The sequence below is a fragment of the Oratosquilla oratoria genome, chromosome 9 (assembly GCF_046742065.1).
Source record: "Oratosquilla oratoria isolate Oo_2021 chromosome 9, ASM4674206v1, whole genome shotgun sequence".
In the NCBI taxonomy this organism is placed as follows: Eukaryota; Metazoa; Arthropoda; class Malacostraca; order Stomatopoda; family Squillidae; genus Oratosquilla; species Oratosquilla oratoria.
In genome coordinates this window covers 47,026,777-47,149,095 of record NC_134785.1, presented here as the reverse complement: position 1 = coordinate 47,149,095, position 122,319 = coordinate 47,026,777, and the positions used below count along the sequence as shown (strand labels likewise).

The 122,319-nt window shown below is 40.7% G+C and overlaps 1 protein-coding gene across 6 annotated transcripts; it reads left to right on the top strand.

Annotated features, from left to right (window-relative positions):
- Positions 1 to 944: 944 nt before the first annotated feature.
- Positions 945 to 68,406, top strand: LOC143028370 (maspardin-like). 6 transcript variants are annotated; one of them, XR_012966725.1, is made up of 10 exons: positions 945 to 1,095; positions 17,186 to 17,298; positions 30,326 to 30,460; positions 44,905 to 45,000; positions 45,132 to 45,262; positions 46,763 to 46,871; positions 48,111 to 48,194; positions 48,350 to 48,514; positions 49,116 to 49,247; positions 67,832 to 68,406. XR_012966725.1 is itself a non-coding variant. In XM_076190347.1 (10 exons), exons 3-10 carry the CDS (start codon positions 28,814 to 28,816, stop codon positions 67,898 to 67,900), a joined length of 864 nt encoding a protein of 287 aa, XP_076046462.1. In that variant the 5' UTR covers positions 945 to 1,095; positions 17,186 to 17,298; positions 28,708 to 28,813; the 3' UTR covers positions 67,901 to 68,406. The 6 variants fall into 6 exon arrangements, 5 of the variants coding, with proteins under 5 accessions (XP_076046462.1, XP_076046461.1, XP_076046460.1 ...); XM_076190347.1 differs by lacking the exon at positions 49,116 to 49,247 and adding an exon at positions 28,708 to 28,888; XM_076190346.1 differs by lacking the exon at positions 49,116 to 49,247 and having other exon boundaries at positions 945 to 1,090.
- The last annotated feature ends 53,913 nt before the right edge of the window (positions 68,407 to 122,319 follow it).

Below are 122,319 nucleotides of genomic sequence, written 5' to 3'. Positions count from 1 at the left end.
AAGATAAATGTGGACAAAAGTAAGGTGATGAAATGTACAAGGGGAGAGAGTGACAACAGGCTGGAAGTGAGCGTTAAGGATGAAAGACTGGAGGAAGTGGATAGTTTTAGATACTTGGGTGCAAATGTGGCAGGAAAGGGAGGAGTGGGGGTGGAGGTAGAATGTAGATTGAGAGAAGCGAGTAAATGCCTTGGTGGATTTGAAAAGTGTAATGAGAAATAGACATCTGGGAATGGATGCTAAGAGGAGGTTATATGAAAGAGTGATTGTGCCAACAGCATTGTACGGGGCAGAAACATGGAACATGAGAGAGGAAGAGAGAAGGAGTTTGAATGTGTTCGAGATTAGATGTCTGAGAAGTATGATAGGGGTTACTAGGCTGGATAGAGTGAGAAATGAGGAGGTGAGGAGGAGAACAGGGGTGGAAAGGGAACTGGGAGATAGGGTTGATGAAAGAGTATTAGGATGCGTTTTAGTTCAGACTGAGTAAGTACCAGGAAGTTATGGGCATATATTAGTATGCTAGCTGGGCCTACTAATGCTCTTGACCTTTTCAAGTAAGGACATTCTTCAGTAGTGTTTCTGCGGGTAGTATGATTGTATTATTATGAGATTTGTACTCATAAATCCAAACCGACTGTAGCTAATGACGTATAAGAAATCACTACAATCATGTAATGAAACGATTATTTTTACTCGCATACAAAAACTTGTCACTGCCTGACATGATGTCTTTTCGTTTTGATGGTCGCCAGAAAGGCTAGACATTGCAATACATTTAGTTATAATGATCATATAATATCGTTATTTTGTTGTTGTTTTCATTTCTCTCAATTTTAATACAAGTTCCCCTACGTTTTACAAGGCTTATACTTACAGGGGCTTCATATCTACACTTCAGCGGTGGTTCGAAAGTTACCAGAACTCGAAGCTTCAGGTGAAAAAAAAAGAAACACGAATGTAAACAGGAAGAGAAAAGTCAGAGTAGTCATGTTATTCTTTGAAGGTTATGAGTGTCGCTATTATTTTTTAGTTTGACACATACATACAAGTATTCCTGTTATTCGGTCTGATGTGGATGTTGGTTTTGGTAAGGTGAGATTGTGGCTATGTCAATTTACTAATGAATTTTGCCAGGTCACAAGTAGGAAGAACTACGCCGTTGTAATTTATTATGTCTGATGAAGTGTAATTATTTGCATAATTTGGAGTACATTGCTGTAAACGTGTACAGGATCATAAGCTCCCCAAACAAGATAGTTTAGGTTATACATTTTTTTAGATATATATTTTCATCGCATTTGTTAATGTGACATATTGTTAGAGCGATCCCTTTATATAGTATATAAAATAATAAATATACCACTAGTAACTAATCTCTGCCATACATCCAATTGTATTCTGCAGTCATATTTGCATTTAAACCTTAATTAGAGATTAGTAGAATATGATTATATTAACCTGGAGGCATTTGTTGCTACAAAAGACTAGAAACAAAAGTGAAAGTTTTGCTTCTGAAATTCTTTAAATAGGGGTATGTTAAATTGAGGCTTGTGTAGTGTGTGTTCTATGAAAAAATAGGTTTTATTCCAGTGTTACTGAGGCATGTTTTTAACTTTTTTCATTTGAAAGATTGTTTTTTCTGTGCAATGGTTACATTAGGATTAGGTTTGGTTTGGAGCTATTGGACAACAGATTTTATGTTAATTATCTGTTTGCATGATTCAGGAATTTTACCAAAGATTATAAAGACATATTCATAACAATGACAAGAGGTGGCAAACTTTTTAGCTGGTAGATAGTGGAGAGTAACTTGAAATAACTAATTTTACATTGCCACATGTCTCTTGCAGAAGACCCATGGGTTCTAAGTAAAAGACAATTGCTGCTGGGTGGGTCCATATGATACTGAAAGAAAAAAATATGCGGTTGTCTTGGGGTGGTGTAGGGCAGTAGAGGCCGAGATAGTTAGTGATTTCAGTGAGATGGTTGTATTTAGGGAAACTGAAAGATCTATTTTCTTGCTTGCTGGACAGCTTGGCCCATCATCAACTCAGCCCATTGGCTGCTTGAGATGCCATTTTAGTTTTGATAGATGTGGAGGTCAAAGCAATTAAAGTATGATAAATTCGTCTACTCTAACCTGACCTACCTAACTTAACCATGGTGGGCTGACTTGGTTGAGTAGATGGGCCAAGTTGGCGATGGGTCAAGTTGACCCTACACCATTTTCTCTATGGAATGGTTGACTCACGTGATTTATTACCCCATTACATATTTATATGGCTCAAGGATAGTCTAGGCAAGTTTTGTAAAATGTGGGTAGCCCAAATCTGCGGGCATGACATCCCATCTTGGAAAAACATGAAAGACATGGGGCAATTTGAAAGACTAGGCTGAATTATGTGAAACAAGCAGGCTTGGTATAATGCAGTAGAGAATTTGAATGTTATTTATCTATCTCTATATTTCATAGGAAAATTAATTGCAAGTTCAAATAGGGTTTATTCTAGGTACATGGGGAGATATTTCGTGAATGAATCATTGAATTGGAGCTAACTAGGTTATCAGGTAGTGAGTTCCAAATGTCATTTATTCTAACGCTAAAAAAAATCTGTGTGTGCACTCAGTTGATGTGTGTGGTTTGACTATAAACCTGTGACCTCTGGTGTGAGATAAATGGGCTGGGGATGATAAGGTCCTATGGTTTTATAGCAGACTTGCCATTATAGATTTTTTACATTTTTATAAGGTTAGCTCTGATCGGGCAGCCCTTTACATAGTACAGTTTCAGGTTTTTAAGTCAATCTCGGTAGTTGAGTTCAAATAATCCTTGGATTTCTTTAGTCAGCTATACTGAAACGACTCTAACAGTTTTAGGTCACCCTGGTATCCTGTAAGGATTACAAAGGAAGAGCACGTTGACAGGAGACCTTTTGGTCCATAACTAGGTTGGATGTGAAAAAATTATAATAATGATAAATAAATACATCAAAATAATAATATTAATAAATAAGATAGATAAATAGGTAAAGATAAATAATAAATAAACAGGTAAATAGTAAATAATGATAAATGAGCAGATGAATAACAACAACTAATATAAAATAAATGGCAGGCATTACTGAATTACATTCCACTGCCTCTGTAGGAAGTTCTTTCTACCCACTTCCAAATTAAATCTATTTCCTGACAGTTTGAGATAATTATTTCTTGTCTAATTCTCATTCATTGTGAAAATTTTGTCACTTTTGATGTTGTCAATTCACTTTAAAATCTTAGTCATCTCTGAGTCTACACTTTTTTAGGAAAAATAGATTCATATGTTTTAGTTGATTTTCATATGATTTATTTTTGATATTTGGAATCAGTTTTCTGGCTTGTTGTTGTACTTTTTCCAATCTATCAATGTCTTTAATGAGATTGAATGACCATATGGAAACAGTATTCCAAATGTGGATGAACTAACAATTTATATAGCTTGTTAATGAGAGATGGACTTCTGAAGTCAAAAGATTGTGCAATCCATCCTAGAATCTTATTTGCTTTCTCAGAGGCTGAAATACACTGCTTAGATGATTTGAGATCGTTACTGATAACTATGGTGAGATCCTTTTCACTATCCACTTTTGTTAATGAATTTCCAAATAACTTGTAACTGTACATACTGTTATTTTTACCTATGTGCATAACCTTGCATTTACTTGTGTTAAATTTCATTACCCACTTTTCAGACCATTGCGGTAGTTTATTTAAATCTTCTTGAATATCTAATGGATTTAAGTGATCATTTGCCATTCTACACAGTTTTGTATTATCAGTAAATTTGGAGACAATAGATTTCAATCTGTGGTCTATATCATTTATATATACTATGAATAGAAGTGGTCCAAGAATGGAACCCTGAGGAACTCCACTCATAACATTTTTCCATCTAGAAGTTTTGCCATTTAGAACAACTCTTGGTTCCGATTGCTTAACCAATTAGTAGTCCAACTTTATAGGCTACTTCTTATTCCGTATAAAGCTAATTTAGTATTCTTTCATGGGGGACGGTATCAAAAGCTTTTGCAAAGTCTAGATACATGAAATCTGTATTGTTTCTTTTGTCATAATTTGAGATGACTGTTGTAAAATTTGAGTAAGTTAGTCACGCAAGAATGTTTCCGTCTGAATCCATGCTGGCTATCATTTATCAAACAGTTACTTTACTAAATGGTGTTTGATAGCATCTTTGATGATAGTTTCCATAATATTTCCTACAATTGAAGTTATTTGATTTCTTTTTGTCGCCTTTTTTTAATAGGGGAGTAATGTTAGCTAGCTTCCATTCTCTTTGGACATCTCTGGATATGATGGATTTCTTGAAAATAATTTCTAATGGAACAACAGTCTCATTTTTTATTTCCTTTAAGATTCTTGGATGCCAACCTCTTAATTTTTTCTTTTGTTATATTTACCATAGTGAGTAAGTTCACCCTAGACGTTTCAGTTTGGAGTTCACTTTGAGGTGTTTCATTTACAAATACTGAGCTAAAATAGTTGTTTAAAATATCACACATTCTTTCATTTGAATAATCAGGTTGGCCATCAGCAGATAATAATGGGCCAATGGGGTTCCAACCTTTTTATCTTCAATGTAACTATAGAATTCTTTGGTATTCTCTTTGGATTTATCAGTGATATTCCTTTTGTATTGTTTTCTTTTTTTATTGTCTTTTTTTTAATTTGTATTATTACATAACTTTGATAGTCATTAGATGCACCCAACCACTTTAGCAATACTTTTTTCAGTTTCTTTGTCAAGCCATTTTGGGCGAGCCTGATTTGGGGGTCATCTGACCTTAAATGGGATGTAAGTATGAATCATCTTCGTAAGTGTATTTTGAAATATTTCCCACATCTGATCTACAGGTCTTTTGCTTAATTTTACCTCTCAATCTGTAAGCTGAAGCTCCTGATGTATTCCTATGAACTAAGCTTGACTGAAATTGGGTATTTTAGATACACAAGTATCTATTCTAAAATATTTTAGCAGTTTGAATCTAAGTTGTGATCAATACTTGCAATGTTTTCACCAGCTTCTATATCAGTTATCATGCTTTCACAGCTAGTGATCAATAGATTGAGTAAATTTCCATGTCTTGTGGGCTCTTTTACATGCTGAACTAAGTAATTGTCACCAAGAGAATCTATCAAGTGACTACCTATATGGCCATGTTCAAGGGTCATCCAATCAATATCAGTAAAATTGAAATCACCCATTATCAATAATTCTTGGTTGTAGAAACTAGACAGTTCTTGAAACAACAGTTTGTTGTCTGCTATTGATAATGTTTTTGGCCTATATATTACACCTACATTCATCTCTTGTCCATTTGTTTGGGTTAATTCTACCCACAAATTACTATATGCATCCTGTATCACTTTCTCTAAAACACAGGCATGGATATTGCTTTTAATGTACAACAGAACACCCTCACCTTTCTTGTGGTTTCTATCTTGATGAAAGTGTTTAGATTCCACAATATTAAATTCAGCTTCAAACATTTTAACATTAAACCATGTCTCAGTTATTCCTATCATATAGAGATTTTTAGCTTTTGACATTCGTCTAGATCTCTTGTAATTTGTTCCTCATACTATGAGCATTCACGTACATGGTTTTAAGAAATCATGATTTTTTTGTTTTTTTTTTTTGACTCGTTTTGATTTTCAACATCATGCCTTACATTATAATTTTATTCCTTATTGACACCTTGCTCTATATTGATATTTGGTCATTGATTGACATTTAGTGCCTCATGGACATTTGCCTCAACAAGGACATCTGGTCCCCCACGGTCATCCGGTCTCTCATGTGCACCTTGCCCCTCTCCGTCATGGCATCCCACACCGGCCACCCATTGTTCGTTGACATTTTGTCTGGCATCATTTCCTAAAATGATATTCTGTCCTCTACTAACATTATATCCTACTGTGATATATTGTCCTCCACTATTATTACATCCCATTGTGATATTTTGTCCTTCATTGACATTACATCCTAATGTAATATTTTGTCCTCTACCGACATTGTATCCTAAAATGATATTTTGTCCTATAGTGACATATTGCTCTACATTATTATTCCATACAGTTGAGCCAAATTCTAGTAGCAGTCTGATGTGGGATATGTAGAGATAACATGAAATCTCTGCCACAGAAAAGAGTGGATTTCAGCTAGTTATTTACCAGTCTAGCAGCCTTCCTCACAATGATTGATATGTGAAAGTAAAATTTCAGGGTATTGTCAACCATTATGCCCAAATCTTTCTGAGTGGAGACTGTGGATAGATCAGTATTATTCATAAGGTAGATTGAACTAATGGCATTTAGGTCTACAGGTCCTCTGACATTGCAGCACAGTGCATTTATTGGTGTTAAAGTGGAACCCCCATGAGTTGGCTACTTTATGCTCTGCTTCAATGTTTCTCTGGATAATGTCAGAGTTTCCTGCCATTGATGATTCTTGATGGTGCTTAAGATACATCTTCATGTTATTGGTGGAGATTTTACAATTAGAATAGATATAAGGTGTCAGAAAATTTATATAGACCAAAAACAGAAAGGGATCCAGGACATACCCCTGAGCACCACTGAGAACTTTTTTAGGAGCACTGGTACATCCTGATATGGAGACATTCATGGATTGTCCCTGTATGAAATCAGCTATCCAAGACAATAGGGAGCCTTTGATTTCAAATAGTCTGAGTTTGTTGATAAGTATAGGATAGCTCACAATATCGAACACTTTGCTAAATTCAAGCAGCACAACATCCAGAATAAAACCTGCATCAAGTCAGGTGGTGACATTGTGAACAAGAAGCAGTTGATCATCAACTGTTCTGCCATGGCAGAAACCATACTAGTGGTCAGAGAGCAGGTTATTAGAATCAGGAATGTTGTACAGTGCCTCTAACAAATCTCTCCATGGTTTTGCAACCAATGGAAGTCAGGCTAATTGGACATTAGTTTGTTGGGGAGTACTGAGAGCCTTTCTTAAATATTGGGACAATATTAGATCTCTTCCATTCTTTGGGTATTTTACCATTGGTGAGGGATCTTTGGTATATCAGTAATAGAGGGAGAGATAAGGCTGGACATGATTTGAGTAAGTTTGGGTGAACACCATCAGGTCCATACTTGTGTTTGTATAAAATGCTCTAAGTTTGATGAAGACTTCTTCAAGTGTTAGGTTTATGTCATCATGATATAGTTCACCCTCAAAGATTTGGTGGGTAGATGGAGTGGTGTTGACATGGGGTATGTACATGGAACAAAAGTTTATGGCAAATATGTTGGACATTTGAATGGAGTCTGAAGTGAGGTTATATTAGGTTAAGAGCTATTGGACATTGTAAATTTTATGTAAACCAACTTCAGTATGACTCAAATTCTCGCACACAGCATCGGCTGCCATATGTAATTTGCATCACACAACTTGCTTTATATGATATAAAGAAACTGCTGTATTATTCTCTTTTACTCAGAGTAATAATAAACACAGAAAATGTAATCAAAACAGTTCACAGAATTTAGTGATAACTCATGTACAACTTCAAAAAGTATAATCAAGATGCTAATGCTGGCATTCTCATGTGCCCACTCATGCCTAATGACACATAGATGTCATTGTACTGAAGTGGTTAATATCCATGTTTGCATGATTCTGGTAATGGCCAGGCCTGTTCTATGTTGGTAAGGTTTCAGAGCTGGATGGTGTCCTGATGTCAGGGGTGCTGTGGGGTTGGTGGATTGAGTTTGGTGGTCTGCCTTGAGCTTGATTAGTGATCTAAGTGTGAATGTATTTTTGTGTAGCTGTATTGTGTGGTACTGGTGGTAGGTTTTTGTATATTGTGTTTTATGCTGGGGTGTGGTTTTTGTTACATTCTACTGGTTGTGCTTATGTGATGTAATGAGATGGGTAAGTGGGATTAAAGGCCCTAGCATAGAAATACATTTCTATCATATTCATGTAATATTCAATGGGAAGAGTTTCTGAGTGCAGGTATTCAGTTGTGGTAGTTTTGGCACATCCTGCTATCATTCTCATTGCTTTATTTTGTAGTTTGTGAATATTTATTGTTTTATTGATTGTTGGGAACCGAGCTGTGTAGGCATAATTAAGTATAAATTATTTGTATACTGTAATTAGTTTTCTTTTGCTGTATTTAGCCTGAGTTTGTAATTTGTCTTAATAGGTTTATTTTAGTGTTGAGTTTTATTGTCAGAATTTTGACATGCAGGTTGAATGTCATGAGTGTTGAAAGTGAGACCTAATACTTTAAGGCTCTTTTCCAATGGAAAGATTTGGCTATTTAATTATATTGTTGGATTTTTTCCGTGGTTGTCTGGGGTAAGCAGTGTTACTGATGTTTTTTAGGGTGTTTCCATTCTATTATCTTATGCCTTTGTTCTAGTTTGTCTCAAGTGAACATGTGTTCTTAGCTGTTATTTTGAAGTTAGTTGTCGTACTGTGTTATCATTGTCAGGTCATTGGAATAGATGAGTGCTTTAGTGTTATGTTATGGTTCTGGTGAAGGGAGATTGCTTGTAAAGAGGTGGAAAAGCATAGATGAGGGTATTGCTCTTTGGAGAACTTCATTGTACAGTCTTAGCAATAGCTAAGAAGTTGGTTAGCCATTTCCTGTCATTGTTGTGAGTAATTTGTCTTTTTATTATAGTAAGACTTTACCCTCTATGGTGGGGGAAAGAATACTGCCACCAAGTATTCCCACTTGAATCATAAGAGGCGAGAAAAATGGGATGGGGATTAGGACTAGGCATCCTTCTCCCTGTAGCCCCACAGGGGACATTCCTAAAAAAAGTAAAGGCATAAGAGGGTCTAGGAGTTTTCCAACCAATACCCTAAGGTTTGGGTCTTTTAATGTGCGTGGATGTAGCACAGATGAGAGTAAAAGGGAAGAGATAAGCAGTATGTTTGTGAGAAGAAAGATGAATGTGCTGGCTTTGAGTGAAACTAAGTTGAGAGGGAGGGGTAAGCGTGAGTTTGAGAGTGTAGTTGAGAGGTTCTCAGGAGTGAAGAGAGGACGAGGGAGAGAAGGGGTGGCTATACTAGTAAGTGAAGAGATAGGTAAATGTGTAGTAGAGTGGAAGGAGATTTCTTCAAGGTTAATGTGGATGAAGGTGAAACTGGGAAAGGAGATGTGGGTTTTTGAAAGTGCATATGGGCCTGGTAGTGAGAAGAGTGTAGAAGAAAGGGAGGCTTTTTGGGTAGATTTAAATGAGTGCATAGAGGGATTTGGGAAAAAAATGTCAATGAAGTGGTATTGGGAGACCTTAATGCTAGGGTAGGAAATGAACCAATAGACAGAGTGGTTGGGAAGTGTGGAGTTCCAGGAAAGAATCATAGTAGAGAGTTGATGGTGGAGATGTGTCTAGAAAGAGAGTTGATGATAACAAATACAGTGTTTAGGAAGAAAGTCAAATATAAGTACACATGGGAGAGGGTGGGGGATGGAAGGGTGGTAGATGGAGCGTTAATGGATTATGTAGTGGTGAATAGGAGTATAATAGTAACAGTTAAGGATGTACATGTTCTAAGGGGAGAGAGTGGGGGAATATCAGATCATTTTCAGGTGGAAGGTAAGTTGAGAATGGAGGATAGATAGAGAAAGAAGAAAAGGACAAAAGGTAGGGAAGTGCTTAGAGTGAACTGCTTAAATGAGAAAGAAAAGAAGAAGGAATACAAGGGGAAGCTGAGAGAGGAGTGGGAGGAAGTGAAGGATAGAGTAGAATTAGGAGTGTAGGAATGGGGATGCTTCAAGGAGGGAGTCACAAGATGTGCAAAGATGGTGTGTGGGAAATATTTCAAAATACGCTCACTAAGATGATTCAAACTTACATTCCTTTTAAGGACAGACGTCCCCCAAATCAGGCTCGCCCAAAGTGGCTCGACAAAGAAACTGAAAAAAGTATTGCTAAAAAGAGACAGGCTTATAAGAAATATAAGTGCTCGGGTGCATCTAATGACTATGAAAGTCATGTATCAATACAGAGAGATTTAAAAAAGACAATAAGAAAAAGAAAACGACAATATGAAATGAACATCGCTGATAAATCCAAAGAGAATCCCAAAGAATTCTATAGTTACATTAGAGATGAAAAGGTTGTTAGGAATCACATTGGTCCACTATTATCTGCTGACGGTCAACTTGAATATTCAAATGAAGGAATGTGTAATATCTTAAACAATTATTTTAGCTCGGTATTCGTAAACGAAACACCTCAAAGTGAATTCCAAAGTGAAACCTGTGAAAACTCTAGGGTAAACTTACTACGGTAAATATAACAAAAGAAAGAATTAAAAGGTATATAGATAAACTCAAAGTTAATAAAACACCAGGGCCTGACGGTTGGCATCCAAGAATCTTAAAGGAAATGAAAAATGAGATTGTTGTTCCATTAGAAATTATTTTCAAGAAATCCATCATATCCGGAGATGTCCCAAGAGAATGGAAGCTAGCTAACGTTACTCCCATATTCAAAAAAAGGTGACAAAAAGAAGCCAAATAACTGTAGGCCTATAAGTTTGACTTCAGTCGTAGGAAAAATAATGGAAATTATCATCAGAGATGCTATCGAACATCATTTAGAAAGTAACCGTTTGATAAATGATAGCCAGCATGGTTTCAGACGGAAATGTTCTTGCGTGACTTACTTGAATTCTACAACACAGTTATCTCAAATTATGACAAAAGAAACGATATAGATTTAATATATCTAGACTTTGCAAAAGCTTTTGATACCGTCCCACATGAAAAACTACAGGTACTCCTCGTTTAACGACCTACTCAGTTAACGACAACTCGGAGTAACGACGGGCTTTATGACAGACCAATATTCGTTTAACGTAAATCTCCCGAAGTTACGACGTTGTGTACGATAATTAAGTTGACCGAGGCAAATTTGTATGATGTTATAAATGAACTTGTACCGTGGATATTAACTGTGAGGTAAAGTGTTCTGAAGCTAAGGTCTACATTACCATCCTGCAAGCTGGAAAAACTACCTGGGGTACAATATATACCGGTAGTGGTAAATTTTTAGTTTTGACCAAGGGCGCAATATAGCAATAGAAAATTAATTATTAATTTTGTAAATTATAATGTATCAACGTAATATGCAATTTTGTGAGCGGAAATAAAAAAAAGGTGCTAAAACAAATTTCGTAAGTAACGAAGTCATGTCGGATGAATGGTACACCATGTTTGTTATGATAGATGCCGATGTCGAGGAAATGAAAGGATGATAAATTCGCCTAAACTAAACTAACCTAACCTGTGTTTGATAAATCATTACCTGCAAATTAAATGTCATCCGGCTCGTCCTCGTTGTCGTCGTCGTGAGAGACGTTGGCAGACGACAAGATGGCGTCCCGATCCTATGCTACCGACTTCGTTCATTAGCATATTTTCTTGTAGCATGGTATTTTTTATTTTCATTTCCGCCCACAAAATTGCATATTACGTTGGTACATTTTAATTTACAAAATTAATAATTAATTTTCTATTGCTATATTGCGCCCATGGTCGAAAAAAAAAAAAACCCCGGTATTCAATATGGAATGTCAGCATATGCGGATTTGGTCATATACGGTAATTTTGGGAACATAACCACTGTAAATAAACAGTAAATAAAGCTTTAATGTACTGTATAAAAGAGGGAAATACACGAAAATAAAGATACATGTATTGCTGGACATTGTACATACAGTACATGTACGTATATGTATACACTTTCGCTTAACGACCAATTTGGTTAACGACGGCGCGCTGGTCCCAATTGTCGTCGTTAAACGAGGAGTGGTTGTACTTACTAAATTAGCTTTACACGGAATAAGTGGTAGCCTATTAGGTTGGACTAGTAATTGGTTGAATGGTCGAAAACATAGAGTTGTTTTAAATGGAAAAACTTCTAGATGGAAAAATGTTACAAGTGGAGTTCCTCAGGGTTCAGTTCTTGGACCACTTCTATTCATAGTATATATAAATGATATAGACCATGGACTAAAATCTACTGTTTCCAAATTTGCTGATGATACAAAACTGTGTGGAGTGGCAAATGATCACTCAAACCAATTAGATATTCAAGAAGATTTAGATAAGTTACAGCAATGGTCTGAAAAGTGGCTAATGAAATTTAACACAAGTAAATGCAAGGTAATGCACATAGGTAAAAATAACAGTAAGTACGATTACAAGTTATTTGGAAATTCATTAACAAAAGTGGATAGTGAAAAAGATCTCAGCGTAATTATCAGTAATGACCTCAAATCATCCAAGCAGTGTATTTCAGCCTCTGAGAAAGCAAATAAGATTCTAGGACTCATTGCGTGATCTTTTGATTTCAAAAGTCCATCACTCATTAACAAGCTATATAAATCGTTAGTTCGTCCACATTTGGAATATGCTGTTTCTGTATGGTCACTCCAGGCCAAAATCTCGCGGGCAGCATTAGCTGCCAGACGTATGATGTTGCGTCATAATACTCGCATCATAAAAAATAGTCACCGCTTATATCGATCGATCTCTCTTTCACCCGTGGAATTTTGATAACCATAGAAAATGTGATGAAGCCAGTTTAGAGAGTATGTCAATTACGCAGGGACACTTACAATAAATATAATCAAGACGCCGATATGGCAGCCTCACATATCCACTTGCTCCCCATGCCGCCTACGGAGGCGGCACCGTATGGAAGGGGTTAAAGACATTGACAGACTGGAAAAAGTACAACGGCGAGCCACAAAACTGATTCCAAATATCAAAAATAAATCATACGAAAATCGACTAAAACATATGAATCTGTTTTCCCTAAAAAAGCGTAGACTCAGAGGTGACTTGATACAGGTCTTTAAGATTTTAAAGGGAATTGACAACATCAAAAGTGACAAAATTTTCACATTGAATGAGAATCAGACAAGAAACAATGGTCTCAAACTGTCCGGAAATAGATTCAATTTGGAAGTAGGTAGAAACAACTTTGCCAACCGTGTAGTTAATGAATGGAATAAACTTCCTGCACAGGTAGTGCAGTGTAGTTCAGTTCGAAGCTTTAAGAATCATTTAGATAAACACCTAAGCAAGATGCTGTAATGATTATAATTTATTTTATATTGTTTTTGTTTTGTTATCATTTGTCTGTGATTTTCATTTATTATTAGTTATATGTCAATTTATTATTATTTACTATTTACCTGTTTGTTTATTATTTAACTATACCTATGCATTTATTTATGTATTTTGTTATTTACATTATTATAGTTTTTATTTACTATTTTATTATTACTATTTTTTTTCGCATCCGACCTAGATAAGGACCAAAAGGTCTCCTGTCGGCATGCTCCGCCATTGTAATCCTTTGTAACAAGGGAGATGGGAGGAAATAGAAGGAAGGATAGTGAGTGGTGGGATGAGGAAGCAAAGAAAGTTGTAGAAGAGAAGAAGTGAGCTTTTACAGATTGGTTACAAAATAGGATTAGGGAATCATATGAGATGTACAAAGAAAAGAGAAGAGAAGTAAAGCATAAGATAAAAGAGGCAAAGGGGAGAGATGTAAAATGGGGTAAGAGTATTACAGAAAATTTTGAAAGTAATAAAAAGATGTTTTGGAAAGAAATTAAGAGAAGAGGAGGCGAATCAAGTAGAGAAGAAAAGGCAAATCAAGTAGAGAAGAAAAGGAGAATCAAGTAGAGAAGAAAAGGTAAAAGGTGTGGATGGAGAGATGGAAGAGAGCAGTAAGAGGAAGATGGGCAGAGTATTTTAGGGAGTTGCTAAAATGTGAAGGAGGATAGGGAAAGGTAGTTGCAATGGGAAGCACGAAGAAAATGACCATGATGAGTGAGGAAAATGGAGGAGAAATAAGGAAGGATGAAGTGAAGGCAGTTGTTAGATGATGAGAGTAGGTAAGGCATTCAGAATGGCATGCAGAATGTCTAAAAAAAAGGAGGTACAGTGATGGTGGACTGGCTGGTGAGGTTATTTAATGTTTATTTAAGAGAGGGTAAAGTGTTGGAGGAGTGCCTGTATAGTTCCACTTGACAAGGGAAAAGGGGACAAGTGTGAGTGTAGTAGTTTCAGAGGGATTAGCTTGTTAAGTTTAGTCGGGAAGGCTTATGGGAGGATCTTGATTGAGAGGATTAGGAGAGGCACAGAGGGAGTAATTGGTGAGGAACAGTGTGGGTTTAGGATAGGTAGGGGTTGCGTAGATCAGATTTTTGTGTTAACCTCTTCATTCCAGGGCACATCGCACGTCTGGCAGCATTAGCTGCCCGACATGCAATGTTGCGTCATAATAATTGCATTATAAAAAATAAAGTCAGTGCTCAATCGTTCATTCTCTTTCACCTGTGAATTTTGATAACCATAGAAAATATGATGAAGCCAGTTTAGAGGGAATGGAGGTTACATAGGTACGACTGCAATAAATATAATCAAGACGCTGACATCGGCATCATCGCATACCCACTTGCTCCTCATGACGCCTGCGTAGGCGTCACCGTATGGAAGTGGTTAAGGTAGCTATGTGAGAAAGCTATGGGAAAGGGTAAGGATGTTTTTTGGGCTTTTATGGATCTGGAAAAGGTTTATGATAGGGTAGACTGGAAGGCATTGTGGGAGGTATTGCAAATATGTGGGATATGAGGAAAGCTTTTAGGAGCTGTCAAGATTTTTTACGAGAGTATTAGAGCTTGTGTCAGGATTAGAAATAGAGTGGTTTGATTGAAGGTGGGACTTTGTCAGGGATGTATTATGTCACCTGCCTGTTCAATTTATACATGGATGGGGTGGTGCAACGGTGGTGGGTCAGGGATTGGAGATGGTTAAAGAAAATGGAGGAAAGTGGGAGATAAGCCAGCTGATGTTTGCAGGCGACACTGCATTTGTAGCAGGATCAGAGTAGGGATTGAGGAAGCTAGTGACACAGTTTGGGAAAGTGTGTGAAAGAAGGAATTTGAAGATAAATGTGGGTAAAAGTAAGGTGATGAGATGCACAAAGGGAGAAAGTGGCAGCAGACTAGAAGCGAGTATTAAAGGAGAGAGACTGGAAGAAGTGGATATTTTTAGATACTTGGGTGCGAATGTGGCAGGAGAGGGAGGAGTGGAGGTGGAGGTAGAATGTAGATTGTGAGAAGCAAGCAAATGTCTTGGGGGGATTAAAAAGTGTAATGAGAAATAGACATTTAGGAATGGATGCTAAGAGGAGATTGTATGAAGGAGTGATTGTGCTGACTGCACTGTATGGGCTGAAACATGGAACATGGAGAGGAAGAGAGAAGGAGTTTGAATGTGTTTGAGATGAAATGTCTGAGAAGTATAATAGGGATTACTAAGCTGGATAGAGTGAGAAATGAGGAGGTGAGGAGGAGAATGGGGGTGGAAAGGGAGTTGGGAGGTAGGGTGGATGAAAGAGTATTGGGATGGTTTGGACATATGGAAAGAATGAGTGAAGAAAGACTAGTAAAAGAGGTGGGGAAAGCAGATGTGGAAGGAATGAACATGAAGGGTTGACCTAGGATGAGATGGATGGATGGGGTAGAAGGGGCTTTGGGAAAGAGGGGAATGTCTGCTGAGGAAGGAAGGGAGAGGACAGAAGACAGGGGTGAATGGAGAATGGCTGTATATGGATGATGATTTGATGCATGATGTGGAATGGGTGGGGGGTGAGGGAATATGTGTGAGGAAAATTTAAAGCAGCTCAATGGGATTTCTCCCCGTCTTCTCCTTTTCTGCATGAGGGGATGGAGAGAGGGGGTCGCCAATTTAATAAAGCAGCCTTGCTGTGGATGTGCTGTGTCTTGCGACACTGTTATTGACCCTGGGCAGTGGACAAGATGCAAGGATGAACTGTCATCTAGGAGGTGCCAAGATAAGAGGGAGGGAAGAGGGTGGAGGGGAGTGAAGTGTGATAGGGATAGAATGGGTGAGAGTGGTTTTTATGCCTTATTTTTTGGATACCTCCCTTATAAGGGGAAAAAAGGCCTTTGGTATATGTGTGTATGCATGTAAGACTATAACTACCATAATCTCATATGCTCATTTCTTTTATGACGCTATTCCTCTCACCTTTTGATCCCACAATTCATTGGCTCTCCTTTTCCTTCCCATCCTCCTCATCCCACACACTGTCTTTGCACATTTTAGCATTTCTCATTTAAACATACCCATTCTTCCTCTACTTCTGTTTCTCTTGTATCTTTCACTACATTTTGTACCTCTCTTAACTTTGCCTGCTATTTTTTTTTTTTCCTATTTCTCCTTCTTGTTTAATATGTCAGTGTTCATCACCTCTGCCCAACCTCTTCTTCTTTCTCCACATTACCTCCACTCAATATTCTTTCACCTGGTAATGATCAGACAATCTACTGTCCTCTCTTCTGAACACATTTACATCCAGAACTCTTCCAATCCAACTATTTGGTACCACCACATAATCCATTAATGCCTACTAAATCACCCTTTCACCAACCACCCAAGCCTACATGTACATATGTTCACATTTTATCTTGAACACTGTATTCACTATCATCAATTTCCTCTCAGTACACATCCCCAGCATCTCTCCTATATTATTCCTTCTTGCTACCCCATCCCTCCCCAGTACTCCATCTCCTGGCTCATCCCCTACTCTGGCATTAAGATCTCCAACTCTACTATATTCACATTTCTCCCAGAAGTCTCCTGACACTCATTTCAATCACTTAAAAGCAATCCTCTTTTCTTAATTTTCACACTAATAGGGCCATATGCACAAATATCCATATCTCCTCTCCCAGTCTCACTTTTGCCCATGTCATCCGAGATGCCACTTCCTTCCATTTCACTGTGCACTTCCATCTCATCAGTTACCAACATTGTCATTCTTGTTCCATGGCCTCTTGCCACTCTTGACACCCTACCTACTCTTATTCCCAAACTCACCTTTCCCTTTTAGTTTCATTTCACTTAATACTAACACATGTATCTTTCTTCATGCAAACATACTACTAATCCCTTCCCATTTGCTCTCATCCATGCACATTCAGTGACCCAGTTACTAGGGTTGGGTTGGAGTTTTACTCCCATACCTTCATATGCTTTTTCTCTTCTTAGGAGACTATATTTATTTTTTTCACTTTCAGATAAAAACTGAAGGATGAATTTCCAGAGTGATCTCTCACAATCTTCAGAGTACAAGAGTTTCCGCAGTAGTGTTCCCTTAAAGAAGTTCATTGTTGATGATGACGATTCAAAGGTTAGTTTTGTTTATCTTATCTTGCTAGTTTGTTGATGTAGTTAATGCAAATAATATATTCATTACTGTTGCATCTTGGTGATTCTTCATATGTAACTTCATTTATATGAGTTACAGGTCCAAAAAGTAATAGTGAAGGTAAAATACCAACACAGACTTGGGAGAATACCGGTAATGTTTGTATCAAAGTAACTTCTATCAGAGAATGATTATTTTATTAATTTATTTACATATACCAAAGGCTTTATCCCCCTTACAAGGGAGGTAGCCAAAAAACAAAGGCATAAAAACCACTCTCACCCATTCCATCCCCAACATACTCCACTCCCATCCACCTTCTTCCCTCCCTTTTATCTTGGCACTTACTAGATGATGGGTCATCCCTTCATCATGCCCACTTCCCTGGGTCAGAAGCAGTGTTGCAAGACACAGCACATCTACAGCAAGGCTGCTTCATTAAATCGGCAACTCCTCCTCTCTGTCCCCTCATGCAGAAAAGGAGAAGACAGGGAGAAATCCCTTCGGGCTATGTCAGTTTATTTCTCACACATACTCCCTCACCCCCCATCTCCCACCCACACCTAGACATTCCCCTCTTTCCCAGTGCCCCTTTTACCCCATCCATCCATCTCATCCTAGGTTGACCCCTCATATTCACTCCATCCCCCTCTGCCTTCCACACCTCTTTTACTAGTCTTTCTTCACTCATTCTTTCCATGTGTCAAAACCATCCTAATACTCTTTCATCCACCCTATCTCCCAACTCCCTTACCACCCCCATTCTCCTCCTCACCTCTTCATTTCTCACTCTATCCAGCCTAGTAACCCCCATCACACTTCTCGGACACCTCATCTCAAACACATTCAAACTCCTCCTCTCTTATGTTTCATGTTTCTGCCCCGTACAGTGCTGTTGGCACAATCACTCCTTCATACAATCTCTTCTTAGCATCCATTCTCAAATGTCTATTTCTCATTACACTTTAATCCACCAATCTACATTCTACCTCCACCTCCACTCCTCCATTTCCTGCCACATTTGCACCCAAGTATCTAAAACTATCCACTTTCTCCAGTCTCTCTCCATTAATGCTCACTTCCAGGCTGCTGCCACTTTCACCCCTTGTACATCTCATCACCTTACTTTTACCCACATTTATCTTCAACTTTCTTCTTTCACACACTCTCCCAAACTCTGTCACCAACTTTCTCAATCCCTCCTCTGATCCTGCTACAAGTGCAGTGTCATCTGCAAACAACAGCTGGCTCACCTCCCACTTTTCTCCATTTTCTTTAAACATTTCCAAACATTTCCAATGCCTGACTCACCACCCTTGCATTTACCTCTGGCACCACCCCATCTATGTATAAGTTGAGCAACTCCTGAAAATACTCTGCCCATCTTCCTCTTATTGTCTTCTCTTCCATTATCATCTCTCCATCTGTACCTTTTACCTTTTCTTCTCTACTTGATTTGCCACCTCTTCTCTTAATTTCTACCCAAAACATCTTTTTATTACTTTCAAAATTTTCTGTCATTTTCACATTTGCTCTCCTTTTTGCCTCTTTTATCTTATGTTTTACTTCTCTTCTCTTTTCTTTGTACCTCTCATATGATTCTCTCGTCCTATTTTGTAACCAATCTGTGAAAGCTCACTTCTTCTCTTCTACAACTTTCTTTGCTTCCTCATCCCACCACACACTATCCTTCCTTCTATTTCCTCCCATCTTCCTTGTTCCACACACCATCTTTGCACACCTTGTGACTCCCTCCTTGAACCATCCCCATTCCTCCACTCCTAATTCTACTCTATCCTTCACTCCCTCCCATTCCTCTCTAAGCTTCTTGTACTCCTTCTCCTTTTCTTTCTCATTTAACCTCTTCACTCCGGGGCACATCACATGTCTGGCAGCATTAGCTGCCCGACGTGTGATGTTGCGTCATAATAATCGCATTATAAAAAATAAAGTCAGTGCTCAATCGTTTGTTCTCTTTCACCCATGAATTTTGATAACCATAGAAAATATGATGAAGCCAGTTTAGAGAGAATGGAGGTTACGTAGATACGACTACAATAAATATAATCAAGACGCCAATGTTGGCATCATCGCGTACCCACTTGCTCCTCATGACGCCTACGTAGGCGTCACCGTATGGAAGTGGTTAAGCAGTTCACTCTAAGCACATCTCTATCTTCTGTCCTCTTCCTCATTCTCCATCTATCCTCCACTCTCAACTCACCTTCCACCAAAAAATGATCTGATATTCCCCCACTCTCCATAGAACATGTACATTTTTAACTCTTCGTGCTCTTCTGGTTACCACTATATAGTCCATTAATGCTCTTATCCTTCCATCCACCAGCCTCTCCCATATGTACTTATGCTTGACTTTCTAAACACTGTATTTGCTATCATCAACATCTCCACCATCAACTCTCCACTTTGATTTTTTCCTGGAACTCCACACTTCTCAACCACTCCATCTATTGGTTCATTTCCTACTCTAGCATTAAGGTCTCCCTATACCACTGCATTGACATTTCTCCCTAATCCCTCTATGTACTCATTTAAATCCATCCAAAAATTCTCCCTTTCCTCTACACTCTTCTCACTGCCAGGCTCATATGCACTTACAAAAACCCACATCTCCCTTCTCAGTTTCACCTTCATCCACATGAACCTTGAAGAAACCTCCTTCCACTCCACTTAATGCTTACCTATCTCTTCACTTATTAGTATTTTTTTTTATTTTCTTTTTCATTTTTTTTTTTAACATTAATGGGAGGAGCTGTAAAAATCAGGCATTTACTTCATATTATATGATTTTTTTTGTATCAATAGTCAATCATTGCTCCTCATCAACACCCATGCTTCCACTCAAGAGCAGACACTTGTTTGTCAGATTGGGTCTAAGATTTTTATTTCTACCATGAGCAGCTTCAGTTATTATTTTCACCACCATTTTTTCACATACAATAAATGACCAATCAGTAACCACACTCCTTTCTCCTCCTATTCCTCATCCACCTCTTCCTCTTTTTCATATTCCTCTTTTTCATATTCCTCCTCCTCCATGTCCTCCATTTCTCTTATGTCCTCCACCTTGTCTTCCTCCTCCTCCTCCTTCCTCCCCCCTTCCCTGCTATGAATCCCATTGCAGGTTCTTGTAGCCCTCTCCATCCTATCTGCTATGTTAAAGAAGGAGGCAAGATATCAAAACATGACTTGAAAACAGTAAGGAAAACTAACTGCTATCTTGCCACCTCTGAGTGGTGCTCCTGGGTAATAATGAGAGTGAGAAAGTGATGGAGACTGACAGTATGTTCAGTTACAATGTCTCCTACTAACTAATAATAACTTAATTGTTCTGATTAACAACCCTAAGTCCTATGGCAGTGGTGTGCAATAATTGTGGCAAAAGATAATGATATCTGGAAGTCCAGTGCAAAGATGGGGTAGCACAGCTTGGCAGCACCCTGCATGGGGAAAGGGCTAGAAAAGGTGCCTTAAATGTAGCCTCCCTGAATGTAATGAGGCAGTAGGGCCACCCCCATCATGATCACCCATCATGTAGTATGAATGATATTAATGATGACAATAATAACAAAACAACAACATGGAGGGAGCAACAGTTCATCTGAAACCAAAGTTCCTCTGTTGCACTCCTGACTAGCCCTACAACACTTTCCAATGGATAAAGTGAAGAAGCCCTCCTCCAAACTCAAGAGCAGTTTGCAGCTGTAACGTCATAGCAACTACTCACTTCCACTTCTTCGGCACTACTTCTTGCTATAAGAGATATTGAATTCCCAGGCCTACACAGCCCTACTAACCACCAATTTTTCCCATACCAAGGAAAAGTGAAACCAAACTTGGACTACCACATATTTTTGGTCTTGAAGTCTATTAACAATGAGTTGGTTACAAAGAACTCCCCATAATGTTTGGTCCTAAGGAGAAACCTTAACATCAGAACTAGTATCAAGGGTTCAATATGAGAAGGCGAAAGCCCTAACAACCCTGGCAGACACCCAAATTAAAATGCCACATAGAATATGTAACATTAATGTGGGAGTAGTCCATGTTTCATCTTTATGATATCACTTGGAGAAATATGAAATGGAAAGAACAGTGAGATTATCAAAAGTAATAAAAGTATATAGAGTTAAGAAAACTATAGATGGTACAAAGATAAATACTTCAGCACTATTGGTGACCTTACTTGAATGTATATTATTTAAGATATGAAATAGAGAACTACTATCATACCCATACCATTGCTTCGACTGCCAGTGCTTTGTACACACTAGAGAATGATGTCACTGCATAGAAGTTTATCAGAACAAAAACATCCAGAGCTCCCATTATCTAAAAATGCTCTAGTTTCTACCTCCATACCTAGCAAATGAATTCTAACTATAATAGACAACCCTCCTTTTGAACCTAATCTTGAGATTGAAAATATTACTAATTTTTCTTCTGATCAATCTATTCTATTTTCCTTAGAATGAATTAAGTTTACATCAACCCTCCTTTGTTGAACTTCCCCATTTTGCATGTGAAGAATAGTAGGATGAAACATTTTACATTTGTCATAGTATTTTCTCCACTTACAGTTCCTAGCAATATGACCTCCTCTTAAACACCCAAAACATGAGTTTAAGGAATGCAGTATTTCCATTTTCTCATTATGAACCTTGGTATTCAGGTCTTAAAGTTATCTATTACATGATCTCCTTTGTAAACTCAACAAGATAACCTATTTCTTCCTACGCTAATTTCTTAAGTTTTATTAACAGTAATGACCCTATCTATTGTTTTAGATTTGGATTTTTGTTTAACAATTGTAACTTGTTTACCAAATATAGGATTTACAACTATTCTAACTTCTACAAATAAAACTAAATCACTGAACTTAACTAATCTGCCCTGCTTATTCATGATGTTATTAGCACATCTATGCCATCTATCTTGCAAATTAAAAGTTAACTTTACACCCAATTGAAAAAATCTCAAAGGGACCCATGGATTTTACCCAAAATTGTCAGGTCACTGATTCACTCCAAACTTACCCCAGAGGGCATGCTGGCAGTGACCATCCAAATTTGAGCCTTTTTTCTGATTTTTCACATTTTTGTCTCTGGCGCCCATACCTTTGGCCTGAGTGGTGTCTGAGTGGAATCCACGTGAGGTCTGATGGCCCTCTACTTGTGGGTGAGATGGTGGGTGAATTGGAGCAAGTGACCAAGATGACCTCAAGGAACCCACAGATTTTGCCCAAAATTGTCAAGTCACCAATTCGCTCCAAACTTACCCCAGAAGGAGGGAGTTGGGCACAGTGCACTGTGAGGTAATTGTGTGCAACCTGGACCCAAGTGAGTGCTGGTAGCAAGCATCCAATGTTGAGGCCCCCCCCAATTTTTCACAGTTCTGCCTCTGGTGCCTGTACCTTTAGCCTGGGTGGTGTCTGAGTGGAACCCACATGAGGCCTGGTGGCCCTCCACATGTGGGTGAGCTGGTGGGTGAATCAGAGCAAAAGACCAAAATGACCCCAAAACAAAAAAATCTCAAAGGAACCCATGGATTTTGCCCAAAATCATCAGGTCACTGATTTGCTCCAAACATACTCCAGAGGGAGAAAGTTAGGCACAGTGCACTGTGAGGTAGACATGAGCAACCTGGCCCAAGGGTGTGACAGTGGTGACCATCTAGATTTGAGCCTTTTTTTCTGATTTTTCACATTTCCACCTCTGGTGCCCATATCTTGGCTTGAGTGGTGTCTGAGTGGAATCCACACAAGGCCTGGTGGCCCTCCACCTGTGGATGAGATGGTGGGTGAATCTCGTTTAATTTCCAATTTTACCTCTGCAGAATTCATCTAGTTTTAATTTTACCTCCACTTCTAAGGAATCACCAAGGGCTCAAACATACCCATCACTGATTGTTACTAATAAACAGTTGCTGCAATGTAGATTTCTTCACACCCTCCTCTTTGTAAACTCCCAGGTTTACAACACATTAAACAGAACATTAATCACTTTTTTACATACTGTATAATTACACTTGTAACCCTAACACATGTAAAATGAATAGACATGAAGAAAACTGTAATAAGGAGAAGAAAAGATAGAATAAATTACGACAGGCAAAGAGACACTCAATTCTTTTCCCATAGGCAGGGTGGCAGCCTAATGTATACATAATCACACTTATAACCATAACACATGTAAAATGAATAGACAAAAATAAAGGAGACTGTAATAAGGAGAAAAAAAAGAATGAGTTACCACAGACAAAGAGGCACTCCATTCTTTTCCCATAGGTAGGGTGGCAGCCTAATGTATACATATTTTTTCAATTCAATAACCAAGAACAAACTTCAAAATGAACCTTCTAACTTTACTACATCCCTACTAACTTCCTTATTAGTGAAACCATGAACCAATAACAATGACAAAAAGGCACACATATATGTGTGACAAATTCCAATGTATCAGACCACTTGATACTGAAACAAGTAACCACTGCACTTATGAATTTTTGTTTAAAATTTCATATTGACTTAACATTCTAAATTTGAATTATTATTTCTAAGATCATTACTAGTTTAGTTATGGGTGTTTCAAATTTTTTTCTTCCTTTCCTACCTTTAAATGTTCTCATTAATCCATTCCTACTATACTTAATATCTACTATTTTACTAAGAGGCCAGTGACATCTAGCTGTATTGACATCAATCATTAATACAATATTCCCAACCCTTGCATTTTTTTGCTTTGTTGTCCACTTCTCCCTGCACTTCTCCCTGCACTTCTCTCTTCTTCCCTCCCTGCACAAAGTAAATACTCCTGTCTCCATCTCAGCCAAAACTGCTTAGCCATTTACTGAACTTGTTGCCATCTTAATTTTGAATAACATTCACCTTCTTCAATATGCATTGTTGCAGGTGAAGTCCCCATACTTAGGATGCTAGCTGGACTAATTGGCTTTAGGTCATCATAATCTGATGAGACTACATTCAATGGCCTACTATTAACACAAACCTCAACTTCACAGAATACAGTTGACAATGAATCATTGTTAAGAACCTGTATTCCCATCACAACCTCTAAAACTCTTGTTATTGAACCTATTATCCTCTTTTAAACACCTCCAAATTGTGAAGCTTCTGGAGACATGAATTCCCAGTCAGTTTCTTTGTCCAATAATTCCCTTGATATGTTGTAGTCAGTGTCATGCTAGCACCTACAAAATTAGTCCCCCGTCACATTTAATCTTTGAAACTTGTCCTTTCTTAGCAATTAATCTCCTAAGAGCATTAGTTAAAGAATCAGCTGACATGTCAGCAACTACCTCCAAATGCACAGCCCTAATAGTGAAGCAAGTAAAAAGGACTCCCCATATCTTATCCTCTTCAATATGAGTCAAATTCTCACGTGTGGCATTGGATGCCTAATGTACATGTATCACACTACTCGCATTAGAAAATATAAAGTCACTGCCGTATTACTTGTTCTTTTTCACTCTGAGTAATAATAAACACAGAAAATGTGAGCAAACCAGTTCACAAAATTCAGCACCCTCTTAAACCCACTCTTGCCTCATGATGCCTATGTAAGTGTCATTGTATCGAAGAGGTTAATCTGAATTCTTCCTCTTTTTACAAACATTGGCCCAAAACAGTCCATCCCAGTAACATAGAATGGTGGTTGAATATACCATGACCTATCTACCGGTAAATCACCCATTTGATGTTCTAATGCCTTTCCTTAAATCTTTTACAGATTACACAATTACTTAGTACTCTCCTAACAGCTGGGTTCCCTTTTACCACCCAGTATTTAGCTCTAAGTTGTCCTAACACATGCTGTCAACCCATATGTCTAAACTTAACATGAGTGTCTTATATAAGTAAATCTGTAATGTGACCCTGTAAGGTAAAATTATAGGATGTTTCTGGTCATAATCCAAATCTAAATGTTCTAGTCTACCTCCCACTCTTAATAATCCCTCAACTAGAACCAGCTTCAATTTCTTTAAACTACTTTGACTTATCATCTTACCTTGTTCTAAACTGCTTATTTCCCTGGGAAATTTCTCCTTTTGGTATCACATTATTACTTGCATCCTGACTTTATTTAATAACATCACATCTAACTCAACTTTATTTAAACTCCTCTAAATACTGAAATAATTGTACAAAATGGCAATAGCTCTTATTAACCTTTTCCAGTTTGAATAATGACCAATAATCTGTTTCATATGTGAGTAATGTTTTTCTATTACTTCCATTTTATGTACCTTCTTAACCTCTACCATACGTTGATGCCTACATAGACATTATGAGGCGCAAGTGAGTATACGAGGATGCTGGTGTTGGTGTCTTGATTGTATTTATTTTGTAGTTGTAGCTGAGTGACTCCTGAATTCTGTAAACTGGTTTGATCACTGTTAGGAGTACTCCTCACTCCCAGTCCTCACTCCCATCCTCACCTCTTCTCTGGCCATCCCACAACCTTACTGACCCGCAAGTGGGTGCATGGGACATGCTCGCATCCCCAGCCATGTGACTTGACCTAGAGCTTCCTTGAGGCCCACAAGTGGACAAAGTTTCCTTGAGGAAATACGTGCAGCTCACCAGCCTAAGACGGACCCTGTGAGGCGTGAACACTGAATCCATTGAGGAATGCCTACCCTCTGTCTTCGTGAGTCACAGACATCAGAATGTTTTGGTTCCAACTTCCCCACACATCACACTTGACCTCACACCAATTAGGAGCACGGGTCATGACCTGCTCACATATATATATAAGAACTGAATGGATGCCGAAGATTTAGATCGCCTTGGAGCATCATATGTGAGCCTCGCTTGCTGCTCCTTCCTAATCTCCCCTCATCCCGTGCAAGCAGATCGCCTTGGAGCATCATATGTAAGCCTGGCTTGCTGCTCCTGCTTTCTTACCTCCTCCCCCCATCCCCTTCAAGCAGATTACTTGAGGACACAAAACACAGTCGTCACCTCCCTCACCGTCTTGTTACCCCCCTCACCGTCTCGTTACCCCCTCCCCCCCACTGGCACCCAACATTCATTGTTAAATAAAACCTACTCTCCGTCAGAGTTTGCCTCAACCAACCTAACATTTGGCTGCCTGATGTGGGGCAAGACTACCAGCCTAACATTTGGCTGTCCAATGTGGGGCAAGACTACCAGCATAACATTTGGCACCCAATGTGGGGCAAGACTACCAGCATATCATTTGGCACCCAATGTGGGGCAAGACTACCAGCATAACATTTGGCACCCAATGTGGGGCCCCTGATCCCCAGCTCTGCTGCTTGACAGCCACCACTGACTGCTGCCAGCTACCACTTGATCTGCCAGATTGTCTGCCACCACTGTCTGCTGTTGCCGTCTCTTACTGCCAGGTCATCTACCAACTGCCAGTTTGACTCCATACACACTCACCTACCACAGGTATCTGCTGCTGCTCGGCTTGCAGATCAACTGCTACCACATGTCTGCCAGATTGACTGTCACCATTGGTCTGCCAGATCACCTGCCACAGTGACTTCCAGTTTGCCTACCAGGTCTGCTGTCTGCCAGGTTGTCTACCGACTACCAGGCCATCTGCCGACTGCCAATTTGACTCCCTACACTCACAGCTGCCAGATCAACTGCTGCCATTAGTCTGCCAGATTGTCTGCCAGTGACTGCCAGTTTACCTACCAGGTCTGCCAGGTTGTCTGCCACCTGCCAGTTCGACTGCCTACATTCTCGCCTACCACAGGTATCTGCCATCATTTGTCTGCCAGATCGACTGTGGCCACTTGTCTGCCAGATTTGCTGCCACTGACTGCTACCACTTGTCTGCCAGATTGGCTGCTGTTGACTACTGCCACTTGTCTGCCAGATTGTCTGCTACTACTGCCCACCAGCTCAACTGCCATTGCTGCCTGCCATGCCTGCTGACTGCCAGTTTGCCTACACTCTTGCCTATCCCAGGTATACTTGTGGCTTACCACCACCCCCACTTAATCATTTAGCAAACTAGAGCTGTGAGCATCACCACCTTGACTTACCCACATACTTAGGGGAGATCACAATGTCCTGCACCTTGACTCCGATAAAGTTAAATGACGAGCAGCCTCAACTATGAAGTCTACAATCCCCTGGGTGGCTTAATGTCCCACCTACTAACTACGACCATTTTCAAGTGTCTGTCTTTTAAGGGAGATGTAACCATGCTCCAGTGCCACTATATAATGTGATTCCAGGACATGTTTCAGGTATGAGATCCCCTGAGCAGCCTCCTGAGATGCACCAACTTCTTCGACATCATCCCTGTGGCAAGCAGACCACCACCTGCTGTTGCCCCTGCAGTCTGATGGCTAGCTCTACACCCCCCTTCAAGTTCTGGCCCAATTGTGAGGACAACTCCCTTGATAATTTCTTGTTGAGACTACACGACTTAACTTCCAGCCTCGCCTTCTGTGGGTGTGTGTTAGAAGTAGACCTCACTCCCATCCTCACCTCTTCTCTGGCCGTCCCACGACCTTACTGACCTGCAAGTGGTTCTATGGGACACGCTCACATCCCCAGCCACGTGACTTGACCCAGAGCTTCCTTGAGGCCCATGGGTGGGACAAAGCCTCCTTGAGGAAACACATGCAGCTCACCACCCTAAGATGGACCCTGTGAGGCCCCCAAAGATGACTAACTTGCACCTCTGCCAACCATGTGATATGAATAATGGATTCATTGAGGAATGCATATCCTTTCTCTTCGTGAGTCACCAGCGTCAAACGTTTTGTCTCCGACTTCTCTCACATCACACTTGACCTCACGCCAATTAGGAGAATGGATCATGACCTGCTCGTGTATATGAGAGCTGAACAGATGCCAAAGATTCAGATTGCCTTGGAGCATCATATGGCCTGGCTCACTGCTCCTGCTTTCTCATCTCCCCTCATCTCTTGCAAGCAGATCACCTTGGAGCATCATATGTGAACCTGACTTGTTGCCCCTGCTTTCTCACCTCCCCCCATCTCCTGCAAACAGATTGCCTGGGGACACGACTTGAAACACAATGTTGACCACCCCCCCACCAGCACCCAACTGTGAATGAAATGGTAACTACTATCCAGAAGGCAAGCAAGAAATACATTCCCACAGGTTACATGAAAAAAAATCAACCCCGAACTACACACATGAGAGCCACCTTAAAGGAGAAAAAAAAAAAAATAAATAAATAAAGAAAAAAAGGAAACACTGAAAGTAATATCAGGATGCACCAAAACCACCCCAATTGGACACTGCATACAGAAACCAAAATCCTCCCTATAGAACACCATATTAAAACACTAAGGCATTAAAACAGCATGGACACAGAATAGGCCTATTTGCAGATTGAAACTGCCCCAGATGCAGCCACCGTACAGAAGACAGAACACCTCATGCTACAGTGCCCTACACTAGTAATCTCCAGACAACAACACCTTCCTTGAGTGACTTATGGTTCCACTTGGAGGCTGTTGTGGCTTCCCTGAAGGCTGCAGGTCTTCTGCAAGAAAGACCAGGGGTGACAAAGTGATTGATCAATTGATTGATAGAATACCACATGAAAATGACAGGAACACAGTTTTATGCCATAACCCTTAACACCACACATCCATCACACCTCATCTCTCAAGCACCACCAACAGAATGCGACAGAAAAGCTACACCAGCTGTATACTACTCAAATATCTATAACAACCTACCACCCGTATCACACCAAATGCACACTCGGATCACTGAACAAGCCCTTCAAAAACAAACCACCAAACCCAGTACTCCACCAACACTGGCACACTTGCATTTAGGATACCATCCAGTGTTGAAACAATACTAACACAGAATAGGCCTGGCCACAGATTCTAACTCCCCCAGATGCAACCACCACACAGAGGACACAGAACATACTACAATGCCCCACACTAACAATTCCTAGACAACAACACAATGTATCATCCCTGGGTGGCTTGTGAACCTGCCTGCAGGTCATTGTTGGTTACCTGAAGGGTGTGGGTCTTCTGCAAGAGAGACCAGAGCCAACAGATTTATTGATTGATTAATCTTCTAGACATTAGCTTTATCAAGAAATCACTCCCCTGACAGGCAAGAAACACATTGGCATGACTGCATTCTGGCCACCCAGCACTAAAAAATACCAGCATATATTTTGCTTGGCCACAGATTCATAATGATCACTCCCTTGACAGGCAAGAAACACATTGGCATGACTGCATTCTGGCCACCACCCAGCACTAAAAAATACCAGCACATATTTTGCTTGGCCACAGATTCATGTTGTCCAAGATGCAATCACCACATAGAAGATACTAAACACCTCATCTTGCATTGCCCCACTTTCACTGTCCAGACAGCTGAAGAACATATCCTCCTTGAATAGTATGTGGGCCAAGCTAGATCCTGTAACCAGTTACCTTGGGGCTGTGGATTTCCTACAAGAGTGACCTGGGACAAAGGATTCATTGATCTCCATCTAAAGGTGTAGCTTGAGGAGCTGGCACTGGATCCCTGGACCAGGCATAGGATATCTCTTTCAACTTTGTATTTACCACATGTTTTCAAATAAGGAGACCTGACAACTGATAACTCCTTCCCACTTTCTACTACAGTATAAGCTGGTGACAGGAATTGCCCCACACTAGTACAATACAGACACAAGTGCAATGTTTCTGTCCAGGAAGGGCCTAAGGGCCTGATGACCATTGCCAACCACTGTAAAGTTGTGGGTTTACAGTTATGAGAACAAGTTGAGGCAACAATTATTACTATTACATGAGGCAACAATTATTACTATTGTTTGGCATATAAAGTGTGGTTGAAGCCAGGGTGACTCATCCCAAAGGTACTGAGATGGGAGGGGGTCTTTTGGCATGGGTGTGTGTTTTGGCTCAGCCACCCTCTTTATAAGGGGAGTCATAGCTTTTGTATTTGAAAAGAGTAATGTATTTATAGGTGTGGAAGCTGTATGATGCTGGACCAAGGTCAGTGCGGTGCCCTCTGATATGTCTTCCTCCTGTCAGTGGAACAGCAGATATTTATTATAAGCAGATTCTTCCATTAACTGCAAAAGGATACAGAGTTATAGCAGTGAGTAAAACAAAAAATTTGTAGTTAGAATTCATAAATGTTTTGATGTGAAGTAGTTTTTATACATTCATATGATTTCTTTTTCTAGATTAACCATAAAAGCCCTACTGGTAATTGATACCTTGGATTGAATCTGGGACAGACTATTTTTACATATACAGAATCCTTAGTGTGAAATACTATTTAGCCCTTCCACATTTGGGCCTGACAGCTGGAACTGGCTTACTAACATCACTTCATTATATGGCAACATCCCTCCTCATCTACTTCCAAAAGAATTACAGAACAGACAAGAGTAAAGTAGAGTAAAGAATGGAGATTGCAGAATATATTTTCGGGTTGTGTCATTCCTTCATCGATTCACAATCTCTCCATTCACTTCTCTCTTTTGCACTCTTTCTTCTTTGCATGAGGAATGTCTGTTGAACAAAGAAGGGAGATTGCAAAAAATAGGAGTCAGTCAGTCCTTTGCCCCAGGTGTCTCTTACAGGAGACCCATGGCTCCCATGCTGTGGCCATTGGGTAGGCCCATAAGTCATTCAAAGAAGAAATACTGTGTGTTTGTTTAGGAATTGTTAGTGTAGGGTATTGTAGATTAAGATGCTTTGTGTTGTCTGTGGGAGTTGCATCTTGGTCAGATTCATACTATGGATAGACCTATTCTGTGTTAATACTTACCTAGTTGTATTTTATGGGACGGGAGCTATGCTTGTTGTGACCCATTTTCGTATCTCTCCACATCCAGTTTATTCTTGAACTTGTGTATAGTTCTGGCATTCACTGGTTCACTGTTTATTTTGTTCCAGACATTGATCACTCTGTGCAGAAAACTGTTCTTTTTCAGGTCTCTTCTGTAACTATCCTTCTTTTGCTTCTTATTGTGTCCTCTTGTTTCTCTCTTGTCCCATTTCAATAGGTCATCACTATCAAGAGCTTCCATCCCTTTCATAATTCTGAAGATGGTCAACAAGTCGCCTCTTTCCCTTCTCTGCCCCAATGTTGACAGCTGTAATTTCTCCAATCTTTGTTCATATGTCAAATTTGATAGTGTGGGTGCCATCTTTGTTGCCGCTCTTTGAATTCTTTCTAATTTCTTTGTGTTTTTCTTTGTGCTTGGTGCCCACATTGATATAGCATATTCTAGTTTCAGTCTTATCAATGTAGTACAGTAAAACCCCGATTATCCGAAACGAAAGGGGGGAAGCCTCTTTCGGATAAGCCGATTTTTCGGATAATCCAGATTTATCAGAAATATATTTCGTGTTGACATACTTTGTGTGTGTGTATTTACCTAGTTGTATTTTACGGGAAGGGGAGCTATGCTCGTGGGGTCCCGTCTTCATATCTCATTTTATCTAAACTATTTTTAAATTCATGTATTGTTTTTGCACACACCACTTTCTCATCTAACTTGTTCCAACTGTCTATTGCTCTGTGAGGAAAGCTGTTCTTTTTCAAATCTCTTCTATAGCTGTCTTTTTTTATTTTCTTTCCGTGTCCTCTTGTATTTCTGTCATCCCATTTTATCAGATTCTCTCTATCAGTAATTTCTATGCCTTTCATGATTCTGTAAATAGCTATCAAATCTCCTCTCTCTCTTCTTTGCTCTAGTGTCTGTAGTTTAAGTTTTTGTAGTCTCTCTTCATATGATAGTTTTGAGAGTGTTGGTGCCAGTTTTGTAATTGCTCTTTGTATTCTTTCAAGTTTTTTTATACATTTTTTTGTACTTGGTGACCATATCGTTGCTGCATATTCCAATCTTGGTCTTATCAGGGTGATTAGGATTTTCCTCACCATTTCTTCATCCAGGTATGTAAATGCCACTTTGATTGTTCTTATTAAATTATAAGTTTCTCCAAAAATCTTATTTATATGTTTCTCAGGTGACATATTATTCATAACAATGACTCCCAGGTCCTTCTCATTTTCTACTTTTTTTATTCCTTCTTCTCCCAAATTATATGATCCTGTTATTCTGTTTTTGCTTTTTCCAAATTCCATTATACTACACTTTTTTGTATTGAACTCCATCTCCCACTTCCTACTCCATTCTTGTACTTTATTTAGATCTCTCTGTAGTGATTCACAATCTTCTTCAGTTTTCACTCTTTTCAGTAATTTTGCATCATCTGCAAAGAAGCTCATATAGCTTTCAATTCCTTCATCCATATCATTAATATATATAGCAAACATTATTGGGGCCAGAACTGTTCCCTGCGGGACACCGCTTATTACTTCATTCCATTTTGAGTGCTGATCTCTTATCACTACTCTCATTTTTCTTTCTTGCAAAAAGTCTTCCATCCAATTTAGCAATTTACCTTGTATTCCTCCTTCATATTCTAATTTCTTAAGCAACTTCTTATGTGGTACTTTGTCAAAAGCTTTTTTTAGGTCTAGAAATGCACAATCAGCCCATCCATCTCTTTCTTGTATTATATCTATTAGCCTTGAATAGAAACATATTAAATTGGTGACGCATGATCGTCCTTGTCTGAATCCAAATTGCCTTGGATTTAGTACGTTGTTTTTTTCCAAGTATTTTACCCATCTACTTTTGATAATTCTTTCACATATTTTTGCTATTGTACTTGTTAGAGAGACTGGTCTATAGTTGGTAGGTTCTTCTTTATTTCCTCCTTTATATATAGGTACTATATTTGCTTTTTTCCAATCTTCTGGAACTTTTCCTTCTTTTAAGGAACTGCTTATTATGCTATGTATTTTGTCTGCCAGTTCATTCCTGCATTCTTTCAGAATCCAGTTTGCTATTTCATCTGGCCCATGCGATTTTCTGACATCAAAATTACCCAAGTGTGTCAATATTTCATTCTTTGTTACTTCTATTTCTTCCATAGGGGGGACTTTTTCCTTCCACTCAATCTCTTCAGGTTGTATATTTTCCCTTGTAAACACTGATTTAAAATGTTTGTTCATAATTTCTGCCATTTCCATTTCCTCAGTGTATTCAACTCCTCCTTGTCTTAATTTCTCTAAGTCTTGTTTGTTTTTCAGTTTATTGTTTACAAATCTGTAGAATAGTTTTGGTTGATCTTTACACTTTTCTATAACATCTTTTTCATATTTTCTTTTTTCCTCTCTGCACTTTTGTACATATTCATTTCTATAACCAGTATATATTTTCCATTTTTCAGGTCTTCTGTCTTTTTTCCATCTGTTCCAGGCTTTGTCTCTTTTGTCCTTTAACTCCCTACAACTTTTGTTGTACCAGCATTTTACATATTCTTTTTCTTGTTTTTGTCTTGGGACATACTTTTCCACTCCTTTGTAAATTTTTGTCAAAATATTCCATTTCTCTTCCACTGTTGTTTCTTCTTTGTATATTTCTTCCCAGTTTTCTTGTTGGAAGAATTCTCTTATTTTATCAAAGTTTGTTTTTTCATACATCATTCTTCCTTTTCTATATTGTTCATTTCTTTTCATATATTTTTCTTCATTAAGTTCCAGTTCAATCAATATGTGGTCACTTTTACCTATTGGTGTTTTATATTCAATCTTGTCCACTATTCTAGGTTCAGATGTAATTATTAAGTCTAGCCTCGATGGTTCTTCTTCATTTCTATACCTAGTGTTCTCTTGTATCCATTGTGTCATTGAATGGTCAGTAATCATCTCAAGTAGAGCATTTCCCCATGAGTCATCACCACTCTTTACTGTCATTTCTTCCCAGCAGATTTCTTTGCAATTAAAGTCGCCCATCATAACTATTCTTCCTCCGTCTTCCATTATTTTAGTTAATGCTATCTTTGTGTCCTCTAACATACTTTTATGTTCACTCTCCTCCCATGAGGCTGTTTTCGGAGGCACATAATTGATCACAAATTTTCTGCTCTTCTTATCTCGGTCTTCCACTTCTATCATAATCATCTCTACTGTATTCTTTCCATATATGACACCTTTCACGTTTATATCCTTCTTAGTCAGGAACATAACTCCACCCCCTTGTTTTTTCTCTCTGTTTCTAATCCAATAATTGTATGTATCATGTCCTACACTGTTGGGTGGTAGTGGGCCTTTTAATTTTGTTTCTACAATTCCCATTATGTCCGGTTCTTTTTCTTTCAAATAATCATTCAGTTCATTCAATCCTGTTATCAATCCATCTATATTTGTGTAAGACACTCTTAGTTTTCTGCCACTTCCATTGTATTCTCTGTTTCCCTTATGTTTTTCTTTAGTATGTCGAACTGCTTTATTTTCATGTTCACTACTCTCCAATAGAATCTCTCTTTCTCTGACTCCGTTCTTTCCTCGTTTTTTGCCTTAGCTTCAATTCTTTTCTGCTTTTCTGCCTCTCTTTCCTCCTTATTCATTTCTCTTTTTATCCATACCTTTTTATATTGATCATTTGTTGCTAGTTTCCCTGTCTTGGATAGAATTTTCTCTGCTGTTGTTTGTGACCTGAATTTAATCTTAATTGGTCTGGTCTTATCTGTACTATATTTTCCGAGTCTGAATTTTTCCTCAATTTCCTTTATAATTTCTGGTTCATCTTCCTGGACTAATTTTAATAAACTGCTTACTCTTTCATTTTCCTCCTTGATTCTTGCAGTTCTATCTGGGTTATGTTTCTCTTCCATTCCTAATATAATTATACATTTCTTTTTGTCAGCTAATTCTCTTACTATATTCTCCTTCTGTCTCATCACTTTAATAACTGAGTCTTCATTGTGTTCTTTCAATTGCTGTTTGACTATGTCAGTGAATGAAACCTTATTCCCTTCTTGAGTTATTCTCCAATTTTTAGCTTCTGTAGCTAGTTTCTCTCTGTTTTCATTACTATTCTTCTTCAATTTCTCATTCTCCTCCTTTACATTTCCTAACTGTCTTTTTAGGTCCTCTATTTCTTCAGTTAAGTTTCTGTTAGCCTTCTCTAGTTGTTCCAACCTTTCAATTCTTTGAAAAATGGAGTCTACGTTACCTAACTTACGCTCCAAGTCCTCGATCACCTTATCAACTCTCTCCTCTAGTCTTATCAGTCGGGGGGGGGGGGGGGGGGGGGGGGGGGGGGGGGTTGTGTCCCCCCCACCCTCTTTAAATCCCTGGAACATATTCTCGTCACTTTCTTCTGTATTGCTCCTCTCTATACTTCTAATCTTTACATTTTTATTAGACATTTGATCCTCGCTAAGTCTTTTGTTTACCTTCCGCTTGTCTGGCTGGGCAAAGTCTACTCCCTCCTCATTTCCTTCCATTTCCCTCAGTAATCCCTCCCCTTTTCCTCTTTCCCTACGTTCCCACTACTCCACGAGCAATTTCCCCCCCACCCTGCAAAAACACTAGGCACTTCTCTTTGCGTTGGGATCCACAGACTTCACTTTTCTTCAGAACGTCTTCTAAGCCGTCCATTCGTTGAAGTGTGTGTGTGTGTGTGTGTATTTACCTAGTTGTATTTTACGGGAAGGGGAGCTATGCTCGTGGGGTCCCGTCTTCATATCTCATTTTATCTAAACTATTTTTAAATTCATGTATTGTTTTTGCACACACCACTTTCTCATCTAACTTGTTCCAACTGTCTATTGCTCTGTGAGGAAAGCTGTTCTTTTTCAAATCTCTTCTATAGTTGTCTTTTTTTATTTTCTTTCCGTGTCCTCTTGTATTTCTGTCATCCCATTTTATCAGATTCTCTCTATCAGTAATTTCTATGCCTTTCATGATTCTGTAAATAGCTATCAAATCTCCTCTCTCTCTTCTTTGCTCTAGTGTCTGTAGTTTAAGTTTTTGTAGTCTCTCTTCATATGATAGTTTTGAGAGTGTTGGTGCCAGTTTTGTAATTGCTCTTTGTATTCTTTCAAGTTTTTTTATACATTTTTTTGTACTTGGTGACCATATCGTTGCTGCATATTCTAATCTTGGTCTTATCAGGGTGATTAGGATTTTCCTCACCATTTCTTCATCCAGGTATGTAAATGCCACTTTGATTGTTCTTATTAAATTATAAGTTTCTCCAAAAATCTTATTTATATGTTTCTCAGGTGACATATTATTCATAACAATGACTCCCAGGTCCCTCTCATTTTCTACTCTTTTTATTCCTTCTTCTCCCAAATTATATGATCCTGTTATTCTGTTTTTGCTTTTTCCAAATTCCATTATACTACACTTTTTTGTATTGAACTCCATCTCCCACTTCCTACTCCATTCTTGTACTTTATTTAGATCTCTCTGTAGTGATTCACAATCTTCTTCAGTTTTCACTCTTTTCAGTAATTTTGCATCATCTGCAAAGAAGCTCATATAGCTTTCAATTCCTTCATCCATATCATTAATATATATAGCAAACATTATTGGGGCCAGAACTGTTCCCTGCGGGACACCGCTTATTACTTCATTCCATTTTGAGTGCTGATCTCTTATCACTACTCTCATTTTTCTTTCTTGCAAAAAGTCTTCCATCCAATTTAGCAATTTACCTTGTATTCCTCCTTCATATTCTAATTTCTTAAGCAACTTCTTATGTGGTACTTTGTCAAAAGCTTTTTTTAGGTCTAGAAATGCACAATCAGCCCATCCATCTCTTTCTTGTATTATATCTATTAGCCTTGAATAGAAACATATTAAATTGGTGACGCATGATCGTCCTTGTCTGAATCCAAATTGCCTTGGATTTAGTACGTTGTTTTTTTCCAAGTATTTTACCCATCTACTTTTGATAATTCTTTCACATATTTTTGCTATTGTACTTGTTAGAGAGACTGGTCTATAGTTGGTAGGTTCTTCTTTATTTCCTCCTTTATATATAGGTACTATATTTGCTTTTTTCCAATCTTCTGGAACTTTTCCTTCTTTTAAGGAACTGCTTATTATGCTATGTATTTTGTCTGCCAGTTCATTCCTGCATTCTTTCAGAATCCAGTTTGCTATTTCATCTGGCCCATGCGATTTTCTGACATCAAAATTACCCAAGTGTGTCAATATTTCATTCTGTGTTACTTCTATTTCTTCCATAGGGGGGACTTTTTCCTTCCACTCAATCTCTTCAGGTTGTATATTTTCCCTTGTAAACACTGATTTAAAATGTTTGTTCATAATTTCTGCCATTTCCATTTCCTCAGTGTATTCAACTCCTCCTTGTCTTAATTTCTCCAAGTCTTGTTTGTTTTTCAGTTTATTGTTTACAAATCTGTAGAATAGTTTTGGTTGATCTTTACACTTTTCTATAACATCTTTTTCATATTTTCTTTTTTCCTCTCTGCACTTTTGTACATATTCATTTCTATAACCAGTATATATTTTCCATTTTTCAGGTCTTCTGTCTTTTTTCCATCCGGTCCAGGCTTTGTCTCTTTTGTCTTTTAACTCCCTACAACTTTTGTTGTACCAGCATTTTACATATTCTTTTTCTTGTTTTTGTCTTGGGACATACTTTTCCACTCCTTCTTTGTAAATTTTTGTCAAAATATTCCATTTCTCTTCCACTGATGTTTCTTCTTTGTATATTTCTTCCCAGTTTTCTTGTTGGAAGAATTCTCTTATTTTATCAAAGTATGTTTTTTCATACATCATTCTTCCTTTTCTATATTGTTCATTTCTTTTCATATATTTTTCTCTTCATTAAGTTCCAGTTCAATCAATATGTGGTCACTTTTACCTATTGGTGTTTTATATTCAATCTTGTCCACTATTCTAGGTTCAGATGTAATTATTAAGTCTAGCCTCGATGGTTCTTCTTCATTTCTATACCTAGTGTTCTCTTGTATCCATTGTGTCATTGAATGGTCAGTAATCATCTCAAGTAGAGCATTTCCCCATTAGTCATCACCACTCTTTACTGTCATTTCTTCCCAGCAGATTTCTTTGCAATTAAAGTCGCCCATCATAACTATTCTTCCTCCGTCTTCCATTATTTTAGTTAATGCTATCTTTGTGTCCTCTAACATACTTTTATGTTCACTCTCCTCCCATGAGGCTGTTTTCGGAGGCACATAATTGATCACAAATTTTCTGCTCTTCTTATCTCGGTCTTCCACTTCTATCATAATCATCTCTACTGTATTCTTTCCATATATGACACCTTTCACGTTTATATCCTTCTTAGTCAGGAACATAACTCCACCCCCTTGTTTTTTCTCTCTGTTTCTAATCCAATAATTGTATGTATCATGTCCTACACTGTTGGGTGGTAGTGGGCCTTTTAATTTTGTTTCTACAATTCCCATTATGTCCGGTTCTTTTTCTTTCAAATAATCATTCAGTTCATTCAATCCTGTTATCAATCCATCTATATTTGTGTAAGACACTCTTAGTTTTCTGCCACTTCCATTGTATTCTCTGTTTCCCTTATGTTTTTCTTTAGTATGTCGAACTGCTTTATTTTCATGTTCACTACTCTCCAATAGAATCTCTCTTTCTCTGACTCCGTTCTTTCCTCGTTTTTTGCCTTAGCTTCAATTCTTTTCTGCTTTTCTGCCTCTCTTTCCTCCTTATTCATTTCTCTTTTTATCCATACCTTTTTATATTGATCATTTGTTGCTAGTTTCCCTGTCTTGGATAGAATTTTCTCTGCCGTTGTTTGTGACCTGAATTTAATCTTAATTGGTCTGGTCTTATCTGTACTATATTTTCCGAGTCTGAATTTTTCCTCAATTTCCTTTATAATTTCTGGTTCATCTTCCTGGACTAATTTTAATAAACTGCTTACCCTTTCATTTTCCTCCTTGATTCTTGCGGTTCTATCTGGGTTATGTTTCTCTTCCATTCCTAATATAATTATACATTTCTTTTTGTCAGCTAATTCTCTTACTATATTCTCCTTCTGTCTCATCACTTTAATAACTGAGTCTTCATTATGTTCTTTCAATTGCTGTTTGACTATGTCAGTGAATGAAACCTTATTCCCTTCTTGAGTTATTCTCCAATTTTTAGCTTCTGTAGCTATTTTCTCACTGTTTTCATTACTATTCTTCTTCAATTTCTCATTCTCCTCCTTTACATTTCCTAACTGTCTTTTTAGGTCCTCTACTTCTTCAGTTAAGTTTCTGTTAGCCTTCTCTAGTTGTTCCAACCTTTCAATTCTTTGGAAAATGGAGTCTACATTACCTAACTTACGTTCCAAGTCCTCGATCACCTTATCAACTCTCTCCTCTAGTCTTATCAGTCGGGGGGGGGGGTTGTGTCCCCCCCACCCTCTTTAAATCCCTGGAACATATTCTCGTCACTTTCTACTGTATTGCTCCTCTCTATACTTCTAATCTTTACATTTTTATTTGCCATTTCGTCATCACTGAGCTGGTCCGGGGGTCGTTTCATGTTGACCTTACGCCCGTCTGCCTGGGCCAAGTCCTCCACATCCTCATTTCCTTCCATTTCCCCAGCAATCCCTCCCCCTCTCCTCTTTCCTTACTTTCCCACTACCTCACGAGCAATTTCCCCCCCCCTGCAAATACAAAAAGGCACTTCTCTTTGCGTTGGTATCCACAATCTGCACTTTTCTTCAGAGCGTTCGTCAAGCCGTCCGTTCGTTGAAAGTGTGTGTGTGTGTGTGTGTGTGTCTGTGTTTGTGTTTGTGTTTGTGTTTGTTCCTCCCCCCCCCTCTCTCTCTCTCTCTCTCCATCAGTCTCAAGTTGTGGATGGAACACAATTTTTTTTTTTTTCGTGTTGACGTACATACCTTATACGTAACAGAGAACAAGAATTATTCTATACATATATCTTCCACTATCCTGACGAACACAATAAAACAACTCCGCCACTCCCCGCCTCCGTCACCATCACTCCACAACCCTTCCACTCCCCACCTCCTGGTGGTGGAGTCAGAAGGAAGGGTCGTCCATTGCTCCATCTTCACTGTCCAAATCAAAGGTAGACAAGGAGGATGAGGCACTTGATGAAGGGCGAGAAGACTGGGTGGACGAAGGTGTTCTTGGCCGAAAAAACGAGGTGATAGAAGTCTGTTTGGTGCAAGACAGCTGTTTCTCGATGACGTCACTCAGTGCTGCTCGCATCATCGGGTACAGTTGATTGCTATTTGAAATGTCCCTGGGTCGCTGGTCAAGAAACTGAAGCACTCCTTCGATGTGGGACCGGAAGGATCAGAAGGATCATCGTCATCATCGTCATCATCGTTGTCATGGCCGTGCATCACTTCCTCAGCTATTTCTTTGGTTGATTGGAGAGCGTAACCTGGGTCCCCCTCATCCACAGTGAGCCACTCCTGGACGTCCTCCTCTGTAACTGTCTCGTAATCACCCAGGGCCTCCTTCACCTCTCGCACCTCCCGGTCGAATCCTTCAAACACTTCTCGCATATCCTCATGGCCTCGTAGCAGGGGATTCCAGGCATTGGCCAATGTAGAAGGGGGCACCTGTTTCCACGCTTTCTCAAGGTTGTAGATTGCTGTCTTCAGGTTATACCTCTTGAGGTTTGCTATTGTCCTCTGGGCTCTGGTGTCTCCTTCTTCTTCCCCCTTGAGCGTCACACACAGAATTTCCTGCATAAAGTGCCGGCGGTAGCGCATCTTTACTGCTTGTATGACGCCCTGATCCATTGGCTGGATGATTGAGGTGGTGTTGGCGGGCAAAAACATGCAACGGATCCTGCCGTCTCGTGACACTAAATCCTCCTTGGCAGGGTGGGCAGGGGCATTGTCGAGGAGGATTAAAGCCTTCACGTTGTGTGGTGTCGTCTTCAGTTCGGTGATCTGGTGCTTGGTGATGGAAGGGACAATGATCTTGTGAAACACGTCCTTGAAAATGCCAGAGGTGAACCAAGCCTTTGCTGAAGAAAAATAGTGGACAGGCAGGTGGTCCATGCAGTCCTTCAGCACATGGGGCCTCCTTGATTTCCCAACCACAACTGGTGTAACCCGGTGTGTACCGTCAGCATTAGCACCAAACAAGACAGAAATGCGGCCCTTGTCCAGCTTCCTTCCTGGCGCATCCTTAACAGCTGTGCTTGCCTGTGTGTTGTTGGGCAGTGCCTTCCAGAATAGTCCGGTCTCGTCAGAATTGTAGAGTTGATGGGATAGCAGTCCTTCGTCACTCACTAATTTCCAAAAATCATTAATGAAAGGCTCCACAACATCGATAGCAGCACTAGCACTCTCTCCACAGACCCTCTTGTTTGCTAAAGGATGACGCTTTCTGAACCTAACGAGCCACCCAGAAGAAGCTCTGAAGTCATTACTACCAAAATCGTTTGCCAGGGTTTCCGCCGCAGACTGTAGATCTACACCCTGCACTGGCAATCAGGAAGATACGTGCTGTTGCTGCCACTTGAACAATGGCTCGTCTAGGTTTTGGTATTTACCCAGCTTCACGGTCCTTGGTCCTGAATCTTTGTTCTTGTGGTGGAAGACAGCTGGGAGATGCTTCTGAGTGAACTGCCTTAACTGTGGCCCTACTTTTTTGATGTCCGTAACAATAACATTCCCAATGCCATATTCGTGGGCGATGGACATTCCCAATTGACCCGCCTTCAGCTTGTCCAATATCTCCAGCTTCTGCTGTATGGTAAGGACGACTTTCTTCCTTTTCCCGGTTTCTTTCGGGATGGTGATGTAGAAAGAAGTGAGGTCGAAGCACAGGTAGAATGCGACTGCCCAGTGTGAACTCTGTGACGCGACTGCCGCCGACTGACGATGTAAACAATGAAACCAAACAAACACACGCTACGCTAAACAAAGTAGTACGCTTAAAACGTATTCATTTTAACTGTTCTTATCAATTTTAAATGTGTTAATATAGTACATATGTAGTTACTTTTATTTATTTTCATGTTTTTTATGTTTTATAACGTTTTAGTATAGAATTTTATTTTATTTTAATTGCATTATCCAAATCAATTTCAGATAATCCCGTTTTTTGGATAATCCGCTTCCGGATAATCGGGGTTTTACTGTAATTATTTTCTTTGCCATCTCTTCATCCATGTAGTCGAAGGCCACTTTCAGTGATCTTGATAAGTTGTAAGTCTCTCCGAATAATTTATTTACATGTTTGTCAGGTGTCAAGTCACTTGAGATGATTACTCCTAGGTCCCTCTCTGAGTTTACTTTCTTTACTTTCTTTGTTTCCAATTGTATATTTTCCCGAAGCTATTTTTGCCTCTTCCAAATTCCATAAAGCAACATTTCTTGATGTTGAAGTTCAGAGATGGAATGGGTGGGAATGATTTTATGCCTTTTCCTTTTTGGCTACCTCCCTTGTAAGGGGGAAAAAGCCTTGGTATATGTATGATGTATGTATTCCCATACTTTATCCAGGTCATCTTGTAGCGATCTGCAATCTTCTTCTGTTTTCACTCTCTTTAGTAATTTGGCATCATTTCCAAAAAAAATTATGTAACAGTTTACTCCTTCATCCATATCATTTATGTCTATGGCAAAAATTAAAGGAGCCAAAACAAATCCTTGCGGGACGCCACTTTTTACATCTTCCCATTTCGAACTTTTGTCTTTAAGTACCACTCATTTTTCTCCCAGTTAAGAAGTCCCTCACCCATTCCAATAGTTGACCTTGAATTCCTCCTATTTTTTTAATTCTACTTATTAATTTTTTGTGTGATACCTTGTCAAAAGCTTTCTGCAAATCCAGGAAGGCGCAGTCTGCCCATCCATCTCTTTTTTGTATTATCTAAATTAGTTTCCAGTAAAAGCAGATTAGATTTGTGGTGCACAATCTTCCACTTCTAAAACCAAATTGTTTGGGGTTTATTATTTTATTTTCTTCCAAGTGTTTGGTCTATCTGTTTCTGATAATCTTTTTGCATATTTTTGCTACTGTGCTTGTGAGGGACACCAGTCTAAAGTTTGTAGGATCTTCCCTGTTTCCTCCTTTGTGTGTTGGTAATATGTTTGCATCTTTCCAATCTTGCGGTACCTTTCCCTCTTTTAATGAGAAGTCTATTATCTTGTGTAGTTTATCTGTCAGTTCGTCTATACACTCTTTCAATATCCAATTTGCAATTTCATCTGGTCCGTGCAACTTTCTGACATCTAGGCTTTTTATTTGGTCTCTTATTTCCCTCTGTGTTATTTTTATTTCCTTCATCATGGGTGAACTTTCTAGTTGTTCGTCCTCCCGGGGTTGTGAGCTCTCAATTGTAAAAACAGACCTGAAATGTCTGATCATAACTTCTGCCATCTCTGTGTTGTCTGTGTATTCTTTATCTCCTTCACGCAATTTAACTATATCATGCTTATCCTTTAGTTTGTTGTTTATATATCTGTAAAAGAGTTTTGGTTGATCCTTACATTTGTCTATGATATCCCTTTCATATTCTCTTTTTTTCTTTCCTGCATGTTTACATATTCGTTTCTAATTTTTTTTTTATTTTTGCCATTTAGATGTTACCCTGTCTTTTTTCCATTTTTTCCAAGCTTTATCTCTCCTGGCTTTAGCCTCACTACATCTTTTGTTGAACCAACATTTTGTATAAATTTCTTTTTGTTTCTTTTTTTATACATATTTATTAACTCCCTCTTTATAATGTTTAATGCTTGATGATGTCCTGAATGCAAGCATGCTAATGTAGTTCTTATTTTTCTTGAGAGGGATTTCTCAAGATGGATTACTGAGATTGGTAGTCTGTCTTGGAGAGCTTGTTTAGTGATCTGAGTGTGTAGGTGTTTTTGTGTGGATGTATTGTGTGGTACTGGTGGTAGGTTGTGTATGTTTGAGCATTGAGCTGCTGACTACCTCCCTTATAAGAGGAAACAAGACTTGGTATATAAATAGACAGTAAGCTGCTGGAGTGTTTTTTGTTATATTCAGTTGATGGTACTTGTGTGATATGAGATGGGCAAGTGGTGTTTAAGATTCTAGCATAGAATTGTAAACCATGCATTTACCTATCTTGTCACATACTAGCATTCATTCCTACCTCCCCTCATCACTCCTGATACCCTACCCACTGCACTTCCAAACTCTTATGTCATCCTTCCCTTTCAATTTATTTTCACTCGGTGCTAACACTTCCATCTCTCTTCCCACAGTCATTTTACCAATCTCTTCCCTTTAAATCTCATCTGTACTACATCCAAACTTGTTTAATGACCCAGCTATTAGGGTTCTGGTTGGCTTCCTCCCAGACTCTATTATGCTTTGACCTTTTGTAGGAGCAAAATGCAGTAATTGTGAATATTCACTACAATGAATATCCCTAGTTAATTTAGTCACCTTCTGCAACACACATGGGATATGTGTGGCAACCTTATTCCCACCACCATCACCACCACAGGGGGATAAGTACTTAATATATTTATTCAGAAAAGCATATCATTAATTATCATTGTAAAATAGTGAAAAAAATTATAGCAATTGATTTGGCAGAGTCCTTATTTTGAAAGTCCCAGACCCCCAAACTATCAAAATTTGACTGAATGTTGTATTTCTTTAGTTATCATGAACCATAATTTAATGTAGATTCTCTTATAGGTGATAGATGATCTGATATACATTCTAACATATTGATAACACTATCAGGTTGACTACCCAACATTTTGGAGTGTAGGCAAATGGTGTGAAAGTTTTCGACGTCTTCTGGACCGAATGGAAATAGATCATGTTCATATTTTTGGGGTAGGTAAAATGTATTCACTATTTTGTGGTTAATTTATTATTGTTAAGTAGATGTTACCATTCTTGATATCCTTTTTAATAAAGAAGCAGCACAACAATTATAATGATTTATGATGCGAATATTTTTGCAGGCATCACTTGGTGGATTTCTTGCGCAAAAGTTTGCAGAACTGACATCCCAATGTCCTCGTGTCGCATCCATGATTCTTTGTAACACTTTCACTGATACAAAAATCTTCAACTTCACCGACACAGCTCCACTGTAAGATTTTTTTTCTTTTTAGTATTAGAAAAGGCTTATGACAGGGTAGACAGGAAGGCACTGTGGGAAGTATTGCAGATATATGGGATAGGAGGAAAGCTGTTAAGAGCAGTCAAGAGTTTTTATGAGAGTATTGGAGCTTGTGTTTGAATTAGAAATGGAGAGAGAGAGTTGTTTGAGGTAAAGGTGGGACTTTGCCAGGGATGTGTTATATTGCCCTGGCTGTTCAATTTATACATGGAGGGGGGTGGTGTGAGAGGTAAATGCAAGGGTAGTGGGTCAGGGATTGGAGATGATTAAAGAAAATGGAGAAAAGTGGGAGATAAGCCAGTTGTTGTTTGCTGACGACACTGCTTGTGGCAGGATCAGAGGAGGGATTAAGGAAGTTAGTAACAGAGATTGGGAAGATGTGCAAAAGAAGGAAGTTGAAGATAAATGTGGGTAAAAGTAAGGTGATTAGATGTACAAGGGGAGGGAGTGGCAGCAGACTAGAAGGAAGTGGATATTTTTAGATACTTGGGTGCAAATGTGGCGTGAAAGGGAGGGGTGGAGGTGAAGGTAGAATGTAGATTGAGAAAAGTGAGTAAATGCCTTGGGGGATTAAAAAGTGTAATGAGAAATAGACATTTGGGAATGGATGCTAAGAGGAGATTGTATGAAGGAGTGATTGTGCCAACAGCACTGTATAGGGCAGACACATGGAACATAAGAGAGGAAGAGAGGAGTTTGAATGTGTTTGAGATGAGGTGCCTGAGAAGTATGATAGAGGTTACTAGGCTGGATAAATTGAGAAATGATGAGGAGAGTGGGGGTGGAAAGGGAGTTGGGAGATAGGGTTGATGAAAGAGTATTGGGATGGTTTGGACACATGGAAAGAATGAGTGAAGAAAGACTAGTAAAAGAGGTGTGGAAAGAGTGAACATGAGGGGTTGACCTAGGATGAGATGGATGGATGGGATAAAAGGGGCATTGGGAAAGAGGGGAATATCAGTTGAGGAAGGACAGGAGTGGACAGAAGAATGGAGAATGCTTGTATATGAATGATACTGTGATGCATGAGGGGGAGTGGGTAGGGGATGGGGTCTGAGGGAGTATGTATGAGAAATAAATTGACACAGCCTGAAAGGATTTTTGCCTTTCTTCTCCTTTTCTGCATGAGGAGGACAGAGAGGGGGGTCGCCGATTTAATGAAGCGCCCTTGCTGTGGATGTGCTGTGTCTTGCGACACTGCTTCTGACCCAGGGCAGTGGACAAGATGCAGGGATGACCCATCATCTAGGAGGTGCCAAGATAAGAGGGAGGGAAGAGGGCAGAGGGGAGTAGAGTATGTAGGGGATGGAATGGGTGGGAGTGGTTTCTATGCCTTTGTTTTTGGCTACCCCCCTTGTAAGGGGGAAAAATCTTTGGTACATGTATGTAGTATTAGAAAAGTATTCATTTCATAGATGAAAATGGCAGAATTCACAAATGATTAGTACATTAATATTCAGTTTCTTTCAGATTTTGGATGCTTCCTTCAACGCTTTTAAAAAAGATGATCATCAGTCGATTTCCTCGGAAAATGATGGATGCTGATATTGCAGATTCTATAGATTTCATGGTTGAAAGGGTAAGGATGTATTGCTTTGAAAATAAACATCTTTTATAAATTTAGACTGTAGACATGTCATGATTGAATTACATGCATACATATACCAAAGGCTTTTTCCCCCTTACACAAGGGAGGTAGCCAAAAAACAAAGGCATAAAAACCACTCCCATCCATTCCGTCCCCAACATAATCCATTCCCATCCACCCTCTTCCCTCCCTCTTATCTTGGCACCTCTTGGATGATGGGTCCTCCCTGTGTCTTGCCCACTGCTCTGGGTCAGAAGCAGTATCGCAAGACAGCACATCCACAGCAAGGCTGCTTCATTAATTTGGCGACCCCCCCTCTCTGTCCCCTCATGCAGAAAAGGAGAAGACAGGGAGAAATCCCTTCGGGCTGCATCAATTTATTTCACATACATACTTCCTCACCCCACATCCCCCACCCACTCCCCCTCATGCATCACAGCATCGTCCATACACAACCATTCTCCTTTCACCCCTATCTTCTATTTTCACCTGTCCTTCCTCAACAGATATTCCCTTCTTTTTTTTTCAAAACCCCTTTTACCCCATCCATCTATCTCATCCTAGGTTGCCCTCTCATGTTCACTCCTTCCACCTCTGCCTTCCACACCTCTTTTATTAATCTCTTTTCACTCATTCTTTCCACATGTCCAAACCATCCCAATACTCTTTCATCAACTCTATCTCTCAACTCCCTTTCCATCCTTGCTCTCCCCACACATATGTATAAAAAAAGGCCTCTTTCCCCTTATAAAGGAGGTGGCTACCTGTAGCATGCACCCACCCTTCACCTATTCCATGCTTATAAAACCCCCATTTGCTTTCCTTTTTATCTTAGCTCCTTGTAGATCTACTTTCTACCTTCCCACTGCTTGAGTCAAAAACATTGCAACAAGACACAACAACGGGGACTGAAAATCTAATCTGGTTTACCTCCACCCAACACTGCTTCATTACATGGATGGTATGGGGTTGAACCAACTCTGATTGTCAGGTCTTACTTTGGAATGGTTGTATCTTTGCTTTCCCTTTGACCTGAGCAGTGTAAAAATGGACAGGAATGATACTTCATCTACAAGGTGCTAAGATGGTAGGGACAATGAAAAGTTTTGGGTGGGTGGGTTATGGGTATTTTGTGGGTGTTTGCTTTGACTTGGCCCCTTATAAGGGGAAAAGGCTCATTGGTATATATGTATGTGTTCCTAGTTAAAAATGTTTGCATTTCTTTTCCAGTTGGAAAGTATGAGTCAGAGTGAATTGTCAGCCAGACTTACACTCAATTGTTCACAGTCTTATGTAGAGCCTCAGCGAGTTCAGGTACGTGGAACATTCTTAATATTTTTCTTTAGACCTTGTGTCAAGCTACTGACACAAGTAATTGGCAACTTATATTCTGTATAGATGAGAAATTTGGATATTTTGTGTATTTTCTTCACTATTAGAGTATTGTTTCATAGAACTGAATTCTACAGAATGTCAAGGTTACTATACTGGATGTGTTTGATGAATCTGCCTTATCACAATCAGTCAAGGAAGATATGTACAAATGTTATCCGGAGGCCCGTCTGGCCCATCTTAAGAAGGGTGGCAACTTCCCCTTCCTTTCTAGAGCTGATGAAGTTAATATATATGTACAGGTAAGTCACTGCTAGAGATATTTGCTTTGGGAATGTATGTGGCAAATTGGTGTCATAGTAAATTTTAGTATATTTCTCTAGTGATTTATATAAATATAGCAGTTACCCCAGCATTGAGTCAGTGGTTTATATTTTGTACAGGACCAACAATGGGTACTTTTGGTGGTCCTGCTCATGTTTTCACCTGTATTTGTTCCAGATCTTCACTCCACAATTCTCTCTATCCCAGTCTAAACTACCACCTGAAATATCTAGACTGTTTTGCTGTAAAAGCCCTGCCAGACATTTTCAACTGATCATGGATGCACATCTCATGTCTTTGACTTGAGAGCCAAAGTTGCTTTACCTCCACTATCTTATTACAGGATGCTCACTGGCTGAGTGGGTTAGTGTTGCTACTTGTGATAGAGGTTGCAATGATGGCATTTTGAACCCTGCCACGAGTGAGTTGGACCAAGGCCATGGTTGATTCAATTCCATGCTACAAAGTCCTCTATAAAGTGGCACCATCCTAGCCTCCTGATAGGGGGGAGTTCATGATGTTAAACCAGATCAAATTATTACATGGCAGCCATGTCATCTTCCTCATTTCCATTCGAAGGTGCAACCATGAAGGGCTGGTGCATGGTCTTTGGATTGGGACTAAGATTTCTCTCTATCAACTTTGTATTTCATCCACCTTTGAATACAAGGAGAGCTGACAACCAACAACTACTGAACTTCCACACCTTCAGTCAGTAACATAGAATCTGTCTTACTCTAATATAGTGCAGACATTAGTCCAAGGTTTCTTGTGATAGAGATCTATGGGAGGGACTGAAGACCATTGTCAATTAATGTGTGGCTGCAGGTTTTCAATCAGCAAACATGAGGAAACAGTTGAATAAACCTAAGAGACTAATAGTACAGTATAACATTAAATTATGTATGTATAATGGGCCAGAGATTGGAGATGGTTAAAGAAAATGGAGAAAAATGGGAGATAAGCCAGTTGTTGTTTGCTGATGACACTGTGCTTGTAGCAGGATCAGAGAAGGGATTAAGGAAGTTGGTGACAGAGTTTGGGAAGGTGTGTGAAAGAAGGAAGTTGAAGATAAATGTGGGTAAAAGTAAGGTGGTGAGATGTACATGGGAGGATAGCTGCAAATTGGAAGTGAGTATTATCCTTTTCCATATGTTGGCATCATGTGGTGAGAGTGGGTAAACGATGACGCTGAGTGACCCTAAATTCTGTGAACCAGCTTGATCATGTTTTCTGTGTTTATTATTACTCAGAGAAAGAGAATGAGTAATATAGCAGTGACTATATTTTATAAAGTGAGTATTGTGATGCATCAATCATTGTACCTCAGGCATCAGATGCTGCATGCAAGAATTTGACTCATATTGAAAAAGTTAAGGGAGAGAGACTGGAGGAAGTGGATAGCTTTAGATACTTGGGGGCAAATGTGGTGGGAAAGGGAGGAGTGGAGGTGGAGGTAGATTGTAGTCTGAGAGAAACAAGTAAATGCCTTGGGGGATTAAAAAGTGTAATGAGAAATAGACATTTGGGAATGGATACTAAGAGGAGATTGTTTGAAGGGGTGATTGTGCTGGCAGCACTGTATGGGGCAGAAACATGGAATATAAGAGAGGAAGCATTTAGATGTATTTACCTAGTTGTATTGTATGGGATGGGAGCTATGCTCATTGTGATCCGTTTTCGTATCTCTCCACGTCCAGTTTAGTTTTGAACTCGTGTATAGTTCTGGCATTCACTGTTTCACTGTTCAGCCCATTCCAGACATCGATCACTCTGTGCAGGAAACTGTTCTTTGTTCCGAAGAATACAAACTCTTCGGTACTCCTTACAATAGGATATCTTCGCGTAGCGCGAATATTTCTACTGCGAAATTAAAATCCTCACTCTGTGGGTCTGGGCAACGCTTATCCTCAGTAAGGGGCCCCATTGGGGCAAGGGGGGGGCCCTTGCCCTCCACCACAAGTCTCGCACACTATAACCATTCTCTTCGCAGTAGTGAGTAATATAGCAGTGACTATATTTTATAAAGTGAGTATTGTGATGCATCAATCATTGTACCTCATGCATCCAATGCTGCATGCAAGAATTTGACTCTTATTGAAAAAGTTAAGGGAGAGAGACTGGAGGAAGTGGATAGCTTTAGATACTTGGGGGCAAATGTGGTGGGAAAGGGAGGAGTGGAGGTGGAGGTAGATTGTAGTCTGAGAGAAACAAGTAAATGCCTTGGGGGATTAAAAAGTGTAATGAGAAATAGACATTTGGGAATGGATACTAAGAGGAGATTGTTTGAAGGGGTGATTGTGCTGGCAGCACTGTATGGGGCAGAAACATGGAATATAAGAGAGGAAGCATTTAGATGTATTTACCTAGTTGTATTGTATGGGATGGGAGCTATGCTCATTGTGATCCGTTTTCGTATCTCTCCACGTCCAGTTTAGTTTTGAACTCGTGTATAGTTCTGGCATTCACTGTTTCACTGTTCAGCCCATTCCAGACATCGATCACTCTGTGCAGGAAACTGTTCTTTGTTCCGAAGAATACAAACTCTTCGGTACTCCTTACAATAGGATATCTTCGCGTAGCGCGAATATTTCTACTGCGAAATTAAAATCCTCACTCTGTGGGTCTGGGCAACGCTTATCCTCAGTAAGGGGCCCCATTGGGGCAAGGGGGGGGCCCTTGCCCTCCACCACAAGTCTCGCACACTATAACCATTCTCTTCGCAGTAGTGACCGCGTTAACATCTCTCTACTATACATGTTTAGTTTACGGTTTCCCCCTTGGTGGGCCGATTCTCAGTCAAACTCCATTGTTGGCGCGGCAGCGAACCGTTAATTACTCGCCGATTCTCTGTTTACGTATGGGCCGAGAATCGAGCAACCCGCTTCGATTGTCGCCAGCTCACTCCCAGGACGCAGAGGAGTTCGTCGTCCTTCAATTTCATCGGGGTTTTCCCTACGCTGTCCTGTGTCCTGGAATTTCTTAAGTATTGTTCCCTTAACTGCCACCGGGTATCCTGCCCTTCACTGTAAGTATGGACTCTGGTTCCAGTATTGTTGTGGTTCAGGAGAGGTTTGGTGCCTTCGCCGAAGGGAGATGCCTTTATCTCACCCCCTTTACCGCCAGCCCAGGTGGGTCCTCACATTTGGTGTTTCCAGTGTATAGCTCTTGAGTGTTCGCCTTCATCCCCGTGTGAGACGTGCATTCAGTGAGATGATAGTCAGTGTTCCGTGTACTTTCATGTTCACGGGAAGGCGCATGCAGGGGAGGAGGTGCGCGAGCATAGAAAGTGGCTTCCCTCTTCACCCCCCAAAAACAAGAGAAGGCAGACTACGGCTTCAGAGGAGACGAGCAATTCTCTCCCTCCTCCACGGCGTAGTAGACAGGAAGCCAAGTTGTCCTTTATTCCTTTAACCAGGACGGTTAGCATAGACGGACATGCGCCTCAGGCCACCTCTAGCTACCGTTCCTGTCCGAGATTTTTCCCGGATGAGGTCGCTTGCTCATTGGGACGATAAGCAGTGGTCTGCGTATTTTCATGCTCACAAGAAAGTGCAGGCAAAGAACGAGGTACGCGCGCAGGGAAGATCCCTTCCCCGCTCACCCGAAACAAAGAGAAGGCATGCTGCGCTGGCGGAGGACAAGGGCAGTTCTCCCCCTCCTCCAAAACGTAGTAGACGGAAAGGTTGTACAACGGCTATCTCGAGTCAGTCTCAAGCCAATTACCTCCTATTCCATCACCCAAGGCGGTTAGCTTCGACGGGCATGCGCCTCTGGCCCCCGCGAACTATCCCCCGAGTACGAGCTTTTTCCCGGATGCGTCCGCAGGCGGGCCCCCCCCCCCCCCCCGCGACGCGGCCCGGTCCCCCTCCTCCAAAACGTAGTAGACGGAAAGGTTGTACACCGGCTATCTCGAGTCAGTCTCAAGCCAATTACCTCCTATTCCATCACCCAAGGCGGTTAGCTTCGACGGGCATACGCCTCTGGCCCCCGCGAACTATCCCCCGAGCACGAGCTTTTTCCCGGATGCGTCCGCAGGCGGCCCCCCCCGCGACGCGGCCCGGCAGCTCACCCCCCCCCCACGGACAAAATACCCGATTTTGGAGCCGACGAGCGCTTCGGCCTCTCCTTCTCGGGAGTCTCGCAGTCCTCCTTCCTCCAATCGTAAGACGAGCCGGGTCATTCACAGAACCCTTTCTATGCCCGGGGGGCAGGAGGCCCGAGGTGTACCCACGCGCGCGTTAGTCGCGGGTGGACAGGCGCCAGCCACGACGGCGACGACGTCCACAGCGCCGGGGATGAGAGGGCAAGTTACCAAACTTCGCAGGATTCCCAGTCGGAATCCCCGATGGTTGTTACACCCTCCTGCTCAGAGATCCTCTCTAAAGTTTGGAGAGCTAATCAACTGAGCCTTCCACAAGAAGTGGAAGTCACGTTCGAGTCTGAAATCTTCAGGACGGGCAATTCTCAAACAACAAAACCAACTCCCATGGAGTACACAGAGGTACGAGCCATGAACCAGGCCTCCGATGCACTCACAAAGCGGGCAACCGAAAAACCGCGTTGGCGCTCTGTTCCAGTGGAACGGCAAAAACGCTTCTACTTCCCATCAGGGACAAACCTTAAGCAGCCTTGATCCCGGCTCGGTTACCAGAGCTTGTCAAAGCGGACGTGGATTCACTGCTCAGAAGAAACGTCATCCTTTCCGGCAGAGAATCCAGGGACCTCGTTCAGGGCCTGGCTCTCTCTCTCGCGGTGCACTCCTGGCTGGAACGAGTCTTGGCTTCAGTAAGGGAGTTTTTACCCGGGCTACAACCCCAAGGGGAATGCAACCTCCAGGCTCTATGGGAAAGCTCGAGCAGAGCTCTGAAGCATCAAGGAGCCTGCCTCTTAACGTCTTGGGCCAACATTGAGTCCCGCAGGAGAGACACTGTCCTAGGAGACCCCAGTGATCCCCTCCTCAGAGAAATTTATGCTCCATTGAAGAGGGCCCCCCCTTCTAACCCGCATGCTGATTCCCTACCCCTCCACTCCAAGTCGAAAAGGCAGACAGGAAAGCCCCGTCCCTTTACGACTAGAGATCCTAGACGCAAACATTATAGAGGCTCCGGACTCCCCCACAAGAATCCTAGGAATTCGCCAGCCCCTCTGCACAAGATAGGGGGTTGCCTCTCCCTCTACTGGAGAACATGGGAAGAGGCCGGGGCGGAAGACTGGACCTACTAAGTCATTTAGACAGGCTATTGTCTTCCCTTTCCCACTGTGCCAAACCTCTCCCCCTATCCCATCCAAGTCAGCAGCTTCCACCCGGACTCGGCTCGCGGGCGGGCCCTAGCGGGGGAATCCTCCGTTCTGCTCCAGAAAGGAGCTTTAGAGGAAGTCTCGACTCCAGACCCAGGGTTCTACTCAAGGCTATTCCTAGTAGAAAAGACAACAGGGGTGTGGAGACCAGTCATCTATTTGTCTCCACTCAACAAGTTCCTTTCCCTGACGAAGTTCCGAATGGACACCCCAGAGTCCGTAAGGGCGTCTATCAGGGAAGGGGACTTCATGGTCTTGCTGGACCTCCAAGATGCCTATTTCCACATACCAGTGCATCCCTCCTCCAGGAAATTCCTCAGAATCATCCACAGGGGCAACACCTTCCACTTCCCCTGCCTCTGCTTCGGACTTTCCACAGCACCCCAAGTCTTCTCCAGTGTGTTCAACCTCGTTTCAGCGTGGTCCCACTCCAGGGGAATTCAACTACTCCGTTACTTGGATAACTGGCTGATCCTTGCACATTCCGCCCAGCTATGCCAAGAACACCTGAGAATGGTCCTAACCTTTGTCCTGAAATTGGGCACAGTAGTCAACCTGGAAAAGTCAGATTTCTTACCAAGACAGAGAGTCACGTACCTGGGTATGGTCCTGGACTCCTCCCTAATGGAGTCCTTCCCAGTAGAAAAGGGGATCCAGAATCTCGCTTCTCTAGTTGCACAGGTACTATCGACCAGGTTCCTGACGGCGACACAATGCCAAATCCTCCTGGGCCATATGGCCTCCATAGAGAAATTAATCCCCAGGAGTAGACAAAGAATGCGACCGCTACAGTGGCTCCTCAAGTCTCAGTGGGCCCCGCAAGAGGGAGAACCCCTACAACACATCTCCCTCACCGAAGAAGTCAAGGATTCTCTTCTCTGGTGGAAGGCCCATGCAACCTTCTCATGGGGATGCCCCTCGGCCCATCTCCCCCCGAAGTCCTCCTGTTCTCCGATGCCTCCAAGGAGGGCTGGGGAGCCCACCTCAACGACGATCACATCAGCGGTTCCTGGTCCACAGTCGAGCGGACAGCCCATATCAATTGGCTTGAGTTGAAAGCAGTACTCCTGGCTCTCCGTCACTTCAAGGATCAAGTCTCAGGAAAGTAGTGGGCATAATGTCGGACAATTCCTCGGTAGTAGCCTACCTGAACGAGCAAGGGGGGCACAGTCTCCCAGGAACTATGCCTTCTGATGATGGACATCCTCAACCTAGCCAAGAATCTCCAGGTGTCACTCAAAGCCCGTTACATCCCGGGGAAGAGGAATGTCTGGGCGGACCACCTCGGCAGGAAGAATCAGATAATCAACACAGAATGGTCCCTCTATCGAGAGGTAGCGAACTTCATCCTCAGCAAATGGGGCTCCCCTCTAGTGGACCTTTTTGCAATGAGATGGAATCTCCGACTCCCAATATATTTCAGCCCTTTCTCGGATCCTCTGGCAGCAGGAGAAGACGCTCTTCTGCAAAGTTGGGACAACCTGGACTCCTACGCTTTCCCACCATTTCCCTTGCTCCAGAAGGTACTCCTGAGAGCAAGACACGCATCCTACCTTCGGATGACTTTGATCGCTCCTTGGTGGCCCGAAGCCCCATGGTTTCCAGACGCCCTCGAGCTAGCAGTAGAAGAGCCTCTGGCCCTTCAGGGAAGACCAGATCTTCTGTTTCCACCCATCAACGGGCCTTGGCACAAAAACCCTTCAGCACTCAATCTTCACGCATTCAGACTATGGTCCGGATCCTCCTAAAGAAGGGTTTTCCCAGAGAAGTGGCAGAGGACATGTCCACTCCTATTCGCTCTTCCTCAGCTAACCTTTATCAAGGGAAATGCAATGCCTTTGCAAATTGGTGCCACTCCAGGAAGTTAGTCCCAGATCGAGCCACCATTCCTGAGATCGCCTCCTTCCACTTCCTCAGGAAGTCCAAGAAGATCTCCCTCTCGGCAGTACAAGGCTCTAGGGCAGCTCTAAATCAGGTGTTTTCTCTGAAGGGCATGGTCCTAGCCCTTTCACCGGAAATTTCCATGCTCTTCAGGCACTTCAAAGATCATGCCCCCCCCAGGGAAATCAGTTCTCCTCCGCGGGATGTGGCATTAGTCCTGAACTCTCTGTGGGGTCCCCCTTACGAACCTCTCCGAGAGGCACATCTGAAGGACCTCACCTAGAGGACAGTTTTTTCTGCTAGCCCTGGCATCTTCCAAGAGAGTAGGGGAGTTACATGCCATCTCTTATAGAGTCGCCCATTCCAAGGATGGAAAGAGGTCTCCTTCACTTTCATGCCTCAATTCATTGCCAAAAACCAAAATCCTGCCAAATCCGACCCTACATTCTGGTCCTTTAGTGTTCCGTCCTTAGACGAATTTGCAGGGGGAGAATAGACTGAAACAGTTCTATGCCCGGTACGAGCCATCCGGACCTACCTCAAGAGAACCGAACATCTTCGACCAGAATTAAAGAGGTTGTTCATCTCTACTAAAGGTAGCCCATCACTAAGAATTCCATTTCTTACTGGACAATGGAAGTCATCCGCAGAGCCTGCGACATGAACCACACAGATTGTCCATGACCTGAGGGCAGTAGGGACCTCCCTAGTCATCAGAAAGAATCTGTCAGTCAACCAGGTTCTTCAAGCAGGTATATGGAAGAGCCAGAATACGTTCACTTCCTTTTACCTCAAAGAAGTTATGTGGGAATCTTTAGGGAACTTATCTTTGGGCCCCATAGTGGCTGCCCAAGAAGTCCTGAAAATGATATACCCCTCCTCAAGAGCACACAGCCGACCCTGACAACTCATCCAGGTTCTGGCTCGGCAACTGCGGGGATAACTTTCCAAAGTCCTTCTCATACTCTTACATTCCCTTACCTTACCCGTGGGCTCTCAAGCATTCCAAGGGAATCAATTCAAGCCCTTCAGTGGTACAAAAGTGATTATAACCTGTCTGTCTCCACCCCAGGGAACAGAAAGGGGTGCACTTCAAAGTGAGGGGAATGTATAGGGGTCTGGTCAACATAGTCTTAGCACACTAGATTTTCCTTACAGCGGTTTCCCAGGCTAGATAACAACTTCCTTCCCTCCTAAGTCCGAGTCTCCTATTGTAAGGAGTACCGAAGAGTTTGTATTCTTCGGAACAAATGTAATTTTCGCAGGAAAATTAATTTTTCCCTGATACAAACCTGAGGTACTCCTTACCTTTAATGGCCCTCCTCAACCACCCCTCTAAACAGTTCCTTCTCCTTGCCTGACAAACCTTGTGCTTAATTCATACCTGGCTCAGAGAATGGTTATAGTGTGCGAGACTTGTGGTGGAGGGCAAGCCCCCCCCCCCCCCTGCCCCAATGGGGCTCCTTACTGAGGATAAGCGTTGCCCAGACCCACAGAGTGAGGATTTTAATTTCGCAGTAGAAATATTCGCGCTACGCGAAGATATCCTATTGTAAGGAGTACCTCAGGTTTGTATCAGGGAAAAATTAATTTTCCTGCAAAAATTACATTTTTCAGGTCTCTTCTGTAACTGTCTTTCTTTAATTTCTTTGCGTGTCCTCTTGTTTCTCTCTTGTCCCATTTTAATAGGTCATCTCTATCGAGAACTTCCATCCCAATCTTTGTTCATATGTCAAACTTGATAGTGTGGGTGCCATCTTTGTTGCCACTCTTTGGATTCTTTCTAATTTCTTTGTTTTTCTTTGTGCTAGGTGCCCACATTGATATAGCATGTTCTAATTTCGGTCTTATCAATGTAACAAGTAATTTCTTAACCATCTCCTCATCCATGTAGTTGAAGGCCACTTTCATTGATCTTAATAAATTGTAGGTCTCTCCGAATAACTTGTTTACATGTTTGTCAGGTGTCAAGTCACTTGAGAGGATTACTCCTTGGTCCCTCTCTGAGTTTACTTTCTTTACTACTTTGTTTCCCATTGTATATTTTCCCAAAACTCTATTTTAGCCTTTTCCAAATTCCATTATGCTACATTTCTTGATATCGAAATTCATCTCATATTTCAGGCTCCATTCCCATACTTTATGCAGGTCATCTTGTAGCGATCTGCAGTCTTCTTCTGTCTTCACTCTCTTGAGTAATTTAGCATCATCAGCAAATAAATTCATGTAACAATTTACGCCTTCGTCCATATCATTTATGTATATGTCAAACATTAAGGGAGCCAAAACAGAGCCTTGTGGAATGCCACTTTTTACATCTTCCATTTTGAATTTTTGTCTCTAAGTACCACTCTCATTTTTCTCCCAGTTAAGAAGTCCTTCATCCATTCCAACAATTTGCCTTGAATTCCTCCTATTTTTTCAATTTTGCTTATTAATTTTTTGTGTGGTACCTTGTCAAAAGCTTTCTGTAAATCCAGGAAGGCACAGTCTGCCCATCCATCTTTTTCTTGTATTATTTCAATTAGTTTTGAGTAAAAGCAGATTAGATTTGTGGTGCACGATCTTCCACTTCTAAAACCAAATTGTTTGGGATTTATTATTTTGTTTTCTTCCAAATGTTTGGTCCATCTGCTCCTGATGATCTTTTCACATATTTTTGCTATTGTGCTTGTAAGGGACAATGGTCTAAAGTTTGTAGGATCTTCCCTGTTTCCTCTTTTGTGTATTGGTACTATATATCTTTCCAGTCTTGTGGTACCTTTCCCTCTTTTAATGAGAAGTCTATTATCTTGTGTATTTTATCTGTCAGTTCATCTATACACTCTTTCAATATCCAATTTGCAATTTCATCTGGTCCATTAGAGCGCTAATGGATTATGTAGTGGTAAATAGGATTATATAATTATGATAGGAAGAGTTAAGGATGTACATGTGCTAAGGGGAGATGGTGGGGGAATATCAGATCATTTTTTGGTGGAAGGTAAGTTGAAAGTGGAGGATAGATGGAGGAAGAGGAAAGGGACAAAAGGTAGGGAGGTTCTTAGAGTGAACTCTTTGAATGAGAAGGAAAAGGAGAAGGAGTACGGAAAGAAGCTGAAGGAGTGGGAGGGAGTAAAGGGTAGAGTAGAGCTGGGTGTGGAGGAGGAATGGGGATGGTTCAAGGAGGGAGTCATAAAGTGTGCAAGGATGGTGTGTGGAACAAGAAGGACAGGGGGAAATAGAAGAAAGGGTAGTGAATGGTGGGATGAGGAAACAAAGAAGGTTGTAGAAGAGAAGAAGCGAGCTTTCACAGATTGGTTACAAAATAGGACGAGGGAGTCATATGCGAGGTACAAAGAAAAGAAAAGAGAAGTAAAGCAAAAGGTAAAGGTTGCAAAGAGGAGAGCAGATGTGAAATGGGGTAAGAGTTTGACAGAAAATTTTGAAAGTAATAAAAAGATGTTTTGGAAAGAAATTAAGAGAGGAAGAGGAGGCGAATCAAGTAGAGAAGAAAAGGTAAAAGGTGCAGATGGAGAGATGATAATGGAAGAGAATGCAGTAAGGGGAAGATGGGCAGAATATTTTAGGGAGTTGCTAAATGTGAAGGAGGATAGGGAAGGAAAGATTGCTGCAGTGGGAAGTGGGAAGAAAATGAGAGTGATGAATGAGGAGAATGGAGGAGAAATAAGAAAGGATGAGGTGAAGGCAGTTGTTAAGATAATGAAAGCAGGTAAGGCACCTGGTCTGGATGGATGCCATGCAGAATGTCTGAAAAAGGGAGGTACAGTGATGGTGGACTGGTTGGTGAGGTTATTTAATGTTTGTTGGAGAGAGGGTAGAGTGCCGGAGGACTGGAGGAGTGCCTGTATAGTTCCTCTTTACAAGGGAAAAGGGGACAAGTGTGAATGTAGTAGTTTCAGAGGGATTAGCTTGTTGAGTGTAGTTGGGAAGGCTTATGGGAGGATCTTGATTGAGAGGATTAGGAGAGGAACAGAAGGAGTAATTGGTGAGGAACAGTGTGGATTTAGGACAGGTAGAGGTTGTGTAGATCAGATCTTTGTGGTAAGACAGATATGTGAGAAAGCTATAGGAAAGGGGAAGGATGTTTTTTTGGCTTTTATGGATCTGGAAAAGGCTTATGATAGGGTAGACAGGAAGGCACTGTGGGAGGTTATGCAGATATACGGGATAGGAGGAAAGCTTCTCGGAGCTGTCAAGAGTTTTTATGAGAGTAGTAGAGCTTGTGTCAGGATTGGAAATGGAGAGAGTGAGTGGTTTGAGGTAAAGGTGGGACTTCATCAAGGATGCGTTATGTCGCCCTGGCTGTTCAACTTATACATGGATGGGGTGGTGCGAGAGGTAAATGCAAGGGTAGTGGGCAAGGGATTGGAGATGGTTAAAGAAAATGGAGAAAAGTGGGAGGTGATCCAGCTGTTGTTTGCTGACGACACTGCGCTTGTGGCAGGATCGGAGGAGGGATTGAGGAAGTTGGTGGCAGAGTTTGGGAGAGTATGTGATAGAAGAAAGCTAAAGATAAATGTGGGTAAAAGTAAGGTGATGAGATGTACAAGGGGTGAAAGTGGCAGTAGACTGGAAGTGAGCATTAAGGGAGAGCGACTGGAGGAAGTGGATAGTTTTAGATACTTGGGTGCAAATGTGGCAGGGAAAGGTGGAGTGAAAGTGGAGGTAGAATGTAGATTGAGAGAAGCGAGTAAATGCCTTGGTGGATTAAAGAGTGTAATGAGGAATAGACATTTGGGAATGGATGCTAAGAGGAGACTGTATGAAGGAGTGATTGTGCCAACAGCACTGTATGGGGCAGAAACATGGAACATGAGAGAAGAAGAGAGAAGGAGTTTGAATGTGTTTGAGATGAGGTGTCTGAGAAGTATGATGGGGGTTACTAGGCTAGATAGAGTGAGAAATGAGGAGGTGCGAAGGAGAATAGGGGTGGAAAAGGAGCTGGGAGATAGGGTTGATGAAAGAATATTAGGATGGTTTGGACACATGGAAAGAATGAGTGAAGAAAGACTAGTAAAAGAGGTGTGGAAGGCAGATGTGGAGGGAGTGAACATGAGGGGACGTCCTAGGATGAGGTGGATGGATGGGGTGAAGGGGGCTTTGGGGAAGAGGGGAATGTCTGTTGAGGAAGGACGGGAGAGGACAGAAGACGGGTGAATGGAGATTGGTTGTATATGGATGATGTTGTGATTGCATGAGGTGGAATGGGTGGGTGGATGGGGGGTGAGGTAGTATGTGTGAGCAAAATTTGACGCAGCCCGAAGGGATTTCTCCCCGTCCTCTCATTTTATGCAATGGGGGGACGGAGAGGGGGGGTCACCGATTTAATGAAGCGGCCTAGCTGTGGATCTGCTGTGTCTTGCGACACTGCTTCTGACCCAGGGCAGTGGACAAGGTGCAGGGATGACCGTCATTCAGGAGGTGCTAAGATAAGAGGGAGGGTGGAGGGATGTGGAGTGTATTCAGGGATGGAATGGGTGGGAATGATTTTATGCCTTTTTCTTTTTGGCTACCCCCCTGGTAAGGGGGAAAAAGCCTTGGTATATGTATGTATGTATCTGGTCCATGCGACTTTGTGACATCTTGGCTTTTTATTTGGTCTCTTATTTCCCTTTGTGTTATTTTTATTTTCTTCATCATGAGTGAACTTTCCAATTGTTCATCCTCCCAGGGTTGAGAGCTCTCAATTGTAAAGACAGACCTGAAATGTCTGATCATAACTTCTGCCATCTCTGTGTCGTCTGTGTACTCTTCATCTCCACGCAATTTAACTATATCATGCTTGTCTTTTAGTTTGTCATTTACATATCTGTAAAAGAGTTTCGGTTGATCCTTACATTTGTCTATAATATCCCTTTCATATTCTTTTTTTTTCTTTCCTGCGTATGTTTACATATTCGTTTCTAAATTTTTTATATGTTTGCCATTTGGATGTTTTTCTATCTTTCTTCCATTTTTTCCATGCTTTATCTCTCCTGGCTTTAGCCTCACTACATCTTTTGTTAAACCAACATTTTATATAAATCTCTTTTTGTTTCTTTTTTGGTACATATTTGTTGACTCCCTCTTTATAATTTTCTTTAAATATGTTCCATTTGTCTTCCATGTTTGTTTCCTCTTTTGAGAACCTATCCCAATTTGCGTTTTGGAAGAATTTCCTTAGCTTTACAAAGTCCGTTTTGTTGTACATAAATCTTCCTTCTCTATGTTTATCATTTCTGTCTATATTGTTTTGTTCTTTTAATTCAAACTCTATTAATATATGGTCACTCTTTCCGATTGGTGTTTTATACTCCATTCTGTTTACGATGTCTGGTTCAGAAGTTAATATTAAGTCTAGTTTTGATGGTTCCTCATTGTTCCTATTTCTAGTATTTTCCTTAACCCATTGTGTTAGAGTATATTCAATGGTCATATCTAGTAGCATGTTGCTCCAGAGTTCATCTCCCCCCTTTAACTGTCATTTCTTCCCAAATTATGTCTTTTGCGTTAAAATCCCCCATGATTACTATGTTTCCACCTTCTTTCAGTAACTCATTTAGCACCTTTATTGTTTCTTCCAGTAATTTGGAATGTTCACTATCTGACCATGCATGGGTTTTTGGTGGTACATACAAGGTGCAGGGATGACCCGTCATTCAGGAGGTGCTAAGATGAGAGGGAGGGTGGAGGGGTGTGGAGTGTATTCAGGGATGGAATGGGTGGGAATGATTTTATGCCTTTTTCTTTTTGGCTACCCCCCTTGTAAGGGGGAAAAAGCCTTGGTATATGTATGTATGTATGTATGTATGTTTTTGTTGGCAATTTTAATCATAATAACTTACTAGGCTAGATAGAGTGAGAAATGAGGTGAGGAGAAGAAAGGGGGTGGAAAGGGAGTTGGGAAATAGGGTTGATGAAAGAGTATTAGGTTGGTTTGGACACATGGAAAGAATGAGTGAAGAAAGACTAGTAAAAGAGGTGTGGAAGGCAGATGTGGAGGGAGTGAACATGAGGGGACGTCCTAGGATGAGGTGGATGGATGGGGTGAAGGGGGCTTTGGGGAAGAGGGGAATGTCTGTTGAGGAAGGACGGGAGAGGACAGAAGACAGGGGTGAATGGAGAATGGTTGTATATGGATGATGTTGTGATGCATGAAGTGGAATGGACGGGGGGATGGGGGGTGAGGTAGTATGTGTGAGCAAACTTTGACGCAGCCTGAAGGGATTTCTCCCCGTCTTCTCCTTTTATGCATGGGGGGACGGAGAGGGGGGGTCGCCGATTTAATGAAGCGGCCTTGCTGTGGATGTGCTGTGTCTTGCGACACTGCTTCTGACCTAGGGCAGTGGACAAGGTGCAGGGATGACCCGTCATCCAGGTGGTGCTAAGATAAGAGGGAGGGTGGAGGGGTGTGGAGTGTATTCAGGGATGGAATGGGTGGGAATGATTTTATGCCTTTTCCTTTTTGGCTACCTCCCTTGTAAGGGGGAAAAAGCCTTGGTATATGTATGTATGATGTGAATTTCATCGGTTTCATTAACTAGATCTTGATCTTCATCCTGTATTTCTTTCAGAATTTCTTTGACTAGTTCCTTCTCCTCCTTTTCTTTTTGGTATCTATACATATCATGTTTTTCTTGTATGCCATGGACCACAATGCACTTTCCTTTGTCAACTGTGTCTCTCACCAGGTTTTCCTTTTCTTTTATTACTTTTATAACTGTTTCTTTTGTATTTTCTTCCATCTGCTCTTTTAATATTTTTCTAAATTATATTTCTTGATTTTCCTTTTCTTTCTTCCACTGATTTTTTATTTCAATTAGGTCTGTTTCTTTGATTGATTCTGCTACTTTACCAGTCACTACTTTCAACTGTTCTTTAACTTCCTTTTTTAGTTCGTCATTTTTATTTTTATCCTCATTTTTCAATTTTTCATTTTCTCTCTTTAGACTATCTATTTCACTTTTTAGGTCATTCAGTTCTTTTATGGTTTGTTCATTGCTTTTTCGTAGTATAATCAGTTCTTTGTGCACAGCTCAGTAATCAAATTTCAAGTCTATAATTTCTTCCATCAATTCGCTTAATTCCCGATTTCTTAGTGCACTATTGTACCTGCTTTCTCTGTCTATATCAAGATTTCTTCCTATTTCACTTGAATTTCTTTGAAAACTAAAAAATACATTAACATTACCTTCCCACCTTGGATTTTTCCTTGGAGTATCCAACGTATAGAGGCGCTTGGGTATCACACCTCTTGGACTCTCAACTGTACTCCCTTCCAATCCTCTTTTCATTGTTCTTTCTTCATTATCACTATCCTTTTCCATTTTTGCCAGAAAATATACAAAAAAAACTTGAACTGGAGATACACATTTACCGGTCACTATGAGTAGCCATCTTGCACAATAACAAGGTTTCATATGTTGCCAGCCGTGAAACCGCTAGGCAGATGCTCACAACACAGCACTTCCGTACACTTCGGTGTCTGTTTGAGGTGAAATGCCAGAGACATATGGTAGGGGTTACTAGGCTGAATAGACTGAGAAACAAAGAGGTGAGGAGGAGAGCTGGGGTGGAAAGGGAGTTGGGAGATAGGGTTGATGAAAAAGTATTGGGATGGTTTGGACACATGGAAAGAATAAGTGAAGAAAGATTAGTGAAAGAGGTATGGAAAGCAGAGGTGAAGGGAGTGAACATGAAGGAGCGACCAAGGATGAGATGAATGGATGGGGTAAAAGGGGCATTGGGAAAGAGGAATGTCTGTTGAGGAAGGAATGGAGAAGACAGAAGAAAGGGGTGAGTGGAGAATGCTTGTATATGGATGATACTGTGATATATGAAAGGGGTAAAAGGGGCATTGGGAAAGAGGGGAATGTCTGTTGAGGAAGGAATGGAGAAGACAGAAGAAAGGGGTGAATGGAGAATGCTTGTATATGGATGATACTGTGATATATGGAAGGGAGTTGGTAGGGATTGGGAAGGATGAATGATATTTTGATGCAGCCTGAAGGCATTGCTCCCCATCTTCTGTTTTTCTGCATGAGTGGACGGGGAGGGGGGGTTGCTGATTAAATGAAGTGACCTTGCTGTGGATGTGCTGTGTCATGGTACACTGCTTCTGACCCAGGGCAATGGATGAGATGCAGGGATGACCTGTCATCCAGGAGGAGCCAAGAAAAAAGAGAGGGATGAGGGTGAATGGAAATGGAGTATGTGGGGATGGAATGGGTGGGAGTAGATTTTATGCCTTTGTTTTTTGGCTACCTCCCTTGTAAGGGGGAAATAGCCATTGGTATGTGTATGTATGTTCTCTTTTTCTGCATGGGGGATGGAGAGGTGGGGGTCACCAATTAAATGAAGCAGCCTTGCTGTGTTTTGCCGCATTGTGTCTGAGTGCGTCTGACCCAGGGCATTGGGCAAGATGCAGGGATGACCTGTTATCCAGTGGGAGCCAAGAAAAGAGGGAGGAAGGGGTGGTGAATGGGAATGGAGTATATGGGGATGAAATGGGTGCCTTTGACTTTGGGTACCTCCCTTGTAATGGGAAAAAGCCCTTGGTATATGTATGTATGAGTATATATATATATATATATATATATATATATATATATATATATATATATATATATATATATATATATATATATTTATATATTCTAATCTTTATTGGCTTTGAAAATGCACTACTCTTGCACTGGTCTGGTATCTTGTCATAAGTGAAGTTCAACATATATACGAGTATATATATATATATATATTTATATATATATATATATATATATATATATATATATATATATATATATATAATGTATCTATACATATATATATATATATATATATATATATATATATATATATATATATTTTTTTTTTCAAAGGTATTTAATGTACAAGTATCAGTGGATCAATCTTTTGCCTCTGGTATCTATTGTAGAAGATTTATGGTTTTCAGGTAACTGGCAATGGCCTTTGGTCAGGTTCACAAGTCACTGAGGGAAGATATATTGTGTTGTTGTCTAGGGATTATTAGTGGAACAATCAGTCAATCAGTCTGGTGCCCCTGGTCTCCCTTGCAGAAGACCTGTGGCCTCCAGGAAACTGGCAACAACCACTGGGCAGGATCATAAGTCACTAAGAGAAGAGATGTTGTATTGCTGTCTGGGAAGTCAATGTGGGGAACTGTAGTACTAGGCACTCTGTGTCCCTTGTGTTGTAGTTGCATCTGGGACAGCTTGACTATATTCTGTGATGGTACTGTCTCATTGATGGATGGTGACCTGAGCACAGGCATGCAAGTGTGGTTCTTGTGCGGTGTGTGAGGGGCTTTTCTGTGGGACCTATATCTAGGGATGGTCCCAGTGCCTGGCCGTTGGCCAAAAACTCATAAAATCAAAAACCTATATCTAGGGGGTTGCTGTTGGAGTATTGAGTCAGTTAGTCCTTCTTGAAGGGTCTGCCCAGCTATCTGGGCATGAACATGCCTCTGTGTGGATGTTTTATGTGGTCTGGGTGGCTGGTTTTGGTAGGTATTTGGAATTTGAGTAGTGTGCTACTGGTTGTCGTCTTCTTCTTCTTCTTCTGCGTCTGCTGCTGCTGCTGTGGATGGGCTGTGTCTTGCAACACTGCTTCTGACCCAGGGCAGTGGACGAAATACAGGGATGATCCATTGTCCAAGAGGGAGGGAGGGGGGTGGATGGGAGTGGAGGATGGGTGGGAGTGGTTTTTATGCCTTTTTTTTTTTTTTTTTTTTTTGCTACCTCCCTTGTAAGGGGATTTTTTTTTTTTTTTTTCCATTGGTGGTGCTTGTGAGATGCAATGTGGATAGGTGTGTTCTGTTAAGGGTCCTGTCACTTTCATGTAACCATGTAGGGCACTGTAATATACAGGAGGGGAGCTATGCTCGTGGTGACCCGTCTTTGTATCTCTCCGCATCAAGTTTTATCTTAAAATCTTGTATAGTGTTTGCACATACTGTTTTGTTGTCTAATTTATTCCATGTATTTATCGCTCTGTGTGAGAAACTGTTCCTTTTCAAGTTTTTTTTTTATCCTTTTTCAGTTTTTTCCATGTCCTCTCGTTTTACCGTTGTCCCATACTAACAAGTCGTTCCTGTCTAAAACTTCCATTCCTTTCATCATTCTGTAGATAGTCAGCAAATCTCCTCTTTCTCTTCTTTGTTCCAGAGTTGGTAGATTCAATTTGGACAGTCTTTGCTCATATGTTAGTTCGGCGAGAGTCGGTGCTAGTTTGGTTGTCGCTCTTTGTAATCTTTCTAGTTTCTTAATATTCTTTTTGGTACTGGGTGTCTAAAGTGATGCTGCATACTCAAGTTTTGGTCTTATTAGTGTAGTTTGTATTTTCCTTATCATTTCTTCATCCATATAAGCAAATGCCACTTTGATTGACCTCAATAAGTTGTAGGTTTCTCCAAATAGTTTATTTATATGCTTATCTGGTTTCATGTCCTTTCCAAAGATCTTTTTCTGAGTTTGCTTTTTTTATTTTTTCTTCCCCAATTCTGTGCTCTATGTCCTCTGTTTGATTGTTGCACCTGGGGCAGTTTGAATCTGTAGCTAGACCTATTCTGTGTTGGTACTGTTGCAATGCTGGATGGTGTCCAAAACCCAAGCATGCCAGTGTGTTTCTTACCTGGTGTGGGAGTTTGTTTCTGAGGCTTGTGGGGGTGGGGGAGTATTGAGTTAGGTGGTTTGTCTTGAAGGGTTTGTTTTGTGATCTGAGGGTGTATGTGCTTTTATGTGGATATATTGTATAGCACAGGTGGTAGATTGTTAAAAAATTTTGAGTAGTATACTGCTGTTTTAGTTTTTTGTTGCTCTTGGTGTTACTTAAGATATTCTTCCGCTGTTAAATTCATGTTGCAATTCTTTCATTATTAAAAAAATCACTCCAGCAAGCACTCAGAGAACCTGTATATGAAAAAATAATTCCATATAGTGTTTAAATAGATGATCTACTTTTCTTGTAATGGTATGCTGAGCCAATTTAAAGATAATGTAAGGTCCTTATTTAGTATGTGTTCTACATAATCTTCAGTACCACAACTTGCAAAACAAGATGTTGGGTTGAGAGGAGCATGCACAGAGTCATATTATCTTTTTACATTTCAGATACATCTTCGGGAATTTGAAGGGATGCCATACAGTGCAATGGAAAGTTTGAAATCAGGTGATACTTAGTCATGTGAAAAGAACAGTTTGAAATGTAAACTAACCCAAACTCTGAAGTGACCAGTTTTGCTCATGCTGTTATAAGTTAACTTTTAACAAATTGTAGCTATTTGATGTAAAGAAAATTACAAGGTGAATTATTGTGTGGTGCAGTTGTTTGTTTGTTTAGCTTGGGATTGATCAGCATGGTGTCAAACTGTCTTGACTTGGATGTTGTACTGAATATGTAGTTCGCCCTTCTAGCATCTTCTGAAACTGTGACAGCATACTCATATAGGTACATGCTTTTGCAGGGAACCATTTTATTAGGAGGAAATATTTGTGGGTCAGTGCAAGAAAACTTGCATATGGAAAGACAAGATTGTTCTGTATTTTCTTTTTCAGTCTTGTATATTTAGAATACAAAAAAAAAACAAGTGCCTGTTCAAGTTGCAGCTTGGCTATTTTTGCACATTTATATATCCATCTCAGCCTGTTTTATGTCTTGAATGGTAATTATAGAAAGAAATGCAAAATTGTTTTTTTATTTTATTTACACTCGAGTATTAGTCTTCTTTGTGGAAAATTACACATTAGATTTTATTGCTGTTATATGGAGGTGGCACTGAGGAAAAAAACAAATACACAAAGTCCACCTTAGGTGAAACAACCCAGCTCAGCAATTATGGTATTCTGTGACCCCAGGGCACTCAAAAGATAGAAAATTTATTAGAATAATAATTTTTTTTTAACTCTCATGCACTTAAATGATTACCTATTTCATAATAAAATTTATATGCATTTGCAAAAAAATATCAGTTGAACTTTACTGAGACTGAACAAAGCATGCCAATGCTGGATGGATTCTTAGCTGTAAAACAAATATCAATTGACATCCATCAAAGCAGCTGGGCTGTATGAAAAGTGGTTTCTGATTTATGATTATAAAGTGCTAAAACCATAGGAAGTCCATAGAAAGGTGGGTTAGAGTATGAAATATATATATCCAAAAGCAGAGTTTTAGTGATACAGATTATAATAGTTGTGGTCAGAGTTACTGTTACCAAGAGATGGTATTTACCTAATTGTATGTACCCAATTGTGATATACAGCAAAGGAGCAATGCTCATTGGGTCTTGTTTGCTACTCTTCAACTTATCATAACTAGCCTCAAATTCATGTATAGTTCCAGTTTACTCTGTATCCTTGATTTCCACTTATCATATTTAATTTGAATTCATGTATTGATTGAGCTTGAGCTATATCACCTAAGCTGTTCCAAGTATTTATGCATCTATGTCAGGTAAACAGTGAAGACCAGCTAACAAAACGGTCCTTTTTCAAATTCATGATAATTTTGGAACAAGAATCCACCCCACCTCATTCCCAATAAACAGGGTGCTCCTATGTTCCATTCTTTGACTTGTAGTAGTCATGACCAGAATGCAGAATTAATGATCAGATAATATTAAAGGTGCTTGTTCATCTTAGGGTTCTAAATATGGTATGATATAACAAGTGTTAACTGTAATCCTCTAATGTAGTGGTTCTCAGCCTAGTGTTATGGGATCTTTAGGGACCCACAAAAGCTTCCAAGTGTCCACAAACCAAAAACTAGTCGTAAAGTTGTAATAGTGGATGTCAGATGATTGTGCTATGTTAGAATGACCTCCAGGACATTAAGAAATATTATTAGATAACCATCTGTTAGCAAAGAGGTTGGGAACCACCACATCCCTTAATTACTTGCAGTTGAATTAACATTACACTAACAGGCATAATGAGTACCACATCAAGGGAGTTCAGTTGGTCATAGTCTGATAACGGGGAAAAGATAAATAGTTATTGGCAAGCTTTCTTTTTTATTTACATTCATACATACATATATACATATACTAAGAGGCCTCCCCTCATAAGTGGGGTGACTGAGTCAAAATATACACCCACCCTATACCCATATCACTATCTTGTATATCTATGTAATAATAAACTATTGCCCCCTTTTAAGGGAGGTAGCCAGCTAAGGCATGCATTACTCCACCCATCCCACTCCCATCTGTTATCCATTTCCATTTTATTTTAGCTCCTTGTGGATGGAGGGTCAGTCCTGTCCCCTGCCCACTGCCTGGGTCAGAAGCAATGCACCAAGACAAAGCACCTCTACTGCAGGGTCCAACAACCAAAGCTGGGTTACCCACATTACCCACATCACTTCATTTGCATGGCAACTCTTGTGAAAAGATTGATACATATACCAAGGGCTTTTTCCCTCTTACAAGGGAGGTAGCAAAAGTTAAGGCATAAATCCACTCCCACCCATTTCATCCTCACATACTCCATTATCATTTACTACCCCCTCCCTCCCTCTTTTCTTGGCTCCTCCTGGATAATGGGTCATCCCTGCATCTTGTCCACTGCCGAGTCAGATGCAATGCAGCAAGACGGCACATCCACAGCAAGACCGTTTCATTTAATTGGCAAACCCCTCCCCTCCCCCTCTTCATTTCCTCATTCCGAAAAAGAGAAGATTGGAAGAAATCCTTTCAGGCTGCATCAAAATATCATTCACACATACTCTCTCGGTGGATATTCCCTCTTTTTCAATGCCCCTTTTACCACATCCATCCATCTCATCCTTGGTTGGCCCCTCATGTTCACTCACTCCACTTCTGCCTTCCACACCTCTTTTACTAATCTTTCTTCACTCATTCTTTCCATGTGTCCAAACCATCCCAATACTCTTTCATCAACCCTATCTTCCAACTCCCTTTCCACCCCCCACTTTCCTCCTCACCTCATTTCTCATTGTATCCAACTTAGTAACCCCTACCATACTTCTCAAGCATTTCATTTCAAACACAGCACAGTAGCAAAAATATGCAAAAAGATTATCAGGAACAGATGGACCAAACACATCGAAGAAAATAAAATAATAAACCCCAAATAATTTGGTTTTAGAAGTGGAAGATCGTGCACCACAAATCTAATCTGCTTTTACTCAAGACTAATTGAGATAATACAAGAAAGAGATGGATGGGCAGACTGTGCCTTCCCGGATTTGCAGAAAGCTTTTGACAAGGTACCACACAAAAAATTAATAAAATTGAAAAAATAGGAGGAATTCAAAGTAAACTATTGGAATGGGTGAAGAAGGACTTCTTAACTGGGAGAAAAATGAGAGTGGTACTTAGAGACAAAAGTTCGAAATGGGAAGATGTAAAAAGTGGCATCCCACAAGGCTCTGTTTTGGCACCCTTAATGTTTGCCATATACATAAATGACATGGATAAAGGAGTAAATTGTTACATAAATCTTTTTGCCGATGATGCCAAAATACTCAAGAGAGTGAAAACAGAAGAAGACTGCAGATTGCTACAAGATGACCTGGATAAAGTATGGGAATGGAGCCAGAAATACGAGATGAACTTCAATATTAAGAAATGTAGCGTAATGGAATTGGGAAGAGGCAAAAACAGAGTTTCGGGAAAATATATGATTGGAAACAAAGAAGTAAAGAAAGTAAACTCAGAGAGGGACCTTGGAGTAATCATCTCAAGTGACTTGACACCTGACAAACATGTAAATACAGTTGAACCTCGAAAGCCCGGACTAATTGGGGGGAAGGGTGGTCCGGTCATGCCAAAAGTCCGGTCATTGAAAATATCGCCCTAACACCTGTAGATTTCTTAGCGGTATACGTATAGGTAATGTATGATATGGCATAGAAACACATAAGAATAATACTCTAACACTGTAATAATAACAATACTATAATAATAATACTATAATACTAATAATTCCGTAATAACTGTAATACAGGCATGTAAATGTACTGTACTGTACTGTATTTTTTATTACGTACACTGTGAATATTGGAAGGTATGCACGCAGGACAGTGGTGGCGGCCAGGGTTGCCGCGTTTTCTACACTGCAGTGTAAAATGGGAGTGTTGCCATACCGGGGCATACATTTTTCTCGGGCGTGTGCAGACTTTCATAGCAAGATATACTTGTCAAACTTTGACAAAATGTTGGTTCTAGTTTTTTTATTCTTGAATGTATATAAGGCCCCCATGCCCTAACATATTCAATAAGATCATTTTTTTTTTTTATTATTATTATTATCGCTAAAAGAAAGCTGAAACTTTTGCGTATTTTTTTTTCTACATGGTAAAAACGTATCTTTTGGGGTATAATATTTTATAAGTAACACAATTTGCAATAAAAGTCATATTTTGATGTACCATTTATTATTTGATAACTAGTTCTATGATTTTTAAACAAAAGTCTGAGTTTTTGAATGTTTTTAACAGCCCGCTGATATGTAGAAAAAAATTCCTCATGTCCTTGTGCAGTTGCCACATGCTGCTATTTTACTACGTTTTGGTACAAAATTCTACGAAACGGCAGCCCTGGTGGCGGCTTGAGTGGGCCGGGTTTGAGTACACGTGTACGGCCGTCGCTGCCACCTACCGGACAAATAGGGAACTTTGCTTGAAAAGTCCGCCCTTTGTTCATTTCGACCGGTCATATGAGGGTCCGGCCATTTGGGGTCTGGGCTTTCGAGGTTCGACTGTAGATTATTCGGGGAGACTTACAACTTATTAAGATCAATGAAAGTGGCCTTCGACTACATGGATGAAGAGATAGTTAAGAAAATAATTACTACATTGATAAGACCGAAACTAGAATATGCTATATCAATGTGGGCACCAAACACAAAGAAATTAGAAAGAATCCAAAGAGTGGCGACAAAGATGGCACCCACACTATCAAAGTTAACATATGAACAAAGATTGGAGAAATTACAGCTGTCAACATTGAAACATAGAAAGGAAAGGGACGACCTGTTGACCATCTTCAGAATTATGAAAGGGATGGAAGTTCTTGATAGAGATGACCTATTGAAATGGGACAAGAGAGAAAGAGGATATGATAAAAGGCTAAAGAAGGATAGTTACAGAAGAGACCTGAAAAAGAACAGTTTCCTGCACAGAGTGATCGATGTCTGGAACAAAATAAACAGTGAATGCCAGAACTATACACAAGTTCAAAAATAAATTGGATGTGGAGAGATATGAAAACAGGTCACAACGAGCATAGCTCCCGTCCCGTAAAATACAACTAGGTAAATACATTTAAACTCTTCCTCGTTTTTGTTCCATGTTGATTAAAAACTGCTCAGTAGTATGCAGTTAATACTATAGGGTGTATATGGGGCACCCCTACAGACCAGTCACATAATTTTGTCTGTGATAGAGGGAAATCTCTTTTCATAGAGAAATGATACTTTGTTACACTGTGACTATCCCTCCATTATGCTGTCCCCCACTCTTAATACTGGCCTGTATGACTTCTCTGAATATTCATTTCCTTTTTTGCTGAATCCTGAGATAGGGAAGAAGAATACTGTCATCAAGTGTTCACACTTGAATTGTAAAAGGCAACAAAAAACAGGACGAGGATAGGACAAGGCATCCTACTCTGTAACCCCAAAGGGGGCACTCCTAAAAGAACAAAGGTATAAGAGGGTCTGGGAGGAGTTTTTCAACCAGAATCATAAGGTTTGGGTCTTTTAATGTGTGTGGATGTGGAACAGATAAGAGTAAAAGGGAAGAGATAGCCAGTATGTTTGTGAAAAGAAAGATGGATGTGTTGACATTGAGTGAAACTAAATTGAAAGTGAGGGGCGAGTTTGAGTTTGGGAGGGTGTCAGGAGTGAAGAGAGGATGAAGGAGAGAAGGGGTGGCTATACTACTCGTAGTAAGTGAAGAGATGGGTGAATGTGTGGTGAAGTGAAAGGAGATTCCTTCAAGGTTAATGTGAATGAAGGTGAAACTGGGAAGGGAGATGTGGGTTTTTGTAAGTGCATATGGGCCTGGTAGTGAGAAGTGTGTAGAAGAAAGGGAGGCTTTTTGGATAGATTTAAATGAGTGCATAGAGGGTTTAGAGAGAAATGTCTATGTAGTGGTATTGGGAGATCTTAATGCTGGGGTAGGAAATGAACCAGTAGATGGAGTGTTTGGGAAGTATGGAGTTCCATGAAAAAAATGTAGTAGAGAGTTGATGGAGATGTGTCTAAAGAGTTGATGATAGGAAATACAATGTTTAGGAAGAAAGTCAAGTATAAGTACACATGGTAGATGGTGGTAGATAGGGCTTTAATGGACTATATAGTGGTAACCAGGAGAAGAATAGGGAGAGTTAAGGATGTACATGTTCTAAGGGGAGAGAGTGGGGAAATATCAGATAAATTTTTGGTGGAAGGTAAGTTGAGAGTAGATGATAGACGGAGAAAGAGGAAATGACAGAAGGTAGAGAGGTGCTTAGAGTATACTGCTTAAATGAGAAAAAAAGGAGAAGTACAAGAAAAACCTGAGAGAGAAGTGGAAAGGAGTGAAGGATAGAGTAGAACTAGGAGTGGAGGAGGAATGGGGATGTTTCAAGGAGGGAGTCACAAGGTGTGCAAAGATGGTGTGTGGAACAAGGAGGATGGGAGGAAATAGAAGGAAGGGTAGTGAGTGGTGGGATGATGAAACAAAGAAGGTTGTAGAAGAGAAGAAGCAAGCATTCATAGATTGGTTACAAAATAGGATGAGAGAATCATATAAGAGGTATTGTGATAAAGAGAACAAGTAATCAGCTGACTGTGACTGAGTGCTGAGTGGCACTGTGACTTTAAAGAAACTATGAGGTGGCTGACAGCATGGTTCATGAAAACTGGGATATTTTATGTGAGTTAATTATTAGCAGTACAATGGGACAAAGTCGTTTGGCTTCTCTGGCACTTTTGAGTGCTGAACACAAACTACTCAGGAGTGTTTGTATTCGTGAAGTGATTGAGGACTTTGCAAGAATCAAAGCCAGGAGGAAACTATAAGCTTTTGAAAGTGTTAAGTGTCTATTGCAGTCAATTTAAGTTAGGTTAGTTTAGAATTTGCTTAAAGTTGAGGATATAAATCATAACACAATTAGTTTTTTGTTAATTTTCTCAATGTCGCTCTTTCACATTGTGATGTAGTACTTTGGGTAAATAATTTCTCTACGAGAAAGGACCTGCATTATTACATGCATTGTAAAACTTGGTTTCCTGATTTTCCTACGTTACTACATCTAATGACTGAGTAGTTGGTGAGTTTGTATAAACATGATTATTAGTATATGACAAATTTACTAAATGCTAATGGGAGGTGAACCTGACAGGGCCCCACATACTTTCAGGTCCTGGGGCCCCACAACATGTAAATTCAGCTCTGGGTAAGAGTGTGACAGAAAATTTTGAAAGCAATTAAAAGATATTTTGGAAGGAAATAGGTGAATCAGGTAGAGAAGAAAAGGTAAAAGATGCTGATGGAGAGATGATAATGGAAGAGGCGGTAGTAAAAGGAAGATGGGCAGAGTATTTTAGGGAGTTGCTAAATGTGAAGGAGGCTAGAGGGAAAAGGTAGTTGCAGTGTGAAATGCTAAGAAAATGGCAGTGATGAATGAGGAAAATGGAGGAGAAATAAAGACGAAGTGAAAACAGTTATTAAAATGATGAGAGCAGGTAAGACTCCTGGGTTGGGTGTCATGTGGAGTGTTTAAAAAAGAGAGGTACATTGATGGTGGACTAGGTGGTGAGGTTGTTTAATGTTTGTCTAAAAGAGTGCTAGGGGACTGGAGGAATGCCTGTATAGTTCCACTTTACAAGGGAAAAGGGGATAAGTGTGAGTGTAGTAGTTTCAGAGGGATCAGTTTTGTTAGTATGTATCATCACATGTATGAGCCGGGTTGCCGGCTTACATAAGAACATAAGAACATAAGAAATAAAGGAGACTGCAAAAGACCATAAGGCCTACACTAGGCAGCTCCGTATCCATCACCACCTGTCATCCCCATCCATAAAGTTGTCTAATCGTTTTTTAAAACAACTGATAGTTTCAGCCGTGACCGTGACGTCATGAAGTTATGTGTGGCTGCAGGGCGCAGCCAGCAGACAGTCGTTTGTCAGCTAGTGAGTTGAATAGACATAGTAGACATTTACACTGGTAGCAGAGTGTAGTTGTATGTGGCTTCAATGATGGTGTGTTCGACAAAGTGGCCACCTAAACTAGAGAGTGAAGAGGTTTATGAAAATTGGAAGAAAGATACAAGTATCTGGTGTGAATTGACGGAGTTGCCGAAAAACAAACAAGCACTTGCGATTCACTTGTCATTATTGGGGAAAGCACGTGAGGCCTCATCTGAAATTCCCGCTACTGATTTAAAGAAAGACAATGGTATGGAGGTGTTGTTAAAGAAACTTGATGAATTGTTCCTGGCAGATGCAGGGCGGCGGCAATTTGGTGCTTTTTATGAACTCTATAACCTTCGGAGAACCTGTGATATAAGCATTCAAGATTTCGTGTCTAAATTTGAGCATGTATATTTTAAATTTATGGAACAAGGAATGACACTACCAGGTCCAGTGAAAGCATTCATGTTATTATCTTCATGTGACTTAAATGATAATGAGCGCCAATTGGCTATGTCTGCAGTTACGGATGTGAATTATGAAAACATGAGGTCTGCTTTATGTCGTATTTTCGGCGGAGGAATAAATGGAGTAAATTCGACTGTGTCAAATTCAATAAGTGATGTAAAGACTGTGAAGAGTAAGCTAATATTTATCAGCTAAGAAGAAGAGAAAAATAAAGAAGTGATGTATGCAAGCAGTGGAATGTGAGGTAGAGGAATGAGAGGTGGTATGTGTAACCATGACTGTGGAAGGAGTGACGGCGGTAGATACAATTCTTCAGTAAGGAGACAGAATCCTGTGGGTCGTGACGGCAGTGTCAGGGTGTGCAATATGTGGTTCTAAATTTTATTGGGCCAGATACTGTCCAAATTCTCATGAGAATAAGAATACTGGCGGCTATGAGAAGGAAGATAAAGAAGAGACAGTTCACCTGTCATTATTTATGGGTTATGTAGGTAATACTGACCGATGAGGAAAACTACAGACTCTAGTTGAAGAGGCTAAAGATTGTGCAGTGTTGGATTCAGGATGTTCAACCACAGTGTGTGGAAACGAATGGCTTGAGAATTTCTTGAATGGACTCAGTGCTTATGAACATGATAAGATTGTGGAGGAGAGGTCAACATCCACATTCACCTTTGCTGATGGTGCTACGGTTCCTTCCATTAAGCGAATCACACTGCCCTGTTCTATTGGAGGTATGTATGTTGATGAGCAGGAAATCCATGAAAAGGGCAAGGAGGATCATAAACTTTGATACAGACTAGGTCAAAATACATGGAGTAATAAATTATTTGAAAATCTCATCATCAAGACACTACCTGTTGCCAATCTCAGCGTGCCTAGGCCAGGTGGGCAAGACAATTGCCTTGACAGCTCTGTGGGAGGAAGGTGATATAAATAACAAAGCATTGAAGCTTCATAGGCAATTTGGGCACCCTACGGCAGCTAAACTTATTAAGCTGATCACTGATGCTGGTGTCAAGAATTCTGAGCTGTCAAGATCATGACTGAAAGATGTATCATTTGTCTCAAACACAAGAAAGCCAGACCTAGACCAGTAGTTTGCATGCCCATGGCATCTAAATTCAATGAAGCCATCGCTATGGATTTAAAGTCGGGGGGGGTAAGAAATATTTCCTTGTCATTGTCGATTTAGCCACCAGGTACCGTACTGCAAGAATTATTGGGGATAAATGTTGCACTACAATTGTAATAGGTTTATTTCTGAGTTGGATTGTTTTATTTGGAGCACTCGGAAAAATTCTCACTGACAGTGGCTGTGAATTCAATAATAAAGACATTAGAGCATTAGGGGAAGCATTCAATATCAAGATAGTAGCAACATCAGCCGAAAGTCCCCGGAGAAATGGAGTATGCGAAAGACAAAATGTAGTGATTGGAGACATAGTGTGTAAAATCATGACTGATGGTGAATGCGGCTCAAAGGTTGCTTTGGCTTGGACAGTATCGGCAAGAAATGCTCTTTCTAACCACACTGGTTTCTCCCCCAATCAGCTAGTTTTTGGATTTAACCCTAGTCTACCCAATGTTTATGATAATGACCTTCCAGCACTGAAACTTACTTCAGTGTCAAACATTGTGAGAACTAACTTGAATGCCCTACATTTAGCAAGACAGGAATATATGAAGTCTGAAGCAGGAGAACGTCCAGCCAGGGCTTTACGACACAACATACGTTCAAATGACCAACTTGATGTCCAGAATGATGATTAAGTCTTCTACAAAAGTAATGACAGCCCAAGGTGGCATGGCCCTGGCATAGTGATAGGCAGAGATAGGAAACAAATTTTAGTGAGGCATGGAGGAGTCTATGTACGTGTTCATGAGTGTAGGCTGGCACATCTTCCGCACCAGAGTCCTACAAGTGAAGCTCCCCATGATCAATCTGAAATTGCACGAGAGGAATCTGAACCAACACCAAGAGAGTGTCTACAAGATTTAGAATCAGAATTGGAAAGCGGTGGCGAGACACAAGATGTTGAATTGGAAAATGATGGTGAGTCGGACAATTGTGAAAGGAGTGATAATTCTGGTGGTGAGATAGTTGCTCCAAAACAACCTGCAAGACTTTTGGTTGGTCAGCGGATACAAGGTATGCATTCTGAAAGTGGCGAGTTGATGGCTGGGCAAGTGGTGAGCTGTGCGGGAAAGGCCGCTGGTAAATACCGGAACTGTTATAATTTCAAGTGGGACTCAGATGGGAGTATATCTTGGGCAGATCTCAATAAGGACTTCAATGAATAGGAGATCATCGTCGATGATGTGGAGATGATGGTTATGTTCACTTTGGAAGAAGGTTTGGCTGCTAAGAACAAAGAAATCAAGAATTGGCAGGATCATGATGTGTATGAGCGAGTGGATGATATAGGTCAGAAGGCTGTCTGTCCGGTGGGTTGTGACAGAAAAATATAAGGAAGGACAATCAGTGGTTAAGGCTTGTTTGGTCGCAAGAGGATTTGAGGAGGACACATGTGAACTTTGGAAGGATTTTCCTACATGCTCCAAAGAAGCAGTGTGGTTGACTCTGGCACTCACAGTGACAAACAGCTGGGTATGTCATACTTTAGATGTGAAGGCTGCCTATCTGCAAGGTAATGATATTGAGAGGGTGGTACACTTGCAGCCTCTACAGGAATTTGCTGATTGCAGTTTATGGAAATTGAAGAAAACTTTACAGCCTGTGTAATGCTGGTAGACACTGGTATCTGCGAGTAAGGAGTCAGTTGTTGAGCCTTGGATTGGTGGTATCATCACTAGATCCAGCATTATTTTCTTGGAGATATAATGATGAGGTTGCAGGCATTATATGTGTCCACATTGATGATTTCTTTTGGGCGGGGACACAGAACTTTAAGAAGCAAGTAATTGACTGTTTGACCCAGGTATTTCTGATTGGCAGCTCAGAATCCAAGGCCTTCAAATATGTAGGTTTGAATGTCATTTCATGCCAAGACGGCAGCATAACACTAGACCAGTGGCAGTATGCATCAACCTTGACACCCATGATGATAAGCAGACAGCGAGCCTACGTAAAGGCGAGTGAATTGTCAGACTCAGAACGATCGGAATACAGGGCTATCGTGGGACAATTGAATTGGATCGCCACACATACCCAGCCTGATAAAGGATTTGATGTGTGTGAACTGAGCATTGCATGTTGCCAGGCTACTGTAGCAGACCTTCTACGACTCAACAAGGTGATTAACAGAGTGAAAACGGATAACGTAAGGTTGTTCATGCCTAAGATGGAGAAGCTTGAAAACTGTTACCTTGAGTGCTTTTTGGATGCCTTGTTTGCAAACTTGATGGACAGTGGGTCACAGGGTGGCTTTGTGATATTTCTATGAGATGGCAATGAGAAGAGATGTTCCATTTTCTGGCAGACAAGAAAAGTTAGAAGAGTTGTTAAGTCCACGCTCTCAGCTGAGGCCATGGCACTTTTGGAGTGTGCTGAGTCTTCAGTATATTTGGCAAGGATCCTTTCTGAAATTTCTGGGTGTCCGGCTCTCAAGATTCGGTGTTTCGTAGACAACAAGAGCTTGGTGGATGCTCTTTACTCATGCAGAAGTGTGGGCGATAAGAGGTTGAGGATCAACCTTGCAGTATTGTGGGATATGCTGGAATATGGAGAAATTGCAGAGGTGACCTGGGTGGAAACATCACGACAACTTGCTGATTGCCTCACTAAGAAGGGGTTGTCAACTGAGCGATTTCGTGCTGCAGTCAGCCGGGATTAGGGTGTTAACAGCATCAATGTGTTCATATATCTTTACATATTTTATGTGGATCATTTGGGTTCATGGGGAATGTGTATGTACCCATAAGGTATGTACCTGCATCATCACTTCATTGTCTCATATTCAAGATGAAGTACACAAGAAAGAAGAAAAGAGGACGAGTGTTAGTATGTATCATCGCATGTATGAGCCGGGTTGCTGGCTTGTGTGTCAACTGTGAAGTCACGAAGTTATGTGTGGCTGCAGGGCGCAGCCAGCGGACAGTCGTTCGTCAGCTAGTGAGTTGAATAGACATGATGATGATAGGATGATATGGTTTAACGTCACACACTCCACCCCTATCGGGAGGCTAGGATGGTGCCCCTCACAGAGGGCTTAGTAGCGTGGAATTTAATGAACCATGCCCTTGGTTCAACTTTGCTGGTGGCAGGATTCGAACCACCCTCACATCGACCTTCACTGCAAGTAACGACGCCCTAACCCATTTGTTGAGTGTAGTTGGGAAGGCTTATGCGAGGGTTTTAACTGAGGATTAGGAGAGGGAGTAATTGGTGAGAAACAGTGTGGGTTTAGGACAGGTAGGGGTTGTGTGGATCAAATTTTTGTGGTAAGGCAGATATGTGAGAAAGCTTCAGAAAAAGGTAAGGATGTTTTTTGGGCCTTTATAGATTTGTAAAAGGTTTATGACAGTGTAGACAGGAAGGCACAGTGGGGGGTATTGCAGATATATGAGATAAGAGGAAAGCATTTAAGAGCAGTCAAGAGTTTTTACGAGCATAGTAGAGCCTGTGGTAGAATTAGAAATGGAGAGAGTGGTTTGAGGTAAAGTGGGACTTTGACAGGGATGTATTATATCGCCTTGGCTGTTCAATTTATATGTGGTAGACACAAGGATAATGGGCAGGGTATTGGAGATGGTTAAAGAAAATGGAGAAAAATGGGAGATAAGCCAGTTGTTGTTTGCTGATGACGCTTCATTTGTAACAGGATCAGAGGAGGGATTAAGGTAGTGAGAGAGTTTGGGAATGTGTGTGAAAAGAATTTGAAGATATATGTGGGTAAAAGTAAGGTGATGAGATGTAGATGTACAGCAAATTGGAAGCGACTATTAACCACTTTGGTATGATGACGCTTACATAGGCATCATGGATGCTGGCATCAGCATCTTGATTATATATTTCTTTTGTAGTTGTACATGAGTTACCCCGGATTTGGTGAACTGGTTTGATCATGTTTTCTGTGTTTATTATTACTCGGTGAATGGTGGGATGAGGAAACAGAAGGTTGTAGAAGAGAAGAAATGAGCTTTCACAGATTGGTTACAAAATAGGACGAGTGAGTCATATGAGAGGTATAAAGAAAAGAAAAAAGAAGTAAAGCACAAGGTAAAAGAGGCAAAGAGGAGAGCAGATGTGAAATAGAGTAAGAGTATGACAGAAAATTTTGAAAGTAATGAAAAGATGTTTTGGAAAGAAATTAAGAGAGGAAGAGGAGGCGAATCAAGTAGAGAAGAAAAGGTAAAAGGTGCAGATGGAGAGGTGATAATGGAAGAGAAGGCAGTAAGGAGAAGATGGGCAGAGTATTTTAGGGAGTTGCTAAATGTGAAGGAGGATAGGGAGGGAAAGATAGTTGCAGTGGGAAGTGCTAAGAAAATGACCGTGATGAGTGAGGAAAATGGAGGAGAAATAAGGAAGGATGAAGTGAAGGCAGTTGTTAAGATGATGAAAGCAGGTAAGGCACCTGGTCTTGATGGATGCCATGCAGAATGTCTAAAAAAAAGGAGGTACAGGGATGTGTTATGTCACCCTGGCTGTTCAACTTATACATGGATGGGGTGGTGCAAGAGGTAAATGCAAGGGTGGTGGGTCAGGGATTGTAGATGGTTAAAGAAAATGGAGAAAAGTGGGAGGTGAGCCAGCTGTTGTTTGCAGACAACACTGTGCTTGTAGCAGGATCAGAGGAGGGATTGAGGAAGTTGGTGACAGTTTGGGAGTGTGTGAAAGAAGAAAATTGAAGATAAATGTGGGTAAAAGTAAGGTGATGAGATGTACAAGGGGTGAAAGTGGCAGCAGACTGGAAGTGAGCATTAAGGGAGAAAGATTGTAGGAAGTGGATAGTTTTAGATACTTGGGTGCAAATGTGGCAGGAAAGGGTGGAATGGAGGTGGAGGTAGAATGTAGATTGAGAGAAACGAGTAAATACCTTGGTGGATTCAAAAGTGTAATGAGAAATAGACATTTGGGAATGGATGCTAAGAGGAGACTGTATTTACCTAGTTGTATTTTGCGGGAAGGGGAGCTATGCTCGTGGTGTCCCGCCATTGTATCTCACAGTGTCTAGTTTGCTTTTAAACTCATGAATGGTTTTTGCGCATACTATTTCATTATCCAGTTTGTTCCAAGTGTCCAAAACTATATGTGGAAAACTGTTTTTCTTCAGTTCTCTTCTATAGCTATGTTTTTTTATTTTCTTTCCATGTCCTCTTGTGTTTCTCTTGTCCCAGTTAAGTAAGTCCTCTCTATCAAGTATCTCTGTGCCTTTCATGATTCTGTAGATGGTCAATAGGTCACCTCTCTCTCTTCTTTGCTCCAGTGTCGGTAACTCCAGTTTAGCCAATCTCTCCTCGTATGATAGGTTTGCAAGTGCAGGTGCCATTTTTGTAGCTGCTCTTTGGATTCTTTCTATTTTCTTTATATTCTTTTTGGTACTGGGGGACCACAATGTTGCTGCATACTCTAGTCTAGGCCTTATCAATGTAACCAATATTTTTTTTATCATGTCTTCGTCCAAGTATGCAAATGCCACTTTTATTGATCTTAGCAAGTTGTAAGTCTCCCCGACAATTTTGTTAATCTGTTTATCATAGGACAAGTTGTTCGTGATAATTACTCTCAAATAATTTTCGGATCCAACTTTCTTTACCTCCTTGGTTCCAATTGTATATTTTCCTGATATTCTGTTTTTGCTTTTTCCAAACTCCATTATGCTACACTTCTTAGTATTAAAGTCCATTTCCCATTTCTGACTCCAGTTCCATACCCTATTTAGGTCTTCTTGTAGTGCTTCACAGTCCTTATCAGTTTCTACTTTCCTTAACAGTTTGGCATTGTCAGCAAAGAAGCTCATGTAACAGTTCACATCCTCATCCATGTTATTCATATAGATAGCAAACATTGGAGCCAGTACAGATCCTTGCGGTACTCCACTGATCACCTTTTTCCAATCTGAATATTTTTCTCTGAGCACTACTCTCATCTTTCTACCAGTCAGGAAGTCCTCCATCCATTTTAGTAGGTTCCCTTGTATTCCTCCTATGTGTTCCAGTTTTTTTTAGTAATTTTCTGTGTGGTACTTTGTCAAAGGCTTTTTGCAAGTCTAGGAATGCACAATCAGCCCATCCATTTCTTTCTTGCACTATGTCTATTAGCCTTGAGTAGAAGCATATTAAGTTTGTGGTGCATGATCTTCCTTGTCTGAACCCGAATTGTCTTGGGTTTAATATGTTGTCTTCCAGATGTTTTACCCATCTATTCTTGATGATTTTCTCACAAATTTTGGCTATAGTGCTTGTTAGTGATACTGGCCTATAGTTGGTGGGTTCTTCCTTGTTTCCTCCTTTATATATTGGTACAATGTTAGCATTTTTCCAGTCATTAGGTATCTTTCCTTCTTTGAGTGAGCTATTTATTATGATGTGTATTTTGTCCATTAGTTCTTCTTTGCATTCCTTTAGAATCCAATTTGCAATACCATCCGGGCCATGTGATTTTCTGACATCCAGTTTTGATAGATGTTCTGATATTTCTTTCTGTGATGTTGTAAACTCATTCATGTGTGGAGATTGCTTGTTATTATCTACGTCCCAATTTTGTATTTTCTCTCTGGTGAAGACAGATTTAAAGTGGTTGTTCATGACTTCGGCCATCTCTAATTCTTCTGTGTATTCTATATTTCCTTGGCGTAGTTTCACCATTTCCTGTTTGGTTTTAAGTTTACCATTCACATACCGATAGAATAGCTTGGGTTGATCTTTGCATTTATCTATAATATCCTTCTCAGGATTCCTTTTTTCCTCTCTTCTCACATTAACATACTCATTTCTACAGTTTATATAAATTTGCCATTTGCTTTGTTTTTTTGTCTTTTCTCCACCTTTTCCAAGCTTTGTCCCTTCTGTCTTTTGCCTCACTACATCTTTTGTTGAACCAACATTTAATGTACTCTCTTGCTTTTGTCTTGGTACATGCCTGTTTACCTCTTCATTGTAATTATCCATCAATATATTCCATTTCTCTTCCACTGTTGTCTCTTCCATATAGAATTTTTCCCAGTTTGCATTCCGGAAGAATGTCTTTAGTTTTGCAAAGTCTGTTTTGTTGTACATCAATCTTCCTTTCCTATGCTTTTCATTCCTCTCCATGTCTATTTCTTCCTTTAGTACAGTTTCGATGAGTACATGGTCACTCTTTCCAATTGGTGTCTTGTACTGGACTTTGTCCACTATTTCAGGTTCTGTTGTAAATATTAAATCTAGTTTCGATGGCTCTTCATTGTTTCTGTGCCTTGTGTTTTCACTGACCCATTGGGTCATTGTGTACTCCATGGTCATGTCTAGCAGTACATTGCCCCACAAGTCATCTCCTCGCACTGTCATGCTGTCCCAACAAATTTCTTTGCAATTGAAGTCATCCATAATTACCAGATTACCCTTACCCATTAGTATCTCATTTAGTGATTTTCTTGTATCTTATAGCATTTTTGTATGTTCGTTCTCTTTCCAAGCATTTGTTTTTGGAGGCACATAGGTCACCACAAACTTTCTACTTTTCATATTCTTGCCTTCGACTTTTATCATGATCAGTTCAACATTACCTTTGCCCTCTGCAATTTTTGTCACATTTAGGTCTTTCTTGGCCAAGAACATGATTCCCCCTCCCTGTTTCTTGTCCCTGTTTTTTATCCAGTAATTGTATAGACCTTGTCCAATAACGATGGATGGTATTTCACCTCTTAGTTTAGTCTCTACAATTCCCATTATGTCTGGTTTTTCTTCTAACAGATAATCATTGAGTTCATTCAGACCTGAAATTAATCCGTCAATGTTAGTATAGGGCACTTTTAATTTTCTTCCTTCTCCATTGTTTTTTCTGTCCTTGGTTTTTTCATTTTGATGCGCCATTGTCTCAATCTCATGTCGATTACTCTCCAATGGAATTCTTTGCATTCTGTCTCCGTTCTCATCAAGTTTTTTTCATTTGCTTCTTCTTTCATTTACTGCTAACTCAGGGCAGTAGGTGAGATGCAGGGATGACCCGTATCCAGGAGGAGCCAAGATAAGACGGAGGGAGTGTGGTGAATGGGAGCAAAGTATGTGAGGATGGAATGGGTGGGAGTGGGTTTTATGCTTTTGTTTTTTTGACTACCTACCTTGTAAGGAAGAAAAAGCCATTGGTATATGTACATAAGAACATAACACAGAACATAATGAAAAAGACTGCAAGAGACCATGAGGCCTGCACTAGGCAGTTCCATGTCCATTACCACCCGTCATCCTCATTCATAAAGTTGTTTATCTATTTCTTAAAACAACTGATAGTTTCAGCACTAACTACATGGTTACTAAGTCTGTTCCATTTGTTGACCACCCTGTTAGTAAACCAGTTCTTGCCTGTATCCTTCTTAACTCTAGATTTGTCCAGTTTAAACCATTACTCCAAGTCCTGCCCTGTTGTCTTAATATGATGACCCTGTTTGCATCACCCTTGTTAAAGCCTTTGATCCACTTAAACACCTCTATTAGATCACCCCACATTCTGTGTCTTTTCAGAGAGTGTAAATTAAGGTGCCTAAGCCTCTCTTTGTAAGGTAAATTTCTGAGTCCATGTATCATTTTGGTCATTCTCCTCTGTACTGATTCTAGTAAATTGATGTCTATTCTATAAGACGGAGACCAAAACTGTACTGCATAGTCAAGAATGGGTCTAACTAATGCTAGACAGAGTTTGATATGTTCATAACTGTCCTAGCAATGAAACCTAATGCTCTGTTTGCTTTATTCCTGGTGTTAATGCACTGTTTCCTGGATTTAAGGTCAGGACTCGCTAGAACTCCCAAGTCTCCCTTGCACTCAGTTTTCTCTAAAAATGTGTTATCTAAGCTATATCTATTTTCAGGGTTGTGTAGCCCTACATTTAACATGCTGCTTTTAGAGATATTGAAGTTCATTTGCCATTTCACCCGACCATGTGAACAATTTGTTAAGATCGTCCTGCAGAATCTCGGCATCATCTCCTGACCTAATTTTGTATCCTATTTTAGTCTTGTCTGCAAACTTACTAACATCACTATCAATCCCATTGTCCAAGTTGTTTATGTACATAATGAACAATAAGGAACCTAAAACTGAGCCCTGGAGGACCCCACAAGAAACACCCCCCCTTTTGGATTTTACACCATTTGTGGTGACCTGCTGTTTTCTGTCACAGTTCCAAGCTCTAATCCATTCTAACAATTTTCCTCGTATGCCATGGGCTTTGATTTTATTTTGTAGTCTCCAATGGGGTACCTTGTTGAATGTTTTGCTAAAGGCAAGGTAAATAACATCGTAACTATCATTGTTATCTGACACCTTATATACTTTAGTGTAAAAGGATAGAAGATTAGTCACACATGACTTACCCTTGGAGAAATCATGCTGTGTATCAGGAATCAAATTATGTCTCTTGATGCGTTCTCTAAGTCTATTAACTGTTATTGATTCAAGCATTTTATGTACCCCTACAGACCAGAGCCACATATTTTGTCTATGTTAGTGGAAATCTCTACTCATAAAGAAATGATGATACATTATTGTAACTGTCCCTTTGTTATGCTGACCCCCCTATTAATATTGTCCTGTATAATTTCTTTGAATATATATTTCCATTTTCACCTCTGTCCCCTGTGGCAGGGGAAGAGAGAATATTGCCACCAGGTCTTTCCACTCAGGTCATACAGGTGTCTAAAATGGAACAGAGTGATGGGACTAGGCATCCTGCTTTCTGTAACTGTAATGGGTATGTTCCTATGAGAAGTCAAGGCAAAAGAAGGTCTTTTAATGTGTATGTGTGTGGTACAGATGAGAGTATAAAGGAAGAGATAGGTAGTATGTTTGTGAGAAGGAAGAAAGATGTGTTGGCATAGAATAAAACTAATTTGAAAGGGAGGAGTGATTTTGAGTTTGGGAGTGTTGATGGGAGGGTGTTGGGAGTGAGGAGAGGATGAGGGAGGGAAGGGGTGGCTTATAAATGAGGAGATAGGTATGCATGTGGAGTTGAAGGAGGTTTCTTCAAGGTTAATGAGGATGAAGGTGAAACAGGGAAGGGAGATGTGGGTCTTTGTATGTGCATATGGGCCTGGTAGTGAGAAGAGTAGAGGGAAGGGAGGCTTTTTTGGATAGATTTAAATGAGAGTTTAGAGAGTTTTTGGAAGGATGTCAATGTAGTGGTATTGGAAGATCTCAGTGCTAGGGTAGGGGATGAACCAATAGATGGGGTAGTTAGGAAGTGTGGAGTACCAGGTAAAAATCATAGCGGAGAGTTAATGGAGATGTGTTTAGAGAGTTGATGATAGCTAACATAGTGTTTAGGAAAAAAGTCAAGCATAAGTACACATGGGAGAGGGTAAATTGAAAGGTAGTTGATAAGGCATTAATGGACTATGTAGTGGTATCCAGGAAAAGAGTAGAAAGAATTCTGGATGTCCATGTTCTTATGGGAGTGAGTGGGGGACTATCAGATCTTTTTTGATGGAAGGTAAGTTGAGAGTGGAGGATAGGTGGAGAAAGAGGAAAGGGACAGAAAGTAGAGAGGTGCTTAGAGTAAACTGTTTAAATAAGAAGGAAAAGGAACAGGAGTACAAGAAGTTGAGAGAAGTGTAGGAAGTGGTGAAGGGTAGAGTAGAGGTAGGAGTGGAGGAGGGATGGAGTTTTTTCAAGGAGTGAATAACAAGGTGTGGAAAGATGGTATGTAGAACAAAAGAGGATGGGAGGAAATAGAAGAAAGGGTAGTGAGTGGTGGGATGAAGTGAAGAAGGTAGTAGAAGAGAAGAAGCAAGCATTCAAGGACTGGTTGAAGAAAAAAAAGGTGAGAGAAACATATTAGAGGTACAAAAAAAAAAGAGAAGCAAAACAAAAGATACAGGAGGCAAAAAGAAGAGATGTAGAATGAGGAGGAGTATGACAGTAATTTTTGAAAGTAATAAAAAGATGTTTTAGAAGGAAGTTAAGAGAGGAGGGGGAGGTGAGTCAAGTAGAGAAGAAAAGGTAAAAGGTGCAGATGGAGAGATGTTAATAGAAAAGGAGGTGGTAAGGGGAAGATGGGTAGAGTATTTTAGAGAGCTTTTGAATGTGGAGGAGAATGGTGGGGCTTGGGAGTAGCAATGAGAGGAGCTAAGAAAATGACAGTGATGAGAGAGGAAAATGGAAAAGAAATAGGAAAAGATGAAGTGCAAGTAGTTTTGAAAATGATGAGAGCAGGTAAGGCACCTGGGTTAGATGGGTGCCATGTGGAGTGTCAAGAATTGTGGTACAGTAATAGTGGACTGGCTAGTGAGGTTTAATGTGTATCTAAGGAAGGGTAGAGTGCCAGAAGACTGGAAGAGTGTCTGCATAATTCCACTTTACAAGGGAAAAGGGGACACGTGTGTGTAGTAGTTTTAGAAGGATCAGTTTGTTGAGTGTAGTTGGGAAGGCTTATGGGTTTTAATTGAGAGGATTAGGAAAGGAACAGAATGAGTAATTGGTAATGAATGTTGTGGTTTTAGGAAAGGTATGTGTTATGTGGATCAGATTTTTGTATTTTCCTTGTTGTATTTTATGGGAAGGGAGCTATGCTCATAGTGACCTGTCTTTGTGGTAAGGAAGATATGTGTGAAAGGCTTATTACAAGGTAGACAGAAAGGCACTGTTGGAGGTTTTGAAGATATATGGGATTGGGGGAAAGCTGTTAAGGGCAGTCGAGAGTTTTTACAAGAGTAGTAGAGCCTATGTTAGAATTAGAAATGGAGAGGGTGATTGCTTTGAGGGAAAGGTGGGACTGTGACGGATGTGTCATGATGCCATCTGTTCAGTGTGTACATGGATGGGTTGATGTGGGAGGTAGATGCTAGAGTAATGGGCAGGGGAATGGAGATGGTTAAAGAAAATGGAGAAAAGTGGGAGGTGAGCCAGTTGTTGTCTGCTGATGACACTGCACTTGTGGCAAGGTTAAAGGAGGGATTAAGGGAGTTAGTGACAGCATTTAGGAGGGTATAAGATATGAGAAAGTTGAAGGTAAATGTGGGTAAAAGTAAGGTGAGGAGAAGTACAAGTGGAGAGGATGATAGCCATTTGGAAGTAAGTCTTAAAGGAGAGAAGCTGGAGGAAGTGTATAGCTTTAGGTATTTAGGGTTACATGCGGCAGGAAAGGGAGGAGAGGAGGTGGTTTTAGATTGTAGTCTGAGAGAAGCAAGTAAAGGCATTGGGGGATTAAAAAGTGTAATGAGAAATAGGCATTTGGGAATGGATGCAAAGAGGAAACTATGAAGGGGTGATTGTGCCTACAACACTGTATGGGGCAGAGACATGGAATTTAAAGGAGGCAGATAGGAAAAGTGTAATGTGTTTGAGATTAAATGTCTGAGAAGTATGGTAAGGGTTGCAAGGTTGGATAGAGTGAGAAACAAGGTGGTGAGGGAGGAGAGCTGGGATGGAAAAGGAAATGGGAGATAGGGCTGATGAAAGAGTATTGGGATGGTTTGGACGCATAAAAAATGTGAAGAAAGAGGAATAAAAGGTGTGGAAGGCAGAGTTGGATGGAGATAACTTGAAGGGATGACTGAGGATGAATTGGATGGATGGGGTGAAAGGGGCATTGAGCAAGAGGGGAATGTCTGCTGAGCAAAGAAGGGAGAAGGCAGGAGATAAGGATGAGTGGAGAATAGCTGTGTATAGATGATACAGTGATGCATGGAAGGGAAGGGGTGGGGGGTAGGAAGTAGTTACATATAAATGATATTTTTGACACAGTCCAAAGGGATTTCTCTGTCTTCTCTTTTCTCTGCACGAGGGAACAGAGAGGGGAGGTTACTGATTAAGTGAAGTGTAGATGCTGTGGATGTGTTGTATCTAGCTGCATTGCTTCTGATCCAGGGCAGTGGATGTATAGGGATCATCTATCATCTATAAAGAGCCAAGATGAGAGGGAGGAAAGGGTGGTAGATGGGAGTGGAATGGGTGAATGAAGTGGATGGAATGGGTATTTGCTTTTTCAGTTGGCTATCATCCTTGTAAGGGGGAAAAAGTCCTTGGTATATAGATAGACTTAGGAAATTCCTTCCTTTTCAGTTAAAGACGAAGAGGTAGCAAGAAAGAATTTTAAGAACTCCCAAGCTGAAGGCCCAGATAGGATCTCAAGCATCCATCTAAAACACCTTGGCCCAAATGCAATGAAAACCTTAACTGACATTTATAACCACTACTGATTGTACAGTAAAATTCCAACAATCTGGAAAAGAGCCCACATAACATCTATGCTAAACCAGACAAATCACTAGAAAACCCTGCATCCAATAGCCCAATCTCATTACTATCCACCATATCAAAGCAGATGGAAAGATTAACATCAGAAAGAAATGTAACTAATCTACCCGCCTCCCTAAACCATCATGGATTCAGAGAGGGCGACTCCACTATCATTCTGCTCATGAACATCACCCAACAATTGCTGGAGGGATTCAACAAGAAAGCTCTACCAGGAAGAATGGTTGTGGTAGCTATACATATAAATAAGACATTTGAAGTTCCCATTCATATACATACATCCATTCTTTCCAAATACCAAAAGACTTCTTCTATTTCATAAAGGAGGTAGCTAGCCAAGGTATGCATGCACCCCCAACTCATCCCACACCCATTCAAAACCCATTTGTTTCCCATTCCAATTAAACTCCCTATAGATGAAAGACCATCCCTAGTAACCCCTTCTCCCAGTGCCCACTGCCTGGGTTAGAAGCAGTGTAGCAAGACACAGCACCTCAGCAGAGCCCAACAGCTGAAGCAGATTCACTCTTACTGCTTCATCTACATGGTGACCCTTCCTCCTTGTCCACTCACAAGTATTAGAGAAGATGAGAAGAAACCTTTTGGGCCATGTTGATTTATCATCCATTCACAACCATTCTCCTCACACCTACCTCTTACCTTCTCCTTTATCTGCTCTAGAGAATTTCCCCTTTTACCTTTACCCAAGACCACTTTCATGCCATCCATCCATCTCTGGTTGGTTTCCTTTTGCTTCATTTACATGGCAGCCCTCCCTTCTCTTCCACTCAAAAGTAATTAGAGAAGATGAAGAGAAATCACTTTGGGCTGCATCAGTTTATCATCCATTCACAACCATTCTCCACTCACTCCTATCTCTTGTCCTCTTCCTTTCCTGCTTAACAGACATTACCCTTTTACTCAAGGCCCCTTTCACCTCATCCATCCATCTCATTGTTAGTCTTCCCCTCAAGTTCATTCCATATTTCTCTGCCTTTCACACTTTTTCCTGCAATTTGCCACCATCCTCTCTATGTACATCTAGCCACCTTACTTTTACACATATTTACTTTCAACCTTCTCCTCTCACATATCTTCTCACCCTTCACTCTCTTGCCATCTCATAGCTTCTTCTGACCCAGCTGGAATTGCAGTGTCATCTGCAAACAATAACTGACTCACCATGTCCTTTCACTCTCCCCATCTCTTAACCCCCACTTATCACCTTTGCTTTTGCCTCCTACACCACTTCACCCATACACATATGAAACAACCATGGTGACATTACACAACCCTGACCCAACTCTGCCTTCACCTCATATTATTGACTATCTCCATTCCCTACCCAAACATAAGTTCTACTGATTTGGTTTAACATTGTGAACTCCTCCTTTCAGGAGGCTAGGGTGGTGTCCCTTACAGAGGACTTTGTAGGGTGGAATTTAATGAACCATGTGCCTGGTCCATCTCATTGGTGGCACAGGGTTTGAACTGCTGTCACCTTGACCTCTGCCGCAAGTAGTGACACTAACCTGTTCAGCCAGTGAGCAGCTTGGCCAGTGAGCATCCTACTCATGTGAAAACTTTTGACAAACCTCATCAGCCTTCCCTCTGATCTCATACATCTGCAGTACTTCCTACAATGCCTTTATATCAACCCAGTTAAATGTCTTCTCCACATCCATAAAACCCAAAAAGACACCCTTAACTTTTGACAAAAACTTCAAGTATATTTGCTCTGTGAAAACTTAGGGTTATTCTTTTGTTACCTGATATGAATCCCATTTGAAGGTCTTGCAGTCCTCTCCATCTTATCTCCTACCTAAGAAGAGGAAAGTAAGACCTTAAGACATGATTTAGAAACAGGAAGGAAAACCAACTGTTACCTCATCATCTCTAAGTTGTGTATCTTGGTAACACTGAGAGTGAGGGAGGAACTGAGACTGACAGTATATTCAGTCACTGACAAATTTGTCTCCCAGGAACTAACAATGACTCAATTCTTTCAACTGCCACCAATAAGTCTTCCAGTGATGGTGCATGATGGTGGGGGCAGGAGAATTTTATCTCGGGAAGCCCCCAATTACAACTCGCAAATTAGAGTGTGTGGGGCCAGCAATCACCTTGTGATGGATTTAGCAACACAGCTTGGCAACAGCCTTCACAATTGGGCAGCCCAATTCAGGATTGACTCTTCACTTTACTTGGTGAAGGAATAGAAAATATTTCCTACAGATAGCCAGTCCAACCTCCCCATAAGAGGTAATTGCCATGGCCAATGTTATTAACAAATCCAAGCACCCCAATCAGTACAACCCAGATCTCATGAAGTGATACTGGATTCTTGAGCCTATCCAGCCCTCCAAGCCACCAACTTGACCCAAACTGAGATGAAGTAGAGATTAAAACTACCCAGTGTTTTTGGTCTTGAAATCCACTAACAGTGAATCTTAATAAAGAAATTCCCCATGATAGTATATGATGCATTTGAAAACACATGCAGAACACCATAACAAAACAAACTCCCCTTTAAAATGACTATCATCTTTTATGTCAATGACCAACCTTGTTCTGTGTTGGAACCAACCCCACTCAAACTAATCAGCTTCTCCAAAATGCCATAGCCAGAGTATACCAGAAGACCGTGGATTTCATTTCTTCACCTTAAAATCAATTACCATGCACTTCTGTAGATGGCACTGATACAATATGAGTAAGGAAACACGACCCTCTCAGTTGTAGAACAGACCTGATTTTTAGGTCTAATTTTTTACAACAAATTCACCAGGACTCCCCACCACAAACACCCAAAAGCATCCTGCTGTTGAACTTGTGATCATCTGAAACTACTATCCCACACCAAATGGGAAGCACACAGGCATTCAGGAATTTATACTAGTTTCTTGTTCAAAGCAAACTTGACTACAGGTGTCACGCTGACTACTCTGAATGCTATAACTTATATGCTCTCTTGGCTAATGCTTCAGATCAGATGCCTTACACAGTACTGAACTATACTAAAAAGATTGTACAAAGAAAGTTGACACCATCCCCCTCACTAGATATCCACCACACATCATTAAAATATTTTCCCAGAGGAAGAGTCATGCACAGAGCACTGTGAGGTACATATGAGGAACCTGAACACTCTGGGTGGATTTTTGCCTGTCCGCTTCTAGCGCCCGACCCTTTGGCCTGAGTGGTCTCCAAGTGATATCCGTAGGAGGCCTCATGGCCCTCCTGTGGATGAGATAGTTGCCCAATCGGAGCCAGTGACCAAAATGACCCGAAAATCTCACAGGGTATCCAGGGATTTATGAGCGAAATCGTCAGGTCGGTCGATTTGGCACAACCTTGCTCAGAACACTGGGAGGTACATGTGAGAAACTTGGACTAAAGGGCGTGTGTGTGAGGCCCAGCCAAAGTTGAAGCTGTGGGTGGATTTTTGCCTTTCCGCCTCTAGCGCCGGCACCTTTGGCCTGAGTGGCCACCAAGTAATATCTGCATTAGGCCTCGTGGGCCTCGACCTGTGGGTGAGATAGCGGCCCAATCGGAGGCAATGTCGAAAATGACCCGAAAATCTCACAGGACAGGGATTTTTTTTTTTTTCGAGTTCTTCGAATTCTTCTTCGAGTTCTTCTTCAAGTTCTTCTTCTTCTTCTTCGAGTTCTTCGAGTTCTTCTTCGAGTTTTTCGAGTTCTTCTTCGAGTTCTTCGAGTTCTTCTTCGAGTTCTTCTTCTTCGAGTTCTTCTTCGAGTTCTTCTTCGAGTTCTTCTTTTTCGAGTTCTTCGAGTTCTTCTTCGAGTTCTTCTTCGAGTTCTTCGAGTTCTTCTTCTTCGAGTTCTTCTTCGAATTCTTCTTCGAGTTCTTCTTCTTCGAATTCTTCTTCGAGTTCTTCTTATTCCAAATAATACCTTTGGTAATCCCCATGATCCGATTTTCCCCCATGTTTTGTAAAATTCTTATAACCCGCAAAGTAATGTTTTTCGAACTCACACGTACTCTCTCGCGAAATTTCTCCGTCAAACAACTCGAGTTTTTCAAAAGTTCCGTCACTGTACTTGTACGATAACAATTAAAAAAAAAAACCCTCATGATATTAATAAATGAACAACGTGAATCAGATCAGTTCCAGTTGAAAACGTGAAACGAACTGAATAAACCCTTACACCTACCCAGGGTCCGGTGCGACCGTTTTGCCGGGTCTCGAGAAAAACTCGTAAACCGAAGAATTCTTTTTTTATTTAAATAAGAAATCGTCAGGTTGGCCGGTTTGACCCAATCTTCCCACAGAGGGAGTCGTGCACAGAGCACTGCGAAGTACATGCAAGGAACATGGACCAAAGGGTACACAGAGCTGAATCGGCCGACCTGACGATTTTGTTAAAAAAAATCCCTGCGAGATTTTCGGGTCATTTTGATTTTCGACATTGGCTCCGACTGGGCCACTATCTCACCACACAAGGCCTCCTGTGGATATCACTTGGAAACCACTCAGGCCAAAGGTGCGGGCGCTAGAGGCAGATAGGCAAAAATCCACCCATAGCTACAAATCTCGGTCGGCTGGGTCCAGCTTCCTTATATGTACCTCACAGTGCTGTGTGCACAGCTGTTTCCCTGTGGTGCAAGATTAGACCAAATCGGCAGACTTGACGAGTTTACTAAAAAATCCCTGGGTACCCTTGTGAGATTTTCGGGTCATTTTCGAGATTGGCTCCGATTGGGCCACTACCTCACCCACGGGTCGAGGACCACGAGGCCTCCTGTGGATATCACTTGAAGACCAATTATGCCAAAGGTGCAGGCGCTAGAGGCGGATAGGAAAAAATGCAACCAGAGCCTTAACTTTGGCTAGGCCCCACGCACACGCCCTTGGATCCTGGTTCCTCACATGTACCGCACACTGTTCTGTGCACAACTCTCCCTCTTGTGCAAGATTGGGTAAAATCGGCAGACTTGACGATTTCGCAAAAAAAAAAAAAAAAAAAAAAAAAAAAAATCCTTGATTAATAATACAGGTAATTCGTGCTATTACGAACATGAATAGTAGTGGAGCCTGCCCCCTTTTGCCAAAGCCAATATACTTTTGATCGTAGTCTCGCTATCTAAACCTGGTTTTAAAGACGACGATTCCTGGTTGGAATTGTGAGCTCAACTTTCCGGAGACTTTTCTGTGCTTACAAAACAGGATCTTTTCTAGTGCGTCAGAATCTGAGGATAACTTGCAGGCGCTGGCTTGAAGGATCTGGATGAAGAAAGGACAATGAACATTAAAAAAGTTAGTTGCAGAATAATTGTTGGTTTAAGTGAAAAAATGAGATGTCATAGCCTATAGTATGCTTTTTCAAGACTCGCTGACGTGTGTGGAATGGGAAAGTGTGTATTCCTGAAGTATGTTCCATCGTTAATAACGATCGTTTATACTCCGGGTATAAAGTCCAAAGTAGTGGATGGTCTCCACCTGCCCCACATTTTTGTTTAAGCCTTTGTAAGGGTAGGTGGTACGACCTTTACAAAGGTGGGTAGTGTTAAGGCTGAAGTACATGTGCAGTTTAAACTGACAGTTACAACTGTTCAGTTATAACTGTCGGTTGAAACTGCACGTGTATGGGTATGAATATGTAACATAAATACCCACACACGTGCAGTTTCAACTGACAGTTATAACTGAACAGATGTAACTGTCAGTTTAAACTGGTGTGTGGCCGGCCTAAGGTTTACGTTGCGATACTACCAGATGTTTCTAAAACTAGTGGGGTCTAAAGAACGAGCGAGCGAGAGAGAGAGACTAGCACGTGTTTAGATTTATATGTTTGTATCCATGTGTGTATTTTTCCTTATGCATATGTGCTTATATGTAATGTTCGTGAGTGTTTCTCATGCTTGTCCTCGCGTGTGATTCTATCGGGTTTATTATTTCTACTATTCATATTTGCATGTGTTCTTCCATGTTACCACAACTATACCTTGGCGCATGTGCACGTGCATGCTGGATAAATTGTGATATATTGATGCTATAAAAGTTTTCATTTAATGCAAGGAATAGATGGTGATGTTTGAGGCATGGAATTTCATCCAACGCTTATTTCGTTCCATAGGGATTGAGTTCCTCGGCATAGCTTTCGGGGCAGGCTTTCTCTTACTCGCCATTTTCCTTTATTACATATTTGGTTTGTTTTTCTCTCCTTAAAGTAAATTTCTCAAATTAGGTTCCGGAATATAAAGATACATCCAAAAATGAATAATTTCGTCAGTTCCTAAAGAAGCTTAAGTAAGTGTAGTGGTGGAGATTCTAGTAACAAATATTAAGCTGGCGTTGACTCTTCCTAAATGTGTTGTGCGGTTGCTGCACAGTTACTTCCACGATGGGATAAGAATTCAGTTTAAGAGCCGGAAAACTTTCTTGGGTATTGGCCAAAAATCTATTCGTTGAAAATGATGTTACCTCGACCCTAGGCGTAAACAAAAACGAATTGTACTTGAAATGTTTGAATTTGGTATGCAGTGTATAAGAAGCTGAAACAAAGAAATTATGTATCAAGAAACACCTGCTGCAGATATGGATTTTTGAATATCGAATTGATTATTTGTTTTTCTAATTACAGGAAGACTATCTTTTTGAGCCTCCATTACCTCCAAAATGTCATGATTGATCACATTTGGTGTAATTCATCCTTGCTTCCCGACCTCGGCTAAAATTGGATTATGTATGTTCGCATCCAGGGAATGGTTCCTAGACACTCGTGCATTTCATACTAGTCTGATCAATAATACAGGTAATTCGTGCGATTACGAACATGAGTAGTAGTAGAGCCTGCCCCCTCCAGCCAAGGCCAATAGACTTTTGACCTTGCCAATCCCGATACTGGAACCTCGTGTTATAGACGACTCCTGCTGGGTGGAATTATAAATTCGGCTTTCCGGAGATTTCTCTGCGCTTCGCAACAGGATCTTCGTTGCCAGTGCGTTAGAATCTGAGGATAAATTGCAGATACTAGCAAGAAGGATATGGATGAAGAAAGTGCATCAAACTTTAAAAGTTAGTAACAGAATAGTTGTTGATAAAATGAGAGAATGAGATGTCATATCGTGTAGCGTTTGTCATTTGTGACTGCAAGTATAGTATCTAAACAAAACATGTGGTATGCATTTTCCAGACTCGCTGCCGTGTGTGGGATCCTGAAGTACGCTCCATCATAAATAACGGTCGTATATACACTGAATATAAACTCCAAAGCAGTGGCTTACAGAGGAGGGGGCTGAAGGGGCGATGGCCCCGGGCATTCAAATGGGGAGGGGTATCCAATCGGATTATTTGAAGAAAAAATTGGTTGATTTATATGCAAATCGAATAAAGTGCTTATTTTATGATTTATCTGTGTTTACATATTCGAAATATCTTCCTCATAATATTTTTCTGTACTAGGTCTTATACTTGAATCTTTGGGGGCACACAATCAAGGAGTTGGCCCAGGGGATCACCAGACCTCTGCACGCCTCTGCTCCAAAGTGGTGGATAGTCTCCAGCTGTCCCGCATTTTTGTTTAAGCAGACGACTTCTGTAAGAGTGGGTAATACTAACCTTGTCATCTGGATGTGGGTGGTGGGAGGTTTGTGTTGCCAGATGTTGCTCAAACTAATGGGGTCTAGAGAAAGAGAGGGAGAGAAATAGATGGTAAGATAGAGATAGTTGCATTAGGGAGAAAAAGCATATTGGTCTACTAATACCCGTTAACAGTAAACTCAAACATTGGTATGAACATGTATTTACCGTGTAGTTATTGAATGGAATAAACTTCCTGCACAGGCAGTGCAATGTAGTTCAGTTTGAAGCTTTAAGATTCATTTAAACACCTTAGCAAGATGCTGTAATGCCTGCCATTTATTTTATATTTGTTTATTTGTTATTTTTTGTTTTTATTATTATTTGCTTGATTATCATTTATTATTAGTTATCTGTCAATTCATTTTTTCTATTTACCTGTTTGTTTATTATTTAACTTTACCTATTTATCTATTTATTATTCTATAATTTATATCATTATAATTTGTATTTATTTATCTATTTATTTATTTATCATTATCATATTTTTTCGTATCCGACCTAGTTATGGACCAAAAGGTCTCCTGTCGGCATGCTCCGCCTTTGTAATCCTTTAAAAACTCACCATCCTACTCCCACGTAACAGGAAGTGAGAAACCCCTGGTAGGGTAAAATCCTGTCAGTTGCAGGAAGTCGCTGTTTTTATTTTATTTTATTTTATTTATTCATTTATTTATTTATTTTAGGCTGATGTTTGGGTCGCCTCTTCGCCTGGCCAGGGCTGTAAGAAACCAACGCAAGAAATACGCAGCAGGTCCCGGGGATCGAACTCACGACCACCTGCACATAAGCTCGACACAGTATCCACTGAACATATATTATTTGATATTATTATTTGATGGGACCAACAACAGGTGCTTCCATGTGGTGATCCTGCAAAACGAAGGCCAGAGGGAAAATCAACTCCGTGCCGCCGCTCGTCCTCAGAAACCCACCAACATCCTCGGCTTTATCTCGAGGTACAGCATCGAGTGGCTGACGCTCTATTCCCAGACCAGAGTCAAGAATACTCTATATCAACTTGGGATTTTTTTTCACGTAATAGCTGACAGCCAGCGACGTAGAAACATTCTCAGAATAATGTAACACAGATGTAATGTCGTCAGAGCCCTTACATGCCTAAGTGCCGCCCCCGGGGCAAAGTTCTCAGTGACGCTCCCTCCCCTCCCCCATCACCACTTCCCATTTCTACCATCCCTTACAGCCTGTTTTAGCTACTGGCTTGCGAAATAATTAAACGAATTTTAAAATTTGTATTTAATGTCCCTATTGCAGAAAGGATAAGGGAAAAATATTTCATATTCCGTTGATTCTAACGCAAAATTCGTATATTACGGTAAAATATTCAGGGTTTCTTTTAACTTTTTTATTAGAATTATTTTGTCAGCCATGTCCAAACTGGAATTGCCGCCCGCTTAAACGTGCCGCCCCAGGGCATATGCCACCCCCCCCCCCATGTGAGGGCCCTGAATGTCATACATTAATATAACACACAATGTAACATGGGCAAGTCTACAGTTTATTTCCAGAACTGCAGCACCTAGCGGAGTGCTGAATTCTTTTGAATTGATCATAGATTTGTGGTCGCAACACCCAGACTGCGCATCAAATCCAGGAGAATATACGTAATCCACCTGAAATGCATCTGGAAAAATTCATGGGTGGTGCATGTGTCCAGGAGTATGCGGTAGCAACTCCTAATCGGTTCAATGTGCTTGGCACCCTTGAGGACCCTGAAGAACTGTGGGACACATACAAACGTGAACATTTGAAAGCTCCCGAGAAGTGCATTGGAGAGCATCCAAATTTGAGAAGTGGTGTGGCGTTGCGTGAGACACTGTAGAGTATAGAGTTGGGCCGTGACTCCAGAATGATTGGAGACCTGGACCGATGCAGAACTCAGAAACGATGGATTAAAGCTCTTATGAGGATGGATTAGGAGAGATACGTCAGGGGAATTGCTGATTATGTCAAGGAGCATTCTAATACAAATGATCTCCTGCCTGCATAGTGAGCCCTGAACAAACTTCAGGGGAGCACAGTCCGAACAGCTGATAGGCACTTAGTATCAGGCGTGGAGGTGTGTAGCTCTATTGCAGTTGCTCGTGGGTGATCCTCGAAGCAGAAAGCTCCCCCTTATTGCTGGTCGGGCGGTGGTTGCCGATCCACCGACAGTTGAATTTTCGCCCTCTTTGACGGAGGTCGAAGAGGCAGTGATTAAGCTGAAGAGTGGAAAGGCAGCTGAGACCTGTAACATCAATGCGGAGCTGTTGAAAAGCCGGAGGTAAGGCCAAGATCCGCAGGTTGTATGCATTACTGTTTGTTGCTTGGCAGTCTGGTGCCATACCCTCTGAACGAAAAAAATTTTTAGTTGTCCCTCTCTGGAAAGGGAAAGGAGATTGACAGGACTGCAACAATTATCGCAGTATCATACTACTCAGTGTGCCTATTAAGATGTTTGACCATATATTGCTGACACGGGTTCGTGATCTTGTGAAGCACCGACGTGAGTTTCAACAAGGGTTTCTCGTAGCCTATGTTGATCTCAAGAAGACGTTGAATTGGTGCATTTTGGGGTGTTCTGGGATCTTCTGCGGATCCATGGGATTCCTGGGAGGATTGCTGACTCGATGTCTTGCTTGTACTCTGGGATACTGTAAACTTTGGAAGAGGTGTGTTCAGTTCCTTGTCTGTTAATTCAGAAGTGAATCAAATATACGTCCTCACCCCACACTTTTCAACACCTTTATGGACTGGGTATTGGACAGAGTTGTCGATCAGTGTTGTTGCGTCACTGACCTTGTCTTTATTGATGCTGTCCTTGCGGAATCGTTGGAAGTCCTAGTTGCAGTCCTCAAGCCACTTAACAGGAAGGTAAGACCGCTTGAACTCCAGGTTTTCTGAACCGAGACCAAAGTCCAGGCGTTTGGGGGCTCACTGGATGGGACAGTTCAATATCTTTGTGTATGTGGCGAGGACATTAATGTCTTGAAAAGCTTCACATACCTTAGTAATGTGATGTATAATACTGATGGGTCATATCAGGAAGTCCTTCAAAGGATTGGGATTGGTCATAGTGTTATGGGCTTGCTCAACCAGAGTATATGGTGTTGCCGGTAATTATAAAGGAGAATCAAGATCCGAATCTTCAAGTCGCTTGTGCGTCCTATCTTGTAGTATGGCTGAGAGATATAGGTATTGAATGCTGACTGGAAGAAGTATCTCGATGTCTTCGGAACTAAGTTCCTTCCGAGAAATATGGGGTGTCTTTGGAATGACTTAGTGTCAAACCAGAGACTGTTCAGTGATACTCAGTTTAGGCCTGGTACCAGCATAATTCGTGAACGTCAACCCCAGATAATTTTATGGCTTATTTCGACCTGTTGCCTTTGTAGACATATCAAGAGCAACACTTGTGTTTTAGTTATCTCATTTCCAATGACTTTACTAACGTAAAGTTCTATCAAATTTATTGGCACTTACTACTGAATGTATCCTATAGATAGGAATTCTGTAAAAGAGATAAATGAATAAATAAAATAAAATAAAAAAACAAATAATAATAACCATAATAATGATGATAATGATGATAATATTGATAATGATAATAATATCATTAATGACACTGGCCTGCGCTGTTTTCAAGATCTAACATATAATACCTGATTTTAGGCCAGTTTTTTGCACTGAATCCAAAAATCATGCTCATTTTACTCAATCAGATCAAGTTAATGAAATATTAGCACATTAGAAATATCCTAAATTCCGATCTATTTGTAGGTGAATGAAACACAATATTGAAAATATTAGACTGATTTATTCACAGAAGGCTTACAACACATATACATAGATATGCCAAAGGCTTTTTCCCCTTTACAAAGTTTACAAAGGTGGAGCATGCCGACAGGAGACCTTTTGATCCATATCTAGGTCGGATGCGAAAAAAAAAATCATATTAATAATAAAACAATAAATAAAAACAATAATAATGTAAATAACAAATAAAATACATAAATGCATAGGTATAGTTAAATAATAAACAGGTAAATAGTAAATAATAATAAAGTGACATATAACTAATAATAAATGAAAATCAGACAGACAAATGATAACAAAACAAAAACAAATAATATAAGATAAATTATAATCATTACAGCATCTTAGGTATTTATCTAACTGATTCTTAAAGCTTCGAACTGAACTACATTGCACTACCTGTGCAGGAAGTTTATTCCATTCATTTACTACATGGTTGGCAAAGTTGTTTCTACCTACTTCCAAATTGAATCTATTTCCGGACAGTTTGAGACCATTGTTTCTTGTCTGATTCTCATTCAATGTGAAAATTTTGTCACTTTTGATGTTGTCAATTCCCTTTAAAATCTTTAAAATCTGTATCAAGTTACCTCTGCGTCTACGCTTTTTTAGGGAAAACAGATTCATGTGTTTTAGTCGATTTTCGTATGATTTATTTTTGATATTTGGAATCAGTTTTGTGGCTCGCCGTTGTACTTTTTCCAGTCTGTCAATGTCTTTAATGAGATTCGGTGACCATACAGAAACAGCATATTCCAAATGTGGACGAACTAACGATTTATATAGCTTGTTAATGAGTGATGGACTTTTGAAATCAAAAGATCGCGCAATCAGTCCCAGAATCTTATTTGCTTTCTCAGAGGCTGAAATACACTGCTTGGATGATTTGAGGTCGTTATTGATAATTACGCCGAGATCTTTTTCACTATCCACTTTTGTTAACGAATTACCAAATAACTTGTAATCGTACTTACTGTTATTTTTACCTATGTGCATTACCTTGCATTTACTTGTGTTAAATTTCATTAGCCACTTTTCAGGCCATTGCTGTAATTTATCTAAATCTTCTTGAATATCTAATTGGTTTGAGTGATCATTTGCCACTCCGCACAGTTTTGTATCATCAGCAAATTTGGAAACAGTATATTTTAGTCCATGGTCTATATCATTTATATATACTATGAATAGAAGTGGCCCAAGAACGGAACCCTGAGGAACTCCACTTGCAACACTTTTCCATCCAGAAGTTTTTCCATTTAAAACAACTCTCTGTTTTCGACCATTCAACCAATTACTAGTCCAACCTAATAGGCTACCACTTATTCCATGCAAAGCTAATTTAGTAAGTAGTCTTTCGTGTGGGACGGTATCAAAAGCTTTTGCAAAGTCTAGATATATTAAATCTATATTGTTTCTTTTGTCATAATTCGAGATAACTGTGTTGTAGAATTCGAGTAAGTTAGTCACGCAAGAACGTTTCCGTCTGAAACCATGCTGGCTATCATTTATCAAACGGTTACTTTCTAAATGATGTTCGATAGCATCTCTGATGATAGTTTCCATTATTTTTCCTACGATTGAAGTCAAACTTATAGGCCTATAGTTATTTGTTTTGTTTTTTTGTCACCTTTTTTGAATATGGGAGTAACGTTAGCTAGCTTCCATTCTCTTGGGACATCTCCAGATATGATGGATTTCTTGAAAATAATTTCTAATGGAACAACAATCTCATTTTTCATTTCCTTTAAGATTCTTGGATGGCAACCGTCAGGCCCTGGTGTTTTATTAACTTTGAGTTTGTCTATACACCTTTTAATTTTTTCTTTTGTTATATTTACCGTAGTGAGTAAGTTTACCCCAGACTTTTCACAGGTTTCAGTTTGGAATTCACTTTGAGGTGTTTCGTTTACGAATACTGAGCTAAAATAATTGTTTAAGATATTACACATTCCTTCATTTGAATATTCAAGTTGACCGTCAGCAGATAATAGTGGACCAATGTGATTCCTAACAACCTTTTTATCTCTAATGTAACTATAGAATTCTTTGGGATTCTCTTTGGATTTATCAGCGATGTTCATTTCGTATTGTCGTTTTCTTTTCCTTATTGTCTTTTTTAAATCTCTCTGTATTGATACATAATACATAATTTTCATAGTCATTAGATGCACCCGAGCACTTATATTTCTTATAAGCCTGTCTCTTTTTAGCAATACTTTTTTCAGTTTCTTTGTCGAGCCACTTTGGGCGAGCCTGATTTGGGGGACGTCTGTCCTTAAAAGGAATGTAAGTTTGAATCATCTTAGTGAACGTATTTTGAAATATTTCCCACATCTGATCTACAGGTCTTTCGTTTAATTTTGCCTCCCAATCTGTAAGCTGAAGCTCCTGACGTAGTCCTATGAACTGAGCTTTACTGAAATCGGGTATTTTAGAAACACAAGTATCTATTCTAAAATTGTTTAGGAGTTTGAATCTAACTAAGTTGTGATCGCTATTTGCAACAGATTCACCGACTTCTACATCAGTTACCATGCTTTCGCGGCTAGTGATCAAAAGATCGAGTAAGTTTCCATATCTTGTGGGCTCTTTTACATGCTGAATTAAGTAATTGTCACCAAGAAAATCAATCAAGCGACTACCTATATGGCCATGTTCAAGGGTCATCCAATCAATGTCAGTAAAGTTGAAATCACCCATTATCAATAAATCCCGGTTGCAGAAACTAGACAGTTCTTGAAATAACAGTTGGTCGTCTGCTAATTACAAGGGAGGTAGATAAAAAACTAAGGCATAGAAACCACTCCTACCCATTCCATCCCCTACATATTCCATTCCCATGTACCCTCTTCTCTTGGCACCTCCTGGATTACGGGTCATCCCTGCATCTTGTCCACTGCCCTGGGTCAGAAGCAGTGCCGCAAGACACAGCACATCCACAGCAAGGCAGCTTCATTAAATCGGCGACCCTCCCTCTCCATCCCCTCATGTATAAAATGAGAAGACGGGGAGAAATCCCTTCGAGCTGTGTCTCATACATACTCCCTCACTCCCCATCCCCCACCCACTCCCCCTCATGCATCACAGCATCATCCATACACAACCTTTCTCTATTTACCCCTATCTTCTGTTCTCTCCCGTTCTTCCTCAACAGACATTCCCCTCTTTCCCAATGCCCCCTTTACCTCATTCATCCATCTCATCCTAGGTCGACCCCTCATGTTCACTCCTTCCACATCTGCCTTCCACACCTCTTTTACTAGTCTTTCTTCACTCATTCTTTCTATGTTTCCAAACAATCTCAACTCTCTCATCAACCCATCTCCCAACCCCCTTTCTACCCCCACTCTCCTCCTCACCTCCTCATTTCTCACTCTATCCAGCCTTGTAACCCCTATCATACTTTTCAGACACCTCATCTCAAACACATTCAAACTCCTCCTCTCTTCCTCCCTTATGTTCCACGTTTCTGCCCCTTACAGTGCTGTCAGCACAATCACTCCTTCATACAATCTCCTCTTAGCATCCATATTCAAAGTCTATTTCTCATTACACTTTTTAATTCCCCAAAGCATTTACTCGCTTCTCTCAATCGACATTCTACCTCCACCTCCACTCCTCCATTTCCCGTCACATTCGCACCCAAGTATCTAAAAATAACCACTTCCTCCAGTCTCTCTTCCTTAATACTCACTTCCAGCCCTCCACTCTCTCCCCTTGTACATCTCATCACCTTACATTTACCCACATTTATCTTCAACTTCCTTCTTTTGCAAACCTTCCCAAACTCTATCACTAACTTCCTCAATACCTCCTCTGATCCTGCCACAAGCGCAGTGTCGTCGGCAAAGAACAACTGGCTTATCTCCCACTTTTCTTCATTTTCTTTAACCATCTCCAATCCCTGACCCACTACCCTTGCATTTACCTCTCGCACCACCCCATCCATGTATAAATTGAACAGCCAGGGCGATATAACACATCCCACCTTTACCTCGAACCATTTATTATATCCATTTCTAATCCTGACAGAAGCTCTACTACTCTCGTAAAAACTTCTAACTGCTCATAACAGCTTTCCTCCTATCCCATATAGTTGCAATACCTCCCAAAACGCCTTCCTCTCTATCTTGTCATAAGGCTTTTACAAATCTATAAAAGCCCAAAATACATCCTAACATTTTCCTATAGCTTTCTTACATATCAGTCTTACCACAAAAATCTGATCTACACAACCCCTACCTGTCCTAAACTCACACTGCTCCTCACAAATTACTCCCTCTGTTCCTCTCCTAATCCTCTCAATCAAAACCCTCCCATAAGCCTTCCCAAATACACTTAACAAACTGATCGCTCTGAAACTACTACAATCACACTTGTCCCCTTTTCCCTTGTAAAGTGGAACAAAACAGGCATTCCTCCAGTCCTCCAGTACTCTACCCTCTCTTAAAACAAACACCAAATATCCTCACCAACCAGTCCACCTCCTTTCTTCAGACATTCTGCATGGCATCCATCCAACCCAGGTACCTTACCTGTTCTCATCATCTTAACAACTGGCTTCACTTCATCTCTCCTTATTTTTCCTCCATTTTTCTCACTCATCATGGTAATGTTCTTAGCGCTTCCCACTGCAACTACCTTTCCCTCCTTATCCTTCTTTACATTTACCAACTCTGCCCACCTTCCTCTTCCTGCCGTCTCTTCCATTATCATCTCTTGATCTGCACCTTTTATATTTTCTTCTCTACTTGATTCGCCTCCTCTTCCTCTCTTAATTTCTTTCCAAAACATTTTTTTTTACTTTCAAAAAAATCTGTCATACTCTTACCCCATTTCACATCTGCTCTCCTCTTTACCTCCTTTATCTTATGATTTACTTCTATTCTCTTTACTTTGTACCTCCCATATGATTCCCTCATCCTATTTTGTAACCAATGTATGAAAGCTTGCTTCTTCTCTTCTACAACCTTCTTTGCTTCCTCATCCCACCACTCACTACCCTTCCTTCTATTTCCTCTCATCCTCCTTGTTCCACACCCCATCTTTTAACACCTTATGGCGACCTCCTTGAACCATCCCCATTCCTCCTCCACTCCTAGTTCTATTCTATCCTTCACTCCCTCCCATTCCTCTCTCAGCTTCTTCTTGTACTCCTCCTTTTCTTTCTCATTTAAGCAGTTCACTCTAACTACCTTCCTACCTTCTGCCCTTTTCCTTTTTCTCCACTTATCCTTCACTCTCAACTTACCTTCCACCAAAAAATGATCTGATATTCCCCCACTCTCTCCCTTTAGAACATGTACATCCTTAACTCTTCCTACTATACTCCTGGTTACCACTATATAGTCCATTAACGTTCTAACTACCAGCCTTCCATCCACCACCCTCTCCCATGTGTACTTATGCTTGATTTTCTTCCTAAACACTGTATTTGCTACCATCAACTCTTTCGAGACACATGTCCACCATCAACTCTTCACTACGATTTTTCCTGAAACTCTACACTTCCCAATCACTCCGTGTATTGGTTCACTTCCTACCCTAGCATTAAAGTCTCCCAATATTGACATTTCTCCCTAATCCCACTAAGCACTCGTTTAAATCCATCCAAAAAAAAACTCCCTTTCCTCTACACTCTTCTCACTACTAGGCCCATATGCACTTGTTGGGTCACCAGTGTAGACTCCACTACTTGTCGCCAATGTAGGCTCTGCTCCGGCGTCGCCTGTATTACTTCTTTGTGAAGTAAGCGGAGTGTCCATCCTGAAACGAGTGGCAGGGAGAGAAAGGTATGGGAAGTTTTTCAAAAGGGGAGTCAGAACACACCATTGAGCTTGCCGTGGCATGTTTAACTTGGGCACCCTTGGAATGAGCACACCCCTTCTATACTAATAATGATTTAGTCTTCCTTTTGTTCATGTGCAATATAAACCTATAAACATTATGAGACCCCTTATTAGTATTTTATTTCCCTTTGTACTCCTTACTGTACTCCAAAGGTAGGAGTAATAGTATAAGGTAAGCAGAGTAAGCTTTGTGTATCTAGTTTATTTAGTGACCGCTTTTGTTTCTTTTGTTGGTTTATATTTTCTCTTTGCAGTTTGTATTGTCGAAGGAGCGAAATGGCTTGTGAAAGTTGTGTGAACCTGGAGGACCGTCTCAGGATGTGTGAGGAGGAGATTCGTCTTCTCAAGAGTGTGCTCTGTGAGAAGAGTGAATCTTCCCCACAACCCAAAGAGCGTTCCACTTCTTCCACTTCTGCCACTACCGTGAGCGAGTGGCGCTCCGTGGGGTCCCGTTTGTCGAGCCCGCGTTCGATAAGCGGATGCCCTGGGGAACAACCGCTGGCTTTAGCCAATCGTTTTGCTCTGCTGGGGGATGAGGTGGTTGAAAATCAGGGGTTCTAGGTGGTGGGGGACTCCTTGGTGCGAGGCTTTGACGGCATCCTGCAGCGGAAGACTAAACGACGTTGCAAGCTTGTATGTCAACCGGGCCGTGGGATCGCCGATTGTACCGAGACCATCAGGGAGCAAAGGCTGACGAGCACGATTACGACTGTTCATACGGGAAGTAACGATGTGGGTAGGGTGAGGTCAGAGGAACTTGTTCGGAATTACAAGGTCCTTCTTCAGGAGATGAAGGAGCGTGGGAGCCGTCACGTAGTCTGTGGGATCCTTCCGAGGATCTACGCAGGCTTCTGTTGGAGCAGTAGAGCCATAGGAATCAATGAAAGGATATCACGGTTGTGCACGCAACTGGGATACCACTTTCTTGATCCTTGGTATCTCTTTTCCAGGCGTCATGACCTTCATGCTTCTGATGGGATCCACTTACTCGCAGAGGCAAAGATGTTCTTACAAACCTCATTATGAGAGTTTGTAATATAACGTCAAAGGACAAAATATTACGATGGGATGTAATAATAGTGGAGGACAAAATATCACGATGGTATATAATGATAGTGGAGGACAAAATATCACGATGGCTTGTAATGATAGAGGAACATAAAATATCACGTAGGATATAATGTCAGTGGAGGACAGAATATCATTTTAGGAAGGGATGCCGGACAGAATGTCAATGAACGACGGGTGGCCAGTGTGAAACGCAGTGACTGTGAGGGATCAGATGTCCATGAGGCATTGAATGTCAATGAAGGACTAAATGTCAATATAGAGCAAGGTGTCAATAAAGAACAAAATGATAAAGTAAGGCATTATGTTGAAACACAAAACGTGTCAAAAAGAAATAACCACGAGTTTCTTAATACCATGTACTTTAATGTTCGTTGTATTAGGAACAAATTCCAAGAAATACAGGCGTATGTCAAAACTGAAAATATCGATATGATAGGAAGAGCCGAGACATGGTTAAATGGTGGAGAATTAAAAAATTAATTTAATATTGCGGGATTTAAGCATTTTTATCAGGATAGAAAGTGCGAGAATGGTGGGGGTGTTCTGTTGTACGTTAAAAGCAATGTCCATGCCTGTGTTTTAGAGAAAGTGAAACAGGATGCATATTATAGTTTGTGGGTAGAATTAACCCATACAAATGGACAAAAAATGAATGTAGGTGTAATATATAGACCAAAAACATTATCATTAGCAGATGACAAACTGTTGTTTCAAGAACTGTCTAGTTTCTGCAACCGGGACTTATTGATAATGGGTGAGTTCAATTTTACTGACATTGATTGGATGACCCTTGAACATGGCCATATAGGTACTCGCTTGATATATTTTCTTGGTGACAGTTACTTAGTTCAGCATGTAAAAGATCCCACAAGACATGGAAATTTACTCTATCTATTGATCACTTGCCGTGAAAGCATGATAACCGATGTAGAAGTTGGTGAAACTATTGCAAATAGTGATCACAACTTAGTTGGATTCAAACTGCTAAAATTTTTAGAATAGATACTTGTCTTTCTAAAATACCCGATTTCAGTAAAACTCAGTTCATAGGACTACGTCAGGAACTTCAGCTTACAGATTGGGAGGCAAAATTAAGCGAAAGACCTGTAGATCAGATGTGGGAAATGTTTCAAAATACGCTTACTAAGATGATTCATACTTACATCCCGTTCAAGGACAGACGTCCCCCAAATCAGGGTCGTCCAAAATGGCTTGACAAAGAAACTGAAAAATGTATTGCTAAAAAGAGTGGTTGGGTGCACCTAATGACTATCAAAGTTATGTAATAATACAGGGAGATTTAAAAAAGAAAAAAAAAACGAAAACGATAATACGAAATGAATATCGCTGATAAATCCAAAGAGAATCCCAAAGGATTCTGTAGCTACATTAGAGATAAAAAGGTTATTAGGAATCACATTGGCCAACTATTACTTACTGATGGTCAACTTGAATATTCAAATGAAGGAATGTGTGATATTTTAAACAACTATTTTAGCTCAGTATTCGTAAACGAAACTCCTCAAAATGAACTCCAAATTGAAACCTGTGAAAAATCTAGGGTGAACTTACTACGGTAAATATAACAAAAGAAAAAATTAAAAGGTGTATAGAGACACTCATGACCAGTACCATCATCAGTACCATCAACATCACCGTGATTACTATCATCATTATCACCATTATCATTACCATCATCATTAGCATCACATCCATCACCACCATCATCACCGTAATCACCATTATCAGTTGCCATCTCATCATCACCATCTTCATGATCACCATAATCACTACATTCACGGCCGGCATTAGTACCATCATCACAGTCATCATAATCATGAACGCCACCACAATCATCACTATCATCGTCACCATCATCATGATCACCACTGTATGAAAATGGCAGTGCCGACAAGTCTATCGAAATAAACACCCGAATGTGAGGACGGAGGAGCCTCTTTTATTGGTACGACGTTTCGTTTGTTGTTGCAGCTTTTTCAAGTACATAGTTGTAGTACAGATGACTGAAATCAAATAAGAAAAACTGGGGAAACGGGGGGAGGAAGGGAGGGAGAGAGGAAGGGAGGTAGGGGGGAAGGGGTCACTGAATATTAGGAAAGGTTAAGGAAAAGGTGGACCAAATGTCTGGGAACAGGAAAGGTTAATGATAAGATGGAACAATTGGCTGGGTGAAGGACATTAGCTCACAAAAAAGGAAGAAAATAAGAAGGGTGGGCAAATGTCTACTGGGGGAGGTTTGGAGGGCAACACGGGAACAGTAGCAACCACTTGATGGACTGAGAAAATGCAGAACTTCTAGTACGTGATCCCGACAAGATCCGTTGAAAATGTTTGGAAGTAGCCATCATGAAAGGAACCAACACAATTGAACAAAACAGGGGCATGTTCAATATCTCACCCCACCTAATTCCTTTAATACCTATTGCCCCAAAAAATTTAAGCCATCCCTAGTTGCCCTCAACCTCCCCCCCAGCAGACATTTGCTCATCCTTCTTATTTTCTTCTTCCTTTTTTTTGTGAGCTAATGTCCTTCACTCAGCCAATTGCTCCATCTTATCCTTAACCTTTCCTGTTCCCAAACATTTGGTCCACCTTCTCCTTAATCTTTCCTAATATTCAGTGATCCCCCTCCCCTTACCTCCCTTCCTTTCTCTCTTCCTCCCTCTCCCCGTTCCCCTCGTTATTCTTTTTTAATCACAGTCATGTGTATTACGACTATGTACTTGAAAAAGCTGCAACAACAAGCGAAACGTCATACCAATAAAGGAGGCTCCTCAGTCCTCACATTCAGGTGTTTATTTCGACGATCACCATTGTCAAAGACATCATCAATATCATCATCACCACTACCCACATCATCATATCCCCACCATTACACTAACCACCACTGTTACTCTCACCACTACTATTGTCATCATTATCACCACCATCCTCACTATCATCAAGCGCATTGTCTCTATCACCAACTTCATGGATGGAGATGATAGGTGGTAATGGACATGGAACTGCCTAGTGTAGGCCTTGTGGTCTCTTGCAGTCTCCTTCATTTCTATGTTCTTATGTTCTCACTACCAACGGCTACATCATGGTTTCAGCCCTTGTTTCATCAGATCTATCGTTATTCTGAGCGTGGTTCCCTTTCAGTCTCGGGCGGGCGGCGGCGGAGGAGGAGGAGGAGGAGGCAATCCGCGGCTCAGAAACGAAATCTCGTAATGAACCGAAATCAGTCCCGAGAAACGGCCCAGCCCCCTTCCGCACCGCGTAAAATGTCCGTCGTACGCTCTTGTTTGTTTGTTTGTTTGTGTGTGTGTGTGTGTGCGCGCGCGCACGTGTGCGTTTGTGTGTGTGTGATTTACCACGATCTTGGATCAAGTGTTGGACACGTGATCGACAGCGATCACTCTCACAGAAGAGAGCTCAGAGATCATATATGGCCCAATCTATGGTTAATGAAGAGATCTTACACACACACACGCACGCACACACACGCACACACACACACACACACACACACACACACACACACACACACACACACACACACACACACACACACACACACACACACACACACACACACACACACACACACACACATATGAGCTCTGACCTTTCCTCCGGGAGGGAAATAGCTGTCGATCACGAGTCCAACACGTGATCCAAGACCATGATGAATCACACATACATAAATGCACACAACGTCTTGCCCACACAAGTTGGAGCGCCGGCTCTGAGTGCAACGATGCTGAAATCTCGAACGCAAATCGCTGAACTAACAGTCGAGAACGGTACCACTGCACGCCAGTAACCACATTGAAGTCGCCCAAAACAATACGTGTGTCTCGTGGCGGGCACTGGCCAACTATAGAATCAAGTTTGGTACAAAACATCTCCTTCTCTTCAAGTTTATATGCCTGTGTGCCCTGTCTGCCATACTGTGTTGAAGCTCCTAAGTCCCGTCTTTCGTGTTTTTACTTTCGTTTAGTACGTCTATCACTTTCTACTTTCCTTTCATCACTGTCTATGCGACGTACGATTATCACTCACAATTTTAGTCGGTAGGCCCCATGCCTCCGAAGAGACAATTTATTCAAGTTATGGACATATAATTCGTAGATTGCACAGTCACTTCAATCGAGGTAAATTAAATTTTCGACGATTTTTCTTTATTTTCGTCTTCAAATTATTACAATTTGCTTTTCTCAGTTACATCCAAGGGATTCTGTCGAGAACACTCAATTTGGGTCCTAGGTCAGTTTTGCAATGACGTCATGATTTCTTTAGTCCAATGATTTCTAACTTTATATTTAAGAACCTCTCCAAGGGGCGTGATCTTACAATCGTGAACCAATTGAATTTTCACCTCCTCCACCCTTTCTCCAATTAGATCCGCCGTTACAAGTCCGCATGCAATATTGTTTACTCAAGCAATCTCGAATTCACTGCACACTGACTTAGGTTACATCATCAAAAGCAAAACCGACATACAGCAATGAAATCGGGTCCCCAGGCACTTGTTTATAAACATAACGCTGAGAACGAAGTTATACAATTCCTCGCCTTCTCACCTTCGAACTGTTGTTTACCAAACAATCGATCCAATAAAAATGAAGCTCTCATTATCTACCCCTCTTTCTACCTCATTTCATTTGTCTACCTATATCTACGAGGCTCTTACAGGGCTCGGCAGCTACCACTTGGTCGTCCCGACAAATAATTTTCTACTACACTCTTACAAGGGTTTGGCATATTACAATATTAAGGGGGTCAACATGTCATACAAGGAACTAACTATTAAAAATATTTCAGCATAATCTAGCTAAACAAAGTTAAAAGAAATATCCTTTAATGGATGTTGTCATCAACTTAATGGTAACCCAGAATATGTTATACACAAAAAATAAGTAAATAAATAAAAATAAATAAATAAATAAATAAATAAAAATAAGTAACTCCTCCAAAATGTACAAATGTCTGTAACACCAAATATCTATTGGTCCTTAAAAACATCTAATATAAATTGATTTGCAAAAGTCACTTCTACTAAGGTCTGAAGATGGCATAATTTCCAATCATAAAATCAGGAAAAATTGCCAAATATTATTTAATGTCTTCCTCCTTATGGTTGTGAAATTTTATCAAGAGCAGCAACAACTAAAATAAGACATTATTAGAAGAGTTGTGTATCTGTGAGGTATGTTACAACGATTATATGCACAGTATTAAAGTTGTTAATAATAGTGGAGTGTCTCTGCATGTATTCCACAGTTGTCAAAAACTGAGATAGTACATTCAACGGATTTCAACTTAGGACAGATAATTTTCTGGGTGTGTATCTTGGTTTAACAAATAATTTAACTTTTTGCCCAGGACACATAAGACTTTTTAGTACTTCACAAAACACAAAAATAAAGCAATACTTAATGGCATTGTTTTTATACATTGGCAAGGCTGGTCTTCATGATTGACAAAGGCTTCAGGTAGCACAACTGTCTGACACACAGGTTTCCCATCTCAGGCATGGACCATACATATATCAACAATATAAATCCAGTCTTATCTGTAAAACTTATCAATATTAATTTCCAATTCACATATAATGCTATATACATATTCCCTATACTCCTTTGGATCTCAAGGTTTCAACAAAATTAGTACACTGTGTATCTTTTCCTTCAGAAAGAGTTGTTGTTTTACAGTCATCATTGTCACAATTATCATCATTATCAAGTTCTATCTCAGTCTTTTTTAAATCATCTACATGTCTAATTGGCACTTTCCTAGTTTCTAAGTGTAGAATCTTGTGTTTATTTCTATCTTCAAAAGCAATTATTCTACATGGACCTGAGTACTTTGGTGAAAGTTTATTATGAATTATATGTCATTTGTTCTTAGCCAAATCTCCTATTTGTAATTCTATTTTATGTGCTACTTTGTGTTGTTTTTTCATCTCTTGTGCATACTCTTTTATGTGTTCCCTAACTCTTTGATGTATAACTTGAAATGTATGTATCCTATTTGAGATGTAATCATCTATATTATACACAGGTTTTTGTTCAGCAATCAAGGTTTTGTATGGAAGAATTTCGTCTTCTGATTTTGGCACCAGAATCAAGGGGAAGTTTCATTCACTTAGACTAGGTTCAATTATATCTTGCAATAACATTTCAGTGATCAATTTATCTACAATGTTTAGTTTGGAATGTGATGATCTGTAGGCAGGTATATAAATAGGAGGAATTCCTGGTTTTAATTTGATCTGATGTTTTAAAACAACTGTTTTGCCCAAGGTGTCCCCCGGCAAAGTAATTGCTTTATGGAGCTTCAGAAGTAATGCAACCAGGGTTTCATCCAACTCAGGACAACTAGTAGGCCCTAGCTGATTCTTATGTTTCTTTCCCAAATCTGTTTCTTCCTGAACTGAACAGGTTGATAAGATTGGTGATTTCACCTCCTCAGTACTCTCATTTATAATCGTAATGGGACTTGTACAAACTTGAAAACATCCTATTTGTGTACCTTTTCTTAAGACTATGTCTTTATTTAAAGTACTAATCACTAATATTTCTACCATGTTCTTGTTTGTCTTATAAATCCCCGAGTCCAATTTCAAACATTTTATCCTAATTAAGTCTGGGACGGTTAAAAATTCAGAGTCTGCAGTGACTCCTTTCAATTGCACTTCTACCATGTTAATTGCCTTGGAGTGTAATAACGTCGATTTTATTATGTCACCTTCCAGAATTAGCAAAGCTTAATTTAAAGTTGATAAATTCTGAGTAATTTCTGGGGTTTCTTGAACACCTGAGTTGAGTTCGCTATATGAGACTTTATTTTCTGTTTGTTTTATTTGTTTTTGAATGGACCGCTCTGTCCCGCTATCATTTAGTTTAGCATTTTTATTTTCCCTATCTATTTCAATAGATTCTCTTATCACAGATACTGGCTCTAAGTCTGGTTGACTTAGAAATGAGATTAACTGTGATTTCACTAAGATCCCTAACTCAGCAGGACATATGATCATGCCCTCTTTTCTCATAGTTGCAAATCCTATCGATATATCTCCTGGGGAAACAGATTCTTCTACAACTATCATTGGAATGTGCAAGTGCTCATTCTTATACAAAAGAACCTCTAATTCAACCTTACCTAATTATTTTAACTGATTTCCTGTTACTCCTTGCAATGAGTAATTTATGAGTTCCAAGATTTTCACTCCTGGTTTCAATTGGATTAAAACCTTGCTAGTTATAAAATTGACTACAGATCCTGTATCAATAAATATTTGAATAGCTTTATTGAACACTCTACTCCCAATGAAGGGTCCTACAGAAGTCCTACTAATTGTTATAGTCAATTTACAATTGTCTTTGACGTTCGTGTTTTCTTTCACACTTCCACCACTCTTGCCCCTAACACAATAATGTCTATTTGTATTTCTATGGTTAACTCTGTAGTGTTGTTTTATTTTGTGTCTAGGGGTTTTCCTCTTGTTTCTGGGTGAATACGAAAAATTGGCATTGCTCTACAGTCCTGTGTCCTATATCCTACTCTTTTTTGATACAAACGGAAAGGTGGGTTTCTACAATGATACTCATCATGACCCTCATATTTGCAGTTCCTACAAATAGTCTCATATCACTCTTGTGCATTATGAACCCAGTTATTACAATTCAAACACTCAAATTTAGCATTACTTGAAGTGCTTTTATGTTCATATCCTCTGTTTCTGTAATCACTCCTAGAGATCCTATTTTCTCTCTGGTTTTGCATTCCTATTTTCATGACATATGGACTAATTGCTTTACTTTTACTATAACCTTGAAGAAGGTAATCTAGCTCCACGAAATCCATTGTTTCTTTAAGATCTTTGTATAGCTTTTCTGCAGTCATCTTATCATCAGTAATGCAAATGCTATTAACGTAGTAACCCGAGAAACTTTTAACCTATCACTAGATCTTTCTGTTCAATTTGGATCTTTCAGCATAGAAATAGTGTCCTTAGACCATCTGTCTAATTTTGCTAAATATTCTGTGTTTGTTCTATTTTTGTTTTCTTTGCCATTCTAACCAAAGATCCGATAAGATCCTGATCACACTTTGACTTAAAATGTTTAATGAATACCTTCTTCAATTTGCTGGAAATTTATCATAAGCCTAGCCCTACCCTTCTCAAGATCTATATTTTCTTTCAAAACATAAATTTTCTTTTTTCATGTTATATTTTTAGTTATTATTAGAGTGTCTATCAAACTGAGAAACCTGTTGACCCCCAATGTATTATCTTCCTCCGAAAAAATCCTCGTACTAGAGTTGCTTATAGTTTGTACCCTCGTAATCAGCATGTACCGCGTTGTCCTGTAGCTCGATGTACCCGTACACTGTAACCGTTACTAACCATCACCAACCACGCACGTGGTCCACAAACATGCGATATGGTTCTCACCTTGAGCAAGACCTGTAATCTTTACGGGCCTCGCCACTTTCCCAATCCAAAACATCTGACTAAACACCTGGCTAAACGCAAATTAAGACAAACGGCGGCGCCCCCGCAATGTCACAACACAAGATGCCTAATGTCACCAGAGAGACCGAGTGAACCTTTTCTTATGCCTACCCCAATTACATTGGCATGGCGTAACACATATACTCCATATCTAAGCCACACCCGCTAACCATACAACTAATCCCTATATAACGGAACTAACACCAATGTCTAGAATTGTTAACTAACACGTCTCACATGAGACAACCCACTAATCCTCTTTATTATCGGACGGCTGTGCCGCCGAGAGAGAGATCTGCCCAGGTCATGAGCCGGGCAGAGGAGACTTCCCAGGTCAAGTACTTGTGCGGAGGCAATGCCGAGGTCAAGGACTGGCACGAGGAGTATTAGGTCAAGGACCTAATTGTACAACCTGTAATCGCCAGATCATATTCTTAATAAAACGAAAAAAATCACCATCAAGGTTACATACACTCGTAGCCGTATTTTACACTAATTCTAATCACCAGTCTCTTTGTTAGTAGCGTTGTGTTTCATCCCACGCTGCCACCATCTGTGTGCCCTGTCTGTCACATTGTGTTGCCGCCCCTAAGTCCCGTCTTTCTTTCGTGCTTCGTTTAGTACGTCTATCACTTTCTACTTTCCTTTCACCACTGTATACGACGTACGATTGTCACTCACAATTTTAGTCGGTAGGCCCCATGCCTCCGAAGAGATAATTTATTTAAGTTATGGACTTAGAATTTGTATATAGCACAGTCACTTCAATCGAGGTAAATTAAATCTTAGACGATTTTTCTTGATTTCCCTCTTCAAATCATTACAACTTGCTTTTCTCAGCTACACTCAAGGAATCCCGTCGAGAACACTCAATTTGGGTCCTAGGTCAGTTCTGCAGTGACAACCTAGGGGCATGATCTTACAATAGTGAACCAATTGAATTTTCACCTCCTCTACCATTTCTCCAATTAGATCCACTGTTACAAGTCCGCATGCAACATTGTTTATTCAAGCAATCTCGAATTTAATGCACACTGACTTAGGTTACATCATCAAAATCAAAACCGACATACAGCAATGAAATCGGATCCCTAGGCACTTGTTTATAAACATAACGCCTTCTCGCCTTCGAACTGTTGTTTACCAAACAGCCGATAAAAAAATGAAGCTCTTACTATCTACCCCTCTTTCTAGCTCACTTGTCTACGTATATCTAGGAGCCTCTTACAATGCCTCTGTATAAGCATATACTGCAATAAGAGAGATAAAGCCCAATATGTGCTTCAGCTTTACCAGCATCAACCGGAGTAAACTTTACAACGGTATACTGTAGTCGGCTAGATATGCCTACAGCTATACCTGCGAAGTGGGTACCATCAGTTCGGCCCGACCAGAAGTAGGTGTGACTCTCACCACTGATCTCGTCGCTGCCTGGTCTTCTCATCTCTGAGAGAGCCACTATATCCAATCTAAGCTTTTTGAGCTCCGCCGATAAAAAGGGTAATCGGTCGTCCTGGAAGTAAGAATATTCCAGGTGCCCACACGAAGAGCTCGCCGAAGGTTCGCCCCGGCCTGGCTCGATGTGTTTGTGCCTCATTTGCAACACTCCAGCACCCCGCATAGCGGGTTTGGTGATTTTGACGAGGACTGGTTGCAAGCCTCACTATATGTGTCCAGCATGGTTGCCATGAACATATGACTATGATTCGCCTTCTCACTCCCCCACCCACCACCGAGTCCAACGAGGGGAGACCGGGATTTAGGTATACATGTTAATCTAATAGTTCCAGGGGTCATGGAAGAGTATACGCACCCATCATCTTGACACTATTGGATGACAGCCGCGGACCGTAAGATGTCAACTCAATCAACCCAGCCGATTTGCCTTTCCAAGCCAAGAGGGGCAACCCATCTTGGCCTGAATAGAGGACCAAAGAGGCGTGTTGCTAGTTCCAGAGGGGTCCCTCAGTGCAACCATGACACTGGAACATCACTCAACCTCAAGGACTCCCGTCTCCAGGTCTTGCAGGGAAGCCACGCAAGGCAAACACGTGGGTTAGTGACCCATAACGGGGTTGGATGCCTATTGACTTAGATTTCACCTGACCTTTTGATGGTTTTCTTTTTCTTCCGTGTGGGTGTCTAACACACTTTCTTCTCTGGCGGGTGACCCATGGGGAAGCCGATTTAGTCGCCGACAATCCGACCATGCGGCTGGTAGAACTAAGCACCATGGTACCAGTAGAAGAACAACAGCCTCACCTGACTGTATATAGTCTACGAATAGGTAAACACACACACACACACACACACACACACACACACACACACACACACACACACACACACACACACACACACACACACACACACACACACACACACACACACACACACACACACACCTCGTGGCGCTGTGGTTAGAGTTCTCGCCTGTCCGGGTTCGACTCCCGCCCAGGGCTGAAATAATTTCAGTATGACTGCGCTGCGGGGTGTTACTCCAACTCTCGTGGGCGGGGAGTTGGGGTTGTGTGTGCGTGTAAGGTCACAGTATTACCCATAGATCGGTCATACGAGCTCTGAGCTCTCATCCGGGAGGTTAATAACTGTCGATCACGAGTCCAACACGTGATCCAAGACCATGGTGAATCACACACACACACACACACACATGCGCGCGCGCACACACACTTCTCTCCTGATACAGGCATTGTACAGAAAAGTGGGGGTATGGGTGCGAGAGGGGACCGCAGTGGGTGTGGTACCGGGGGTGACAGGTGAGAGAGAGGGACAGTAGGGGGAGGGAAAGTGGGGAGGGGGAGGGGGAGGGGGAGGGGGAGGGGGAGGGCAAAGAGCGCAATTCAGCACAACTGAGAGGAATTAAAGCGGATTAGCTGGAGCCGTGACGGCTCCAGCTCCGGCTCCGGCTCCGGTAGTGAGACCGCAGGAGCTCTAAGAGGTGGAGGAGGAGGAGGAGGAGGCGGAAGAGGAGGAGGAGGAGGAAAAAGAATATGAGGAGAGAGGAGAAAGAGGAAGAGAAGGAAGAGGAAGAGGAGGAGGAGGAGATTAAGGAAGAGGGGAGGAATGGGAGGATGAGGTGAAAGAGAAGGGCGACATGGAATGGAGAGATGAAAAGGAGGAGGAAGAAGAAGAAGAAGAAGAAGAAGAAGAAGAGGAAGAAGAGGAAGAAGAAGAAGAAGAAGAAGAAGAAGAAGAAGAAGAAGAAGAAGAAGAAGAAGAAGAAGAGGAGGAGGAAGAGAAAGGGAAGTAAAAGTGATAAGAGGGATATCAGGAGGAAGAGGTGGAGGGGAAGGAAGAAGATAAGGACCAGGAGGAGGAGGAAGAGGAGGAATTGGTAAAAGGAAGAGGTGGAGGGGGGTGGAAGAGGATTAGAGCTAGGAAGAGGAGGAGGAGGAGGAGGAGGAGGAGGAGGAGGAGGAGGAGGAAGAGGAGGAGTAGAAGCAAAAGGAGGAGGAATAGAAGGAGGCGAAGGAAAATGAAATATAGGTAGAGGAAGAAAGAAGAAAGTAAAGGATATAAGGAAGAAGAGGAGGAGGAGGAGAAGAAAGAGGAGGCGGGGAAGTAAAAGTAAGAGAAAGGGAAGGAATAGGAGGAAGATAAGGTGATGGAGGAGGGAGAGGAGAAGAAAGAAGAGGAGGAGAAAGGGGAAAAGGAGGAGAAGAAAGGGGAAGAGGAGAAGGAGGAAGAGGAAGAGGAGAAGGAGAAGGAAGAGGAGAAAGAGGAGGAGGAGGAGGAAGAGGAGGAAGAGGAGGAGGACGATGGGGAGGAAAAGGAAGATAAGGAGGAAAATGAGGGAGAGAAAAAGGAGGAGGAGGAGAAGGAGGAGAAAAGGATGGAGGAGGAGGAGGAGTAAAAGGAAGAATAAGAAAAGCAAAAAAGAGGGAGAGAACGAAAAGGAAACATGCAGAAAAAGAAGAAGAAGAGGAATTGGATGGGGCGGAGGATGAGAATGAGGATGAGGATGAGGAGAAATGAAGGAGTAGGGGAGAGGGAAGACGAAGGGAAAGAAGGAAGAGAAAGGAAGATGAAGAGAGTAAGATGAAAGAAGAATAGGAGTAGGAGGAGGAGGAGGTGGAGGAGAAAGTGGAGGATGAAGAGAAAGGGGAGGAATAGGAATAATGGAAGGAGGAGAAGGAAGAGGAGGAGGAGGAGGAGGAGGAGGAAGAGGAGGAGGAGGACAGGAATGAAGATGAGGAGCAGGAGAGTGAGGAACAGGAAGAAGAGGGAGGGGAAGAATAAGAATAAAGAGGGGGTGGTGGAGGAGGAGGAGGAAGAGTAGGAGAAGAAGGAGCAGGAAAAGGAGGAAGGGGAGGAAGAGGGAGAGTAGGAGGAGGAGGAGGAGGAAGAGGAGGACCGGGAGGAAGAGGGAGAGGAGGAGGAGGAGGAGAAGGAGGAGGAGGAAGGGAAGGGACAAGGACGGGAGTACAAGGTTACATAGCAAGATAGAGATAAACATAGGGATAAATATGGAGATAGAGATAGATAAGGGATGGGAATAGAGATAGAGATAGAGATAGAGATAGAGACGAAGGTAGAAATGGAGATAAAGATGGAGATAAAGAAAGAGAAAGAGCGAAGAGATAGATATAGAGACATGTAAAGAGATAAGAGATAGAGATAGAGATAGAGACGAAGGTAGAAATGGAGATAAAGATAGAGAAAGAGCGAAGAGATAGATATAGAGACATATAAAGAGATAAGAGATAGAGATAGAGATAGAGAAAAATATAAGAGATGGAGATAGACA

Bases quoted from the DNA above. Each gene is read 5' to 3' on its own strand.
- LOC143028370 (XM_076190346.1), top strand. From the start codon at position 17,200: ATGAATTTCCAGAGTGATCTCTCACAATCTTCAGAGTACAAGAGTTTC. The intron at 30,461-44,904 runs GTGAGTAAAACA...TAACACTATCAG, and splicing joins AAGGATACAGAGTTATAGCA to GTTGACTACCCAACATTTTG. The intron at 45,263-46,762 runs GTAAGATTTTTT...AGTTTCTTTCAG, and splicing joins TTCACCGACACAGCTCCACT to ATTTTGGATGCTTCCTTCAA.